Here is a 144,179-nt window from a genome sequence, read left to right on the forward strand (position 1 = left end):
CATACATTACTCTATTACGCTGCCGGACCCCAGGGTTGTCGGCTGAAGGGCTGTGTTAATCCGACAGTATCGAACAAGCATTGGTACTTGCTGCGGCCGGCCCTAGGGGTTGTAGGCCACATGCTGTGTAGGTTCAGATTTGTATAATAAAGGTCTTAAAAAAAAAAGCAAAAAGAAAGAAAAGAAAAGAAAGCATCATATCAATAATGGGCTCCCAGAAGTATGAACCAATACGTAGCAAAGACACTGAGCTTATAACATCCTGCAAGATGCAGTTGTTAATGTACTTATCTTAAACAAGGCAATCCACTGGTATGTGTGAGGAATTCCACATGGGTCAAAGGGAAGGCTTCCAGGGATAACTCAGCAGGGTATGCTCAGACGTGAGTCCCATGCTCACTTTGCCACTGGATTCAAGCAAGCCGGGCAGAAGACGGCTGTAATGCCAGAAACCGGTCCTCGGAAGCTTGTTTCCGGTCTAGGGAAGGCATGGCTTGACAGTTCGGGCTGGACTGTTCCCATGAAGCACAGGGTCAGACTGATTTGCATATGGCCATGTCTGTAACTGGGGTGGCAGAGTGGGCTAAAGAACGGGGATGGATTAAACCCAGATCTTGTGATTGGGTGTAAGTGTTTGATTGGTCAGATGCTCCGTCCATCACCACCCCCTTTTGTACCGCTCTTCCGTCATGGGCCTAGGTCGGGGAAGCAGGAACTTCGTGTCGGTTCGCTGTTTGTCACCTTTTCTTTCCTGGAGCTGATGATCAATTTGAACAGTTGGGTCAATGAGTTTGTCGCAGGTAGCGGGCATATGTACGACTTTAGTAAAAAATAAGAGAGAGACCCTGTTACACCCAGGGGATTGGTGTACTAATCAATAGTAACAAAGGAAATCCCTTGGGGACAAATACTTGCGACACACAATGGTATTTGGTTAACACCAAATTAGCCCATATATTAGAAATAGATGTCCACAAACCAATCAATAAATTGTACAGTTCCTCTTTATTTTTTATGTTAAAAAACTTATCCGAATTTTGCCACAAAATTAAAAACAGTACATAACAAATGCATTCAAAAACATGTCCAATTACATCATATTAAAAGTGTTTTAACTATTAAAAAGACAATCCTTTGTTAGAGGAATTTGCCAGTACATAACAATATAAGAAATACAAAATCATAAAAAAGAGAGTAAGGAGAGAAAGCAGCAGACAATCCTATTTGTCATATGAATACATATCAGGGAACCTTAATGTAAACCACTACTCCAGGACACACTCTAATTTTGGTGTCTATGGGGTAAGCTCTGTCCCTTAATTATGTGAACCGGGTGTCGACGCGTTTCGATGGTTTAAAAACAATTGACCATCTTTTTCAAGACCAAATAGATATGTCTCTCCTGTATCAGGCACTGGATGGTTGCCAATACGTCCTTCAGTTCGCCTCACAGCCCCTGATAATATAAGGGTGTTCTTTTTTCCATGGGCCAATCGGTTTCCACAATAAGCCTGTTGAAAGAGGTTATGTACGTGAGTAGGTCTTGTGTGGTCTGCTTAAGCGTAATGAGTTCTCTGTCTAAAGAAAGCTGATGTGCCTTCCTATCGAATAATTAACGCATCTCTGCGCAAAAGGTAGAAAAGTTGTGCAAAACGGGATCGTCTATCTCTATTAGGGGGAAGGACCAACTGGCTGCATTCCCTCCAAGGTAGGACATAACGAAAGCCGTCGTTGCCTGGTCGTTAGGAAACACCGCAGGTTTGCACATAAAGTGCAGTTTACACTGACCCCAAAAAATTCCATATTTCTTGGGATCCCCAAAGAATCTCTCGGGAGGGACAAGAGGCAACTGTACAGGCTGTATTACAAGCAAGAAAAGACTCCCTCGTGACCTATAACTACTTTACTACTGGGAAAAACCTCCATTGCAGGCATACACAAACCACATTTTCAACTTATTTGTTTATTTATTTATTTTTGTATTTGAAATCTTTTTATCATTTCTTAAATCATTTTTTTCTTTAAAATACAGATAATTATTCACTGTTTTTCACTTAAATTTCTTTAAATACATATAGAAAAATTCCTTTTATAATTCCATAATATGAAAGACCACAATTATCTTTTAAAAGCGAGACAGTTATAGTAACCAGGTCGAGAACCACATACATACACACTCATTCACACATCCTAAACATACACAGCTCAAATATAACAAAAAAATCCTGTTGTTTTGCACTAGTTGTCCACTACACAACCAAAGGTTGGATCTTAAATAAGAGAGTATTACATGAATGGCGAAAGGACCTGCCTGAGAGGGAGTGATATAAGGGTTTGTGAACGGACCTGTTCCCTCTCCCTGGGACTGGGCCGTATGCCCTGTGTCTGTGCCTTGAGATGTAACTGGTGGTGGTAAGGTACAGTCCCTGATGTAAGAGGCCCCCCTTCTACCCGTAGGGTTGGTGCAGGACAGACCTGCTACTTCTCGCCTCATGGTGCCCATCTCGTTTTTTAATTCTACGTTTTCCACTCAGAAGGCATTCACTTCCATCCGCAATGCGGTCAATGTTTCTAACACTGAAGTAAAAACAGTGTTGGTATTTATTTATTTATTTTGAAGTTTATAGAGAGCACAGCTACCTCCGACGGAGGTGTCCCGGCGCTGAAGACAGTATCTCAAAGGTTCAGAAGTTTCATCGATAGATAATCGGGAATGGGAAGGTTAAATAAGGGTAAAGAGCCAGGTCTTGAGTTTTTTTCGAAATTGGGACTCAGAGGTCTGGAATCTCAGTTCTGTGGGTAGGAGGTTCCACAATTTGGAAGTGACCACTGCAAAGGCCCTTCCTCCCGTTCGTACAAGACGAAACCGGGGACAAATCATCAGTTGGAGATGGTTAGATCTAAGATTACGAGGTGATTGTGAAAATTTAATCCGGCGACGTAGATAGGTGGGGCATAGATCATTGAGAGCTCTAAAAGCCAGGGTTAAGGCTTTAAATTGGATGCGTAGTCTCACTGGGAGCCAGTGAAGTTTGATCAAATGGGGTGAGATGGAATATCGGTAAGGAATATTGCAGATCAACCTGGCAGCTGCGTTCTGAACTGTCTGCAGTTGTTTTATGAGATACGCTGGGGCTCCGATATACAGACTATTTGCGTAGTCCAAATGTGCGGTGATAAGGGCGTGGACTGACGTTTTACGTGAGTCTAGAGGAAGATAAGAATTTTTTTTTTTTAGCATACGGAGCTTTCCGAAGCAAGATGAAGTGACTTTATTGATTTGAGTTTTGCAGGAGAGAGCAGTATCAAATTGAAAACCTAAATTCTGTGCATCTTGAGCTGGTATCGGGGGGGGGGGTTGAGTTCAGCCGGCCACCAGAGAATGGGGGGGGTCGTAGATTTCTGATTAAAGAAAAGGACCTCCGTTTTATCTGTATTGAGTTTTAGGTTATTAGAGGACATCCATGTAACGATGTCCAGCATGCAGTGGCAGAAATTGTGGAATGATTGTTCAGCATGGTCTTTGAAGGAGAACACTAGCTGGGTGTCGTCAGCGTAAAAAGTTACTCTGACTCCCCAGGATTCTACCACTTTAGCCAGTGGTTTCAAGTACACATTAAAGAGGAGCGGACTGAGGGCAGAGCCCTGCGGGACTCCCCAAATCAGTGGTTTTTTTGTTGACATAAAGGAGCCCAGCATCACCTGTTGAAGTCTATTCGCGAGGAAAGACTTAATCCAGGCGAGGGGTGTTCCACTGACTCCTACCTCTTGTAGGCGCAGAAGTAATGTGTCATGGGAGACAGTATCAAATGCTGCGGATAGGTCGAGGAGGGCCAGCATGGCCTCCTCTCCCCTATCCGTACATTCCCGAATCGACTCAGTTACCGCGAGTAAGGCTGACTCAGTACTAAAGCCGGGTCTGAATCCTGATTGCTAGTCATGGAACTGTGAGTTGGACTCCAGGTGAGTGGACAGCTGCTCTTGTACCGCTTTCTCGATCACTTTTGCAGGCTTGGGCAAGAGCGAAATCGGGCGGTAGTTGTTCAGGCAGGTAGAATCAATGCCGGCTTTTTTTTAAATTGGAATTGGTATGGCATGTTTCCAGGCAGATGGAACGATACCTGAATGTAAAGAGGAATTCCAAATTTCTAGTAGGGGGTGAATGATTAAAAGGGAAATTACATACATGATTGAGGCTGGGGCTGGATCCAATGGAGAGCCTGATTTACATTTCAGGAGTAAATTCAGGGCTTGCTCCTTAGTGAGTGGGTTGAAAGCAGTGAATGCGTTCGTGGAGGTGGTAGTAGACACTTCCGTAATCACGGTGCCGTTGTGAAGAATATTTGCCGCAATATCTGCAATTTTGTTCGCGAAGAACTCTGATAGATCTTCACAGAGTGATTGCGAAGGGACAACTGGATCAGACAGGGCAGTAGGGTTTGTAAAATCTTTGACAATGTTAAAAAGGGTTCTAGTGGAGTTTTTAGCATTGTTTATTGATTCTGCAAAGTAGATACTCATATAGTTACGTTTGAGTTTGTGAAACTCTTTAAGGGCCTGTCTATAGTGTGACTTAGCTATAGGGTCATAGGTCTGACGCCATTGTTGCTCCAACTTTTTACATTTACTTCTATTTTCCCTAAGTTTGGGGGTGTACCAGGGGGCTGAGTGATGAGCCTGAGTGATGGTATCCTTCACTCAGGCTGTAGGTAACCGTGGGCTTATCACTCTGTCAAGACACAGAATGGGTAACCATTAACCTTGGATGCCGGATACAGCGGGAGCGATGGAAGATGCCAGATAACCTTTTCCCCTTATATGGAATCACCTGCGAGAATTATATATCCACTCCATAGGCAACACAACAGTAGGGGAAAGGGAAAAAAGGGACAAACAAAACAGTAAAGGTGCAGCTGCGAAAACATTTAATGGGGAAATGTTCTGGAGTTGTAGACTGCACTCCTACGGTAGCCCTGTGTTCCCTGTAAGTGAGACACAACACAATACACATGAAGTCACCACCCTAAGTAACTACAACATATAACTATAAAATATGTGGATGCACTTACAGTAAATACTGCAACACTTATCCTTATAAGAAAAAGGCACAAAAATGCAAAAATAAAGAAAAGAAAATAAAGCATCACTTCAATAACGGGTTCCCAGAAGTATGAACCAATACGTAGCAAATACGCTGAGCTTATTACATCCTGCAAGATGCAATTGTTAATGTACTTAGCTTAAAGGAGCAATCCTCTGGTATCTGTGAGGAATTACACATGGGTCAAAGGGAAGGCTTCCAGGGATAACACGCGGTTCCAGGGCTTTTGGGGCAAGCAACACAACAAAGATAGATGTATAAAAAAACGCTCTGAGCCACTCAACGGCTCTCAAAGGTGAGGAAACACAATCCCATGCATTCCAAGTGAAAGTGTTTTTCTGAGCCTACCTCGGCTTGTAACCACGCTCCAGCGCGAGTTTACAGAACGTGGCTGGGACTGAGAGGAAAATGTTGTATGCGCTCCAACGCGACCAAAGGAAACCTGCCCAAGGCAGTCTCTCTCTATTACAGGATAAGCCCTGCAGCAGAGAGGAGACGTGGGCTTGAGTCTCCAGGCAGAGGCTTAGCAGCAAGCAAAGTAAGAAATGGCCTTCTGGGTGTGAGGAGTATTCACAGGTGACAAGCACCGGGTTGCCAGTAGGCGGTGTTTAAGTAGTGAAAAAGAGGTAGGACTATGAAGCATTATGGGAGATGTATGCTTATGCCTTGCACACTCCATACTTCCTCTTTCATGCAATGGTGTATACTACAGTGTTTTCCCACGATATCTACGCCTAAACGTGACAGATATTGAAGAAATGGAGCTTTAATTTTCCATGGCTCCTACGGACAAAGTGAAGAGAGTATGTTCAATTATAATTCTAGTTCTAAAAGCATCAAGACAATTTAGGATTGTGACACACCTGATTAAACTGAACAAATGGGTCAGGAAGATTCCATTCAAAATGGAAAACATCGAAAATGTTCATACATATGCTATCTATTTTTAATTACCAGATTTGATGAGTGCTTACTTTCATACACCCATTACTCATTGCATTAGATATTAATCAGATTTTGCATTCAAGACCAATATTTACTTTCCTACTGCCTACGGTCAGCACTGAGAGTCTTAACCGTGATGGTTGCACCAGTGGTGGCATTCCTTCACCTTTAAAGTTGCCAACCTTAAAGTACCTGGACAACTGGGTGAGTCAGGCCCTTGAACCCCCATGATTCTACGAAGAACAGAAATGTTATCTTCCCCCTTAAAACTCCAAGAGGCTCCAGTGAGAAAATAGTTGAAAGTTCAAGGACACACAGTGTCAAGCGTTCACGGTTCCAAGGTCCCGACTTCATCTTGGACCTCTTTTATCTCCTCTTCAGTAGTATCATCAGCCAGCTCTTCACCATTAGAGAATTTGGATCCAACAACAATAGAGACAATGCTGGCACTGCAGTGATGGTTGGATCAGCATCTCTTTCCAGGGGCTTCCAATTAATTCAAGTGCTTCATTAGTCTAAACCAAAGAGGCCAGTACAGTAGGTTAGGGAACTGGGAGATCAGACTATTCAAGATCAAAGGTTTCTTCTGTAAAACCGCATATCGTCAAATTGAAGGGAACTGTCTGCACTATTTCGAGCCTAATAAAGCAGAAAAGACAATGTAGACATTGTATTTACATTACCAACAGACTGCAGTAGTTACTGACATATTTCTTTAGGTTAATCAAGACACATAGGGAGAATGTGCTTTGATTAAACTCACGTATGCTTGTATGTAGAATTCATTAGCAGCTTGTTTTCAAAGTGACACGCAAACAAATGGTGCAAAATGTACCAAGCCTTTCTATCGTATTTAGATTATTAGAACCAGACTAGTCCGTTCATTTTTCTATCTTCCTTTTATTTTCTCTCGTTAGTAAATAAAAGTTTTGGGAAATGCTAACCCATGGTACCTGACCTGCATTTGACTTGCTTAAACTTGTCATTACTGTAGAATGTGCTGATTTTATATGCAAGTATTCCTTCTCTGAAAGCTGCATGTTCTCAAAGTATTAAGATAGTTATAGCTGCCACATATTCACCCAATGATGAATAAAGAACAGTATGTCAACACAAATTGAGCTTACAAGAAGATATGAATCTCAAGCTTTAACCAGGATGCTGAATTAAAATGTTTCTGTCTTTCGAGTAGTTCATTGTTACGCAGTGGAACCTGTATAAGCTTATAGTTTAGAAACTGCTGAGATTCACATGGGAAGCACAAAATGAATGCAACAAGTATGCACCATCTACATTGTGTGTTTACCAATAAATTAAAAGCGGCAGTAGGATTGGATTGGCGTATACAGATCAGAATCCTAATATTAAATTGAAATTGACTTGCAACTCATTAAATTACAAATATGAAATGTTTTAAAGAATATAAGAAATTGGTGAAAGGGCATGCTACAATTCTGGTACGGCAGGGTGAAGAGGTACCTCCTGAAGGAATGCCTACATATTTGATGACAACGAAACATGGGTTAGTCACTTGTATTTGGCTTCGCCAATGGTCTAACATCACTGAGAAAGAAGGAGCTTTGAGTTTCCTTAGATATAGAACATTTAATTTCAGGATTCTTGATAATTTGAAGGGAAAATTGTATGAAATGAAGCCACCACCTAGACTTGTTCAATACAAATTCCTCAGTGTATGGGAAAAGGTTGTGATGGAAATACACCAGAGGAGAACAAAACAAGTAGTGCGTAACTATGCAGATGCTCAATGGAACAAACAACAGCATAGATGGAGAATGGCTATAACAGAGGGAACCAGTTTGTGTCTGCCTATTACTTCGGAAGCAACTAAGACAGGGAACAAGGGGATAACAAGGAGAAGGACGAGGATGAGACAGATACCCACTCGGTATGATATATTAGAACAGATGTTGTCCTCAAGACCTCTACCATGTACAATGTCCACTAATAAGAGTAAATCATGTGTCAGTACCAGTGGTTGAGTGGCTACTGCTCCTGTAGACCCCGGTATAATACAAATTGAATGAACTGTGCAAGTGCTTCAAATTATTCCACCAGTTATGTCTCGACCACAAGTTACAGTTCCTACTGGAATAGATGTAAGTGCAGTTCATGGAACAGTTCCAATAACTTCTATAAACATCCAAGCAGTGCCTAGGGTTGTTGTGAGTGCTCCTCCAATTGTGGAATTTAGGCCAGAAGCTCAACATACTGCTTGAGGTGCCCCACCAACAGGATTTGCTCCGACTTTACAGAATTCTCAGATCGTTGTGTGGAAGGTTCCTCAAACAGTACAAGCACTAATAGATGGGAGAATGTTAGTTTTCACAACTCCTATTGCTCCTTGCTCAACCAAGGAGGGGTATATTCCAGCCTGGTTGGAAAAAGCAGCTGGAATTAAAAAGTTGGAAGGTACAGATACACAAGGGAAAACAGATTCAGAGGTGGGAAAGCCCTTAAACATTACAAAATTAAAGATGGAACTGGAGGAAATAATAATAGGATGTTTAGAATTTGAACACATAAAGCAATACCAGAGAAAATAACTGATTTAGCTGTCTACGAAAATTACAAGGAGAGCAGCTAGGGTACATGACAGATTGACTGAAATAGGCCAAAAATATGAAATTGTTCTTTCCAAAAAATGTAACTTGCAGAAAATGTATAGGATCCAAGTGGATGACTCAGCCACAGAAAAAACAAAAATTGCAGGAATGTGAATACACGTTATAGAATTAGTCAAATGGGCAAAGAAACATGAAAAAAAAAGATAGAAGCACCTAGAGCAGGGAAGAATGATGAGGAAAATTAGAGAGCAACATCAGCCTAATCACTCAGACAAATAGCAGAAGGAATGTATATACATGTTCCTTGTTCATGAGGTGATTTAGCAGCATTTACTAATAATTTTCCAAAATTGAGAGACAAGCCAGTGAAATGGTATGCACAAGTAGAATGTTTATTAAAATTTCCAAGGTGTTGTGGACGGATTGTTTTCCAACATAGTGGTACCTGTTGATTTATGGGCTTAATGCCAGGCTTGTTTATTTATTTACTTTTTAAAACATTAAGACTGAGTGCAGCGCCCGCTTCAGGGTCACTGCGCTCGTTTATTTGGCCGCAGTCTAGGTTGTGCCCTGCGCGGACCTACAAGAAACTTGCAGCACTGCCGCGCTGCAATGCACTGGGCGTGCTTATCCGGTGTTTAGTGCAGCTTTCACCACCTCTGTTCCTCTAGCTAGGGCACCCAATAACAATGCTGATCCTGTCCAATACTGCGCTGGATTGGCTGTGCCGTGCACTGCTGGTTGTGCGCTTCGATTCTGTACTATCAAAGCAGGTCAGGATATTCTGACTGTCCCTTTTTTAAAGAGCCTGCCGCCGCCATCTCCCTAATTAAAGATCCGTCGCCATTAACCAACTCAGCTCAACATGCTGAGTCGCGCCCCGTTGATCGGGTACGCTACTTTGCCTCAAAGGTATAAGATACTATACAAGTGCTCCTGTTCTCCTTGTGTTCTTTTCTCGCAGTCACTAGTAATGCCACGCTGCAGTGCACTGTGCCTGCTCATCCGTGTTTAGCGCAGCTTTCACTGCCTCAGTTCTCTGTCCAATACAGCTCTGGATTGGCTATTCCGTGCACTGCTAGTTGTGCGCTTTGGTCCTGTACTATCATACAAGGTCAGGACATTCTGACTGCCCCTTATTTAAAGAGCCCACTGTCATCTCCCTAATTAAAGATCAGTCACTATTAACCAACTCAGCTCAACATGCTGAGCCAAGTCCCGTTGATCAGGTACGCTCCATTGCCTCAAAGGTATAAGGCACTACACAAGCACTCTCATTCTCTCTGTGTTCTTTTCTCGCAGTCACTGGACCCCGCTCTCTCTCGCCACCGCCTATTGTTTGCCCCCTGTCTCGTCTTATTTTACCGCCTGAGTTCGCTAGGCTCCGATCACGAGGTCGCTTGTCTAATTCCACAGAACACACAGTGATTGGTGGGAAAGTCCTCTTTATTACAAACAAGTGAAGCACAATTGATAGCATAACAGCAACACATTGTGAAAAATCTGGCATACGTGTGGAAACATCACCCAATAATCAGTGCAGTACATTTTTATTTAAAAAAACGTAAAAAACCATAACCTACAACAGCCTTGAATCTAACCGCAATGAACAATCACACCCCAGGGCCTCCGGCAATTCCATACACCATTGGACCACTAACACTATATATAGCCTTCGGGTGAAACTAAGATGGCTGCGGCTTCCACATACATATGAATCCCTATCACCTACAGAATATAACAAACGAAGTTTCATGGTAAGTGGTTCAAAAGTTGTTCACATTTCTGCACTGGGGGGGGGGGGGCATCACTGAGCACTTTGCAAATGTTAACCCGTCATTTTGAAGCGATGGGTTGCTATAATCAGGCTTTTAACAAGCATTTGCAATGCAATAGGTCTCGTATTAGGAAAGTTTGAGCTATTGGTCTTGTAAATGACACATTTTTTATTTAGGTTTTGTTTTTGAAAATAGCGAAATTAATAGCTTTGTCATTTACCATGCCAATAGTTATAACTTTCGCAAATGTGACACCTATTGCATTTGTAATGCAATATGTGTTGTATTTACGTGACTTACATGTATTGATATTACAAATAACAATGGTTTTTAATTTATTTTAATAATTAATACTTAAATAAAAGTTATTGTAATTTATAATGGCAATAGCTTAAACTTTTGTAAATAACATTTGTGAAGATTATGTTCAGTGTATTTTATTGTGACGAAAATCCAAGAACATATGTCAAATATTAACATCTTTTTGTTACATTTGTAATAAAGCTTGAAACATTGAGATAACATATTTAAACCAGTTGTTGTTGAATGGTTGCACAGATTGATGCTGTGGTGGAGTTCAGTGATGTTGTGGTGCCACTGAGTGATGCTGTGGTGGTGCTGAGTGATTCTGTATGCTATGCTATGTTTTGTTTTGATATCCTATGTTTTGTTTTGTTATGCTATGCTATGCTGTTTTGTTATGCTATGCTATGTTTTGTTATGCTATGCTATGCTATGTTTTGCTATGCTATGCTATGTTATGCTATGTTTTTTTATGCTATGCTATGCTTTGTTATGCTATGCTATGTTTTGCTCTGCTATGCTATGTTATGCTATGCTATGTTTTGTTGTGCTTTATTATGCTATGCTTTGTTTTGCTATGCTATGCTTTGTTATGCTATGCTATGTTTTGTTGTGTTGGTATGCTATGCTGTGTTTTGCTATGCTATTATGTTTTGTTATGTTTTGTTCAGCCATGCTATGTTTTGTTTTGTTAAGCTGTGCTGTTTTGTTGTGTTTTGTTATGCTATGTTTTGTTATGTTATGCTATGTTTTGTTATGCTATGCTGTTTTGTTTTGCTATCCTATGCTTTGTTTTGTTATGCTATGCTATGTTTAGTTTTGCTATCCTATGCTTTGTTTTGTTATGCTATGCTATGTTTTGTTGTGTTTTGTTATGCTATGCTATGTTTTGTTATGTTTTGCTAGGCTATGTTTTGTTCTGCTATGCTATGTTTTGTTATGCTATGCTATGTTTTGCTCTGCTCTGCTTTGTTATGCTATGTTTTGTTATGCTATGCTATGCTTTGTTGTGTTTTATTATGCTATGCTTTGTTTTGCTATGCTATGTTTTGCTGTGTTTGGTATGCTATGCTGTGTTTTGGTATGCTATTATATGTTTTGTTATGTTTTGTTAAGCCATGCTATGTTTTGTTGTGTTTTGTTAAGCTATGCTGTTTTGTTGTGTTTTGTTATGCTATGTTTTGTTATGTTATGCTATGTTTTGTTATGCTATGTTTTGTTATGCTATGCTATGCTTTGTTTTGTTATGCTTTGTTTTGTTATGCTATGCTATGTTTTGTTGTGTTTTGCTATGCTATGCTTTGTTTTGTTATGCTATGCTATGTTTAGTTTTGCTATCCTATGCTTTGTTTTGTTATGCTATGCTATGTTTTGTTGTGTTTTGTTATGCTATGCTATGTTTTGTTGTGTTTTACTAGGCTATGTTTTGTTATGCTATGCTATGTTTTGTTATGCTATGCTATGTGTTGCTCTGCTATGCTTTGTTATGCTATGTTTTGTTATGCTATGCTATGCTTTGTTGTGTTTTATTATGCAATGCTTTGTTTTAATATGCTATGTTTTTTTGTGCTATGCTATGTTTTGCTGTGTTTGGTATGCTATGCTGTGTTTTGCTATGCTATTATATGTTTTGTTGTGTTTTGTTAAGCTATGCTGTTTTGTTGTGTTTTGTTATGCTATGTGTTGTTGTGTTTTGTTATGCTATGTTTTGTTATGTTATGCTATGTTTTGTTATGCTATGTTTTGTTATGCTATGCTATGTTTTGTTATGCTATGCTATGCTTTGTTTTGTTATGCTTTGTTTTGTTATGCTATGCTATGTTTTGTTGTGTTTGGCTATGCTATGTTTTTTATGCTATGCTGTTTTGCTCTGCTATGCTTTGTTATGCTCTGCTATGTTTTGTTGTGTTTTATTATGCTATGCTGTTTTGTTATGCTATGCTAAGCTTTGTTTTGTTATGCTATGTTGTGTTGTGTTTTGCTATGCTATGCTATGTTGTGTTTTGTTATGCTATGCTAAGCTTTGTTTTGTTATGCTATGTTGTGTTGTGTTTTGTTATGCTATGCTATGTTGTGTTTTGTTATGCTATGCTATGTTTTGCTATGCTATATTTTGTTATGTATGCTATGTTTTGTTATGCTATGGTTTGTTGTGTTTTGCTATGTTTTGTTATGCTATGTTTTGTTATGCTATGCTTTGTTATACTATGCTATGTTTTGTTTTGCTATGCTTTGTTTTGATATGCTATCCTATGCTTTGTTTTGTTATGCTCTGCTATGCTTTGTTTTGTTATGCTATGCTATGTTTTGTTATGCTATGCTGGTGAGGGTGAGTGAGGGTGAGTGAGGGTGGGTGGGTGAGGGTGGGTGAGTGAGTGAGGGTGGGTGAGTGAGGGTGGGTGAGTGAGGGTGGGTGAGGGTGGGTGGGTGAGTGAGTGAGGGTGAGTGTGTTAGAGCGAGGGTGAGGGTGAGAGGTTGTGTGTCCTATGCTTTTTTTGTTATGCCATGCTATGTTTTGTTATGCTATGCTGATGAGGGTGTATGAGGGTGAGTGAGTGAGGGTGAGTGAGGGTGTGTGAGGGGGTGTGAGGGTGAGGGTGTGATAGTGTGTGAGGGTGAGAGGGTTGGGAGGGTGAGGGGGTGTGAGGGTGAGGGTGAGGGTGTGTGAGGGTGAGGGGGTGTGAGGGTGAGGGGGTGTGAGGGTGAGGGGGGGTGAGGGTGAGGGGGTGTGAGGGTGAGGGGGGTTGAGGGGGGTGTGAGGGTGAGGGGGTGTGAGGGTGTAAGGGGGTGTGTGAGGGTGTGTGGGTGTGTGAGGGGGTGTGGGGGTGTGAGGGTGAGGGGGGTGTGAGGGTGAGGGGGTGTGAGGGTGAGGGGGTGTGAGGGTGAGGGGGGTGTGGGGGGAAACCTGCATGTGGTCACACTACGGAAGGAAAAACAATATTCTAAGAGGAAATGAAGCCACTGGGATTGATATGGAATCCCAGGGTGACCATTACATCTCTTTAGGCACATCCGCTTCTATCCGCTGTGACTGGGTTCTGTTATCCGGAAATCGATGCGCATTTGTTTGCCAGTTGGCCTGGCTGTGTTTCGCGTGTTTGCACTTTTGATCTGCCACACAAAAAAAGTCCAGATGGAAAAGATCGTGTTTTGTCCGCTTCAGCTTTCACACGTGTTTGTGTGTTCATGTTTCAAAGTATGTCCTTGATTGTCTCAAATAAACCGGTGGCCTCTGAGATCACCGGTTTGTCATTGCACAGAATTAATTCAGTGAAAGTTGCCGCTATTCACAGAGTCAGTGGGGGCGCCGGGACTGCGGCTTATGTACCTGGTAATGCTGAGGAGACGTTAATGCGAAGGGGGAGAAGGGAGCGTCCGGCAGCCAACATGATGCGCTTCAACTGAAATTGGTACGGAAAAACAATCTACGATGGTATTCTTTTGAATTACTGACGTGGAGAAAGAGTAGTTACCACATGACATGTTGGAGAGTTCAAAATTTGCAAACATACGTGACAAGAATTTTCAATTCTATTAAGGGCAAGGAGGCGAGGATTATGCTTTTTCTCATTTCTTTAATGAAATGCTCAGCAGCCAATATAAAAACAAAAACTACATTTCCCATGAACACTAGGGAATAACCATAGAGTATGCAGTATATAAGGGCACAACACTAGTCCTTCTTCCTCTTTCTTTGTGGAGAAAACAGTTCAAGTTCAAAAGGCAATCCAACGTAGACCAAAAGGAACAAGAGCAAACACGCCGCAGAAATCCAAAGGAACTGGACGCAGGCAGTAGAAGAACATAGAGACGGATGAGACCGGCAAACTCTACTTCTGGTCGGAACCTGAAAAGAGGCATATAGCCGTAATACCCAAATAGTGCAAATAATGAATGCAAAAGTGGGGGGGGGGTAAAACAAGAGAAGAGACAATTGTGCAACATCATCAATACATATTACAGCAAATAACAATGCAAATCAAAACAATGGGTGGGATAATCCTCGCCTCCTTGTCCTTAATAGAATTGAAAATTCTTGTCACGTATGTTTGCAAATTTTGAATTCTATGTCAGGACAGGAGGCTCCGATTATGCTTGTTCAAAGCTGTTGCACCACCACAGAAGCAATATGATCAATGGGTTTATAATAAAACGTTTTAAAAACGTAGTCAGATGACCAATCCTCTGCTTTCATAATGTCAAAAAGAGTGACACCCAAGGAGAAAGCTTTAGAAGCCATCGCCCCACGTGCAGAATGTGCACCAAACACAGACACATCAATGCCAGCTTCCGACATGAGCCATCTTACCCAGCGTGCCAAAGTAGCCGGAGTCACAGGGCGAAAAGGTTTCTGTAAAGCAATCAACAATTGACCCTGCATATCTGAACGTAAAGAAGCAGTACTTACCTCATAATCCTTGAGACACTGCACAACGCAAAGGTTGGGATGAGCGGGAAAAGAGGGATACGTAATCACCTCAGTATTAGATTTGGTACGCCTGGAAAGACGAAATGTAACGCCTTCCGGCGTAAAACAGCGACCCGCAAGATCCAACGCACGGACATCCGACACACGTTTACAAGAGACAAGACACAACAACATGGTCAACTTTGCAGACAACTGCTTACGGGATAATAGCGGATTTGAAGGACATGCCTCCAAGAACCGCAAAACGATGGAAACATCCCATAAAGAGACATACTTAGGAATGGGTGGTTTCGAAAGACGAATACCCTTAAGTAATTTGGAAATGAAAGGGTGTTCACCAGCAGGCTTTCCATCAATCTGGAGATGGCCAGCCGAGATAGTGGAACGAAAATTGTTGACTGTCCTATAAGCTAGACCTGAAGAGGCTAGGGACGCCAGAAAGTTAATTATCAAAGAGACATCTGCTGAAACGGGATGAACTTCCCGTTGAACACACCAATCAAACCAGCGCTTCCAAGCACCCTTGTATCGTTTGTGAGTATTGGGAGACCAGGCCTCACTAATAAACTTGGAAGCGTCGCTAGAAATGCCTGGGATCGTCCAGCGGTCCCCGAGATCCGCCACGCCAGCAACCGGAGGGATCCAGACAGAATTAGGGGATGCGGACCTGCTAGAGGATCCAGCAAGAGATTCCACTTCTGGGGAAGAAGGAGGGGAGCCTCGCAACACATTTCTAGGAGAACCGGGAACCACGCTTGAGCCCTCCAGAGCGGAGTAATCAGAATCAGATCTGCTTGAAACCGTGTGGTGTAAGCTAGAACTCTGGGGAGATATTCCACAACCGGCCTCAGAAGCTTCGTGAAGCACCACGGTGCGGACGAAAGGCCGAACGGGAGAACCTGATATTCGTACCAAACCCCCTTCCATTGAAACTGGAGGAACCGCCGATGAGGCTTGAAGATCGGAATCGACAGATACGCGTCCTTGAGATCCAGACGGACCATCCAGTCTCCTTCGCGAAGGAGATCCCGCAAGAGTTGGATGCCCTCCATCTTGAAGTGCCGGTACACAACCCCTCCGTTGAAGTCTTTCAGGTTGAGAACCAGGCGAGACCCGTCTCCTTTCTTCTCGACCAGAAAGACTGAGCTGGCAAAACCCTGCGGATGACGTGCGGTTGGAAGAATCGCCCCCTTTTGTAGTAGAACGTTGATTTCCTCTGAAAGGCAAGCTTGATCGTGAAGAGAAAAACTTAAAGGAGGGGGAGGACGGGTCTGATGCAGAGGGTGATAGAACTCTATCTTGAACCCTTGAACGGTTTCTAGCACCCATGCATCGCTGGAGATCATGCGCCAGTTGTTGAGGAAAAACTGTACTCTGCCCCCCAAAATCACATCGCAAGCATGAATCAGGCTCACCTGCAGAGTTGTAGTCCTGGTAATGACCCTGCTGTCCTCCGGAACGGCCTTTTCCATATTGTGGAGGGATAGAAGTTCGCTCTGGTGGAGTATCCGGAGTCGTGTCCCCCACCACGGTGAGAGAAGTTACCTCACTGGGACTGTTGGTTTGACCCTCGCCGAACGAGCGTCCACGATTTCGTCCGGCCTTGGCAAAAACCGGACGCATAGCCCGGCGCAAAGAAGCCTGCGCTTTGTCGATTCAAGAAGGGTTGCCCAAACAAAAGACCTTGCGCTTCCGGACCCGACTCAGAGGTCGAGAGCTCCGCCAGTTTCAGGTCCAACTTCAACAGAATGGACCAACGCCGCTCAGAGGAAACTGCACAATTGGCGTTACCCAATTGACAGACAGCCCTTTGTGCCCATTCTATCAGTTCATCAGGATCCACAAGAGCTGAGGCCTCCTTCGCTTGAAATACCAGATCTAGAATCTTGGTCAGAGGACCAAGCATATCAAGTAATTTGTCTTGTCAAGACCTCCAAGACCGGTCAAGGCCCTTCTTCGGGTCCTTTGCATGCTTCTTCAAGTAGGTGACCATCATGGCATCTACCTCTGGCATCTCCGCTAAATGATCCGCGAGATCAGGCCTCGGGCATTCAGAACGGAGCCTGGCTCTAACAGATGCATCAAACGGCTGGCGAATGTGGGCCTGAACATAAGCTGCAACTGCAGGTGAGGGCAACCATGAGGAAGAATTTGGATGGACGATATCGGCGGGTTCAAAGTTCAACACCGATGGACGCTCAGGAGCGTCAACAAAATGTTCCTTGCGGAAACGTTTTCTGGGCGGGGGCGAACCATGCTCAGAAGCTGAAGTATGAACATCATCAGAATCGTCGGGTGTCCTGAGGCGCAGAAGACTTAGAAGCCTCAGCCACCAAAGTTTTAGCCAGTTTCTGGAAATCAGACTTGTGGGGATTGACAGGAGACTTGGAGGACTTTCTAGACGTAGGCAACCAACCTTGTTGCTGCGCATATTGATTTAAATGACGCTTAAGAGGATTAATGGCACGCACGAGTGCCTTATTGACAGACTGCTGGACACCTTTATCCAGCTCCTCTACCAAATTATGTTCCAGAGAATCATCATCCTCATCCTCATATTAATAGTCATCTTCTGCGTCATAATAATCCACCATGATACACAAGGGTAGCAATTCAGAGCCTACAAGATGACTGTAATACATTTGGAGTACCAAAGATACAAGGCAGGGGGAGTGTGAAACCCCACAGCAGGCCAAAAGAGCAGGCACAAACCTGACTCTAAATGCAGTAAAGCGTGGAGGGAGACAAGCCTGCCGAGACTAAAGCACACTCTAGGCAGAGCCTATGCAACAAAATAACTACTGAAGCCCTTTCCTGAACTCCAGCGTCGAACGGGGTCAAAATTCAACAGGCTGTGGGCGTGGACGTCTAAGAAAACGACCCTTCACTCAACCAACGCTGTGAGGAATCACAGAAGCCGGAAATATGGCAATGCGCATGCGCGACACCGCCGCCCGTTGAAACACGGCTCGAGAGCGCTCGCGCTCCATGCGCGAGCGGGCAACCCCTTCTCCCGCTCCACAAAACAACAGGGCAACACACCGGCGCCCAGGCACAGGGAGGCGAACCCACGCTCCGAATCGAACACGCCGCTGAACGGGAGAAAACAAGAACGAAAGCGAGAACAATGGCAACCGGAGCCGGAGCGCTCCAACAAAGCGCAAGCACAGCGCTCTGAAAACGCCAAAGCACTAACACAAAGTAAGTGACACAGTCAATAATCAAGCATGAAAACAGCAAAGAAGCATGTAAATACAGATAAAGTCACTTAACTGGCTGCGGAGCAGCAAAGAAAGAGGAAGAAGGACTAGTGTTGTATCCTTATATACTGCATACTCTATGGTTATTCCCTAGTGTTAATGGGAAATGTAGTTTTTGTTTTTATATTGGCTGCTGAGCATTTCATTAAGGAAATGAGAAAAAGCATAATCGGAGCCTCCTGTCCTGACATAGAATTGGTAGTGATGGTACAGGTTGACCTGCGGAGTGCCGCGCTTCAAGAGCCTGGTGGGGGTGGCGGGGGAGCGAGCGAGTGGGAGGGAACAAGCATATGGCGATGGGGTGTGAGGCCGGCCGAGCGCACGCTGGGTGAGCCTTTGAAGTCATGGGGAGGGAAGCCTGTGGGAGGCTGATGGAGGGGGGATTAGAAATGCGAGTCACTATGGTCAATGATTGTGACTCAGGACACTTTTGCGAGATGTACTGGAGGTTACTTTTTTATGTGAGCTTGCGGGTAAGGGGAATGTACTAAGAAACGTACGTAGTGAAACCCTTCGGGTAATGTTCGCACTATAGAAAATCGCATTAAATAAAATACAAAATAAATAAAGTAAAATAAATAAATCAAAATGAAAGAAAATGCTGAACTGTAAAAAGATGAACAACCGCAAAGGTGCACCACACAAAGAAAAGATATTTCAATTGACATTATTAATGACGTTTTTCAGAGAGATGATGTTTTTCTTCAAAGAATCTTTATTTTCAATTGTAAAGCACCGTACAGCCAACGCGTTTCGTCCAAAAGAGGGACTTCTTCAGGGCTTTTTAATTGCAAATCAATACTTCCAGGGCGAATCTATAGATCAGAATTCTGGATGGCGCCTTTCCCAAAATTTGTTTCTTGATTAAAACTTGAATTTGGTCTGGGCTGAATTTTGTAGATCGATTCAATAAAAATTTGTGAATATATAAACAGTAAAGGATGGAGGTAATGCGGAATTCATATGGAAATAAATCGGCTCGGTCACACAATCGAGATGAGTCTATAGATCATCAAAGTATTCTGTAATCTGTTTCAAAATTCCAGTGGATATAGTATCCTGTGTATCACTGGGAAGAGGATGTGGGCACTGCATTCCAGTAGGCCGTTCGTGATAAAACAGCCTGCACCCATCCACAGAGCCTTCGTCCTGCCGAAAAACCGCAAAGCCGATCTGTTCAGATATCGAATTTCCCCGGTCAAGGAGTGAGTGTAAGTTCCACTCCAGGGTTTGTTTCTGCACGATGGGACTTAAGCTTCAAGAAGTTAAAGAAACAAGCATTGGCGGCCGCAAAAAAACGGCCGCGAAATGAAGAAACAAGTTTCAAACAAGCAGCAATATCGAGAGGTGGTGGGGGCAGGGTGAAGGGTTAAGGGTAGGGAGAGACGGCACAGGCTGGACAGGCTGTGATCTGGACGCTTTGATGTGGTGTGCGAGGCGGGCAGAAAAGACGTGGGAAGTGGGAGGAGAAGTATGGAGAGTGGTGCAGGCGGGGGGCGTGGAGCAAACCCTTTGAAGAGCGTTTGGCTGCCAGGGGGGCGGAGAAGCAGATTGCCTTCAAGGCAGGAGGCAGGCAGAAGGCTCGGGCAAGCTCGTGCACGAGAGCACATGCACTCGTCAAAATCCGGATCGTAAAAAGTCAGCTTTGTGGATGGGTGGCAGTAGGTCTCTCTACGAGACCTAAAAAGGTGACAATTTAGGCTGAAAAATATAAAACATTGTTAGAAAATGTTGAAATATTAACACAGCATATTTGGCACGTGCCGCCTAATAATTTGTCCATCCGCTGCTGAATTATTCTATTGACCCTATTACTGGGAGTAAAAATGTGGGAACCGAAGTTGGCAATACTTGTCAAGTTTCTTTGTGGGTCTCTTCTCCCAGCTGACTGTTTCAATCTAGTTTCACCCCGATGACCTCAGTGTCCAGTACGATGTGGCTCACTTAAGAGTTGGGGATCCCGGTTCGAGTTTCTGCGTCGGCACATCATCCTGTGATTGTGTGCAAATCACTTAATCTCTCCGTGCCTACCAAAACAAGCATTTGCAATGCAATAGGTCTCGCATTTACACGAGTTTAAGCTATTGGCATTGTAAATGACAATGCCTTTAATGTTTTAAAAACGAAAACAAAAATAAAAGGCATTGTTATTTGCAATGTCAATAGCTCAAACTTGCGTAAATGTGAGACCTATTGCATTGCAAATGCTTTTTTTTAGGCAGTCACGGTGAGATTAAGTGATTTCCCCAGAATCACAGGAAGCTGAGCGGACGCCGTGGCTTGAATCTGGTACCTCAGCTCCAAGGTCAGCAGCTCTGGCAAGCGCACAAAATTTCTTTTCCTGTCCTAGCAAAGGCCAGCTCTGCCATCAGCCCTACTACCAGCATTTTAATTGGGCATGTACTCTCAGATACTGAGTACCTGCACTTCTTTTATTTGAAAGGTCTCAGCACTGCTGCAGGAGAGCACTTCTCAGGAGCAAACAGGTACTAAGTCTAGATTTTGAGTACCTGCTGCACTTCCATTTAAAGCACTGCCTACCACTCACACTAGCTCATACACACTGGATTCCTATTACTCGAATAGGAATGATCATGTCTCGCAGGCCTCCTAAATAACCAAGGCAAGGAGCCAAATCAGCGCGTGCTGAGTAATTGCCATTCTGGGCTTATCAAGAGCTACGTCAGCATTCCAGGGCCGAGGCATATGGCGTGAGACCAGACGTCTACATTTCCAACGGTCACATTCGCTTGAATCGCTTCCCCATTGTTGCGTCAAGGGGCGCGGTTCAACCGATGACAGTCGCTCTCCAATGGAAGACACACCTTGCAAAGAAGTCCCGCCTTGACAGCAGCACAATACGACAAGACCGGCCCCTCGCATGTAGCCCCGCCCAACGCCCGTACGTGTAGGCGCCGGGCTCTGAAGCCAATGGCACGTCGTTGCGTGTGTCAGTGTCTGGAGAAAGATGGCGGCGCCCGTGCTGAGAGTGTCCGTACCGCGGTGGGAGCGGACGGCGCGCTGCGCGGTCTGTGCCCTGGGCATTCTGCTTTCGCTTTACGCCTTACACGTGGAGCGAGAGCTAGAGCGCGACCCCCAGTACCGGGCCTTGTGCGATCTCAACCAGTGGGTGCGCTGCGCACCCGTATTTGCCTCCAGGTACCCGGGAAGAATGGATCTGACACTGGCCGAAGAGGGCGGGGCGGGGAGACAGACAGTGGACATGGGCCTAGATGGCAAGGTGGCAAGTGGTGTTCAGCGGGTTGATGAGTCATTAACATCTCAGTGACTTTGTAGTGCAGAGAGGCTGTAGCGAGGCCGCTATGTTTAGGGGAAAGAGCCCAGTCTTTGGGGGTAAAGAGAATTGACAAGGCGAGGAGATTAGTAGAAATTATTAGTCGGTTCCTAAGGGTAGAGATGAAGGGACATGTAGGAAGAGTCGAGACGTTGGGGTAAGTCTAGAGGCTGATGATTGGGAGGGCGAAATAGTTCTTCTGTTGCCCAAGTCAGTGGCAGTGGGCGGTGTTGGAGCTGGGTCAGTGAAAGCTGAATGATTTTGGACGCTAACAGTGATTAGGCTAGTGGGCAAGAGAACGGTGATGCGCCAAGAATTTGTGACTGATAGTCAGTGATTCTTTGAAGGTCTAAAAGTGAGTAGAATGCGTATTAGCAAAGTATGTAGGTGAACTAAATGACTGTTTGTCCGTGTGCATGTTCGGCACGTTTACAGTCCAAAACTATTCAATCACAAATCAGCCCAGGCTATTGCTTATTAATATACCTGATCTCCGTAATTCACGATGGCAAATCCAATAACGTACTATGTCTATTTATTTTTAATCTACCTGTCCAAGGAACAAAATGCAATACCCATTTTTTTCCCCTTTAAATAAATCAAATTTTCTCACCTCCTTCCTTCATCAGAATGCGCGACAAAGAAACATTAGCATATATTATTTTGTATAAAATCTGCCAATTAAAATTAATCCGTAGTAGAAATGCTAAACCTAAACTCTTTATTTTAACTGCAAAAATATGCCTGGGATGGAAAATTGTGATGTAGTCTTGGGTACGAGTAATTTAATAACACTAATTCCACAGCCCCTATACTCTTTATTCTGCAACACTCGTCGCCTGGATTTATTTAGCGCTGGGACGCATAGCTGGGGCAGCCATGCGCTGAACAAATCTTTTTAAGGTTTTATTCTGTTTTGTAAGCTTCCGCTTTTTAAACCTATAACAATATAGAGCTCATACTGTCAGTGCACTACTGAAAGAGGAGAATTTCTGGCGGGCTGAAACCTCTCACGTATAGGTTTTTAAATGACTGCTCCGATAGGTGCATTAAATCCACTTATTCAGTGGATCTAACTCTCTGCAATACGCGCTTTAACCCAATGAGCATTCTCACTAAGCTTAGAATCTGACCTGCTTTATACTCCTATTGCTCTGCAGTAAGTTGCATTTACCTCCAGTTGGTGACTTGAATGAGATTCTGTAAGCAGCAGCACTGAGCCTTAAACATGTTTATTTGTAAGAGGCAGCCATTTCACACAGCATATCATGGGTGTAATATGTCCCGTGGAAGAACTTCCATTGAAAGTTACTATTTATTTTTTACATAAATATTTTTTGTTGTTGCAAGTATATAGCTGCCACGTTTAACTGGATACATATGTTGGCTTAGGTAATGGAAGTGGGCTCTAGGTTTATTCTCCTAAATGTTAAGAATTGCTTCTTTATGGTGGAACACAATCCGAGACGCTTGCATAAGAGTGCTGCATTCTTGACGACTTGTTCTTGAATTCTTAGCTTACAGAAAATTCTACTTCACAAACTTAAGTATCCCTATAGTGGATTGTGGTCAATCTAGTGTTTTATTTATTTATTTAAATTAAACATACATGATGATGATGATGATGATGATCTTTATTGTTTAGTTAGTTAAAACCATAACGATTTAAGACTATGATAATTGCAAAAAGAAAAAAAACCAAGTGTTGTAAAAGGGAAAAAGAAGAGCAAGAAGAAAAAAAAGGAAAGAGCGTTAAAAAGGAATTAAACATCCAGTCTCTTTTCAGAAAGTCAATGTTTAAAAGAAGGTCCATGCTTGCTGGAAGACCATAATACCATAATTAGCAAAGCTTGTTAAATACCATAAGAAATTTAATCAGTCTGCCGTTCAGTGGAGCATCTGAAGGATTCAGACATGCCATTATAGCAGCTCTACAGGTTCTAATTCCTCTGTCGTTGAAGCTTGGTTTTAGGATCCTTGCTCGTTCTTTGTGCAGATTCTTGCATATGCAAATTATACGGATAAAGTCTTCTTTGTGAAAATTGGACAGCCGACATGATTTTATACCTGTATGCACCCAGGCAGGCTGGTCCGCCAGAGACGGTAGTGACCCAGGAGTTGCTTTTTTACAGTGATAGAAAATGTTTCGCTCAGGTATGGTGCTGGAGCGAGTAGCTTATAGTTATTTAACACCATCCAGGCATGCGACCGAGATCTAAAAGTATTTTTGTCCAGAGTTAACGAATGGATTTTTAAAACTTTGTTTATAACTTGCTTAAAAGACTGGTACGGTAGATTTTTGTCCCATAGGTCCATTGTACCTATGATTGAAAGAGATTTGTACAGGTATTGACTGAACGCGGAGGTTTTATCCTCGTTTAATTCTCACCAAAGTACTTCATTGATTTTTGATGCAGCTTTGTTTTGCTTCAGGCGATACCAGGTTTTCTATGTTGTATACATTCTGCCTATTTCTTCGTTTACTAGCTTGAATTCCAAGCGCACCTGTGCAGAGGAGGCGGATCTTTGAATCTGGAATACTTTTTTGTAGATGGAAACTATTAATTTATTTATTACCCCTCCATCTCCGCCATAGAAGGCTGCACTTGCATAAGATAAGGTGGGCAGAATCTTTGCCTTCATTACGGCTAGTAGAGGTTTAAATGAAGGACCTTTTAGATTTTTAGCCAGCAAGCTAAAGGCAAATGTGAGTGCACTAGCTCTCTGAGACATGTACAGCTTTTGCTCCTTGAGGTCTTTTGAGTTGTCGATGTAAAGACCTAGGTACTTTTATTTGTTTACCTCCTCGAGTTGGTTACCGTTAAGCCAAATTGTCTGTTGCTTTTCTGTTTGCTACCAATCACCATTGTTTTTGTCTTAGAAATGTTTATTTCAAGGTTGTTTAGTTCAATATAGGATGACATTTCGTTAAGACTTCTTTGAAGGCCAATCTTGGTTTGGCTCATAAGTACCACGTCGTCCGCATAGGCGAGGTGGGAAAGCCTCATTTTGCCAAGTTTTGGAGGATGAGAGTTGATACATTTCAGTCTTGGAGAAAGGTCAGATAAAAACAAGTTAAAAAGGTGGGGGGCCAAGACGCACCCTTGTTTGAGGCCTCTAGTGGTTGTAAGTTTCCTTGATAGCCTGGACCCATCACCTATCTTAATCCTTAGCCAGGTGTTTGAATAAAATAGCAGTATGCCTTTTAATAGCTTCTCAGGGATATCCTATGCGCGCAGCTTTTTCCACAACAGGTGGCGGTCGACACTGTCAAATGCTGCTTTTAGGTCTATAACGCAGAGGTAAAGATGTAGTTTCCTCTGCTTATACTTATTTACCATTATGGTTAGACCTAGAATGTTCGTCGTCGTCCCTAGTCCTTGCTTGAAGCCTGTCTGGTTGGCCGGGATGAGGTTAAGGTTGTCAGACCATTCCTTAAGTTCTTCTAGCACCAAGGTTGCATAATATTTGGTCTCAACGTCCAGCAAGGCTATCAACCTGTAGTGTGCTGGGTTAGCTCTTTCTCCTCCTTTAAAAATAGGGGTCAGGATCGAACCTTGCCAATTTACTGGTATGTTGTTTAATCGCTCAACTTCTTGATATAAGTTGGTTAGGTGGATACCCCAGAATGAGATATCATGTTTAAAAACAGCTTGGGGTATTCCACTGGGACCTGGCGCGCCATCGTTTCTGCCTTTCTTAATTATAGGTCTGACCCCGTCGTTTGCAGTGGGCAAGAAGTTTTTTGCCGCAATCCGTGTGGCAGTGTCCTCCATAGGGGTAGTATCAGCAGCCCGTTGCTCTTTGTTATGGGGCGTTCCATCGTCTACCGGGCAGTTCATTTAATTAGCCACCTTGTATTTACTCTCACCCATATCTCGATCTGTTTCGCACAGGTGTATGTTGGGCTGATGTTTCTGAAAACCTTGTCGATAAAAATTCCACCCACTCTGATTCTTGTATATTTGACCTTAATGCATTCACTAGCCTCTGCAGCTTATTTATAATTAACCAGAGCTGCTTAGAATTCGATTTTTTGGAGCTGCAGATAAGTTCGGCCAAAATTTATCGTTGCTTTTTCTTATTTCTTAATCTCCAGTTTAGGTCGTGACCAGTCTTCTTTGTTTCTGTTTTAGAAAATGTTAAGGTAGATGGGCACCTTAGAGATGCTTAGTTTCAAAGACAAGCGGGATGGGTGAGTAGTGGGTGAGCAATGGGCTTATTGGTTTGAGAGGATGCAATACTGAGAGCTCAGAGAGAAGCAATACACAGGGAAGAGCGCTTAAAAACAGCACATTCAATCCAATTAGAGTGCTAAAAGTAAAACGAGTAGCTCCCTGAATCTAAGCAATGGAAAGATACTAATTATGCTTGCATGCAGGTCATGATTAGGTGTGCATAAGCGTTCATTAACGTGTTTGGATCCTTTTGTAGTTATGCAGTGCATTGTGGTGTTCTACTGATACGTGTTGGATTGAGTACACTTTATAAGAATATGTAAACAAATAAGTAATCCAATCAGAAAGATGGTAAGGCAAGGTACTAACACAAGAACAGGAAGGCAAGCCATGGAGTAAGAAACAAGCAAACAAGATTGACAGAAAAGCTGACTAATAATTAGAAATTGGCTGACCCACAGCAACTAAGTTTTGGTATTGTACGCAATAGGTCTTTGGACAACACAACTGACCGGTAGAGCTATCTGTAGCTGAGACCTAAAAAAAAAAGTTGGCCAGCTTGCACAACAACGTATATTTAGACAAAAGAGAGCTATCCTTAAAAGTCAACAATTCTGTTGGAACATGCTACTTTAATGCTGGCTTCTGTTTCCGTCTAACCATATTTTACTTGTTTCATGATTTAACACTGGACACATTGGACCAGTTAGTCCTTCATAGCAGGTCCTCTTGTTGCTGCAACAAACGGCATACACATCTCGCTGTAAGTCCAGTAATTTTCAAAGTGCCTTTTGCATTCAACTTTGGTTTCATGACTAGGCATGATGGCCGGTCTGGCTGCTGATATTGTTGTGAATATCGTTATTTCTAGAACAATGTTTTGTTGAATTATGTCTTTTCTGAGCACTCAGAGGGCCTGATTATGATATTGGTCGGAGTTGCCGACACAGTCACAGATTCGGACCGACCGGTCGGTGGTCCGGACAGCATGTGCGGTCGCATAATCCCATTTCTCTATGGGAGTTTGTATAAATCCCTGTGACAGGCACCTTAAGGTGCCTGCCACAGGGTGCAGGGCTTTACAGGGGGTGGAGCTTTAGATTCATCCTCTTTCTCCCACTTTTTTCACTTCAGCCTCACTACACTTAACCACACTCCTCAGATTCCACCCTTTTCATTCCTGCAACACAACCCTGACCATTTTTTTACCTCCACAATCCACTTAGGACTGGACCACTTAGACATTCCCTTCCTAACATTACCCAACAGCTTGATACGCACCAACTCTCCACACTTACACCCACTACAACTGGTACTCTCTCTGCCCTCCTTGGCTTACTGTGTTTACACTGTGCCCTTTTCAACAACTCCTTTCGTTTATTCTTTCCTTTCCCATTTTTCCCATCCAACCCGGCACAGTCTTGGTGCACGGTTTTCTTCCCTTCAGAAATACAAACTGGTGCTTCCAACATTAGCACCTCAATGTCATCGTCAGATGAACCTTCTGCAACACCTCGTACTCAATTCACACTACTTTTAGCCTGAAACTTTCTTTGATTACACACCCTTAAATGCCAAATTCTGTTATATTTAAAACATTTAGCTCTCATTGTTGAACAATTACTCGAAGATGCCACATCTCTTATGCTCCCACACCTGTAACATGTCCTTTTTTTCTCCTCTGTTTTTTGTTCCATTTTCACCTCCACTTTCTTGTACCTATCCTTCTGTTTTATGACTTGCAAAGTTGCTTCATCACATCCCTTAACGCAAAGTATCCTCTAGGCTTGGTAATTGCTTTTTCAAGACTGATCTTTCAAACAACAATTTTGCTTGTACGATTTATCAACGGATCTCATCTCCTCATAAAGGTCATGGAAATTACACCTGACAGTTAATGTAAGCAGTGCGCTCACTTATTGGTCCCTCAATGCTTGCGCCAGCGCAAAAAAATTTGATACTACACTGACTTTCTTTCCAAAGTGCACTTCTAATGCTTTCAAAGCAATACTGTATACATCCTTCTCTTCATCCTCCTAATCGGACTCTCCATTGTTTTCAGTGTCAACACTTCTGCAGGATAGAGTTTCTTTTCTTATTTTTTTATGGAGTTTTATATAGCGCAAACTTGACCCCGAAGGTATCGGGTATCAGAGCACTTTACATAGCACCAGTTTCGTTACATGAAGACACATTCATTTTTTGGTCTTGCCTTCGCAGCGTGCATGCGCTGCATTGGAGACCTTTAGTAATCGATTCAGTTTTGGCCCCAAAAACGTGCATGCGTTGCATTGCTTTCAATGGCCACGCATGCACGTTTGATGATTCCCTTGCGGGAGTGAGCTTTGAAACCATCTGTTTGTAATTAACAGATGGTTTCAAAGCTCGCTTCCGCAAGGGAAATAGGCGCAGGCCCCTCCTCTCTCTCCGTCTTTTTTTTTACGTGAGGCGCGCGCACTTGTTTTGTTTGTTTTTAAATCAAGCACTGAATGGAGCATGACCCCATGGGCAACTTCTTCCTCCGCTTTCACCAGTGCGAACCGAATATTGCATGACCCGCAGTATTTCACAAACAACCTGCGACAAAAACAAGCTCAGCAGAGCCCTGTGAGAAAGTGCCAGATCCCACGGAACATGGATGAAACGCCAGAAATGATGATGCAGTGTGAGCTTTTCACAGGGTGGGTTCACACCCTGCTTGTTTATTGATAGATAAATACAGCCCTACTTACCCAGCCTGTGGCAACGTCTCAAAGAAGCTATTGTGATAAGCTGTGTAAGAGCTGTGACCGGAAAGAGCTGAAATTTAAAGGCCGCTATTCAGCTCCTACTATGAGGCGATTAAAGTCTCCTGTCATCACAAGCGACGTAAAAACATTTCAAGAGGCATGTGGTGACTGACTAGCAGCATTCCCCCACTTTTATGAGGAGCTGATTCTCATTTACACCCTCATCCGTGAGTGTGCTCCTTCATCATCGTAATACCCCAACTCAGAAGCGGGCAAGAATTTTTGAAAACACAAAGAAACACGGCACCATTTTGCTAAAATATGAGACAATGACAGTGACCTGTCCATAGCGTGTGCTCCTCGGCAGAGGCCCACTTCGAGCTGCTTCTTCTGGGGTGCATGTTCCCCATCCTGGGGGGCTGCAGCAGGAGCAGCTCCTCTTCGTCATCGCCGTAGGCTAGCTGCCACGGGGCGACGTGCATGTGCAAAGGGTAAAATAATGTCAGAGGGCAAGAGACCATCAACACAGTAGGATCAGAATAACATATCTTATGAATTTTTAAGAGAAACAAAAAATTACAATATTTTCAATTTACAAGAGCAATTGTTTGTGCATTGTGTCCCCAAGTGAAAATGTAACCTAAATGTGAGTTACAAAGTGAATATTTATATACATGGTTTCCATAGATCATAAGAGACGACCATTCTTGTATATTTTCTCAACAGCATAAGTATATAATACACGCTGAATAATGGTTCGTTCTTTCTGCTTGTCGACGGCGTTTCGACCCTTCTATCAATGCAGGGTCTCCTCAGGACTAGTGATGCAGGGACGTATATAACAAAATAATGAGCATAAGGCCCATGTACCGGCACAAATGCGAGAAATGATCAAAAGGGACATCTTTTGCTGTTGAGATATTATATATGAATGGTCGTCTCTTATGAAACCATGTATATAAATATTCACTTTGTAACTCACATTTAGGTTCCATTTTCACATGGGGACACAATGCACAAACAATTGCTCTTGTAAATTGAGAGTATTGTAATTTTTTGTTTCTCTTAAAAATTCCTAAAATGTTACTCTGAACCTACTGTGTTGATGGTCTCTTGCCCTCTGACATTACTCTACCCTTTGTATTGAGATTGTGCTTATTTATTGCTTAAATCAGTTACATTAGTCCACAGGAACTGCTGTTTCCTCATATATAACTAGTACCCTGGTTCCTTGTGAGTAGGGTTCCCTGTTTTTGTCTTAGATGGGGCGACGTGCAGGCAACTCAACACCAGCTGGGCCATCCCTCTCAGGACAAGGAGCTTCCCAGCACTGGGCAGAAAAGGAGAGGCGCGGGCTGAGAGTCCAGTCCGATAGATGTGTAACTTGCAGCCGGTGCATGCAACGCAGCTCAGACTGCTAATGCGCCTGCTGCAGCGTGTGTGCGAGAATCACCTACAGCTCCAATGCTGTACTCGTCCTGGGAAAATAACTCTTGGGATTGCTGGTCCTACTGCAGATCCGTGTATAACCTGGAAACTACCAGTGCAGTCCGTGTATGACAACTTGGACTGTTAATGCTTCTACTGGGGCGAAAGAAAGTGTGTGCCTGTGTGATCTGCATTTCACCAAGTGCCAATCCCACGCCAATAGCTCTTCAGTCACCGGTCTTACTGCAGATTCTCAGACAACCTGCGTGTCACCGGTTTCAATCCATCGTACATTGTTAATGCGCCTGCTGGGGGAATATGTGCGTGCCCACCATGCCCCACAGTAGGTCACAATTACCAATCCCAGGTAGACAGCTCAGTCACAACTTGTACTTCAATACCCGTAGGTGGCCCGGAGTCGAGTTCCATTCTAGCAAGACAGCTCAGTCTGTTAATGCGCTAGCTGCAGTCACAATGCCAGTTTTTTAGATTTCCCTGCGCTTTCTGTACAATTGCACCGTTCTGTGACACCAGTTCAGTCCATGTAAAACAGCTCAGCCTGTTCATGCACCTGCTGTAGAGATGCACATGTCTAATGCCTATAAGTAGCAAGTCAATAGCCCTTGATAGATAGCTCTGTGGTTTACTCCTTCCTCAAAACTCTGTGCAGGCTGCAAGTCCCAGAGTACCATCCATGAAACAGGTGTCCGGCCATTAATACGTCTCTAGCAGAGATCTTCAAGCATGCTGAAGGTCACTATGTGAGAAAGCTGAGGATGTCAATGTGCCAGCTGCGCAGCCCTATGTATTCTGCAAGTCGATAGTTCCAGTAAAATTGCTCCGAATTCGAATGCATCGACTGCAGAGTTGGATGGATGCTGCATGTCACTGGTTCAAATCCATGTCCTACAGCTATGAGGGATAATATGTTCGCAGGAGAGATGTGTGAGTAATTTGCAGTTTATGCGGTCAAAACCGTGTAAAACGGCTCTATACCTCAGTTCAGTTCCTACACAGATGTGTAGGGAACATGTCCAGTCCATGAAAAACAGCTGACTGTGACATTTTGCCTTGTGTAGCGATCAGTGCAGCAAGCACGTTACTGGTTCCCTACCAGGTAGATAGCTCGGTGCATTAATGTACCAGCAGCGTGGATCCACTTGCAAATAGCAGGACATAGCTTCCAATCCATGAAACATATCTGAGGGGGTTCATGCACGCAGTATTAACATCTGTTGCAATTGGCCTCTGCCGAGATCTTCACAAGCGATATCACAGGTCCCTATTTCAACAGGTTTGCCTCATCCTTTCATCCACCTGAGATAAAAAGAAAATAGGACCACCTGCTTGTGGGCCAGTCTAGGCCTGGTTGGAGCTTCCTATTATTGTAGTTGGGAGAAGGCTTTATATGACATATTTCTCAGTGGGTGACCCTGAGTGTCACTGAACAGCAAGTGTGATAATGTGACCCATCCTCTTTTCTTTAAAAGTTTAATCGTGAGCGCAGCTCCTGCTTCAGGAACACCATGCTCTCTGTGGGGCATATGTCCCAGCTGAGCATCCAGGCCAAAGTCTTTATCTAAGTGTTACACTCTGGACAAATCTCAGCTTGATAAGTTGAGTTTCAGTCACTTGGCAACATAGTCTTTCCTCTGGATGATGATTCAAAGCCTGACACAGCGCTGTGCTTCTTATAGATATTTAATGGATGTGGGAATTGCAGGGGGACTTGAAGAGCTGGATAACTCTGGTTGCAATAGACCATAAAAAGCATGGTACAACGTTAGGTGCTAGATGCACGCAGGCTTAATCGCCACTTCGGAACACCACCTCACATGTACCCAGCATACACAAGCACAGGCCGGAGACACTGAGGAAAATTGAGGGATCCAGACATAAAATACTGCTTGGATTTTACCATGGCTGTCCAAGAGGCAATCGTTCCACTGTGGTTCAGGTAAAAAAGCATGTTCCCCACTACTATAATTCCACAACCATCAACAGTTAGTACCATCATGTTAATTTCATGGGCATGATAGTCACCCACATAAATGAGCATTGGCATAGCCAATAGGTCTCGCCTTAGGGACCTTATAAGTATTTAGTTATGCAGCTCAATATGCTTGGTGCAACAACATCAATTGTTGCATGGCTAAACACTTATACGATCCCAAAGGCGAGACTTATTGGCTATGCCAATGCTTGTTTTGTTAGGCACGGGGAGATTACGTGATTTGCCCAGAATCCCAGGATGATTAGCGTTGTTGCAGAGACTTGAACCCAGTTCCCCAGATTCCAGGACGACCGCCCTAGCCGTTATGCAAACTCTTCTCCCCCAGGTTCAGTCTTCAATACCTTGCTCCCCGGCTATGATTTATCAATGTCCACTTCCTTTTTTGGCTACAAATAGTCACCACCCTCCACCCCCCTGAAGTTTCTAAGTTGGTCTCAAATGCTTCTTGACATAGCAAACTAGGATCCCCTGGGGCATTTAGGAAAACAGGCGGAGCTGCAATGGCCTGCATGGTTCATCACACACTCTCACACAACACATTTTACCTTTGTGTTACTCTATAAATTTAAACCAAAAAAATGTGGTCACCGCTGTCTACATTCAAGGAAAGTAGCAGGAATAAAACTCCTGTTGGAAAAATTCGATATAAGAAATGTATCCGCTAGAGCAAATATCAGTAAAGCCTTTGACTACCCAACCCAAAAGAGAATCAGTGCCTGGGTGAAAATCTTTGATGAAAACAAGCCTCTCTTGCTATATGAAAAAATCTGTGATAGATGGTGGAAAAGGGAAGGGATGCAGGTCTTAAAATCAACCTGGAACAGAATTATCACACTTAATGCATCAACATTCAGAGGCTCACATTTTAAGTGTATGCAATGGTACTCAAAATGGCTAATCTATAGGACTCCTTCTTTTCTTCTTAAGATATACCTGCAAATAGAGGACTGATGTTTCCGCTGCACAAAAGAGGGCGGTGGCACCTGGTCACATATTATCTGGGATTGTCCGAAAATCAGTGGTTTGTGGGAAGGAATTGAACTTTATCTTAGATTCACCTTAGACCCTTCCATTTCCATTGATGCATCAATTGCAGTTCTGGGTTGCTCCCCCGATATTACTTCACAAGAGGAATGCCTATACATCACTGCATTGGCAGCAAGATCTTTAATTCTACAATGCTGGCGATCCAATACTGTACCCTCTTTTTAAGTATGGAGAGTAAAACTAAGTAAAATCAAAGAATTGGGGGAAAAAATGCTATTATATCAGGCTCAATAAAAAAAAGTACGAGAAACACTGGAGTTTACTAGGGTTATAGGTTAGACATAGGGAAAACTGTTTTTGAATTTATATTATCATTAAAGAGAAGACGAAGTGGCAATTCGAATAGCTAAGCGCAGTCCGCAAGGTCTTCTCCCCAACTTACTCTTATCCTACCGTACATTCTCAGGCACTTTATATATCCTTTAACTTATACTATATGCCTGCCCCCTTCATTCTTGGTTGCAATAGAGTTCTTGAAACATTGTTGGATTATGTCCATGCCTAATATTTAACACTTTGCACTCTGCACTTTATCCAACTGTGATTTGTAATTGTCTTTTATGACTGCCACGTCTCTTCCCTGCAACAAGGCGATGGGAAAGATTGTTAGGTTATGTTTTATACCTAAATGTTTAGCACTCCGCACTTTTTACGGCATCTATTTTCTGTAACAGGGCGATGTGAAAGATTGATGATATGTTTACCTCTGAATGTTTAGCACCTTGCACTTTATATGGTATTTATTCCTGATATGTAATGCTGTATTTTTTCTCTATACACTGTCTATTGGCAAAGTAACTTGAATATTCGGAGTATTTCGCAATATGCACTTTACTTGACAATTCTGTAGCTTTCTAATTTGCATGAACTCTCAATAAAATATTTAAAAAAAAAAAAGGAAATTAACAAACTAACAAAATAAATGTAGCCGCCGTAGTCTACACTTTAGAAGAAATGTGTCTTTAAGCAGTATGTTAGCAGTCTGGAGAAACTGGTCTTTCAGCAGTACGTTGGCAGTCTAGTCTTTTCTAAAGTATGTCTTCCAGACTTCATCTCAGCTGTCAACATCCAATTTGCCACCCGGGTCACATGATACTGCATCAGCCAGATTTCACGACGATCAGACCCTCTCACCAGTGCTCTGCAGACCGGTAACAATTTACCTTGAGTTTATATTTATTTTTAGTGCAAACGCCTTTCCTGGCGCGATGCTGGTCAATCCATAAGACCCAACTGCAGTACGTGACACATAAGCTAAATGCCGTGCCCTATGGCCAGACGTGTCCCACACGGGACTGCGCGCATTATCTCAGCCATGTTCCCATCACAACTTCCTGCTGCACTCCAAATTGCCTTTCAGGAACTGTTACCGTACTGCCTCATACAGTTGCAAGGCACCTGATGCTCCATGCTCATGCCAACAGCCTCCCCCCTGCCACAGAAACCGTTGCCAGACACCGCTGCACTCCTCGCTCGTGCCTCGCTACATTTGTGCTGTCAGATGCACTATCTACTGTGCACTTTCATTGCAGCTGAATAACTTGAGCAAATTATAAAAATTTTTTTTATTCTCCACACGCTGTGAGCCTTCTACTTGCCGACACAGCACACTCCTCACATCCAGAAGTTGACCACAGGTTTTGTGGGGGTAAGGCGGGTGTCGTTTAGGTCTTTAGCCATTATACCACAATTGCTATTTTTCTGAGTCCTTGCAAGGTCTAATACATGTCTGTTTTTCTCTGTTGTATTTGCATGTTTTTAGCGTCCCCATGGTCTTCTTTCGTCATTCCTGGCAGACGGGACCAGGTAAATGTAGTCTATGAGCTGGCCTCTACTCTACCACCCGTTCTCAATTTATCATCTCATTTTCAGTATTTCTCGATCTGTGCTTGTGGCAGTCTTCCACCTTTGCACAATTCTTCTCTTGGCTAGGGTGTAACTGGGTAGATGTCCCAGCAGACAGAACCATGACTCCCGTCTGACCTGAAGTTCTGTCCGTGCATCTACGTATATTTACCACAGTGTCTCAGTATTTCTTGATTTGAGTGTCCTTCCACACCATTTAGTAGAAGTCGGCATTGTTGGTTCTGCATCTTGGGCAGGCACTGTTCACACTGGGGTAGATTCTGCTTATTCTTCTTGGGAACAGGTACGTTTAATGTAAGTAGTTGAATTGTGTAAACGTAAACTTGGGGTTCATGGATACTGTCTTAGTGTGGCCTACCACACATGCGCATTCTGTCTCCATTTCCCGGCCGATTTTGCCCTATCCAAATGTCCGTAATCGGCTGTAGGACAGCACTGTATACCAGATATTGTTTTTCTGACTTAACCCTGTGTCAGTAATGTTGACTTTGAGGTCTGAGGATTGCTCACTTGCCAGTTGGGCCACTCTCACTAATGCAGTGTGTATAATGAACTGGCGTGGTGTAGTTCCGCATGATTCCCTTATGTTCTAAAGGAGCAAAGGATCTGTTTTCATAAAGGTCCCCTACTGTCACATCCAGCTTCTGTTCACAGACGCCTGCCTAGTATTCTAAATGCTTCCCTAACGTGCAGTAAGCACGCTGTTGGTATTACAGGGGAATAATTTGGTCTATCTCTCGGAAGCTTAATACTTCGCTGCAAGTACTGTCTGGTCCTCTGCGCCTTATTTGGAGTGACTCCTCTTCGTCCATTTCCCCATATTTGATTGTACAGTAGGACGTGCAGTTCTGATTCTTTTTCCGCCCCCCTATGTATCACCAGTGACAGGGCAGCAAAAAATATAGTCCCCTTGGCAGTACGATCATTGTGTATGTTGCTGTTTTTATTTTAAGTGTGATTTAATGTGTGCTGTTACATGGTTTTATTGGGCCTGGTGGCCAGCGCTCTTGTGAGCATGTTGACACAACCCTATGGAATATGTACTTTGTTAACATTTCAACTAGATGCTCTTATGTTAAAATATACAAATTCTGGAGCAGATAGTGGATTGGAGTAGGATGGTAAATCCATAATCATGCGGAAAACTAAGTTGCTGCACACTCGCTTAGTTCCAGTAAAGTACTCCCATCGGTAAATGATCGGCAGGCTGGGGGCCCAATAGAGAGAGAGAGAACTGAAATGGAAAGTGTTTACTACCTTTAGTTGAAGCACTTGGATTCTGTGTTTCTGATGAGTCCTATTTATTCTAAAATAAAACTTCTGGTCACCTCACCCTATTGAGGGTACTAGACCTCCCTCCTCCACACCACACAGCACCATCTCAGGCTGTGAATAGTCTTATGGACCGGGCCACTGGAAATGTGCAGTAAGGGAGGGCCAAAGTATGTTGCAGGGTTGAGTAAATTATGCAGCAAGAAAATGCCAATTATGCGACAGCGACACATTGTATGATATTATTTAATTTTGTAGTCCTTCCTAAAATGAACACAGGCATTGGTTGCACCTCATTAGTACCAGATTGACACCCAAATATAGCAATATGCAAGACAAAGGTGACCTGTTAAACTTTGCAAAGGGCCGACCACTGCCCAGCAACACATGTTGCTGCTTTTTTGGTAGCTTGTTTGAATTGTTTTACCTAGAAACACAATTTGTTTTTGGTAAATTCTGCATATAATGCAGCAGATGATGGATTTGTGTGGCAAATCTATAATTATGCGCGCGGACTCTTATTCCAAGTGGCCCTGCTTATGGGCCAGACACTTAGCAATATGCGAGTTACACCAGAGGAGAAGAAAGTGCTGGCATTTTTAGTGCTTGTGTAGGAAAGCCACTTTTACTTGTCAGTTTCAGGGTGAAAAGATGGAGAATTGATCCAAACAGATTTAACTGACTATCTGGCTTTACCACAATCTATCTAGTCTACTATGTGGAGACAAAGCAGATTGTACATTACTTTATATAGATTCATATCCTGGCTCTCTTTAGATCACATCTTTTTATAATCCTTCTTTGCAAGTTGGTGCATCGCAAAATATATATATTCTAAACTCCAAAGCAGCTTCAACTACCAAGCTTGAGTGTAAATGGTAATTGGCGTTCTATTCAACAGTCGTGAGAAGTATTGCCTAACGAGCCTCATCTAGTGGGTTGCAGATTAGTTATTATTCTTATTTTTAAATTGTATTTATTTTTATTAACTGCCTATGCATCGGATTGCAAACGGAAGGCATAGCAAGCACTTGCTTTTATTCTGGTAGGCACAGATCTGCCCTGGAGAACTAAGCAAACACATGCTGTCACGTTCGCCTAATGTAGCTTGGACTGGCCGTTGTGCCCTGAAGCTCCAACGATGTCCGCCCTCTGCTCTTTGAAGCAGTGTGTTACATTGGCAGCCCTTCCAGTGGGATGGAATCATTGCCTCAGACAACTGAGAAGAGGAGATCCAGGCGGCCTTGTCATGCCCCTCATTATGTTTGTCTAGCCATCCATGGTTCCATACTTACAGATTCCATGTGTGTGCAGATCTTTTCCCGACGACCAAAATATTTTTGACAGCATATGGGTTTATGTCCGAATGGTTCGATCGCATGATAGACTAGTGTGCATCAGGCTGAAATTTCCACATCAAATTAACTTGAGAGAAAAGTACATACACACGTTGCCTCGCTGTGTGAATGGCTGTCTCCTGACAGTGGTGTGATGGGAAGTGGGAATGCACGCCCACCTCTCCCTAGAGCGAATGCTTCTCTCTAGTTTGTACTTCACAGTTTAATATTTTGTTTGTTCCCACATGTGGGCATGGAGAACGTTGCCTGGTTCAGCCATTGCTGTGTTGGTGTGTAGAGAATGTACCCCTTGTATACGTCTCCTAATTGCAATGTGCACAAGATACGACGACGACTCCAGATTTTGCATGCCTCCTACAAAGTCGCTACATTTAGCTTAAACAATGTATCTGTTACTTTCTATTGGTGAATATCAGCTAGGTCCCAATTTTTAGCATCATGCTAGATGCAGCAATTTTCCGTTTGTGAATGTAAGTGCTAGTAGCTAGTCACTGCATAGTTAATCATGGGATGTAGATCTGTCAAAGGAAAGCACAGACTTCAGTTCTTTCCCCACAGCCCACTTCAATCGATAGAATGATGCAGAGAGCCGTAGGGGTTTTGGCTACTGAACAAGACCATGGGGGGGGGGGGGGGAGGTTTGGGGTGCAGGGACAAAAGTGGACGTTGTGTTAAACCGATGATTTTGCATTGTCCTTAATTTCAGGAATCTGAGGTTGGCCGATAAATTTGTGCCAGGTGACCTTTCTGTACAGATACTGGGCTCGTTGATCGTGCTTCTACTGCTTGGTTTCTTTTATAAACCACCCTATAGTGTAGTGAGCAAAACCAAACTGCCCCAGCTCCCCAGAAATCTACCCTATAAGTGGGGCAGATATGCGCACCAGATGCCAGGCCCCTGCTCTTTTCAATACTACTCCTAAATAGATTTGGGGCACTGGAGGGAGTGGATTGACTTTGTGTTTGTGCCAATACTTACGGGGATTATTTAAAGTGGATGGGATAGGATCTAGGCAACCATAGTATACCCTTCACCCCTAGGTCATGAAGTGGGGGGGGAGGGGGCTGGGTGGCAAGGTGAAATGTATGAGGGTCACACTAGCTTAGGCCCAGATAGATAAGGGCAAGAGAACGGATCTTGGGGGCTCTCATGGCTTTGTCACTTGTATCATGGGTCCCCCTGCTTGGAGCCCTCTGTAGAAGCTAGGGCCAATATCAATGAGGAGCGGGTCCCCGGCGAAGAGGACACTGACAGCAGAAGCTGTCCGCAAGGGTTCTGGGGGCAGTTTAGTGTCATCATGAGGGGCGGTAACATCTCAATGGTTAATGAGGGGCGGTAACATCTCAATGGTTAGAGTCCAATATGACAACATCAGAAACTTGAAACTTGGGAAGTCCAAAAATCCCTCAAGCTGGTGCCCTGGAATGTTGCTGGCTTAAAGAACAAATTGGATTCTAGTGACCGGGGGCCCTTTGTAGATCAATTTGATGTGTGTTTGTTCTAGGAAACATGGTGCGTAGAGGAATCTCGGCGACTGGGGTTTGCAGTCTTTATAAGGGCTGCCATTACCAGGGGGAGGGGTAGACCATCTGGTGGGTTAACTATATGGGTGACTATTCTATTGGGCTGTAAGGCCAAGTTGGTTGAGGTTGCCTCAAACAATATTTTGTGTATTCTACTTAAATTTGCGCCTAAGGTGGTTGTGACGCTGGTCAATGTATCTCAATTCAGGAAAGATTTAATCTACCGCAGCGCCTGAGCCCTCCCTCACCTTAAATTCCCCCCCCCCCCAAAAAAAAATCCCAAACACCAAACAAAATCATTTGAGAGAGACTCCTCTCCGCTGCCGTTTATATAAACCTCACCGCACCTCGAACCATCCGACCTCTCCGACCTATGCAACTCTTACCTTCCTAGTTTACCAACCACCAATCCTCCACCCCCTACTCCCACATCCCTATTATCTTTGGGACTAATAGAACCCACTTCCCCCAGACCACCACCCCAACTCACATCAATCTACTCTTGCACACCCACCATATACAACCCCACACCACTTACATGTATGCTTGCAACTGTCGCTCCACAGTCCAACATGCCACGGAAATTTCGGAAACTATCCTGGGTGAATTAATTGACCTTGCATTCCTCACAGAAACCTGGCTCAATGACTACTCAACGAGCATACTTGACCTACTCTCCCCCCCCCGGGATACTCCATTCTAAGAAATGATAGACCTGTCAGAGTTGGGGGTGGTCTAGCCATTATTTTTAAAAATGAACTTCAGCTATCCCTTGTCAACAACTCTGGCTACTCCTCCTGCGAATACCTGGAAGCTGAACTGATAACTCAAAATTCCCAGCCAGTTCGTCTACACAACATTTATCGCCCCCCCTGGAGCCCCCCAGCACTTCAGCGAGGACTTAACTGAGATCCTGACACAATCCTCACTATCCAACTCAAAAAATCACTTTCTTGGGGATCTTAACCTCCCTTGGAAAGATACCGATGACCCCACTATCTCCCTGCTCACTAATCTACTTGAGATCAATGAACTCCAACAACTATGCCTGTCCCCAACACACACTAAAGGAGCCATCCTTGACTCCATTCCCTCTAATGAAGATCTGGCCTCCGTGACCAACATCGTCCCCATTGACTGGTCTGACCATCACCTTATACTGTTCACCATTGCTACCACTGCGAATCTCCCCACCTCCAAAATTAACAGACATAAGAAATTGACCAGAAATCTAAAACGTATCCCCCTGGGTGTGCTTGAATCTAAACTCCAAGCTCAACTTCTTCTTATCATTCCTCCCTCACAAAATGCTAATGAGCTCACTGAACACTTTAACAATACTTTCACCAGTATCCTTGACCAATTGGCCCCGCCTAAACTCAAATACCAAAGAAACACCCCTCCAACTCTTGGTTTAATACCGAGCTTAATAAAAAAACAGTCACTCAGATTGTCGGAAAGAACCTGCAGACACCATCCATCTCCCTCCCATCTTGCACTCCTCAGACGTGTTAGATCCACGTACAAAAACCACATCTTCAAGGAAAAGGCATCCTTCTTCCGCACTCAACTTGATCGTGCCAAAAACCACCCTAGGGAACTCTTCAAAATCATTCGAACCCAAACTTCCCCCGCACCTCCAATTCTGATCGCCTCCTCAGCCAGATGTGAAGAAATTTCCCACTTCTTCTCGGAAAAGATATCCAAAATTGATCAAACCTTCCTTCCCACGAAGCTCCCTTCTAACTCCCAATGCAAGCCTGTCCTCACCTCTAATGCCTTCTCCACATCCCCTCGACCAGTTGACCCCTTCTCGCTCCCCAGCGACTCTTCACCTGCTTACTTCCTCACCCCCCCAACCACTCCCCACACCTATCCTCTTCTACATCTCCGGAATTCAACTCCCCTAACTCACAATTAAAGAACAATGCCTCCTTGCTCAACTTCCTCCCCGTGACTGCGCTAGAAGTCCTAAAAATAATTGGTAATCTTAATCCGTCCTCCCACACAAGACCCCTTACCATCTAACCTTGTCCCTGCCCTTAAGCATATCATTGCCCCATACTGGACCACAATAATCAACACTTCTCTCTCTCTACTGGCTGTGTCCCCACCTCCCTTCAACTTGGACAAATCTTTCCCATAATCCAGAACCCCAAAGCTGACCTCAATGACCTAAATAATCTCCGCCCCATCACTAACCTCCCGCATCTCTCAAAGGTGTTTGAAAAATGCGTCCTTCTACAACTACTTAAACACATTGAAAGGGGTTGAGTAGGTTGAAGTTTTCGATCAGGCTTCAGGAAAGGCTGCAGCACCGAAATGGCAATGCTCAATGTCATTGACATCCACCACTCACTTGATAATGGCGAGACCTGCCTTCTTATCCTCCTTGATTTCTCTGCTGCGTTCGATACAGTCAACCATTCAGCCCTACTTGTGCTTAGGACCCACTTTGGCCTTAATGGCACTGCCTACAAATGGTCCGTCTCCTACCTACAGCACCAAACTTAGCAAATCAAAATTCAAAACTGTCTTTCTAACCCCACTCTTGTCTCCCTTGGAGTCCCCCAAGGATCTATTCTCTCTCCCTGCCTCTTTAACCTGTTTATGGAACCCCTCACCGTCATTCTTAAACAAGCAGGCATCAACTAGCACCTCTATGCCGACGACACCCAATCTATTACAAGATTAAAAATCACGCAGACATCCTGCACCTGAACTACACCCTCACCAGGATCCAAACCTGGTTCCATTACAATCATCTAAAACTTAACCCTAACAAAACCGAAATCATTCTCTTCTCCCCTAAAAATAACGCTCTTCCCGTTCAATCCTGGATCTCCGACCTTAACGCACTCAACTGCTCACTCACCCTGTCCAACTCCGTCAAATCTCTTGGTATTTCTATCGACGACACCCTAACCCTTAACGTCCACGTCAAAAACTCTGTTAAAGGAGCCCTCTGCACTCTCCGTCACCAAGAAAATCAAACCCTTTATACCTACCGATGACTTTAAACTTGTAGTTCAATCACTTGTCCTTTCACGTATTGATTATGGTAATGCCATCCTTAACGGAATCCCCCAGGTCCAACTTGCTCAAACATCCCGAACATCATCTTCCTAATTACTTGAAGTGTACAGCTTTTGCACCTGTATATCTGTTCTTGATTTGTATACTTTACATGTTGTTTCACTATCTTTTTATCTACGTGCATGCCATGTTTGCCTTATAGTATCTTCTCCTGTAAAGCGCTCTGATACCTCTTGGGCCTAGCCAGCGCTACATAAAACTTTTAAAATAAAAATTAAATAAAATGTATACTCGAGACCTATGAGCATTGGACAGGAATCTCCGTTTGTGGAACAACTAGCTACTTTTTTTGCCTTCCCTTCCCGCAAGTCCTTTTATGTTTTATGGGGTTGACTCTAACTGCCAATTTGAGCCTTTAAATGCAAATTATGGGGATACCTTATGTGAGGAGGATAAACTTTGTGCTGTCCCTGAGTTAAGTATTCCTCCCACCCACCGATGGTTCCCTCTGGCTCTGCAGATCAATGCTCTTACCCTAAACCATTCAGGACGGGCCTGCAGAGGGTGGACAAAATCAGATACTCGGGGGCTGCCTACCTTTAATCGGGCAGGATCCTCACCCTTAATTGACTACATTCTTGTGGAGACATGGGTGTGGTCTTTGGTTTTAGCGTGTGCTGTCTTGCTCAGCCATGACAGCGAGTAGAATTCCTTGACCCTGGATCTTGTTCAACTGGAAGTTAGTGCTCAGTTGGCAGGGAGCGATTAGTTGAATGATAGATCAAGGCTGACAACAAATAGGCATAGGATATGATGGGCAGCAATGCAGCAGACCCCTGATTCAATTGTTGCCCTTTTTCAGGTGGTGAGCAATTCCCTATTAGACCTGAGTAAAGTTACTACGGTGGAAGGAGGCATTTCTTCGCTTCCAGGGGCTGCCGAGATTCTTACTGCACTAATTGAAAAACTATTGAATTAATTTTTTTGTGGAAGTACGGACCAGAGGCCAAAGCCAGACCCCCCCTCCCCCCTTTCTTGGTTTAATCGACAAAGGTGAGAAGCCAAATTTTCTCTGTTAGAAGCTATGAAATCTAAAGATAGACCCAAAGTTAAACTAAAGCATGTCATATTTAGAGATGCCATCACCACGGCAAAACAAAATCCTGGGATCAGGCTAGTGTGATTCTCTTTTCGAGGCTCCAAGGTGCAAAGATCTCAAAGCTTTTTGGAGTACAGTAGCATTTGGGACTCTCGAGGGAAGAGCTAGTATTGAACCCAACATTGCGGCTGACGTGTGGAATTAGCTCTATCAGGCCTTGTATATTGCATAGGAGGGAGATGAAGCACAGAGGGGCACTGGTGCAGTCCATCTATGTAAGGAACTGTCCTGTGTGAAGTAAAGGAGTACCCCGTTATAACCCTGACAGAAGTGCTAAGTGTCATCCAAAGAATAGCCCCCACAAGGCACTAGGGATTGATAAAATCCCAGCCAACCTCTTCCTTTCAGAACCATCAGTTTGGGGCCCATATTTGTGAGCAGTTTCTGATGCTATAATGGAGGGAATGCCGATCCCCAAATGGGCTGGAGCAGAAATTGTGCCCATTCACAAAAAGGATTCCACTTTGATACCAGGCAATTATAGACCGATTAGCCTGATTGATGTAATGCAGAAAGTATTTGCCTGGGTACTTTTGTTGTGACCCAAGGGATGGATAAAGGCCCATAATGTTTTTAACCCTTTTCAAGCAGGCTTTAGACAATGCACCTCCACTATAGATCACATTTTTAGGTTGCAACTCCTTTATTGGAAAACCGTAACGTTGGAGGGCGGTAGCCTCTACTTAAAGTTAGTAGACCTCAAATCGGCCTTTGATTTAGTACCTAGAAACAAGCTGTGGTCAGTACTAGCCAACATTGGGGTCCCATCCTATTCATGTCACATGTTGAAGAGGCTATATGAGGGAAATTTTGCCCAGGTTCGTTATGGGAAATATGGTGAGGTCTCTGACCCCTTCACAGTCGGCAGCGGAGTTCGCCAGGGCTGCTTACTGGCCCCAACATTATTCTGCTTATATATCAGTGGCCTGTTGGATATATTAAATAGGGTTGATAACAACTTTGCCCCTAAGATTGCTGCAAACAAAGTACCAGCATTAATGTTTGCCGACGATACCCTCTTTTCAAAATCTCCAATGGTATCCAGAGGATACTTGATAGTTTTAATGATTTTTGCAAGGCAAGAGGGTTAGATGCATTGGGGAAAGGAGTTGGCCTAACGGCTAGAGCGGTCGACCTCTAATCTGGGGAACGAGGTTCGTGTCTCGGCAATGACGCTGAACATCCTGTGATTCTGGGCAAATCACTTAATCTCCCTGTGAATGTGTCCTCATGTAATGCAACTGGTGCTATGTAAAGCGCTCTGATACCCGATACCGGGTCAAGTTTGCGCTATATAAAACTGTTAAAAAAATTCCACCAAGACCAAATTTATGGTTTCTAATCCATTTAGTTACACGCACTAATCCCTTCCTGAATGGCATCCCCCTCAAGAGGGTTTCTGCCTTTTGAATATCTGGGGATAACCCTCGCTGAACATATGGACTGGTCGATCCATATCACTAAATCCAGACTCAATTTAAGACCAATATAGGGGAAACTGGCAAGGGTGCATAGGAACCTGTTTCATAAGGCCATTTGTTGAGATATACACAGTGCAATCTTTGGTTGCTAATATATATGGGCCATAATTTTGTGAAAGAGATTGAGAAAAACGTTATCAGACAATTAGTTAACCTCCCCTAGTACTCCACTAGATCCGCTTTGATTAGCTGTAGGGATCGGAGTCGTCCCTGAGGAAATTGGACTAAGACTCCTTACTTTCTGGAGAAGAATTTGGGCCACTCCTGAGTTGATCTCCTACAGACTAGCGCTGGAGGAGATAGTAGAAGACACACAGATGATGAATGGAATGCAGAGCAAATCAAACACTCACCCCCCCAGTCAAGAGATCTGGTTTAAATCTATTGTTCTTTTGCTCACCATATCACCCCAATTTAGACCCAGCCATATGCAAATCAGTCTTGACTCTGTTGCTCATGGGAACAGTTCAGCCCGTACTGCCAAGCCAGGTCCTCCCTGGACCGGAAACGATCATCCTGGGACTGATTTCGGTGAATCACCCCTCATCAGCCAGGCTAGCTTGAATCCAGGGACACAGTGAGCTCGGGACCCACGTCTGGGCATACCTGGTGCACTTGGGGCAAGAAAGCAAAAGACACAGATGATGGACGGAATGCAGAGCAAATCAAACATTCACCCCTGGTCAAGAGATCTGTGTTAAATCCATCGGGGAGATATTGAGGCAACCTGGGGCAGGTAGATTGCCCTAGATAAATTATATCAGGGTTATGCTGAACAGCATTGGTAAATTGAACCTTTGGATGGATCCTGCTGTGACCTGCCCAATAACATCCAGAAAGGACCCTGTGAATTACTATAAGGGATATAAACTTTCTCTTCTCCATTCTCTATTCGTCATTAGGCACTCGGACAGCGATATTTATCAGTGTAAAATAATTATAGTTTAGAGGTCTTTTTAGACGAATACAACCCATTTTAGTTGGGAAACTTTATATACAATTTAGACACTCGTCACTTCCTCTGCGATCTTTCACTAACAAATATGGTGGTGATTTCTCACAGAATTGTCCAGCATGTGGAACAGCGGATGAATCTGAATTGTACATCCTTTTCTTCTGTCCTGCCTATAACAAACGTAGATCTAAATGGTTGATTCAATTGTGCAGGTATTTGGGAATTCCGCACTGTCAAGTGGGAATGAGGATCTTGAAATGCGACACACAACAACCCATTGTTTTTGCTTTTTCCAGATATTTGTTTACATTCGGGTGCGTTTGCAAGCGGTTTCTATGACTGCATTCATGCACCTATGGTTAATCTACATCCTACTTTTGGGAATTTGTATTGGAAGCGGAGGCAGTTGGTCAGGATATACTTTTCTCATGAAAATATCAAGGGTCTTAACTTATGAGAATTCGCTGTAGTGGGGTTGATTTTATTTGGGTTTACAATGAAACCAGGCCTATGCCTTTGCTACTGATTGGTATTGAGATCAAATATCTGTTTTAGATGTTTAACTGATATACATATCCTCAGTCTACTACGTAAGCCACCTATTAAGACCCTGCTTCTCCCCAATGTGAATGAGCTTGCCGGAGTGCCACGTTTTGGTGAGGCTGGTCTCCTCACTCATTGATTGGTATTGCACTTTGTGTACTAAGATGTTAGAGATGAAATATCTGTTTTTAATTTTTAACCGCTTTTAAATGTAACTATTTTAAAACGAATTTTAGATTTACAAGTTTTTACTTTTTGTTTTATGGTAAATTGCCAAAAGAAAGATGATATGAAAGATGATTAAGGATGCCAAAAAGGAATGACGGATCCATTCCAATTGATACATCTTAGCCTGTTGTAACTGAGGGTCACTGGTAAATGTGAGTGCCCTAATTTATCACCATAAATCGCCCTCACCTTAAGAACTACATATATTTTTTAAATAGCCTTAAATGTGCCCCGTCTGACAGCCGTTGACTATCTAACTGCCTTACAGGCATGTTGCATGGTCTAGCGACTGTCCACCCTAGTGAATGACTAGAGTCTTATTGCCCAGGAGATGACTGGAGTCTACTGCGTATGTTCAAGGAAGAAAAAGAGCGCCTGGTTGTTGAAATCAGATGACTGGTGCGTTAGTTGATATATTTATAGTATATAGTTGATATATTTGTGAGCTTTTGGGTCATTTATTATAGCTATAAATAAAACTGCTCATATAGTTACGGTGGTATAAAAGCATTCAAGAGGAGATGGTCAAGTGGTAGATGAAAAAGGTCGTTGAATTATTTTTTTGCAAGCTGTAAACATTGTTTTGAGAGGGTGATGGCTGGATTTAACAAGATTTCGATCAAGATAATGGACTTTATAGTATCTATAGACGTCCATATCTTCGATAGTCCCAATCCATTCCCAAATGTGGGCGTAGGAGTACTGCAGATCAAAATGACAGGTCATTTAAAGTGCTTAATTTTGCGTTCTGCTGGTCTATATTCTGCCCCAAGCTTTTCCACTTTTTCTGTATAGTGTAGCGTCTGGTTCCAGCTTGGCAGCAGTTCCCTGCTGTGGTGTGCTGGATCTGCCTTACCCAGTGCCGCAGTACATGTATATCCTCAGACTATAACATACGCCACCTGTTCAGACCCTGCTTCTCCCCAAAGTGGGTGAGCTTGCTGGAGTGCCACGTGTAGGTCAGGCTGCTCTCCTCACTCCTACTGCTGCGCACTCTGGAATGTCTTCTCCAGATAGTCTCCTGCTGTGGCTGGATGTGCTCTCATTGTGGCTGTAGCAATCCGCTTTATTCTGGTCCCGTGACAGGTGTGTTTTGTTGATAATGGGTCGAGATGTAAATTCGGTTTCTCTCATGGTTTTTTTTTTTTTTTTTTTTTTTTTTTTTTTTTTTGTTTCTGTACCAAAGGGTCCAATTGCACTAAGGTTGAATTTTGAACCTGAAGGCTCAATACTTTGGTGCACTTTTATGGATACATTTATTGGGGTACCTTTATTGGTCTGCAGACGTATAAGCAGTGTAATAAGTCAAAATATTATAACCGAAATGGCACTAACAATTGCGATTCTCCTATTACCATGACTAGAGAATCTGGATTTCATTAAAGACACGGAGGCTCACATTATGCATACAACTTTTAATGCGTCTCTAAGCAGCCGCAAACATCATAATAGAAAGGTTCCATTCAGAACATACATAACAAATAAACTCCAAGAGCCATCAGAAGACTGCCTCTTTTAAATGAGGAAATTACAGAGAAGTCATAAAACAGCAACAAGTTCCAAATGCAGAGAAGTCCATAAAACTGCAACAAGTTCCAAATTTTCGAGTAACTTCTGAGGAGCTTAGGATGAGAAATTCCAAACAAGTCGAAGTTCAACAAGGATCCAAACATCCCAGGATTTAAGATGGATTATCTGAAAAGAATAAAAAATGTGTACATTTGGAGTAAACAAAATTAAAGGATAGGGTAAAAACATTTCAACACAATGAAAATCCAATAATATATAAGCGGTAAGTGATAATGAGAGACAATTGTAAAGAGTACAGTTGAAACAAATACACCTCACATCCCAGGGAGGGATGGGTGGGATAATGTGAGCCTCCGTGTCTTTAATGAAATCCAGATTCTCTAGTCATGGTAATAGGAGAATCACAATTTCATTACAAGAACGGAGGCTACATTATGCATGTTGGTAGCTTTGTAAAACTACATCAGACATATGCTCTATGGGTTTGCAGTAATGTCGAGCAAAAGTGCCAGCGTTTGACCAATCAGCAGTTTTAAGAATATCATCTAATTTATCTCCATACCAGAGTGATTTGCTGGCCATAGCACCTCTTATAGAATGACCTTGAAATTTACCTAAATTAATACCAGCTAAATCCATAACTGACTTAACCCACCTAGAAATAGAACTAGAGGAAATAGCTTTATGAGGTTTAACAAAAGAAACCAGTTACTGATTTACGTTTGGAAAACGGAGAAGGGACATTGTGTTCATACTCCTGTAAACAATCGACAACACAAAGTTTAGGACCGGAGTCAAAGCGGGGATAGAAGATAGAATCGTACATAGTCTTAGTTCTTCGATAAATTTCAAATTTTACACCAATTAGTTGAAAGATCTATTGGAAATGTCTAATGCTTTAACATCGGGGACCCTTCTACAAGAAATGAGACAGGGAAGAGTTGCGAATTTGAAAGAGAGAAATTTTCTACTAAGAAAACTGTTGTGAGGCCAAGAAATAAAGAGGTCTAAAATTAAATTAACATCCCACAGAGAATCATATTTCGGCTTTGGGGGTCTTATTAGACGGATGCTCTTCATAACTCTACAAATAATAACATTCTTACCTACCGTCTTACCATTCACCAGAGTATGGCCAGAAGAAATTGCAGATCTATAGCAATTGATGGTTCTATAGCTTAGACCTCTATCAAATTGTTCACATAGGAAATTAACTATGTCGACGATAGGTGCCTCAAGGGAATCCAAGTTTCTTTCCAAGCACCAACGAACCCATGTTCTCCAGATGTTATATCTGTAATGGGTTCCCGGAGACCATGACTCCGAGAGGAGAGTCGAAGCCGTTGTCGAAAGTCCTGAGACTTCGTTAGATCTCCTGACACTCTCCAAGCAAGAAGGTTCAAATTCCCTGTCTGTATTAGAGGATGAATTTCGCCATCTACGCCTATTAGTAGATGATCTTGGCACGGGATTAGGAAGGGGGTGTCGTAACTCAGTTCCAGAGCTGTTGGGAACCATGCTTGAGAGGGCCAGAAGGGAGTGACTAGAACAAGGCAGCTTTGATCGACTCTGACTTTCTGTAAAACTCTCTGGATCATCACGAAGGGGGGAAAGGCATAAGACCTCAAATTCTTCCATGATTGAAGAAATGCATTCACAGCTAGAGCTGCGGGATCGGGCATCCAACTGAAGTATTTTTCCAGTTGGAACTTTAATCTGCTTGCAAAAAGATCTATTTCTAAGGGTCCCCAAACCGTATTGAGCAAATTGAAAATGGAAATGTCGAGTTTCCAATCGCTGTGATCTCTGATGAATCTCGAGTTCCAGTCTGCAGAAATGTTCGTTTTCCCAGGAAGATATTCCGCTTTTAGGGCAATCTTGTGTTCTAAGCAGAACATACAAAGTTTTTTCGCCAGATCCGAAAGGACTGCAGATCTCGTGCCACCCAGGCGGTTTATATAGGCCACCGCCGACATATTGTCCATCTTCAAAACGACCAATCTCCCTTGTAGGGAGTGTTTGAAACTCATTAAGGCGTAAAGACCAGCAGGGAGTTCCAAATAATTTATGTGTTGGGAAGATTCTTCCCGCGACCACATTCCACCAGTATTCTGGTCTAGAAGGCAAGCACCCCAGCCATGCAAGCTGGCATCTGACTCCAAAACGAATTCGGGTTTCATCTCAAAAATCGCTTTTCCGTTCCAGGCTTCCAGATTTTCTAGCCACCAGTTCAGTTCTAGACTGGCATCCTTGTCTAACGAGATGAGGTCCTCGTACCAAAGACCGGATCTTAGAGCTCTCCCTTTCACTCTTTGGAGAGCTCGATAGTTCAAGGGTCCAGGGAATATTGCTTGGATAGAGGAAGAAAGAAGACCGAGGAGTCTTGCCAGATCCCTGAGGGGAAATTCTTTGAGTTTCAGAACACGACGTATTTCTTTTTTGATTTTCGTAATTTTTTTGGAGGGAAGAAGGAGACACTTGGATGTATCCACAGTGAACCCCAACAATTCCATCGACCTTGAAGGAGCCAAGACAGATTTTTCTTTGTTGATTATGGAACCTAAATTTTCTAGGAGGTTCATAACCGTTTTCAGATCTTGGGAGATTTGAGAAAGTTCTTGAGACACAATTAGAATGTCGTCTAGATAAATGATCAAACGTATTCCTCTTTCTCTTAGAAAGGAGGCAATTGGTCTCCTCACCTTGGTAAAGCACCAAGGGGCTGATGAAAGACCGAAAGGAAGGTCCTTGAACTGGAATAAACGATCTTACAAATAAATTGTAGAAAGGGTTGGTGAATTTCCGCCATGGGAATGGTGAAATAGGCATCTTTCAGGTCTAGTTTTACTAGCCAATCTCCTTCTAGAAGAAGATCCCTTCCATTTTGAAGTGTCGATACACCAAATATTTGTTGAGATGTTTTAAGTTTATAACTGGTCTCCACCCTTTGTCTTTTTTCTCTACAAGGAAGAGTGTGCTTATGAATCTGAATTCCTCTATTGGGACTTGCATGATCGCCCCTTTTTGGGTCTCGCTGGCAAAATGCATCCGCAAGGAGGCATGTGTCCAGCTGGAGACCTATAGCGATCAGTCTGGGGGGGAAAGAGGGTGCACGAGCTTTTTCAGGCTGGATTCGTGTGCGCGAACGCGCACGTTCCGTCCTGCGCCATACTCCCAGCCTAACGCGCATGCATGCACACAGACACACACACACACACACACACACACACACACACTTACACAGACATGCAGGCACCCAGACAGGCAACCCCCTCCCCCCCCCCCACAGTCACACACACGCATACACACAGACTCCAAGACACACACACACACACACACACACACACACACACACACACACACACACTCACTCACTCACTCACTCACTCACTCACTCACTCACTCACTCACTCACTCACTCACTCACTCACTCACTCACTCCCCTCGCAGGCCAGCCACAAAGCCCCACTCACCGGCAGCAGGACTCTTCCTCCCTTCTTCGGCACCGGGGCGCAGGGTAGGCTCCTGCCTGCTCCGGTGCTGCAAACAATCGCGGCTCTTCCGTGGGAGGCGGGGTAGGCTCCCGCCCTCCTACTTCCTGTTTCCGGTTGTCCTGCCCGGCCTGCCTGACTTACTGGTCGCAGGCCGGCGGCGTTGCGCTTCTGGTTTCTTAATGTGCTGCAGCCATACAGGTGCTCCTTATTCTTAAGCCAGCACCGCATGTCTTTCATTTAAGTTACTGTGTGTTTGTTTCATTTTATGATGCATGTGCCATTTTTTCTTTATTAAATATTCCGTTTGCAGATAACATTGTTTTTAAATTATTGTATACAGCATTACTGTTTCTATGTTATAATACTCTGCTGCAAAATCCCACTTTTAAGCAATCTAATAAACAGCTCGACATATCTACCACCCAGGACTTAGGTAAAAATGTTGGCATAGTTTGTTTAGACTCGTTTTAATATTCTTCACATCCTAAGTCACATGTTCGTTGGGAGAAATATTCATTTTCTGTTCCCCCATCAGACTAAGCTCTAATCACTGTTCCTATATGCCTTGATTTGAAATACTTCACTGCAGGCTTCTTTTTGTTCCAAAACGCTGTTTCAAAAATATAAACTGCTAAAACATTGGCTCTACAACCATTACTACTATGCACATAGATTCCTTTAAAAATGTGTGTTTTGAATTCGTACAAACACATCACTTCTGTTGCAGGATCGGTTGAGTTCATGTTCTAACATCAGTCCTGGCATATTTGGGGGAAAGGTGCATGTCGAAATGTTTGTAAGGGAATTATGTATGTTAGATATTGTATTAGTGTATTTTCCAAGCTGTGTTTTCAATAATCTACTTCCAGTCAGGTTTTATATACTATAATTCTCACAGCTGAACTACTTCATCGGGCAACATTTTTTAATCCTGTCCTACAGCCAGGCACATGTAAACACACACAAAAAAACGTAATTAGGTAATTTTCTTGTTGATATGTGATGTCTTTAAAATGTCGTCTCTTCGCTTCATTTCTTTACACCACTTAATATTCGTAAAAAGTACTTATACACTTATCGATATTAACGAAGGTTACCTTTGGTATCTTTTTGTAGCCGTTTGCATTGTTGGGTGATCAGTAGAAATGTGTGAAGTTAACCAACTTTGCGTAAACTCAATTTGAGGGAATTTTTTAAATCCAACATTTTTGTGATGGTTTAGAAACTTTCAAATTTGAATAAAATTAGGCTGGAAGAACCCTGCAGTATGTAGGTGTGACATCTAAGGATATTGTGAATGTTGCACATATATGACGTGTATGATGACCTTTTAGGCTGACTGATGAAATGTGTGGCTTAGAACCTTCTCTCATGCAGAACGCAACTATCAGGATTCTGATGAGTGATGCGTTAAAATGTTACATCATAGCTAAGTGAGTATTGAGGAAATGATACATCGTTTTATAGCATGTGAGCTTGTATGGTGGGGTGGAATTAGTAATTGATTCGGAGAGTTATGTTTATGTAACTGTTGACTGCACAGTATTTTTACACTGCCAACGTAATGCAAACAATAAAATATGTTTCCAAAAATCATAGCTAAGTGAGGGTGGGTTTGGTCCTCAGCCTCTATATTGGTGACTAGATCTGATTATTTTACACAGTCATTTGTACACACAACATTTTTTTTCTCTGAAATGCACAAGCATTTTACATAAAAGACTGAAGGAGTCTTTTCCCTTTCCATCAAGTTTAGTCGTTAGGGTATATTTTCAAGTTACAATGTTTCAAAGACCTTTATATGGTTTTTAAATATATGTATCATTAAAGATTTATTCACTTAAGATTATTTGCTTTTTTATTTCTCTGCTTCACAAAATATTAAGAGGGTCCTCTTTTTAAATGAAGAATGCAGTTCAGTTTTGCCATTGATGTGTTACATCTGGAAAATGTTCCTGTGAATGAGGGTGTGCCAGTAGTCACAGGCCTCTGGTGTGCTGTTAGTGCAGGTATTGTACGGAGAGAATTGAAGAACTCAAAATATGCTGCTGTTGTATGTGAACTCCAATTTCTGTCAATCAGTGTGATGGTTGCCAGGCCTCTTACCTGTTCCTCACAAGTAAGGATTATTCTGCCCAAGTTGAATAAATATCTTTAAACTCTGCGTACTAGATTTTGAAGTGTACTCTGTACATCTTTCATTGACCCTTAATATTGGCTCAAATTCATGAATCTGTTTGCGTCAAGTTCTTACTTGATTCTACATCATCGCTCCACACAGCCATGTTCATACTTAGCAATTATGGTAGAAGAAGTGGTTTGGCATATGCTGTATTTTGACATTTGAGCATTGCATTATAAAGTGTGCTTTTCTGATTACCAAATGCCTGTTTTGAGGATTTTGCAACCGATCTAGTTCTAGAACGGTGTACTGTTATCCTCCTTACAAAAGGTAAATATGCTTCGAGAAAAGCCCCAAAGACGAGACCTTTGGGAGGTCCAGCCCTTATTATTTGCCCATAACTTGATGTAACTGCATGCATCCATTTCCTTTCTAACTGATGCTTTGCCAGATCAGTCCCATTCACCCAAGCAATGAATGGGCAAATTCCAGCTGTCGCGGCCAGATTTCCTTACACCCTCCCAAATTGATAGCATTTTATATACATTGGTTTTATATATACTCGTTGCCTTTCAAATATGCATTCTTTCAAAACACTTGACCTATCCTTCACAGTCCTCCACCTTAATATTCCTAAATATCGCAGAAATCAACTTCGTTCCAAAAAGGATCCGTGAAACTGAAATGCTGAAATAAACTCTTACTACCCACCCTCTCATCCGAAAAAAAATCTACACCTTCCAGATCCTTTTTGGGTCTCGCTGGCAATGCATCCGCAAGGATGCATGTGTCCAGCTGGAGACGTATAGTGATCAGTCTGGGGGGGAAGGAGGACAAGAGGGTGTACGAGCTTTTCTTCCTGGATTCGTGTGCGCGAACGCGCATGTTCCGTCCTGCGCCGCCCTCCCATACTCCCAGCCTAACGCGCATGCATGCACACAGACACACACACGCGCGCGCACACGCACTTACACTTACACAGACACGCAGGCACCCAGACAGGCAACCCCCTCCCCCACAGTCACACACGCATACACACAGACTCCAAGACACGCACGCTCGCTCACACACATACACAGCCCGCCGCGCGCCCACACATGCCCCCCCCGCCCTCGCAGGCCAGCCACAAAGGGAAGCCCCACTCACCGGCAGCAGGACTCTTCCTCCCTTCTTCGGCACCGGGGCGCAGGGTAGGCTCCTGCCTGCTCCGGTGCTGCAAACAATCGCGGCTCTTCCGTGGGAGGCGGGGTAGTCCCACCCTCCTACTTCCTGTTTCCGGTTGTCCCGCCCGGCCTGACTGACTTCCTGGTCGCAGGCCGGCGGCGTTGCGCGGTTGCGCTTCTGGGATGCCATGTAAGTTATGTAAATACAAAACATATTGCATTACAAATGCTATAGGTATCACATTTGCGAAAGTTGGAACTATTGGCATTGTAAATGACAAAGCTATTAATTTAGCTATTTTAAAAAAAAAACATAAATAAAAACTTTGCCATTTACAATACCAATAGCTCAAACTTTCCTAATGCGAGACCCATTGCATTGCAAATGCTTGTTTGAGCATGGAAGAGATCTCTTCCTCTATTATACTGTGTTGTTCTGGGGGTATCTGAAAATATTTTGGAAGAAAGAACTGTTTTAGGGTTTCTGTGAAGTCTATTTTGAAACCTCCGGTGTTCAAAACCCAAGAATCTTGAGTGATTTTTCCCCAGTTCTGGAAAAAGAATCTGAGTCTCCCTCCCACCTCTGAGGGGAAAGAAAGAGGGGCAGGAGGGGAAAAAGTACTCACTTGATGTGGTGTCACTAGAGGATTGTCCGTGAGATCTGTAACCTCTCGAGCGCATGCCACGTCCTCTTTGCGGAAAGAATTGTGGATAGTTGGTCTGTTGGAAGCCTCTTCCAAAGCCTCTTGATCTTGATGAGGGCCTTTGAATATATCGGCCGGAAGAGCGGCCCCTTGCTCCGACCCGACCAAAAAGGTTGTTGTTAAAAACCTTACGCATATTCTGTTGTGCCTTATCCAAGGCTGTAAACATGGACACATATTTCCCAGATTTTTGATGAGTTCTTCACCAAAGAGAAGACCTTTCGGATTTTGAGATGTCTCTTTATCGGCCAAATCTGAAAGCTTTGGATTAATCTTAGTTAGGACAACTCTTCGTCACTCAGCATTCAAGCCGCAATTGGCATTTCCGAGGAGGATTAAGGCCCTTTGACTAAGGCCTCTTATTAAATCAGTGTTAAGTGGGGTTCCATTAAGGTGGCTCTCCTCTGCTGCATCTATAATTCTTGCTAATGGGCCTAGGACATCTAGGACACGGTCCTGGCAACCTTTAAGAGACCTCTCCATCCCTTTGCGAGGGTCTCGTCCAAGTTTAAAAAGAAATTTTATTTATTCAAGGTCCAAATTAGGGTTTTGGCACACCTTATCGTCAATAGAAGGTCTTGCACACTCAGCCCGCAGGATATTACGAGTATTGCGCTCGAGGGGATACAACTTTTAGGGCCCGATGTAGGTAAATCTTTTTTACCACTTCTTAAATACCGATTCATACCGAATCGGTATTTAAGAAGTGGTAAAAAAGAGGAGGGCAGATGTAGGTAATTTTATTTTCATAATTACCGAATCGGAAGGAATCTGTATTTACCGATTCGGTAAATACCGAATCGGTAATGCCCATTGATTCCTATGGGCATTGAAGCCCATAGGAATCAATGGGCATTACCGAATCAGTATTTACCAAATCGGTAAATACCGAATTTTGCAAGGGTGCAGGGGGTGTCACTTTGACACCCTCTGGCACCCCAATTACAGGCATGTGTGCCATGTGGCACACAGACATGCCCTAAGGGCATGTCTGTGTCACATGGCACAGGTGTGCATGCACAGATGTGCATGCACACCTGGATTCGGTATTTCACCACCCAATTGGATTGGGTGGTAAAATACTGACTCCTAAAGGCCTGTGGCACTGTTTGCAGTGCCACCTACATGTGAAATTGACCAATTCTGTAAAAATGGTCCCCTACATCTCAATGACCCATTTACCGGTCGGTAACGGCCGAATTCGTCCGTTACCGACCGGTAATGGCCACCTACATCGAGCCCCTAATGCGTCTCTAAGCAGCCGCAAACATCATAATAGAAAGGTTCCATTCAGAACATACATAACAAATAAACTCCAAGAGCCATCAGAAGACTGCCTCTTTTAAATGAGGAAATTACAGAGATGTCATAAAACAGCAACAAGTTCCAAATACAGAGAAGTCCATAAAACTGCAACAAGTTCCAAATTTTCGAGTAACTTCTGAGGAGCTTAGGATGAGAAATTCCAAACAAGTCGAAGTTCAACAAGGATCCAAACATCCCAGGATTTAAGATGGATTATCTGAAAAGCATAAAAAATATGTAAATTTGGAGTAAACAAAATTAAAGGATAGGATAAAAACATTTCAACACAATGAAAATCCAATAATATATAAGCGGTAAGTGATAATGAGAGACAATTGTAAAGAGTACAGTTGAAACAAATACACCTCACATCCCAGGGAGGGATGGGTGGGATAATGTGAGGTGTATTTGTTTCAACTGTACTTGCGCTCAGCTGATGCTTGGCAACCACATGACGCGATGCATTGTTATAATGAAAGGACCTTAGCAACGCGCTTACGTGACGTTGTTCCTCCCGAGGTCCTTTCCTCTACGTTTCGAGGTTAAGCTCGAGCTTGCGTCTTCGCCTCGGTTTTGTAACGAAACCCTGTACGATAAATAGGCACGCGAGTGCTAAAACGGTGAAATAACATACCGGAGGTGGCGATTTATCGAATATGGTGATTTTTATCAATAAAAACCGTAAGTTCCCAAAGAAATCCTAATAATCGGTATATAAAGATAAGCAGCCTAATATACTTACGTGGCTGAAAGAGAATAAACCATTAGGACAAAAGGATATAAATTACCTAAACAGTAATCAATCATTAACATAGCAGCTATACACAAAATCCGACCAATGAAAAGGGGGATTTCCGTAAATTGGAAATCAGTATGGAAAGGGAAGGAGGAGGGAGGGAATATTAAACCAAACCCTTGAAATCTCCTTCAATTAAAGTATAATAACAATAAACTAACAATGTGAAAGAGAAGAAGTAAAAGGTTACTTATGTGCTCAGTTCTTTCTTCCCAAAAATTTTCAGATACCCCCCAGAACAACAAAGTATAATAGAGGAAGAGATCTCGTCCATGCTCAAAAAAGGGGCGATCATGCAAGTCCCAATGGAGGAACTCTGATTCATAAGCACATTCTTCCTTGTAGAGAAAAAAGACAAAGGGTGGAGACCAGTTATAAACTTAAAACATCTCAACAAATATTTGGTGTATCGACACTTCAAAATGGAAGGGATTCACCTCTTAAGGGATCTTCTTCTAGAAGGAGATTGGCTAGTAAAACTAGACCTGAAAGATGCCTATTTCACCATTCCCATGGCGGAAATTCACCAACCCTTTCTACAATTTATTTGTAAAGATTGTTTATTCCAGTTCAAGGCCCTTCCTTTTGGTCTTTCATCAGCCCCTTGGTGCTTTACCAAGGTGATGAGACCAATTGCCTCCTTTCTAAGAGAAAGAGGAATTTGTTTGATCATTTATCTAGACGACATTCTAATTATCATTTATCTAGACGACATTCTAATTATGTCTCAAGAACTTTCTCAAATCTCCCAAGATCTGAAAACTGTTATGAACCTCCTAGAAAATTTAGGTTTCATAATCAACAAAGAAAAATCTGTCTTGGCTCCTTCAAAGTCGATGGCATTTTTGGGGTTCACTGTGGTACATCAAAGTGTCTCCTTTCTTCCCTCCTAAAAAATTACGAAAATCAAAAAAGAAATGCGTTGTGTTCTGAAACTCAAAGAATTTCCCCTCAGAGATCTGGCAAGACTCCTCGTTCTTCTTTCTTCCTCTATCCAAGCAATATTCCCTGGACCCTTGAACTATCGAGCTCTCCAAAGAGTGAAAGGGAGAGCTCTAAGATCCGGTCTTTGGTACGAGGACCTCATCTCGTTAGACAAGGATGCCAGTCTAGAACTGAACTGGTGGCAAGAAAATCTGGAAGCCTGGAACGGAAAAGCGATTTTTGGGACGAAACCCGAATTCGTTTTGGAGTCAGATGCCAGCTTGCATGGCTGGGGTGCTTGCCTTCTAGACCAGAATACTGGTGGAACGTGGTCGCGGGAAGAATCTTCCCAACACATAAATTATTTGGAACTCACTGCTGGTCTTTACACCATAATGAGTTTCAAACACTCCCTACAAGGGTGATCGGTCGTTTTGAAGATGGACAATATGTCGGCGGTGGCCTATATAAACTTCCTGGGTGGCACGAGATCTGCAGACCTTTCGGATCTGGTGAAAAACTTTGGATGTTCTGCTTAGAACATGCCCTAAAAGCGGAATATCTTCCTGGGAAAACGAACATTTCTGCAGACTGGAACTCGAGATTCCTCAGATCACAGCGATTGGAAACTCGACATTTCCATTTTGCTCAATACGGTTTGGGGACCCTTAGAAATAGATCTTTTTGCAAGCAGATTAACGTTCCAACTGGAAAAATACTTCAGTTGGATGCCCGATCCCGCAGCTCTAGCTGTGAATGCATTTCTTCAATCATGGAAGAATCTGAGGTCTTATGCCTTTCCCCCCTTCGCGATGATCCAGAGAGTTTTACAGAAAGTCAGAGTCGATCAAAGCTGCCTTGTTCTAGTCACTCCCTTATGGCCCTCTCAAGCATGGTTCCCAACAGCTCTGGAACTGAGTTACGACACCCCCTTCCTAATACCGTGCCAAGATCATCTACTAATGGGCGTAGATGGCGAAATTCATCCTCTAATACAGACAGGGAATTTGAACCTTCTTGCTTGGAGAGTATCAGGAGATCTAACGAAGTCTCAGGACTTTCGACAACGGCTTCGACTCTCCTCTCTGAGCCATGGTCTCCGGGAACCCATTACAGATATAACAACATCTGGAGAACATGGGTTCGTTGGTGCTTGGAAAAAAACTTTCCCTTGAGGCACCTATTGTCGACATAGTTAATTTCCTATGTGAACAATTTGATAGAGGTCGAAGTGTTTCATGGTCCGTTTTTATTCATTTGTGCCAGGATATTAGGAATGGAGTATTTTGACTGTAAATTCTAGGAAAAATGTATTAGTTCGTTAGACTTTCCAATTTGTTATTAAACCTTTCAGAATATGGTGTTCACTATTCCATACGAAATCGGACTATCCAGATGCAGAACAGGACTTTTGATGTGGACTCGTGCTCATTATGTATGTGTGATGGTGTTTCTAAATCCACTCAGTTCAATTTTCTGAACCCTTTACTGCCAGTCTACAACCAATGAGCTGTAGAGAGTACGTCTTTTTTATTTTTTTATTTTAAACACTGCAACCACTGATGCCTACCATAGTGCGACTGTTTTTTTTTGTATAATGCATTCCCATTCCTTCATGACTTGCACGGGTAACAGACAACTTAACTATCAAGGCAGATAACAATTTTGCTTTTTTTGCTTTCACTGCTGGTGGGTAAAAAGATAGAAAATCATTCACTGATGTTCCCTCCCCCCAAAAATGTCAAGTAATACTTAGTGGCTCACTTCATACTCTCCTCCAACTTATCCCAGAAATTTGTGGATATATATGTGAAATATAGGCGTCCTTTCCCTTATTTCCCTCCCTGCTTACCGGGGAGTGAAATATTTCTCACCATGCATTGATATGGATTTTGATATGTGTTAAAATGCAAGCATATAATATGATTTACATGCTGTTGCATTTGGCAGAAGTGTTGACATAAATGCTTTAATCTTTGCGCGAGTCGTTTCAGGCTCTTGACCAGTGTTTCTTTGTATGAGCATGGGAAAGAGGATGAGAAATATAACCGGTCTGAGTTGCTGTATGCAAAGGTTGCCTACATTTGTTGCAGGAAAGAGTTTGGGTGCGAGTTGTAATGTCTTGCTACTCTTCTACGTATCTAAATCAGTAAACTGCTATTGTATGCCATCAATTGGTACATGCTGTAGTACTGTGCTGCCTGACACAACAATCTTGAGGTGTATCAAACTTGGGCTCTTAAGTGGAAGTTCTGTCATGGTTCTGCCATGTTTATCATTTACTCGCCACATTACTCTGGTACTTGTGCTTGCCTCTAAGACTACTGTTTTTTTTTTTTTTTTTTTAAATAATTCTGCATAATGAGTACTTTAAGATTACTGCAAAGTATTTAGGGTACCCACAAAAATAATGTGACTATTTGTAGGTCAGACATGGTAAAATAATGGCACGTAGTGAAAACCATACAGAAGTAAGCATACTGAGTTTCTAAAGTCCCTAGGACCTCAGGGGAGGCACTTAGAGACTCACAAATGTCAGGCAGAATCCAACGGCAGGGTACAGTCCAGATGTAGTTGCCACGTCAGATGGGAAGTTGCAGGAAAAAGCCTTTTGTAGCCTGTTGTGTCCTTGTAGCTTTAACAGAAGATCTGTCTTATAACCCTTGGGATCCACGTCTTTGTCCTTGGTACAAGCGAGAGCAGGGCCAGTCTTTTAGGACTGTTTTACAGGTCGCAAACAGCAAGCCATTCTTCTTTTGATCTTCTTTAGGTCCAGGAGTGTTCTGAAGTGGGTATCTGGAGATGCCATATTTGTTCCTGGCTTGAGCTAGTGGCTGGGAATGACTCCTGACACACCTTAAACAATAGGTAAAAACTATCAGAGCCAACTCTACCCACTTGGGGCATTTTCCAGATGGCAGAAGTCTTCGGCCACACTAAACTTGGGCTCCGAGGGAGTGGGTGCTTGTGTGAGAAGTGTACTATGGTAATCCTAGAATACCCCCCCACCCCCCAACCCACACACACACATCTGACACTTTTAACTTTCTGTTCTCAGCCTTCGAAGTCCAAATGAAGTGTTATATGTAAAGCTCAAGCAGGATTCAACACTCCAGCAGGATTTATCACTTTAATTTCATAAAGAGGCCCACTGTGAATGGAGCCCGCTAACCTAGGGTCACAATGAAGGGCACTGCCCTGGTGTCAGTGTACATTTATTTCACACAGGAGTAGATTGAGGGATTTCAAACCATTGCACATTCTCCCAAACAGCTCCATGCACCACACACAAGTACGAAGGTAGTCCGTCAGTGAGTCCTACATTTTGGACCGTATCCTACTTCCTACAGGGATATCCTTTACATATTAGAGGAGACACCTAACCTGTCATATGGCGGCATGCTTCATCATAGGTGCCTCCCTTCAACTGGGTAGGTATTCTACCACCCGGGTGGACTGAACCAGAAAAAAAACTAACTCTGGGAGCTCTGGATAATAAGAATGCTCTGGGCATATGCAGGGTTTCAGTTTAAAAATGGTTAAGGGTAAAATCAGTATTTCCCTTTATCAGCGGTTACCTCTGCCATGATTAAAAATCAGTTGGGATGTATTAGGAAAACATAATGGTTTAGCATACACTTAACTTCTGACAACATGTTTCAGGTGACATTACTCTGCCCTGTGGGTCATTCAACTTTCTTCAGGGCTAGCAACTCCCTGCCTACTTACCTAATCTGTGGTTACCACCTATTCAAAAACTAATATCTTTGGAGGCATGCTTGCTGCAATTAGAGGTGAATGTTGACTTTTTCGCAAGACCCATATTCCTTTCAGGTTCTCCCACCACAGTTTGCTCTCCTGAAAAAAAAGTTTTCAATCCTATTTTCCTAAAGAAATCTGCAAATTCCGTCCTCAGTCAGAATATGTCGGGTTTTGTAGTTGGCACATATCCTAATTCGCTGTCAAGTACGTTCTTTTGGGTCTGTTAAGATCATTTCACTTGTGTTGATAATAGAGCCTAATCTTTGTTCGGTTGTGAGTAAGTGCTTTTGTCTGGTGTTGGCCCCTCACTGTACTCTTCAGTCCTTCTTTCTGCCTCTTGGTTGGATATTCGGGAAGCAGTGGGTTGTTTTTTGAGGTGGGGGCTAACATATGTCTTCGATTGCTATATGGGTTCCATCTGAGCATGATCCATACGACAGGACAATGTTGTAAAGTGGATGCAAAAACCATTGTTTTCCTAATACATCCTGACTGATTTCTTTTTTGTAATTCTTTTTATTTTTTTATTTTTTATTATTATTGCAGAGGTAACTTCTAATAAAGGGAAATCCTGGTTTTACCCATAACCATTTTTAAACTGAAACCTTGCACTTGTCAAGAGCATTCTTATCCAGAGTTCCCAGAGTTAGAATGTTTGTGTTTGAGTTCACCTGGTTCGTAGAATACCTACCCAGGTAAGGGGAGGAACCTATGATGAAGCATTCCGTCATATGATGGGCGAGGTGTCGTCTCTACTATCTAAAAGGTATCCCTGTAGGAAGTAGGACTGCCTTCATATTTGTGTGTAGTGTAGTTGGCTTACATTTGCCTTGGATAGAGGTTGAATCTTTGTAGTGCTCCCAAAGTGTTGTATGTAAAACCCCAGCAGACCTGTCTACAGTATACAATCCTGCTTGAATTTCGAATCCTGCAAATCTCAAAAAAAGGATGCTTTTCAGCCCCACCCTGCATATTCTGCCCATTTAGGTTCGCTTATTTTTTCTCCTGTGAGGCAGTTTACAACCATTCACACTTATTCAACTGCTAATTACTGGCTGGCAGAAATCGCCCTTCTGAGGCACTAGGCAGGGAGAAGGTAATTTTCTAAAAGTACCTTCTCCGTAGTCAGTGCGGGGATTAGATTGAGATGGGCTCTTAGGATACTTGGGAGCTAACATCTACCATACAGATAATGACATAAGAGGGTAATCTTGGTGGGGGGGAGGGGTGAGGATAGGAGTGAGTAGGAGGGAGCACTGTGTGCCTTACGAGGCGTTGCAGCATTTTGGAAGAAGTTGCGGCTCCCAATTATGCCATGCATTGCATTGACTAAAATGGTCGGGTTGCCCAGGGATCGGTACTACTATGTTGACCTACCTGTCTGGATAACAGAGACATGGTTCTGATTCCTCAATTATGAGCTTCAGATACTGATTAAGAACGAGTAGTGCTCCAGAGTGTGTCTACGCACCCTCCAGCCATCAACCCTGAGAGAGGGGCTTGGAGTCCCGAATTTTAAGCTCTACTACTCCGCTGTACAAGTGTAGTGGACTACTTGCTGGTTTGCATGGCTGAGCCTGGCAAAGTTGGGGGACAACGAAGAGGGAAGTAGAGAGGGGGCACTGATGGCCATTCTCTTGTAGGTTAAGATGATCCTGCCCAGCAAGACAAGGCTCTTTCTCGTAGCTCTTAGGTGCTGGGGAGGACTTCGGCGTGGAGTGGACCAATATTGCTATATGCTCCAGCAATGCCATTGATGGAGTTCCCAATGAATAGGAGAAGATATTTTACGTGCCAGCAACTGGCAGCATGGGCAGAAGGGGGGTGGAGAGACTGGGGAACGACTGCCCTGAGAGTGCATTCCAAACAGTGGAGGAGCTAGAGATTGGGAGTGCCGAGCACCCAATTCCTGACATACAGGGCAGTGGTGATGGCAGTTAGACAGATGCGTGGTGCGTTGGAGCCAAACCACCAGTTCATGATGATCTGTGGACCTCGTTGACCTTTAGTCAGGGGTGGGGGGAGAGGGTCATCTGGTGTTCTGGTTATATAGGATACCGCTCTACATGAGAACAGATGACTTACTTGAGCTGCGCTCTAAATGGGAAATGCAGCTTCGCCAGGAAAGAGTAGGATCACACTTCAAAGCGAGCATATCAATAGCATTGTCATCAGAGAGGGGGCAGGAATATATCTAAGTTCATGTTTAAAAACTCTCACTTTTAACCCTTTCGCCGCGGGGCTAATTCCCCCGCGCTGCTGGGCGTAGAAGGGGGCGCGCGCAGCGCCACGGTGCTTGTGACGAGCTCGGCTCGTCACGCTGCATGGTGGCACTGTGCTCATGCTGAGCTGAGCTTGTCATGACCACGCCAGTTTCCGTGGAACGCTTAGCACAGCAGGGGAATTAGCTCCACGTGGGAGTGCCGCGGTGGTCATGACGAGCTCAGCTCGTCATGAGCACAGCTCCTCAGTGCCTCATGACGAGCTGAGCTCATCATGAGCACACAAGGTGTTAATAGATCTATTACTAAAGCATGACTAGGTACTGCACTGTCATTTACAGACAGCACATTTCCATTGAAATGTTCACAAACTTTCTCACTGGCATGCAGTTTTACTCATAACTATATAGCTTACAAACGACAATGGGGAAATGAGTTTCAGCAAATATTTATCACTTACACATCACCAAGTAATGTGTTCTGATTTTGTTTTGATCCTATTAAAATGTTTCCATCAAACATCAGAATGTAAAAAAGTGGTTTCCCAACTACTGAAATATATTTTGAAATAGTTGTGCAGTTCATTTACTAGGTATTTAAATATATTTTTAAAACAAAATTGACATCCTATCGCCTTTCCTTGCACACAGCATGATGGTCAGTTAGTTTGCTTTATTTTTCTTTCTTTCTTTCTTTGGAAAGTTAGAGGATTTTGTAAAAACGATCTTCAGGATAAAATAATAAACAATCTGCAAGAAGAGATATGCTGACATTTGACCTGTCTTTGAATGCACAGCAAATGTAAAAAGATTTAAAGGCATCTTTACTTCTCTTTCACTTTTTAAATTATAATAACACCTCTTCTTTGTCAACTGGAGTCTCTTGCCAGACCCAGATAGTAGACCCTAAAAAACATAGCTCGCCCCGATAACATTTGACTTGCCAAAGCGAGTGAACAAGTAGATTTATCGAGGCCTGACACATATACACATGTAGCACACAGTTCAACGACCTGCACTGCACGAATGTTTCACCACAGAGGTTTAATGTCATACTACAGACTTGGGGTGCCCCAGATGCGTCCGGGTTGATGCAGATTTTTTTCACATGGTTTGGGGCTGCCCAGTCAATGAGCTCTTCTGGATGCAAGTTGTAGAGGATCTGGAGCAAACTCCTGACCGCCAGTATTGGGTTTATATAAACAGCACCCAAAAAAAATCAGGAAATAGTTTGCCAGATCTGGCCCTGGTATAGCCTGTAGAGAGATTGCCGGCCTCTGGAAATCAACCCAGGGGCCACTGCATAGCCATTTGCTAAGCTAAGTGGAGGCTTGGGCTATAGCAGAAGGTGCAGCGATCCATGTAGAGGAGCATAGGGGGCTGCACAGACGACCATCACAGACTTGTGAGCGGAAGTGATGACTAGCTCCCTAGATAGTGGGGACTGAACTTGAGCCGTGATGGGATGTCCCAGGGGTCCTGAAATGCCCCCTTTCGAAGGCGGCCCTAGTCAGTAAGGATACTGTTGATACAACTCTAATGATAGAATGCCCTGTTACCCTTTCTGTAACCTGGACGACACGTAGGAGGAAAAGCTGAGGGCCCTGATGGCAAATAAATTGTAAACATGTATAGTACTCTACACTGAGCAAAGTTTCACATTATTGGTTTTATAAACTGTTAATGTGTTTTTCTAGCTTGCTATGACTAGGTATAGGCCCTATATAAAAGTTGAATGTGCAGATAAAGTATCGCAATAGCCATCAAACAAGTATGTAGTTTATAGTAAATATTCAATATAAAAGGTGTTTGTATAGCTGAAAAGTCCCAATAGAGGCTTTTTTTTAAAGTACCTTTTCCGTAATCTTTATCAAAAACCCAACTTCACCAATGAATTGGATTTTTAATAACTACTTTTTAAAAAAGTTTTTTTTTTTTTTTGTAAGCTATTTTCTGACCAATATTAGCATATTAATTGTAATAATGAAGCCCAGTGTTTTCCTGTGGAACGGCTAGCCTTGCAACAGTGAAAATATTATTTGGGGGACACTCACATGTTTAACATTAAATTCCTACGTGTCCTATTTTGAAATACAAAGTACTTTGCCTTATGGACTATAAGGTCCACCTAGGGGTGACCTATTAATATTCAAAAAGTAAAGGTTCAAACTTTCAAAAGGGATTATGTTGACTGGTCGAATTTGCAATTTAAAACTTCTACAGCCAGGGTACAAATGGTAGGCCTGCATTCATGTTTGCACTGTCACAGTAGTTGACCGCACAATGGGTGCTGCTCTCTAAAAGTGACATTTAAATTGCAGGCCCTGGTTTTGCTTTGTTCCATATACTAGGGACTTATAGGTAAGTTTTTAATAAGCCAATTAGGGTATGCCAATTTCACCATGTTGTAAGCGGAAGCAAAGGCACGTTGTCACTGGTTAACAGGGTAAAGTGCACAGAGTTCTTCATTGAGAAATAAATATAGGATCAAGCAAAAGGTGAAACATTTGGGGTGACCCTGCAGAAAAAACTAATTACCTAAACATCTGTTAAGGGCGAAGACCGATATTAAAAATGATCTGGAGAAATTGTACCTTGTCTGCCACATGACTAGGGCAGCAAAACAACTTATAGCTTTGGCTTGGAAAACCAAGTCTGCTCCTTCAGCTGCGGCCTGGTTTACTTGGCAATGGCATACCTTGGCTATGGAACAGGTGTTGCCCAAGATGGTGCTTTCTGAAAAGAAATTCACTGTCCTCTGGCAGCCTCTGATCGACTATCCTTTGCACATGGAATACCTGTGCTTCTGGCCTTCAAGGCTCCGTGTCCTCCATCTGTTCTACTAATGGTCTTCTAGACATTGCTCTGCAATAGCATGAAGAGGGACCCTCCCCCCTCCAAATTCCTCCCCCTCCCTTGTTGGTTCTCTTCCCTGCTGCCCTTTTAAATGTTTTGTTTTTGAATGCTTACCAATGCTGTGTAGCTGAAGGAACCCCCTCTCCACCTACTGGTGGTTCTGTGTTTCCCCAATTTCTTTTTTAGGTCTCGCCTACCAAGACACATGCTGTATTGAGGTATGGAATAGAAGCTCCTCCCATTTCCCCGCCCATCTTTTCAAATGGCTCCAGTTACTGTCCTTTCTAAATGGTTGCTTTTGATTCGTGAAGTGGCTTGGTAATCCCTCCTTAGTACTGCCTTGTCTGCATTTGTACCCTCCCATGAGGAGGGTACCTTTTCCTGTGTTGCTCATTGTGTTTTATTAACATTCTGTGAGCACTATTTCACTAATGAGTTAATACTAACTACTGTTGCAGGCAGCAAGGCATGCCTTTATCTTAAACAAAGGGGCCGTACCTTTCTTTTCTCTGGCACGGGTCGCCAAACTCTCTATTTTTCAAATGTTATATACTTTTAGTAAGCAGAGCAGCACAGGCAGTGTGCTATACTGCTTACAAAAAATGTGCAATATTAAAACGTAGAGGTTGGTGAGCCGCGCCTTTCTTTTCAGTGGCGCGGTTCACCAAACTGTATTTTTTTCGATTATTGTAAATTTTTTGTAAACAGTGCAGCACACCGCCTGTGCCGCACTGGTTACTAAAAACTAATAATATTGACAAAATAGAGCCATCTGTCTCGGATTACTGAAAGGTTGAGCTATTGGCAATGCAATATTGCAACACCAATGTCTCAAACTTTTAGTAATGTGAATCCTATTACATTGCAAATGCTTTATTTTCTCGCTTGAAGCAAACTGCTGCCCGAAAGCCTGCTTTCCAAGGGCTCTCCACCTTGTCTCCATTTGAGACTAGTCTCCAGTGTTGGGAGGGGACTGGACTATCTTCGTGCTCTTTGACAATGATTTCAGCTGCAAAGCGCCAACTTGCTGCTGGCGCAGCTTGCTGAGCCCTGGCAGAAGATGGCGTAGAGAATCTGCGGGGCAGTGAGGTGAGCCTCGACATCACGCTCGAACATACATCTTATGCGCTGCAGTTGGGATTTGAAAGCGGCGGTGCCACTTGCTGCCAGATGTTCTACTTACGAGGCACAACTTTCTCAATGTGTCTGCTTTTTTATTTAATTTAAATTGTTACATTGTGTTACTGCTACACCCCGCCCCGTCTCGAGGGGCGGTGGTATGTAAACTGTCCGCTTTTGACTTGCTTCGCTCGTCACTGAAAGAGAAAAGTTTTAAGTAGCATACGTTTTCGTTCTTTCTATAAACACTAACCGGTATGAAAGTTACAGTTGGATCTGCTTTTCGGTGCCTGGGTTACTACTCATTATAGGAGTTTACATAGCAGTGTACAATTTAAGGGAGCATTTATAGAGAGGTACTTGCAATCAGGGCCGGCGCTAGGCATGGGCAGAGTGGGCAGCTGCCCAGGGCCTCGCACTCAGCTCACCAGCATGGGGCCACGCACTGGTGATGCGTCCTTTCGGTTCCCTGGCGATCCATTTCAAAGAAAGGTGTCACCTTTCTTTTAAATGGAGGGGCCCCCCCTCCCCGGGCCTCTCAGGGATGGTATCTGGATACATAAGGGAGGGAGACGCTCCCTTCAATTGAAAGCAGACCCATTCACAGACATTGTGGGAGGCATTTTGGCGCCCCCATAGTGTTAACTTTTAGCCCACAAGCAATTCTCACACCTATCGGACTGAAGGCTGAAGGCTTGTGGGCTCAAAGTTAAAACTGTGGGGGGTGAAAAAATCCTGGACAATAGGCCTCCCTCAGTGTCTGTGAATGGTCTCCTTGCAAGGGGCCACTTATCTACATTAGAGGGGCCTCGCACATTCCTTTTTAGCCCAGGCCCTCGCAAATCCTAGAACCGGCCCTGCTTGCAATATGTTTTGTGTGTGGTTCCCCCCACCCCACGCACAGAGCGCAATTTTCAATTTGAATAAACCCAGCTCGTAGTAAAACTAGTTGTGAAGACTGCTTGGACATAAGGAAGGGTGGATGGACACGATCGTAATGAAACTGTGCTTTTAATACCTCTTGCAAGCACCCCGAGCAGGCATGGGTGAATGAAGTAAGCACTTACAAACGTCCCGGCTGACCCACATAAGAACCCTTCCTTATAGCTCTAAACTGGTCATTCACGTGAGGTATTTTAATCTGGTATGCTGATCAGGCTTCGCGTTCCCTGACATGGCTTCTGTTGTTAATTTTGTAGTTCAGCACAGACCTAGCTTGTTAAGCATTTGTAAAAAGATTTTTATTTTAGCTTTGCCAATTTAGCTGCCAAAAGAGTGTTACAAAACTCAAGTTTTTTTTGTTTTTACTGACACCTAATTACCCTATCCTGCGCGAATATGGACTCTTCTACTGTTCGGTTGGGTTCAGGAGAATAGAACCTGCGTACACGTATTTGCTAAGTGTCTCATTCAGTGACCAGCTGGACGACATTTGCACATTTCAAGGATTTCTTGTTTGTGAAGAAAATGGTAATTCAGTGATATGGTGTAAGAGAAGTTCACGTTAATAACTTGTCTGTGAACACATTCTAAAAATATACCTCTATTACATTTATTAATAATATGTATACCATTTCTTAATAACACACCATAACGTTTAAAGATCCATCTAGCTGTTTCTGGCTAACCTCCAACAAGAATATAAAAACCTCTCCTTTAAATTGACGTTATCTTTCTGCCTCCAGTGGTCTGAAGATTCTGTTGATGTTGACTATCAGGGAGTAGCTATTTCACTCCGTTGATTGATTTGTCTTTTTATCCAGTGTATGCACAGATCTGTCTAAAATTGGGTACCTTATACACATTCTGCCATGTGTGTAAAGAGCTCTGACATCAACAATGGTGTATTCCGCGCTACATAAAACTTATAAAATTAATATAGTTGATCACAGCGCTTTTCACTTTCACTCTATATGAGTGGATAGGCCCAGTGACAAATCCTCAGTCTTTGTCCTCTAGCCAGTACTGCGAGCTGCTTCTCTGGTTCCAGGGGAGTTCTTTGTTCTTTGTCCTCTAGGCAGTGCTGCTGCTGTGTCTCTGCTCACAGTGGTCATTCATCATTCAGTGTCCTCTAGACAGTGCTGCTAGCTGCTTCTTTGGTTCCAGTGGTATTTCCTAATTTTTAGTCCTCTAGCCAGTGCTGCTAGCTTCCTCTTAGGCCCCAGTGGTAATTCCTCATTCTTTGTCCTTTAGGCAGTGCTGCAGCTGTCTGTTTATGCATCCACTACACCAATCCAAAACACGTAGGTAAAACACATTGTCGTTTACAACATCAATATTTCTTAACTCAAAAAAATGTGAGACCTATTGCATTGCAAATGCTTGTTGCTTGGGCCATTGGCCCTCTAGTCTCTTGTCTGGTTGTGGCCAGGTGGGCCTTGCTTGAACTTCTTGGGATGCTCTCACAGCCACTACCCACTGGTCTCCTGGGGAGGGAGCTGTCTTTCCTGGCGGACCGACCCATATGCCTACTTCCTGGCTGATGTCGACATGGGGCATCCCTCATCTCTTGGCAAGTTCACTGCCTGGTGTCCCTTGACTCTTTTCCCCTCTGAGTCTCCCTGCATTTGGCCTCACTGGACGACACTTATTTAGTCTATTGCATTCGCGCCCAAGGTGGTGACTGCTGCTGTTGCACTGCAAATACATGCTTTAAGCTTGTTCATGCTATGACAATGCTGTTTGCAGAAAATGTAATCAACAAATTCTTAGTAAAAAAAATAAAAAATTGGGAGACAGAGAGGAATCCTGGGGCTGTCTGTGTTGCCAAGATAGAATACTCAAGCTTCCTACAGCACTTCACCTGGGCACCTAGGAATCTTTAAGGTTTACCTAAAACTCTACAACAGTTCTTCTCAACAACCTATTGATATCCTTACACTACTTGGAGACAACAGCCCTAGGTAATTTTTTGTGGTCTCTCAATTGATCTGTGTCCCTGTCACTGCTTCTCAAACTCTCTGAAGCAGTCCCCACAGTATTTATCGCAATAGGTTTCTGCCGATCTCAAGTTTTTCGAATGACCATCATCAGAGTTCTAGACTGGTGCCAATCCTTTATCCAGACAATAGAAGTATGTGGGACGTGAAACTTTGATCATGGTTATTTCTAGCTGCAGTTGTGGTCCCATATGGCTTGGTCCTCAAATTGATTGATTTTCTTAAACTCTATATGCAACCAGTAGAACAACTCGTAGCCATTAACAAAACCTCTCCCCACCAATGCACAGCTGACTTCTGCTGCATCCACAAAAACTAAAAGCACGTCTCAAGGATGTCAACATCTACAGAACCAAGTGCTTCATAACTAAGCTAAGCTCCTCAAAGACTCCAATCTATATTTGAATACATTACAAACTATTCACTACAAGACCGAAATGGACCTTTGCCTCTCCTGACTGAGTGCTGGGAGCTTGATAACCTTTGGCCTGGGACTCTGATACACAAGCATACTGGTTATTGAGAACCCCTATAGCTACTAAGGTAGCATCGGTGTTTTAATCTGTAATAATAAACCTGATGTTGATAATTCTGTGAGAGCTCCATGTATTCAATTACAAACACTTAGAAAAGATTCCTAGAAAGGAAACATTGTCTCACCATGGTTTTTACTTCTGTGAAAGCTTTATTAGGCTCGTTTATGTTGTCAAGAAAAAAGTGTAAATATTTGCTTACTTAGCCATACTCGTAAGCCAAAACTGTCACTACAGAAGTGCTTCTTTGTGATTATCAGAAAATTATTTCAAACAAAAAAGTCTGAGAGAAGAAATACGAATTTACAATGTAATTCAAGAGCTACAATGTGGGTGACTTAATTTTTCTTATGCATTGTAGACATTGGCCTGGCCTCGCTGACACATCTGCCCTTTGCCGAGCAGTCACCGTGCACGTAATATTGTGATAAGAATGTTGCCTAATGGCACAGATTGCTTGTAGAATTTCTTCTTTTTGGTAGTAAGCAAAACTTTAATTGTTGGTAATTTCAACAAGATAAAAGGGCTCAAGTCCAGTAAAGTGGAGTACGTGAACAGTCTGTGTTGTAACTGTAGTTTGAATAAAGATCGGTTGTCACAGAAAGATAAGCGGGTCAGGAAGGGAGTACTTTGGTCAGTGCTACATTGACAACAGGTTGAATTTCGAAAGTCAGGAGCCATTCGAAGAGTAGAAGTTGCTAGAAAGGGAGCTTTGCAACTCTGAACCTATTTTAATCAGTGATAGAACATGTGGGTAAAAACAATGGAATTTGGGAGAAAAAACAAATCTGGATGAAATTATTGGTAATTACATTCTTTAAAATAAGTACATGCGCCTACCAGTCCGTCCTTTTTTGTGTTCTTTTTTTTGGGCGTGACACGATGCACCCAAACCACCTGTGCTGTTTGTAGTTGTGCCTTTAATCCGGTCTACACAACTTCAGAACAGAGCAGCAGTGTAAGCCTCTAAGTGGGAGACTGCACTGTGATCTAGTAGCATGCAGATAGCTCTCATGAGTTTCTGGATGGACAGACCTCTGCTCCAGGGTCAGCTGCTTTTGGCTCGCCCTATACGATCACGCTTTCTGCAGGGTTAGCACACTCTTTCCCTCTCTCAGCAGCTGGTTAGTTTCAGTGCCCTCACTTCAGGTTAGAGATTTAGCTTATTCCAGCAAGGCCAGATTCCAAGTGATGCCCCCCTCACCTCTGGGAGCTCGCTGTCTGGTAGACACAAGCAATAGCTGCATTCCTCTGATGACGACTCCGTGATCAAATAGAAACTGGAAGTGAAATAAGTGGGTCTGCAGCTCCCATTTATACAGTCAAACCAGACCGATGATTTGGATTCCTTGTGTATGCAATTGGAATCAATTTGAGGTGGTTCCTCTCAAAAGAGGTGTGAGCTTTATGCACCTGCCTACCAACTCTTAATCGGGAAATGGACGAAATATTGGCCTCACATAAAGGCCCCTAGACCCTCTGAACGACCGAGATTGAATCAATCAATCAATCACTGCATTTGTAAAGCGCGCTACTTACCCGTGAGGGTCTCATGACGCTGTGGGGTGGGAAGGAGGGGGGAAGGGGCGGGACGGGGTGCTGCTACTGCTCGAAGAGCCAGGTCTTGAGGAGCCTTCTGAAGGTGAGCAGGTCTTGGGTCAGAAGCAGGTGGGTGGGGAGGGAGTTCCAGGTCTTGGCGGCAAGGAAGGAGAAGGATCTGCTGCTGGAGGATGTTCGTTGAATGCGTGGGACGGCGGCGAGGGCGAGGCTGGCAGAGCGTAGCTGGCGGGCGGGGGTGTAGAAGTTGAGTCTGCTGTTCAGGTAGGCTGGACCAGTGTTGTGGAGTGCTTTGTGTGCGTGGGTGAGGAGCTTGAAGGTGATCCTCTTGTTGACGGGGAGCCAGTGCAGATCTGAGGTGGGGGGTGATGTGGCTGCGGTTGGGGACGTTGAGGCTCAGTCGTGCGGAGGCGTTTTGAATGCGTTGTAGTCGTTGCTGCTGTTTGGCCGGGATTCCTGCGTAGAGGGAGTTTCCGTAGTCCAGTCTGCTGCTGACAAGGGCTTGGGTCACTGTTCTTCTGGTTTCAGTCGGGATCCACTTGTATATCCTGCGGAGCATGCGGAGGGTGTTGTAGCAGGAGGAGGCGACGGCGTTGACCTGTTTAGACATGGAGAGGGAGGAGTCGAGGATGAATCCTAGGTTGCGTGCGTGGTCCGTGGGTGTTGGAGCTGTTCCCAGTGTGGTCAGCCACCAGGAGTCGTCCCATGTGGAGGGGTTGGGGCCGAGGATGAGGACTTCCGTCTTGTCCGAGTTTAGCTTCAGTCATCCATTCTGCGACTGCTTTCATTCCCTCGTGGAGGTTGGTTTTGGCGGAGTGTGGGTCCTTGGTCAGGGAGAGGATGAGCTGGGTGTCGGCGTAAGAGATGATGTTCAGGTCATGCTGGCGGGCCACTTGTACGAGGGGGGCCATGTAGACGTTGAACAGGGTTGGGCTGAGGGAAGAGCCCTGGGTTACGCTGCAGATGATTTCAGTGGCATCGGATCGGAAGGGTGGGAGGCGGACTCTTTGGGTTCTGCCGGTGAGGAAGGACGTGGTCCAGTCCAGGGCCTTCTTCTGGATTCCAGCTTCTTGGAGGTGTGCTCTTAGTGTGCGGTGGCAGACCGTGTCGAAGGTGGCTGACCGGTCCAGGAGGATGAGGGCTGATGTTTCGCCGTTGTCTAGTTGGCGCCTGATGTCGTCTGTGGCTGCGATGAGGGCTGTCTCGGTGCTGTGGTTATGTCTGAATCCTTACTGGGATGGGTCTAGGATGTTGTCCTCGAGGTGGCAGGTCAGCTGCATGTTGGCGATTTTCTCGATGACCTTCGCCAGGAAGGGGAGCAGGGAGATGGGCCGCAAGTACTTGAGGTCTTTGGGGTCCGCCTTGGGCTTTTTGTGGAGGGTGTTGATTTCGGCGTGCTTCCAGCTTTCCGGGAATGTTGCTGAGTCGAAGTTCCACCCTTAACCCCATCATCTACTAAATCGCAGTACTCGGAAAGACTAATTAGCAGCCCTTCTCACCAAAAGGACCTTATTGATTTTCCAAAGAGGGAGCGGTGTCGCTCATTTCCCTACTTCAGTATCTAAGTCTCCTACCTTCAGCTTCAGGATTGCCAGCAATACACTTCTGCTGTATAGGAAAAGAACCCTACCTCCAGTTTGTGCACATGGAAAGGCCAGGAGTTTCCAAAATGGAACCTCCAATCCTTCATTGCTCTGGTAGACTGAATGCATGCATTACACAGGCTACACACACCCATGCACTCCGATGTTAATGATAGGACCCGTGTTAGCGCAATGACACTAAAATTGACACAAGGGGACCAGTAGACCACCTCACCAGTGACACAGATACATTTCTGATCTCAACAACTGAATTGCAAAAAATGTTATCTTGTTAAATGTGATGACAGTATGTCGTCTGAAGGCCATTGTAAAATGCTAATGCCCCGAATGTTGCTTACACCTGCAACCATTACCTTGGCATCTGCTCCCTTGGGTACCCACTTACATCTACACAAAGTTGCATTTGCTGTTAATGACGCCTAAATTCAGTGGCGTTTGCTCTTCAGCTACACCTCTAAAGTATGTATTTCAGCAATGCACCTGTATCGGCAGAGGGGAATGCGTGGTTTGGGGGTTAGAATAGATGTTCACCCATCCATATATAAACAGAGGGACAGCATCACACAAATACTGGAGAGAGATGAACACTGAGGTGGTAAATGGTGCAAAAGGTTTAGCGGAGGTGACTGCAGATAGAGGAAACACAAACTCTGTGACACTGGGAGATGTGGAAGAAGGAAGGCCCGGGCACAGTATGGACACTGAGTGTGGAGACTCCGTGTGGAGACTGATGCTGAGATGGCATTGAAGAAAAGGACATTAAATAGCCATACACTGGAATTCACAGGAGATTTGCAAACCTGTAGGGCATGGAAGTGATTGGGTGAATTATTCAAGACCATGCGTAAGTTGATTTTTCACACACTAAATATCTAGCAGTTGTTTAAATGTCTTTATTCGGAAGACTCGTAAATATGAAGTTACCATGTAAGCCAACACACCGTTTTCTTTGTGTTACTACATAATACTTGATTTTAATTCTGGTTCTGGGCATACCTTTCTGAGCATATTCACTGGAAGCATCAAGATGAGCTCTTACTCTATTCTCTCTTCCACACAGTGGTTCATGAGAATAACAAATACAATTAAATATATAGAGAATATAAAAAGAAGAAAACTCAGTGCTAACTAAATTTCACATTATCCATGTACCAATAGTTATATCAAAAACTAATATTTGATGTAATTTAAACAAAGACACAATAATAATGACAATCATACAGTTACACAAACAATGTTGAAATTGTGGACAATGACGAGTGTAAACTGAACAAACAATGGCAGAGAAAAAACGCAACAAAACAGGCCGAAAAATACACAATACAACAATTGTGTCCTCTCTTTTATGCCATGTTACGGGTGTCGACGGCGTTTCGACCCAGGGGTACTTGAAGGGTCATCTTCAGGACAAAAAACATCATATGTAGGAGCGTCCACTGTATTTTCTCAATGAATCACCTCCATGAACCAGACCTCGTGTATCGGACACTGAAACCGGATCTAGACCAAATCTGTAGGTATGCCAGAATTGGTCACAGAAAATGCCTCAAATACTCAAATTGATGTTTGATTAAATTTTAAGTTTCTGCATATGCTATAATGTTCCCCAAGATTCTTCCATAAGATAAAGCCCTCCTAGCCCTTAAAGTGTGAGCATTGTGAGACTGAGCTGGCAGGGTTCTTTCTCTTGGCATGGGAGAGCCCAGTGACCGTGGGGTACTGGGAAGTGGTTGCACATATTACTGGGAAAATAACTGATTCACCAATACTGTGCACGCTTTGGAAAATGCTGCTGGGGACACTAAACTTGTCCCTCTCACTGCCAGAAGACCCGTGTCGGTGTTGTTTTTCCCAACAAAGAGGAAATTATTAATGTCATGGAATGAAGTGCCCTGATCCAAAGTAGCATGCTGGCTGATGGGCACGATATTTAGTGCAACCATGGTAACAGATATTGCGGCCTTGCAGCATCATAAGGCAAGGCCAGACCTTGTGACATATGGGACCTACTATGATTGTACCTCCTTCAGAATGGAGAAAACAGCACGACTGCTGGGGGAGATTAATTTAATGCCCAAGATGGCCCAGGGTAGTTTTTATCAGGACTGAACTATTTAAGTGCCAAACCATGGTAATGTTGGTGCTGATGCCGTATGTGCTAAATTTCATGATATATAGATTTTTTTATCCCATAAATTGTGATGTGCTTGATGGTATTATGCCAATTGCAACTAAAAATGTATGTTGTATTGTTGTCTCTTACTGATAACGAAAACAAAATCAATTTCAAACAAAATATAAAAAGGCCTAACCCATCCCACTTTGGCCATTTTTTTTAAAGATGGTTGAACTCTTCTGCCTCACTAAACTTGGACTTTGAGTGCTGGGTGTGTGTGGAGGGAGTGTACTATGGTAATTCTGGTGTCCTCCTACATCTAACACTAAAATCCAATTTTTAGGCAGGCCATGTACACCCAACAAACTCGGAGACAGACATCTAGTAAAATCAAAGCGGAGCTCACAGCAACCAGACAGTGGATGTAAACAGTGTTTGACATTCTTTTCCCCTCCTTTGAAGTGCACTTCAAGTGCTATGTGTAAACCCAGCAGACCTGTCAAACAGGCTGTGACACTGCAATGCTCCAGAGCGGTGGCACACAGACAGTATGGCCCATGGCTGCATTTCCTAGTCTTAACAGTGGCCAACTCTATTCTTGGATACACATTTTAAGTGTGTACACCAGGCGCAGAGTGATACAATTTGTCCTCTTGCAGCAAATTCACAGCCTGCATTTGCACTGAGGAACGGCACATTACTGTTTGAAGGAGTTTGTCTCACTTTCACTCAGCAGACAGCCACCATGCCTGCATTTTAAAGGGGGGTGGGGGGCACGCATCGTCTTGAGGGCGGGTGCAGTGAGTGACTGAACCCTCATGCAGGGGATGTCTGGACGGAACCTTAGAACCCACTTCCATTAGGTACCCTCAAGGGTTGCACTAACTAGGCACTGCCTCTGTACCCCTTAGTCCGTGTACCCCTTAATGGCCTCTTTGCCAGCATCTCTAATAAAACAAGCCAGGCGCAGAGGCAAAATATTCTCATCGTTTGTGAGAGGCCATGGCCCCATGCAAACAAGAGAAGGCCTTCTTGAGATCTGTGTTAGACTCCTAGCAGTTGAAGAGTATGCTGCCCTTTCTATAATACCAAACTGCCTCAAGGGAGCTAAAGCAACAGCACACAGGTCACACCCTTGTGGCACGTTCTGTACTATGGCCCCAGGTGTTTCTTTATATGGTTCACATGCTTTATATCCAGAGCATTAATGTTCCTAGCATTATTTTCTGTGGTAACTTTCCTCCACGTCAAAAAAACAGAATCAAGGCAATGCATAAGTTTGAAAATGGGTGTAGGTCCAGAAAAAACGTAACGATAAAAGTTAAGTTGCAAAGAAATAATGTAAACGGGCTCTGTACAACAAAATGTTGATTAGCGAAAATGTGACTACTCAGTGCTTTTTTAAATTTATTTTTTAAAGAATGAAGAATTGTTATACGGTACCCACTACAAAATGTAGGACTGCGTATTAGGACACCAGGACTCCTAGTGCGGCATCTGAATCCATCTACACCATCAGATTGTCTTAATTCCTAGTTAGATCACAGTGCCTCACCCAAACCCCTAACCATTCTGGAGTAGCAGGTGATTTTGGCAACCTCGAACATGACGCTGATTCCCAATGGAATCGTGGAAACAGATCTCACCCCTTTTGTTGTTTACTCATGCATGCCCTAGGTAAACCTAAAGATACAATGGACATTTTTAATACATTTATTGAAATAGTTGTATTCTTGGATAGAGAGAATGTGCCGTGATTATTTGGCAGATAAAAAAAAGCAATGTAATCAGTTTTTTTTTTACATAGTGAAAAGAATGAACAGTCCAATCATGGCAGTCTCATTTTTGTATATCTATATATACCAACCTAGCCCTACCCCTACTCAGAGAGCATAGTTTGTGTACCCTCTACCTGATCTTGGGTTAACTTGAAACCCCTTACCTGGATGACATGGTCTGGAGTTGGATTGGCATACCTTCTCTGCAGGATCAGGATGGATTAGCAGCATTAGCAAACTGCAGGTCGAATACGGCATTCGCTTCAGGACCGTTGTGGCTAGAGTGCCTCCTCTCACCGTAAAGGGACAGCGCACGGTTTAATACAATCCAACTATGTTAGAGGTCCATTTCTGATGTATTGATGTGTCTAGATTTTAGAAGCAATCTGAGATATCTTTAACTGTTCCTTTGCCTTGACCGAGGTGTACTGATTATATTGCATTAAAGGCTTTCTAAAATCAAGCAGCATGTACAGCGTTTCTTAGAATAATATTGTATAAAAAAAATTATGTAGCTAAAACGAAGTCTGCTAAAATATGTAAAATATAAAACTAAAAAAGAGAACCAAAGTAGATTCAAGGTGGCCTCAATACAGGAGCAAGCAAGAGTGTGTTTGTCTTTTGTGCAGCAAAGCAGTCAGAGTAGGACATTACACAAGATTGCCAGATCTCAGTTTCTCAGGTAATCCAATAATTCTCGCAATTCTACTGCTTTCGAAAGTGTTGCTTGATTATTTTGTTTCCATCAGCAGGAATGGGTTTTACTGAATCTAATATGCAGTGGTTGATTTGTGACCAGTTGATTTAGCTCTAATTTGAGAACTAAATGTAAGAATTGATATGTAGGGTGTGTGCGTGTGTGTGTGTGTGTGTGTGTATATATATATATATATATATATATATATATATATATATATATATATATATATATGTATATGGTTTCTTTTCCAGATTATTTTGCTGCTACAAGGCCTATCCACTCTTTCATACATTCTACAAAGAAATTATTCTTTTCCTATATTCATCTGCTCCCTGGTTGATAGATACAGCTGGTTGTTGAGGAAGATTTGCATTTATCCGGAAGTGTCTTATTTTTTTTATACTCTCTGGTAATCAATAAAGGTTGTGATTGTTCATCTAGTCCCTCTTTTTGATGTCTGGGTTTACTTTTCCTAGTTGAGGCATGACAATTTTACCTCCTAACCTGTAGAGGAAGCATCTTGAGATCACTAGTTGTATACTTGATGCTACTGTGTCCATTGCTCTTAGTTTCTCTTGATAGCCAAAAGGTTGAAGAGCTTGAATAGCTTCAGACTTATACCTGAGCTAGCAGATTGTCAAATAGAGGGTCTTTTGTTTGTTTTATTGGCAGCATGAAGTCACTATGCTTTATTTAGACTGCCATTAAGTGCAGTTTCCAGATCTTTAGTAGGTGGTGGTGAGGGAGATGGCTCTCCATTAATTTAAAATCTGTCCATTATTTCAGGCTTTGCATTGAGGGTGAAATAATACTGCCACTTTTGCCTGCTTCTTGGTCAGGTGTAGTACTAAAGTTGTGTGAAGGAAGGGCTGGTGATCTTTCAGCTTTCCTTTTCTGCTTGTTCAATACCCAGCCCAGATCTGGGTTGGCTAACCCTCTATTTCTTTGTGTTAGGTGTATTTGCCCGCCTGAATAACTGATAAGAGGAGTATAAGCAGTAGTTGATTGGGCGCAATTTCAGTTATCTTCCATATTTAGCTATGCGGCAACAGTTAACATGTTTGATAAATACTCTACTGTAGAGAACTAATATTTTTTCAAAATTGATTTATTAAAAGAAGTTAGTTCAAAACCATTCTTTCCCTATACAGAGGCCAAATGGTTCCTCCACTCTATTAGTTGTTCTTTATAGCAGTACCTAGCCAAGTGATTGGAGAAGAGAGGAGTATTTAATAATGCCTTCAGCCCATGCTCGCTGAGCTATAACATTAATAATTGTTTGTTACTTAAAGAATATATTGGTCACTATTGTGTTTATTTTTGCTCAAAATATCTGCTACTGACACTTGTGAAGCTAGGCTGTAATAAGAGGAGACATCATGTTTTGGTGTGAAGAACAAGTAGAATTTACTAGCAAAGCTGGTACAATATAAATGAAAGAATGCATCCCAAAACTGAGTATTTGCACCTTATTAGAAATTCGAAAGTCAGTCGGTGGAGATTTATTTTTCTTTGGGTACTGTGCTCGCATATGTCCTATCCACAAGTTAATTCAACATAATCTACCCCATATTCCTGCTTACACACCCTCCGCGCATGTTTTGTGTATGTCGTAAGGGTTCTCTGCCCACAGTTGGTACTTTTGGTTGGTGTTTATGGTCCTCTGTTGGATGAGGCAGTTTTTCAGCAACATTCCAAACAGTATGTCCTGCCAGCGTCCCCAAACCACCTCGGCCATTTGAGTCCCATGATAAGCTGTGCAGCTCAAGATGTGGCACTAGTTGAACTGTGGCTCTTTTCCTATTTCTGTTCTGCCTTTTCCTTCCAGGAAATCCATTCCACTCAGTCATTGGTGCTTTAGTCATGGCGCTCAGACGCTGCTGCAAAAGCTGTCTGATGTCAAAACTGAGGGCATCCCCTGCCACAACTGTAGAGTAGGTTTCCGCCTGACCATGTGCATAAGATATCTCGTATTTTGTATCGAGACTCCACAGATGTATATATTCAGTTCATTTTTAAAACTTCCTAACCGGTCTGAGAGTAGTAAAGCTACCATCCTTTTTCTTCAGCAGCCATTTCCCCATAATTTAATATGGAGAGGATTGATGATTGTAAAGATATATTTGTGATGTGCTTTATGTATCTCAGCAGGAGTGCTTAGCAGTGTGCCCTTTCTCTGTGTTGTGAGATGCAGAAATACTTCATTTTGCATTGTAAACAGTGGTGGATTTTCTTCTGTTTGATGGCATAGTGGCATGTTATGGAGCTCTTGCTATAACCCCTAGCAAGACATATAGGTTCCTGAAGCTGAACCTAAATAGACCTCATAATATCACAGAACAGGCAAAGTACACATCTTATCTTTGCAGTGAATTGTCTTGTAGTAATCCCAAGCCCACCCATTCAAGGTCCTTCTCCAGGTTCCTTCCTAGTACATCAGAGTTCCCAGTATAGCTGCCACAGGAAGCAGCATGCCTTAAACCATTCATGAATATATGGAATACATCCTTATCAGTCCTATGACACCTAAGCATTTTGGAGTTGCACGTATCTCCTTTTCCACAGTCTAATTCTGCTATTGTAAATGTAGTTTGAGTTACTAGAATGTAACTTCCTGACCGTAACTCTTTGTGGCGATATCCGCATTCTAGACGTGGAATTTCAGATTTCTAGACTAAACATATTGATTAAAATCTTTGCCTGTGAAAAAGAAGAGAAGTCCATACATGACACAACACTGTGTTGTATGAGTAATTTGCTTTTCGAATTGATAGCAAGAGAGGCATGCTCTTTGTGGCCGTGCAGAGGTAACAGTGTGGCTGTACCGTCCAGTAGAAGACTGCAAGTGTTGCGCCTGGCATTCGGAGGTAAATTCTATTGTCCTGATCTAGCCAAGACATGAGAAATGGAAAGTTAAACACGCTTCGATAACTTGTAGATGTTGGAGCTCGGAGTTAAGACTCTTGTTGAAAACCCTTAGGTTTTTCTTTGACTGCACATGGAGTAGATAGAACCCAATTCAGAAGCAAGCGAGATCATCTTACAACAGTGGTTCTTAACCTGCAGTACGCAGACCACTGAGGGTCCTTGTCCCCTTCAATGTCTGGGTGGCCATGCATGTTTAGAAGATGAAATAACATTAGCTCATTTATATAAGTAAAGAAGCAAAACCGATCTTACCCCTTTTGTTGTTTACTCATGCATGCCCTAGGTAAACCTAAAGATACGATGGACTGTAAAGTAAAGTGTAAAGTGGCCTGTAAATGTGAAGCAATTTGACATTGGAACCTAAAAGTTGTTATCCTTAGCTTGATTTGTGGGAGCAGCGCAAGTACAGGAAACAGAATATAGTATGAAAAATTGGAGGCCTCCATTGACGCACCGACAAAAAGAAAGCATGCATTGGAAGCAAAAAAAGACAATGAGGTTAGAATCTAGCATATGGCTTAATCTTTTTGAATTAAAAGTCTAACCTTCCCATTAAATTTCGAATTTCTTTTATATTTATAACTTAAAATATGTAATCATTTCTGTATTTGTTTGGTGTATACTTGTTTTTGTATTTTTATGTATTGTTCGGAGCTTCAAGTTGTAGAGATTGCTAGGTTTACAGTAATGGTTCCCCTGATGCAAGTAATGAATGAATCATTGGAGGTCCATAGAAGTTAAGAGGTTAAGATCCACTGCCTTACACCATGCCAATAAAGGTTGCCCACCAGAAAAGGCATTCACTTAATTTCCTTTGGTGCCATTTGAAGTGACTGTATCAAACAGATATTCTGTAAAGTTTGTATAGGGCTTGAGTCTACTGAAGACAGGAGTTGTGTGTCCTCTGTAGGTTCTAACTTTATGCATTAACAATTCTAATCCGCGGCAGAAGATAAATGTTGAAAAATAACAGATACTTGACAGACCCTTTTGGGACCCCTTTGTAATATCAATGAAGGACACTGGCATACTTCCTGACCTCTGCTTGCTTCCTACAGATGAGAACAAATGTCCCTGTGCCTTTGTTTCACTCTTGCATTAAGAGTTCAATGAAATAAAAAGCCTGTCTTATTTGTACCTTGAGGTGGATAAGAAAGTTAACATTGTTTTTTAGCTACATATCTCCCAACACTACTAGTGGCTCAATGTTGGTACAACTGCCTGTGGTTTCTAGACCAGTCTCTTGAGTCCTAACACATAGTGTCAGTATGCTTCTAGTCCCTGTCGTCAAGTTTATCATCCCAGTATAATGTGCAACACGTGTAAGTGGGCTTCTAGGTTGAATGAGAGGGTGGTGGTGGTTCAGGTAGTAATTCCTAGGAATCCTTTCGTCCAAATCTTCAGTCGAATTGGAGGATGGCTTTTCATGGTGCTTGGGTTAAAAGTTTGAATATTCGGAGCTGGGTTGAAACTATGTCATCACGGGGCATTAATCGCTTATTAGGGGGCAGCAAGTTGTGATATTGTCATTGAATTTACAGAGTATTCTGTGTCCTGCTTTGTGAGCTAGGATGAAAACCTTTTCAGTAATGTGGCATGTGTCCAAATAGTAAGGAAAGCTTTCTGTTTGACTTTTGTTTGGACACATAAATTGCCAAGCAAAATCATTTAATTGACTACGGGTTGTATGGTTGTAAACATATAGTTAATTTGATCTAGGCATGTGATGTATTTGCCCAGGAAGCTAATTGTCTTTGGGGTGCTGGACCTGCATTATGTTCCAAGTGTTCAAATAGTAGTTGCATTGAGTTAGTTTCATTTAAATGTCTTTGTTAGCTTTGTAACTTATAAATGAAATGTCTGTCCATCTGTTGTGCTTCCTGTTCTTTTATCGGACTGTAGTCTTTTTCAATTGTTATAGTGAACTTGTTTGTGACATTCTGAAATAATTTTCGTTAATGTAATTAAATGAACGTTGAGTTTCCTTCTGTGGTCCGCGTCAGAGTAAAGTAAGGTTTTCTAGGCTGAAGATCTTGTTTGGTTAAGACTTTCTCTCCAATAGATCAATATTACTTAGAAACTATAACCATTGCTGTAATTTCCATTAACGCTGGTTGTGAGAGGTGTAAGGTGGCTGGGTTTGTCAGGTTAGTGCAGATGCAGAAGGGCTTGATGGATTCCAAAACGCACAACTTCCAGATAATGCTAGACTTACACACCGATATGCCTGGGCAGATTGAGGCTACATTTCAGATTTGTTTTTTATTTATTATTTTCCCGTGTTAGTTAAGTTAGTTAGATTGTACCCACTTCTGGTTACTTTTGCGTCGTGGACGTATTTCATCATGTCCTTATACATTGCCCTATTCTCCAAAGCAGACTTCCTATGACTCTGGTGGTGGTCTCAGTTGCCGTAGTCTTATCATGAATATAATTTTGCTTAGGAGAATGTCCTGTTTCTGCAACATTTGTGCAACGAAGCTCTTTCACTTGTGCTATTTTTTCAAATTTGTGTTTACAGGTAGATTATAATGGACAGGCAGGTAAGGCCTTCAGCAGCATACTGTCTTAAATGTCATGTCTGAGTTTACTATCCAGAGTACAAGATGAGCTTTAGCCATTCCTAGTGTGACTTCCTGAGACGTTAAGCTCCTTCACCTGGCTACCAGAACTGGTCAGGGGCTCCTGATACTGAGTAGTTTAACATGTTTAACTTATACCTTGTTTCTCATTGTTTTAAAAGTTCTTGTTTTGATTTAAGAAAAATAATATTTACAGCTACATAATGGCAAAAGTATCAACCTTTTCAATTGTGTTTGCAATATAGTTTCAAGCACGGAGAGATATTCATTAGAAAAACACAGGGAACTGCCAAAATACAGGTTTACATTTCCGAACACTATTGTTGGAATGAAAACGAGAGCAATTTCATATATGAAATAAAAGCAAAGACTGCTGAATGACAGAAGAAAAGAAACACAATTTGTGGATACATGCTTGATCAGCATAGGGCTTTTATTACATAGTGCCAGGTGCTTTTGGCATCTTCTATAAGACAAATGTGTTCTTACCCATTACATAGGCTGCCAGCGTGATTCTGCACTGGTGGGGTTGCAGACGGCACGGGAGGTTTGTGAAGGCGAGGGGCTTTACAGTTTGATGCCAGAATATAGGCTTTGAGCATCAGCAGTCTTAGATTTTAGTGGCAGGAGTTGGCTTGTCATAGCTTGAGGTATTTGACTATACCATTGCAAAAGAAGTTGGCTTTTTTATTGGTCCCAAGTTACTCAAATGTTTAATCGCTGAGAGCAGAGATTTTTGAGTTCTTGAAGAGTGGGTTTTGAAAGACAAATTTGCGGAAGCAGTGTAGCCATGCATAGAAATGCACAAAATCTGGACTAATGTAGAGTCTTGTTGGGGTAAACCAGTAAAATAGCTCAGCAAGTAAATTACATGCCGCTCTTACCTGTGTGACCTGGAGTTCATAAGTTAGACTCCTTGTTGGATAGACTCCATTTCTTGTCCTCTCAAACATTATAGTAAATCTTAAAGGGAACTGTGATTTGTCACGTGAAAAAGAATGAATTTATCTTTAACCATGCCCTTTCCCTATGAGAGCAGGCACTAGTAAAGATGTGACAAATGAGGTACAGTTGTACATGTGTCTTCAAATTAAATGACTGTGTATATCTGTTCTCTTGCAGATGGGGCCGAGGATTTGGGTTAATTGGTTCCATCTTTGGACAAGACAGTATACTGAATCAGCCAAATGGTGTCTTCTGTCTTATATTTTATATACTACAGATGTTGCTGGGTAAGTACAGTATGATGTTGGAGTCCTCATGTAGGACCTTTATTTTTGATTCATGTCACCCTGTTTAGAATGAGATTGTCGAAGAGGAAAACATTCAAGTTTCCGTACAGAACGTTCAGACCTCTTTCAGTCTGTTTACCTGTGCAGGGTCTTCATATCCTCTTTGTACTGAACATTGCCACCGCTGTCCTTTTTATTTTTAGGTCTGGCCAAAGACTGTGCTGCAGATGATTGTGCTGATTACGTAATGTGTTATTAGGTACATGTGTGAAAACAGCATGCCAAGTTCTTTTGCCAGTTCACATTCGTTTTTTGATTTATTGTTTAAGTTTTGAAGTCCATGATGTTTGGGCCATTCATTGCGATCCAGTTGTATTCCATACCTTAAGCGCCGTTGATTCTTCCTCCTTCCTCATCTCTTTTTCCTTAGTATTTTCAGCCATTGTCTTAAAACCTTGTCAATTGCATTTTGGGTCTGTTCACAGGGCTGTTCAGGTGTTGCTGTTTTTCTGTTTGCTGTTTCGGTTTGTCTTTCCACTTTTATTTGAATGTATGATGGACTGTTTTTTTCCGGTCTACGAGTGGCCTGAAGCAGTCCACCAGTGGCTCAGTAGCACAGGTGTCTACTTACCTGTTTGGATAAAACTGTTGAAAAGCTGGATCCAGCTTTCCAGTAGTTATAGACAAAAGGTAAGTGGACATCAAAATAATCTGAGCAGTGCCTAGTCATAGCATGGGTTATGTATCATCAGTGTAAGAATGAAATACAAGTTTGAATGCTGTGACGAAATCTGTCAAAAGCATGTAAATGTGGAATTCCCCTTGTCTAACCATCTAATGGTGATGGATAAGTAACAATTAGCGCTCCGTCCATCATCTACTTGTTTTTGCTTTGTTTGCCCTAAGTTAGCAGGGTATGCACAGACGTGTGCCACTCGGTCACTTTGCCACTGGATTCAAGCTAGCCTGATTAGGGGTGTTACCCCGAAACCGGTCCCAGGATGCTGGTTTCCGGTCCAGGGAAGACCTGGCTGGGCAGTTCGGGCTGGACTGTTCCCATGAGGCACAGGGCCAAGACTGATTTGCTTATAGCTGGGTCTGAAATGGGGTGGCGAAATTGAGCTAAAGAATGAGGATGGATTCAACTCAGGTCTGTGTCTGGCATGAGTGTCTGAAAAGTTTCAGCGCTCCGTCAATCATCTCCTTGTGTTTGCTAAGTAAGAATTAGTCCACTATTTTGAAAGCCACGGAGATGCAGTTTAATTCAAAATCCATATCTCTCCCTCATCTACTATATTTACCATATCCAATAGGGCCATTTTAGTTCCATTTTTGTAACAAATCCCTGAATGATTGGTCCAGGATCTCTTCATGTGACAATGTAGTTATCTGGTAAATACTAGAATATCTTGCTGGTGATGACCCATGTAAGAGACTAATGTTTCTATAGGGCTAAAGAATAAATGGGGTATTTATGTTTTATATTTATTTTGAAGAGTTGTGATGTAAACTTGGTTGAAAGATTGAATCGCTATGCTTTCTACTAGAGATTGTTTTCAGAAAAGTCTGGAAGTTAAAAGAAAAGCCACACATGACCAGCCTTGTAGGTCTGGTCAGCTCCTCTTAGATTGATTGTTTTTTAAAAAATTTACTTGATCTTTGTCAGTGAGTTGGAAATGAAATAGACAATGCAGTTGCTTCAAGGCTGAGCTGGTGTATACATTTGCCAAAATCCCATCTTTGGCCAAATCAAATACCAAAGTTTCTGATGTTGTAACCTTGGATACAATTGGTGAAAGTGGTGTATTCTACTCAGGAAAAGATTAGTCAATTCTGAAGAGTATTGTTATTTAGGCATTGGCTATACACAACAAGGAAGTTAATGAGCCTCTTTGGCATGATGGCAATACACATTGCTCTATTCTCCAAAGCAAGCTTCATATGAAATGTGTGCCGGAGTGCTCTGGTGTAATATCCAGAATGTCATGAAAGGAAAGGCCTTTTCGGACTTCCTCTAGCAATGCCTATTATTATGCATGTTCACAGGGAGTAACTATCAGTCCAAGGCAGGCGACCGTTTTAGATTAGTAGCCTTTGCAGCTTTCCAGACGTAGCTTTAGGGCAAAGTTGTTCTTATTCAAACAGATATGGTGAAGCCAGAAATAAGGAGGGAAACACTTTCTAGAGCCAATCATGGTGCCAGAGATATAGCATTGGACTCAATGGAGTCTCAGACATTGTCTGTTAGAACATGTTTCAGGGTCTAAAGCGATTTGGCTAACACATTATGCAGGTTATCACCTACAGTTTAAAGATTGGGGAGATGAACACAATCTGAAAATAATGCACACCAGACAATCTGTTTATAGAAAGTAAACATCCAAAATGATTTGCTACCAGGCATTCTCAACCCCACGTAAAACGTCTGTATGGATCAGTCTGGAATATTTGTGTAGACTTTCCCCAATTGCCCTTTCTACCATATATGATAAGAAAAATGCACCATTAATAATGCCTATAGTGGGCCCCTTGTGAGAGCGACAGTTGAGGTTCTCCAGTAACATTAAAAAGTGTGTGAGACATTACAGAATACTACCACCATAGCACCACCACCTCCGCTCACAGCATAGGAGATATGACCCAACTCAGTTTGGCGATATTTTTGCTGAGGTCATAGTTTGAATGTGCAAAAGTGTAACAACACATACATGTTGGGCTTTCTTTCTTCACCGATTTGTAGACATTTGTGACTCATTCATTACAAACTCTAGATGTAAGAAGGGCAATCCTGTATTAAAATGATAACGCACAGCGCTTAACATGACTACCCATCAATTTGTTGAGATTGCCCAACAACTATTTAAGCGGGCCTCGTAAGATAGTCAGTGCATTGCATTCACACTTGCAATGCACACTGTAATTGCATCTGTTGTGTTTAGACCCTATTTTACGTGTAAGAGAAAGGCCATATTATTCAGTTAGGAAAAAGCCAATCTGACTTTTTTGGTAACCTACCCCTTGTTGATATATGCGGATCAGCAACGTGGTTCTCCATGCATATATTTTGCAAAATAGTACTGTGTGTATATTCAAGCTCGAAGAGACTATTGAGTTAGACAATATTGAAGACTTTTTTTCTTTCTTCTGCATGCCCACGACAACTTTAGAAGAGGAAACGTATTCCTTCAAAGTCACACCATGTGAGTCTTCAGTACAGTATGTTTGCCAAGTGGAAAGTTACAAGTAGCCATTGTTTTGCAGCTTGTTTCTGTAGAAGGTTATGTGACTGACACCAACATTGGAGGTGAAAGATAAGAATATCCAATAACATTAAATGCACGTCTTCATGAGCACACAGATCGATAGCATGATGGAAAATAAATATTCTTAAAGTGAAGTCTGCCCTGATGCATTGAAGCCACATGGCTGACCTAGGGATCAGTCTTGAAGCAGAAATCGATTTAGTGGCAAAAACAACTTATTGATTTCAGACCCTCTACAAGATGGCAGGATTATGACACAGGGTGTAAATTAACAGCAGAAATAAATTGCAAACCTATGGTTACAGGTAAGTAATGTTTACCAATAATTTACTCTGGCCTAGATGGAAGTAGTTTCCCATCCATTGAAATATGGAGGGGTAGCTTCCCTACGGATGTTAACTATGATGGAACACAGAACTATGATGGTTAGAATATTTGTCAGGTTGCATGCTAATATTCCACTAGATGCTGTTCTTTTTTTATTGCTGCAATGAATCCTTTTCACCCTGGGTTCTGCTGCCTCCCTCCTATAACATCTGATTTTCCAGAGGTTATTCATTGAGCCACACCGATTTTTTTTCTATTTGTACTTCTATACTCCATATAGGTCTTTTAGGGATTAAACTTGAGTGTTTGCTTTTTCCTAATTTTGTTGCCCGCTGATATCCTCATGTGGTACGTCATGTGGAAGATCTTGACATCACGCAGGCAAATAGTAAAATTGCGAGTAGGCTATTTGTAATAGGTTTCTTAATCAAACTGGTAAAATAGAAATTCACCATGGTCAAAATGAGATTGTTGGGTTCAGCAGAATATATGGCTTTTAATTTTTTTGCTGGTCGTTCTTAGGATACTGCACATATTAAAAGATCAACACTGGGCTTATGTGTATTTTTTAACCTTGGATGGATGACATTCGCAGCATCCATTGCTCAAGCAATGTTTTCGTTATAACCCATCTCACCAAGTGACACACCTGCAACTCATGCTGCCTTTGTAAGAGCCCATCAACAAACTGCTATTTATCCCTCAAGTGACTTAAGAGTAAAGACTGCAATATTTGCAGAAATAATTTTAACTGGTGCATTCTGGGTTCTTTTTCCTTGGATGGGTTGATGTTGCCTAAAGATAGTAATTCTGGAACAATGGTGTCTCTACTGGAGCTTTTTCGCAAGATAGTTCTTGCCATCTGAGCTTAGTCCCAGAGATTTGGGGTTAACTACCATATTTTTCCTGGGCCATTCTCAGTCTGCAAATGTTTAACAAGTTAATTAGGAAGGAACAGTTATTATGATCTTCCTTCTAATGACCCATCAAGACTATGCTATAGAAAGATGCTTGCACTCTCGTTACCATTGGGAAATACAGTCACAAATGGTGCCTCTGATTCGTGAATCGTGATGTTAGAGCACCCTAGAACACCAAATCTGCACGTGTGTGCTTTGCTTAGGAACACATCTCAGAAGAATGAGAGCCGCCTTCACAATTAGATCAATAATTTATTATATGAATAGTGAGACTGCATCAACAGTGCATTTCTGTTGTTAGTGCTTAAAAAAAAACAACCTTCAGATAACTTCCAAAGTTTATGCAGTTCTCTCACAACTACCGGTTGTCATCCTTGGTACATTTTCTGAGAATTAGGATGTTTGTACTCTGCAAAGGATATTTGAGGTGCACTAAACGATCTTACCCCAAGAAAAACATAGGACAGTTATTTCTAAAGTTGATATGAGTTAATAAACATAATCCAAACCAAATTGAAAATTATAAGATCGTCATCAAGTTAATTGTAATCATTCCCAGGTGAACTAATGTGGTAACTGAAATATTGCAGGAAACCTAGGTTGATGAAACTTTTTACTCATCAGTTTTCCCCACATTCTTACCCCCTACTTCCTGTTTTAGACCATTCCCCTCTTCCTTCAGCCCCATTTTAAGTCTCCCATACCTTATAGCCACAGGACTTCTCTCATTTTTTTTCTGTCTGATCTCACATTTGTAGGTCCTACTTGAATCCTGGAAGAAAGACTGCAGCAGCCTCTTTTTTAATATACCCTTCTCTTTTTGCATATTAAGTATTGGATCATACCTTCCCCTTTATCACATAACTATACTGCCCACAACCTCTCCTCTGGATTCGAATTCGGTACCTGGTGTGCACACTCATTTTATGAGTGTAATCAACTGTTTGTCAATTGTCAATGATTAGGTCATTCATCGAAATAATTGTTTCCTCCAAAATCTTCATATTCACCAAGTTGATATTCCGTGAAGACCGCAATGTGTTGCAGGACACATCAGAAGACCCTTTAAATAAATGAAGTTCAGAATGTAGCATATTGATTTGTCATTTCTGTAATATCACTAGTAAATAGGTATGCCATCTTTCAGGGCTGATTATGTAAGCCACACACTATTAGGATACATTTAAGAGTATGGGTTTCATAATCCACATGCTAACTGAGTTATGACAGTTTCCTTAAGGTGGTGTAATTCATTGCAGATTTTAATGATGATTTGGTTTACTCCTAAGTAGTTCTTTTAATATAAAGAAAAACGTGTTCATAAATGCGCTATGAAAATAGATAACATTGTTGTCACCCTCCAGTTTAATTACCCTACAACTTCACAGCCGGAATATTCCACATTTTGCATTTTTCATTTTAGAATCAAGGGTTGCATTCCAAAACAGTTATTTCCAATCAACTATTTAACATTCTGATGTCCCTGTTCCTTGGTTTCAACTGTAAGTAAACCGCATGTGTAATGGTGCTGTTAAACTGATAATTAACCGCATCCTGATTAACTCTGGTTTGTGACTCTTCAAAATGGGAGACGTCTGTTAAAACTACTCTCTGAGGACAACAGTAGCATGTTTTAAAATGTAATATCAGTACTTTCAACTATTACTGTGTTCTTGCATTCATGTTTGTGTGTGGGTTTGTAGTGTTTTGTTTTAGAAAGTGAGTATAATAATAATACATAAGTGCATTAAATGTGATCTGCTCAAGGATACCAGGGAATACACCTTGATGGAAGTCCCAATTCGATTCATAGAACCAATTACTTATTTTTTTTAACAATGCATATACTCAGTTGATTAAAACCAGAGTCCAGCCTTATACCTTTTCTGTGAAACCTTCAGTTGAAGGCCCATCTATCAAATTAAAAGGTTTAATCTACCCATGTCTTTCCCCTGAGGCGGAAGCCGGGGGTGCTGTGCTTTGCTATTTTAATATTGCACTCTGCACTTTGAATACAGAATTTTACTGTGTTGGTTGTTTGATTTAAAAAAATCACTGCACGTGTTTATAACGTTTTAAAATACTATAATACTTGTACTGTGTATGATTGTTGATTAATAACTCCTGCACGGGTCACTGCCCCCTTGAACCGACTCCCAGAGCGCATTTTCACTCCGTGGCGCCTGGAGAGAAGGGTTCGGCCATCTTGGCTGAGGGAGGGGTAGCGCTGCAGATGCTGGACGCTTCCTGCCCTCCTCACACCGGATATAAGGAGATGCACTATCGTCCGCGCCGGGTCCGGGCCCAGGGCCATGACCCCTGCTCGTACATTTACGTACAAACGCAGTGCTTTACTGGAGCTCCGCCCAACCTACGCCCCCCCGTTGTAAAAAATTTGATTTATCGCATATTCCGATGGAGGCTAACACAAAATACTCTCACTGTGACACCATAATCTCTTTTCACAACTGTACTACCCCATCTAAAGTACTAAAAAATGTCAGTGAGCAGATCGTTGTTATGCCCCTCATCAATGCGCGATCCTTGAGCAAACATTGCCAAGAGATAGCGGACCTCCTCACCGATTACAACTTAGATGCCCTCTATATTACAGAAACATGGACGGATGAGGCAGCCGCCCCCGACCTCGTTACGGCAGTTCCACCTGGCTATAACGCCTACCGGCAGGATAGGGCCAGAAAGAAAGGCGGAGGGTTGGCCATTATAGTAAGAGACCAATTTGAGGTCCGCATCTCACCTATTCCTGCCACATCATGTGAAGCAATACATTTTAACATAAAATTCACACCTCTTTAACTTTAAGGGAGTGCTTCTTTATCGACCTCCTGGGACTAGAGCAGCTTTTCTCACCAATTTAAGTACAATTACAGAATCAATAGCTACTGATGAGTCCACCACAGTTATGGGCGATTTTTAATTTTTATTTAGAACAAGAAAATGATAGGGATACCATCACCCTCACATCAGACCTAGAAATAATGGGCCTAAGACAATTGGTCATAGCTCCTACCCACCAGGCAGGACACACGCTGGATGGTATGTTTTCCAACGTAGATGGTCTACATGTAACCGAAATTCTCCCCATGACCTGGACAGATCATTCAGCCATATTAAGTAGCTTGACTATTAAAGGATCATTGAGGAAGATGGTCTCGTACCCGAAGCCAAGCACGTTTAAAGCATGGAAGGACATAAATTATAATGATCTAAATATACTTTTGAACAACACTAGTCCGGACCTATCTAACAATCCTAGCATCGCGACTCACCAATTCCATGAATGGCTGGGCGATGCAACGACTCAGCTGGCACCTACCAAATCCCACTCAAGAAACAGGAGCACGCCGACTGCTCAGTGGTACACAGAGGAGTTAAAAACCCCAAAACAACTAACAAGGAATAGGGAAAGGCACTGGCGTAGAACTTATGATAGCGAAAACAAGAATAAATATAAAGAAGCTCTCGCCACCTACAAAATAATAACGGCAGCAAAAAAACACTTTTTTTCGCTACATATAGAAAAAGCGAAAAATTCTAGCAAGCAACTGTACAACATTGCCAAAACCCTATCCGGTAACCCACCGGACCTAAATCCGCCCCCGTCACAACTATTATGCGACGCTTTGTCCGAGTTTTTCTTCTCGAAGGTAAACAACATATATCAAGCTTTTACCTTAGAACCTAACATCAGTAGTGCTTCCACTCCCCCGACCATCCTGAGAAACACCATGACCAGTTTTAAAAACCTAACCACTGATCAAACAAAGGCCATAGTGAGATCCATCAAATCAGGATCAGCCCTGGACCCCTGTCCTACTTCTGTGCTCGCCATGTTATCAGATACAATTATTCCAATTATTACTCATGTCTGCAACACGATACTGAGCTCTGGGACCTATCCTGACTCTTTAAAAAACACGCTGATCAAACCTCTGCTCAAAAAGCCAAATCTAGATAGGGAGGAATTGAAAAATTACCGGCCTATAGCAAGTCTCCCTTTTCTAGCTAAAGTGACGGAAAAGGCCATGAATCAGCAGCTATCGGAATATATAGAAAGAAATAACTTGCTTGATGACACTCAGTTTGGTTTCCGTAAAAACCATGGTACGGAAACCGCTCTCATCAAAGCAGCGGATGATATTAGAATCATCCGCGACCAAGGAGGAACAGCACTGCTGGTACTCCTGGATCTCTCGGCAGCCTTCGACACGGTCGACCACAAGATCTTGGTCGACCGTGTCGAAAAGATGGGTATTCAGCTCACTGCGAGAGACCTGCTTGCTTCCTTCCTGGCCAACAGAACTCAGGCGGTCACATTAGGACCATTCCAATCGGCCAATTTGTCATTACCGTGTGGGGTTCCTCAAGGCTCATCCCTAAGTCCGACACTATTTAATATATATGTGTCGGACCTTGCTAGTGTCATCAAAGCACACGGGATGAACCTAACCTCATACGCAGATGACACGCAATTGGTGTTGGCCATCAAGGGTGATGGGCAGGAGGTAGCAGAACGGTTCCAAAATGGAATGATTGCTATTGGTGAGTGGATGGCGAGAAACTGCCTGAAGCTCAATTCCGATAAAACGGAGGTGGTTATCTTTGGTACTCTCTCGCCAGCCTGGTCTGCAACTTGGTGGCCATCAGTTTTTGGCACCCCACCTTGCCCTACTTCTAAGATCAGAAACCTAGGAGTCACCTTTGATGACCAGCTCAATTTTATGGCACATGCAAATAAGGTAGCGGCCTCTGCCCATTTTAAACTTAGAATGATAAGAAAAATCATTCCTTTTCTGCCGGACACGGCCGCCAAGACCTTGGTTACTTCATTGGTTTTAACATCATTAGACTATTGTAACGGACTCTTTCTTAATGCACAAACCAGAGTCACATTAAAGCTGCAGACTATACAGAACGCGGCTGCACGCCTGTTGTCTAAAATGCCTAAATTCGCGCCCATCTCAGACACCTTGAGGACCTACCATTGGTTGACCATCCAAAACAGGATAAAGTTTAAATCACTATGCACAGTTTATAAAGTGTTGCAGGATCAAGGGCCTCGCTTCCTCAAAGACCAACTAATACCTTATAACCCGGTCAGAAAGCTCCGATCCACATCACTTAATCAATTAGTGGTCCCACGCACCAGAACAGTCTCTTGGGGCGACCGCCGCTTTTTAGTTGCGGCTCCTAAAATCTGGAATACTCTGCCCCACCACATAAAGACCAGCCCTTCACTCCTACAGTTCCGAAAAAGACTGAAGACGTGGTTATTCAACCAATAACACAGCACACCATTTCGCATGAGCTTCACCACTGGGGAGGGACATTACTGTAGTCTAGCGCCGAGACGCCTACGGGTATTCGTTCGCGCTCTATAAATGTCAGTAAATAAATAAATATTTTGAATGTATAATTTGTGCTTGCCGCAATGTGAAAATTGTGCTTGCCGCAATGTGAAAATTATGAAGACCCTTTGTCTAAGGGTACCTTGCAAATTGAAACATAATAGAACAGTTCTAAAGTAAACCTACCTGCAGTGGTGGGGAAGCCGTGAGGGGAACGGCCAAGCGATTCCTTCACTCGTCCAGCCGTGAGGAAAACGGTAAACGCGCCGCTCTTACAGGGAGGCTCCTGGACATTTCGGGCACTGGGAACTACATCACCCAGCAGCCCCGGGACCTGGCGCGCTCGTGACGCTCCCGCTGCGCCTGGAGGCGCTTCAAGAACGCGGAACACCTCCCGCGTGGGTGGGTGCCGGGCGAAGCCCGGGCAAAGGGCGGGCCCTCTGTGGCCCTCAGAGGCCAGAGGAGGTCGGGTCAGGTCATTCCTCTTGGCTGGTCTCTAGGGACCAAAGACTTGAACTAAGGTATGCCTAACTAGAGACCAACCATTCAGAGTTTACCAGCGAATGTTCCTGTTTATTGTTTCCGTAGCCCCTTAGTCTTCCTTAGTCTTTGTAGATATCCATTGGCCTCACACAAGGTGTGTGTAGTTGGGCCATTAGCTTGTCGCATCATGACCTCTAAAGGATCAGCCAAACAATCTGCTTCGCAAGGAGGGTCACTTAAGGGAACACTTGACCTTTATTTAACTAGGGTAACATCGGCTTTTGAGTCAATAGAACATAGCCTCCCTAAAGACACCATAGGTAGCAAACGATCCCCTCCAATCCTCATTGACTCGCCAAACTCTTTACTACGGAAGGAATTAAACTCTATTTGCAAAACCAGGTATATCCCCATTGAACAGGGAATTGAACAATCCAGTCTCACAACATGCCCCATGGGTATTGGAAGCCCTCAGATTAGGAATTCGCATCAACCTAATAAAAGTCCACCAGACATCCCAGTTGTAACAGACAAAATTACCACTCAGGGGTTAGTACATCCTTATGTTCCCACCCACAGCATAAAACGTAAAAGCATGAAATATAAGGGGAAACCATCGAAATACCGAAAAACAACCTTAAACCCCTCTTTGGTTACCGCCACCACCACCCCCGAGACACCTAAAGTGGGTCAAATACTGGAAACCCCTATATCCCTTTTACCATCTATTTTGTTGGCCCACTTTGAAGATTTGGTAAAAATCCTATTATCCCCGCTTATCGAAAGGTTAGAGAGAATTGGGGAAAAGCTCTCAACAATAGACAACAATACCAAGCCAACTAAGTCAAACAAGCAATCTCAGAGAATTGCTGCCTCAAAAATCTCTTGACACGACTGCACACAGCATAATTGCCCAGAATAAACCCTTTTGATCCTGTACTATGAGTGATTAAAAATAAGGAGGTAGCCAATGAACTGACAATGGCACATAGTTCTGTTCACAGAGCTGGGCGGTCGAAAGTAGGTAAATGTTCTGTTGGGCTAGCCGGGAGTAATAGATCCATAAATTTACCTCCAGATGCAGCACCCTACGTATGTGTCCTCTCGGGAGTGCCCGTGCTTGCCACCGGGAAGATTGAAGGTCACCAGGACCTCAAAAACAAAGTCCAGTTTTGGTTGACAAAAAATAGACCACTTCCATCCAACATCAACGGCGCAATCCTAAATGTCAGAAGGGTGGGGTGGATAGGCTCCCGTCCTAAGAACATAGCGGGAGACCTAGTCATTGTCAACTTTCGGGACAACCTGGTTGTCCCTTATCTGCAAAGCTGAGAGCCACAAATAGAAGACGGGCCTATATCAACACTTGAACTGAGCGATTTCTACCCAAGAACTGCATACTCGCCAAGCACTAGATGGAGCGTAGAGGGATACCACCGGGAGAGTAGGAGGGGTCGTGAACCAACTAGATATCAGCAGTTACCTCCCTATAACTACTAGAACCTACCCCTTGGCCCAGATATGTACTCTGATAGAACTAGGATCTGGATGAGGCTTTGAAGCGCTTTCTGCCTGGCAGCATGCTGCTACGGAACCCAAGGTTAGTGTCAGTCAATCCACTTCATTCGATTATTTAAAATCATAAAAGTACAGAACACAGTATACAATAAACACTATCATATTAACAATAAATACACATGAGCGATATTACAAAGAGATAAAAACAACAACGTCATTAATGTAATTCATCAGGATTAAAACATAATATATCAAATGAATAAAATGTCCTTAAAATATTAGGTCAATGGTTAGTCCAGTGTTATTGGTTGGTTACTGTTATTTATTGGGATTAGTCTTGTGCACTCAAGCAAACCATACAGTCATTTACACCCTTCAGTGAAGTCATTCCAGTTCTATATGGTAAAGTTCAAGTTCAAGCATTTGTAAAGCGCACTAGTCACCCAGAGGGTCTCAAGGCGCTGGGGGAAGGGGATTAATTATTTGTCGAATAGCCATGTTTTGAGTTCTTTTCTGAAGGAGATGTGGTTCTGGTTAAGGCGGAGGTGGGTGGGGAGTGAGTTCCAGGATCTTGGCAGCCAGGAAGGAGAAGGATCTGCCACCCATGGTTGATTTCCGGATGCGCGGGACTGCGGCGAGGGCTTGATTGGACGATCTTAGTTGGCGGGTGGGTTTGTAGAAGGACAATCGAGTGTTGAGGCATTCGGGACCCAGATTGTAGAGGGCCTTGTGTGCGTGGGTGAGAAGGCGGAAAGTAATTCTTTTGTTGACGGGAAGCCAGTGAAGGTTTTTTAGATGTCTGGTGATGTGATCTTGGCGCGGGATGTCTAATATGAGTCTCGCTGACGCGTTTTGGATGCGCTGGAGTTTTTTCTGTAATTTTGATGTGATTCCGGCGTAGAGTGTTACCATAGTCCAGTCGGCTCGTGACCAGTGCGTGGGTGACAGTCTTTCTTGTCTCGAGGGGAATCCAGCGGAAGATCTTTTTGAGGATGCGAAGTACGTTGAAGCAGGAGGACGAGACGGCGTTGACTTGTCTGGACATCGAGAGAGAGGAGTCTAGGATGAAGCCAAGGTTGCGTGCATGGTCTGTGGGTGCTGTGCCCAGAGCTGAAGGCCACCAGGAGTCGTCCCAAGCTGAGGGGGAAGATCCTAGGATGAGCACCTCCGTTTTGTCTGAGTTGAGTTTTAGGCGGCTCTGTTTCATCCATTCGGCTACTTCTTTCATGCCTTCGTGAAGATTGGTTTTGGCGGTGTTGGGGTCTTTGGTGAGGGAAAGTATTAGCTGGGTGTCGTCGGCGTAAGAGATGATGTTGAGGTTGTGTTGACGTGCGATGGAGGCGAGAGGACTCATGTAGACGTTGAAGAGGGTGGGACTGAGTGAGGATCCTTGAGGTACGCCGCAGATGACTTTGGTGGCCTCTGAGTAGAATGGGGGAAGTCGGACTCTTTGAGTTCTCCCAGCGAGGAATGAGATGATCCAGTCCAGGGCTTTTCCTTGTATGCCGATGTTGTTGAGGCGATGTATAAGGGTGCTGTGGCAGACTGTGTCGAAAGCGGCGGAGAGGTCGAGTAGGATGAGGGCCACTGTTTCCCCGTTGTCCAGGAGTGTTCGGATGTCGTCGGTCGCTGCAATGAGGGCGGTTTCGGTGCTGTGTTTGGCTCGAAATCCGGATTGGGATGGATCAAGGGAGTTGTTGGATTCAAGGAAGTCGGCGAGCTGGGTGTTGACGGCTTTCTCGATGACTTTGGCCGGGAAGGGGAGGAGGGAGATGGGTCGGTAGTTTTTCAGTTCTGAGGGGTTTGCTGTGGGTTTCTTCAGAAGGGCGCTGAGTTCGGCGTGTTTCCAGATTTCTGGAAAGGAGGCAGAGTTGAACGAGCAGTTGATGACATCACGGAGATGGGGTGCGATGACGGAGTCGGCTTTGTTGAAGATGTGGTGGGGGCAGGGGTCGGTGGGCGAGCCAGAGTGGATTGAGTTCATCAGGCGAATGGTGTCTTCAGTGGTGATTGGGTTCCAGGCGCTGAGGTTGTTAGTTGGTGGAGTAGGATCTGAGGGGGGTGGGGAGGGTTGATCGCTGGGAGAATTCTCGAAGCTGTTGTGGATGTCGGCGATTTTGTTGTAGAAGAAGGAGGATAGCGCATTGCAGAGGTCTTGGGAGGGAATGATGTCGTTAGATGCTGCGGTGGGGTTGGTGAATTCTTTGACGATATTGAAGAGTTCCTTGCTGTTATGGGTGTTGTTGTCGAGACGGTCCTTGAATGCTGATTTCTTGGTGGATCGAATCAGTTGGTGGTGTTTGCGGGTGGCTGTCTTGAGGGATGTCATGTTGTCTGAGGTTGGGTTTTTTCTCCATGTTTTCTCCAGTGTGCGGCATAGCTTCTTGGATTTTTTAAGTTCGTCATTGAACCAGGGAGCCTTTGGTAGACTAAATAAATAGGAGTTAGTTGCGATCATTAGTGGGGGGGGATATGTGACCTCACGCACATGGTTGGTTGGGGTTAATGGAGGAGTGAGAGGAGATTAGGTATTGTTAGGTTGCAGGGGGTCTGACTTTCAGAGGAAGGAGGAGACCTTGTGATCATGTAAATGAGTAATGGGCTTTTGTAGAAAAACAGTAATAGAAAATAAGACAAACGTGCATTCGTCAGAGCAGGTTGTGCTCAGTGAGGAGTCATGCAGAGGATGGAAGGGAAGGAGAGGGACATTTGAATGAGCAGGACATTTGAATGAGAGAAAACCAAACCAAAAAAGAGAGGCGACAATCGAAAGTTTTAATTAAAGGTTAGTTTTCTTGCCGGATTAAAGTGGTTGTGGCTAACGGTCACCTCGACAATAGAGCTTATATACGAAGAACTGGAATTGGTGAAGGAATGTTTCGGGGACATTCTAATCTCCAGTGCTCTAAGAGACAAAGAAAGATTCCTTGTGCCAAAGCTCTCTGATGGGTTTTAAACTTAATTTATTTGTATGCCCTGCTGTTCGTAGCTAAAGGAAAACCAGATTGAAACCAGTGTTTGTTGCACATTAAATCGATACCTCTGCAGATGGTATGTAATAATGCAAAATTTTGAATCTCAGTTTTATGCTTGGAGTATACTTAATGTGTTTCATTTATTTAATGTTCAAGAGTATGTTAATGTATGTTGATTTATGATATTCTGTTTAGCAATTGTTAATAAATACTTTTGATTTGCTGTACCTGGCTTTAATTCCAAAGGTGGGAACTGGTTTTCGCTCTAACCAGTTGCTTTTACTTTCACTGTTCTTTCAGAACACAAAAAACCTGGGATAAAGAGAAACCGCACACTTTGAACACTGAGGAGATTATTATGTTTGCAGTATGTGTACAAGATGTAATCTGCCTGGTCAGACAAAAAGGCATGCTTTTCTAAACCGGGCATAGCCAGATGGAATACAGGGTGTTTTGATTTGTAGAAGTATGCAAGCATACTTGTTGCTGTTGAATTGGAGTCCATTGTACCAGATGAGTGCCACATATTTCAAAGCATTACGTGTGTAAGTGTAGGACAAGCATTGCAGCACAGCCTTTGCCAGTGAAATGAGCATTATTCCCGTTTTTTTTCCTTTGACCGCTTATTATTCGAATTCAGAACCTTCCTTCCCTGTTATCCTTTGCTAATATTTTCAGAGTTTCATGAAACAGGCCATTCACCTGTGGAGGTATGGAAAGAATGCTGTGGCCACAATGTTGCTTAAGAATCTAACCATGGCCTCCCTGGCTGGAACTAGAGCTGAGTCTTTCATTGTTCTTTATTTTTGACTGATTTCTTTTCTTGGGCTCAATCAGTGTGGAGGGTGGACTAAAGCACTCATGAGCTATTCATGTTACCAGTAATTTTCAGCCTTTGGGTGGACAGATAAGGGTAGGGACATATTTTGGATGTCTTCATCATGCACGGAAACGCGGTCCCCATGTCACCTTCCCACTGCAAACCCTATATCTGTGCGTCTTGCCTTAACTATTCAACCAGGAGTTCAATGACCAGGGCAAAGAAGAGTGGAGAAAGAGAACCCCCCATGGCTAATGCCTGCCTTAGAAGGAATTTCCTGGCCATTGTACCGTTAACCCGAACTCTTGCTCATGGAGAACAGTACACCAATTTTATGTAATTCCTGAAGTTCATCCTTTCCAGTATTTCTTGTAAAAAGGGCATGTGGACTAAGTCCAGTGATCTTTCCAAGTCCAGCTGTACCAACCATGCTGGTTCCAACGCTTCATCTAGATGTGCCATACTGTGTCTCGTTCCCCTAGCTGGCATGAAACCATTTATTTAGTCTTTATTCACGAGAGATCTCACAACTCTTATCAATCTATTCTCTAGGGCCATCGCCACCAGCTTGGCTTAACTATTGATCAGCGAACTCGGGCTAAATGCTGTGCCGTCCATCAATGGTGTAGCAGGTTTGGAGTTGAGTGTATTATGAGGTGGGTCACCTGTAATCTGTGCAAGGTCAGCTTGTGGGTGGTTTGAGGGTTCTGGAATTGAGGCAAAAGGTGGTGTACATTTGTCGCACTGTCTGTCAGTGAGGCATGAAGGTGTTCAGAATGCATCTTCATACAGCCCTTGGCCTTTCAGCAGATGTTATAAGCAATTGTCATGAATGCCAATTTTAATTGTGTAATATTTACAGTGTGAATGTAAATGAAAAAATGTGCTGCTTGTGTAGGGGCATGATGACGTGAAGGAGATGCAAGGAAGTACATGCAGGAGAGGGTGAGGTGAGGGTGCAGAAGAGGACATCAGTGAGTTGTGGAATATGCAGATGGAGTATTTCAGAAAGATGTGGTGGAGATAAAGGATGTAAGTGTCTCAAAGAGAGACTAGAGGGAAGTGGTGTGTTGGGGAGAACAGGAGCATTTACAACACTGCAGACCACGTTTTCAACTCTTAATTGTTCACAACAAAATCATGGTTAATCATTTTACTGATCGGTCTGGCTTGTACGCCCCTTATTGTATCATATGTTTAGTTGCAATAACAGAAGTCTTATGTAGAGGCGCCAAAATAACGGTCAGATGGCATGATGGGAAAGATCAAGATTTTAGTTTACATGCTTAAACCCGCCTCCCCAGCCCATACCTACATAGGCCATTCCTCCTGGAAAATATTCCTACATATGCTTCCTAGGCCACATCCCTTTTCGAGACTCCCCACTTTCTTTACCCTACTTAAAGCCCTGGATATTCTGTGAGGAAAACGACACAGATGATGTACAATTACTAATAAGTGCATAAAGTCCTCCTTTTTTTTTTGTCTATCAGCTTGATGTGTAATGAGTACCCTGGGTGAGTTCGTGTCTCAAATGAAAAGCAGCTCAAATGAAGCAACTCCATAACCAGGTGTTGATGTTCAACCAAGAATAATACTGTTGCTTTTAGCACTTATATCTGGACAGCTGTTATGACTACTAGCATGACATGTACTATATACAGTGTGTTCAACCCGGTAATGCACCCAGCACATTTCTTCAAAATCCGGTATCATGTTTTCAAGTTGTAGTTTTACTGCTACTACAATATATTCATCATACCTAAAGTGTGCATTGCTCACTGAGAGGCATTCCAAGTCCCATTAAAAAGCACGTTGCCTATTTCTGCTTGTTGTTTTGGTCTCCTCCTCGGCAGTGCACGTATGATGTGCGTTCTTTTGCACTCATTGTGGTCAGTCTTCTGTTGCATGCGTTCCCTTTTCAGATTAGTATCTAGTTGAATAAAATCTCAAATGGTGTGCTTAATTACTTGTGTGTTCACCAGTCCTGTTTGCTCCTTGCCTTCCTGTAATGTGTATACCCCAGGATGAGAGAGCTCTTGGATGCTAAGCCTGTGCTTGGACATTCAATGTAATTTCCATTGAAGTCAATGGAAACTCCATGACGAGCTGAGCTCGTCATGAGCGTCGAAGGGGTTAATCTTCCGAACTAGACATTCTCCAGCAATCATAGTCCTGTAGTACGCATTCCTTATCTTCTTTTAGTGACATTACCCAGGTACACATGATAGTCCTATGTCTGCTCTGCAGATTCACTTGAACCCCCATCTTTCCTAGATTTGTACATTTTTCATTCTCATCCTGTATTATTGTGTTCTTCAGTTTTATCCCTCTCCTGTAGAGCCTCTCTTAATGTTACTGATCGTCCTGCAGTGTGTTATCAGGTTTGTTTTTATCTACCCTTGCACTCTCAAGTAGAGTGCTTCTGAAGAATGCATTTTCATCATTTGTATTGGTATGCCTCTTTCTGACGGATAAGTCTAACTGCAGATTCTACACCTTGCCTATACCCCCAGGTGCCAGCTGCATCTGTAGATTTTCTTAATTATTCCTTCACTGGCCGGTATGTGGCATCGTGTGGCTCAAGGTCAACTCTGACCTACCCCCAAAGTGAGGCCTAGGGCCACAGATGGACCCCACCTTGTGTTCTGGTGTCCGTTCGAATTCTCTTACTTGACAGAGCATATTTTTGCCTAAATGTTCCCTTTCACAGTGTATAATGGACATGTCTACCCCTAAAACTAGAGGCTTCAAATCCTGCAAAGACTACATAAGCAGATGTCTATGTCCGACCCACACTAGGCATGTCTCTTGCGTCTAGGCTCCTCACAAAGATTGTTCCAGATGAATTTATAGACCATCCGGAACTGCAAGGCCAAGCTCTATGTTGCTGAACACCGTCATAAGTCACTTGAGGGCACATTCTCTCACTCAAGACTGAGAGGAGTCCTCTACCCACTCCAAGTCATCCGGTAGGTTGAAGTCCAAATAAAAGCACAGAGTGGAAACAAGGCATTTCTACCGTTCTCGTCAATAGAAGTCACGCTTATGTCATGGTGTCTCCTGATCTTACCTTTAGTTCCCCACCCGGAGCCTATTTCCTCCAACTCCTCCCTATCTAATCTGAATTTCTAGGTCCCTTAGTGATGAAGCAACAGATTAAAACCTTCAACGAGGTAATGTTGTGCATTTTTGTCTCTCTGGGGTGCTTAGAGGTCCTAATAATCTGAAGAGACCCTCAGTTGGCTCACTGCTGTTCGATCCTGCCAACTGTTCTCTTGACTCTGTTCTGGGGGATCTTCCCAACTCCAAGGCGAACGCTTATCCAGACTTCACACACAACGGCACGATCCTTGCCAGTACTCTGACCCTCCTGGTAGGTCGCTCCCCCTCCACACAGCTCTGCCTGTGTGCCCCTGCTGCCGAGTACCCTCTGGTAAGTGTGCTCTACCCCCGTTTCTGGGCCCCGTTTGTGCCCTCTGTGCCACTGTTTCCCCCCCTCTGTGTGCCCTGTTTTTTTTTGCTTCTGTGCCACTCGTTTTTCCCCTCTGTTGTGCCCCGTTTTTGACCTGTGTGCCACTGTTTTCCCCCTCTGTGTGCCCCGTTTTTGCCTCTGTGCCACTCTTTTTTCCCCCTCTGTTGTGCCCCGTTCTTGACCTCTGTGCCACTGTTTTCCCCCTCTTTGCACCCCATTCTGCTTTCTGTCCCACTGTTTCCCCGCCCCCTGCCCACTCGCTGTTCCCGCCTCCCAGCTGCTCCTCCCTCCCACCTCCCCATATATGCCGGACGCTGCGCTACGCTGTGAGGTGAACGACCCCGACCCTCCTGGTAAGTCACTCCCCCTTCCACGCAGCTCCGCCTGTGTGCCCCTGCTGCCGAGTACCTGCTGGTAAGTGTGCTCTACCCCTGTTTCTGTGCCCCGTTTGTACCCTCTGTGCCACTGTTTTTCCCCCCTCTGTGTGCTCTGTTTTTGCTTCTGTGCCACTCGTTTTTCCCCCGGTGCCACTCGTTTTTCCCCTCTGTTGTGCCCTGTTCTTGAACTCTGTGCCACTGTTTTCCCCCTATTTGCGCCCCATTCTGCTTTCTGTCCCACTGTTTCCCCGCCCCCTGCCCACTCACAGCTCCCGCCTCCCAGCTGCTCCTCCCTCCCACCTCTCCATATATGCCGGATGCTGCGCGGCCGTGCGCAGCGGGCGCGCTTAAGGCAAGCGCCCGCTGCGAACGCCGCAACACCATACTCCACTACGACGCCAGCACCCTCCATGCACTTAATGCCGGCCGAAACCACACCAGCTTTCAGGCCGCCCCAAAACTGACCCATGGACCCTTCTCCTGCAACACCTGCAGCTTCACCTACGACAGAGCCACCAAACCTCCAAGGACTGGACCCAACCACCTCCGCTGCATACTCCTCAACACCCGCTCCGCACGCAAACACGCCGTCAAGCTCTGGGATCTGCTCGACACCTCCTCCCCAGACGTGGCCTTCCTAACCGCGACCTGGTGGAACGACTTCTCGGCGCCCGGCATCGCCATAGCCATCCCAGACGGCTACAAGATCACCCGCAGGGATCGCGCCAACGGAATCTGAGGAGAAACGGCCATCGTCCACACTCAAGGTCGCCACCCACGCAGACGACACCCTCAACACCGCCGAAGACCTGCACTTCTGGATCCACACCGACCCCAACATCACCCACAGAGGAACACTCTTCTACAGCCCCCCCCCGGGTTCAGTTCAGCGACTCCATCGCCGACCTCGCCAGCACCCACGCACTCGCCTCCACGTAATACATCCTCCTCGGGGACCTGAACTTCCACCTCGAGAACGACGATGACGCCAACTCCGCCATGCTGAACGACAACCTCTGCCTTAGACAACTCGTCACCGCACCCACCCACGCCGCCGGCCACACGCTGGACGCCATCTTTTCCACAAGCACCCACGTCTCCTTCGACCACACCACCGAACTCCACTGGACCGACCACCGCGGCATCCATTTCACCTTCAAGAAACCAACCACGCACCACCGCACCCAACAGCTGCCTCGCCGCTGCTGAAGCAAAGTCACCGAAGACCAGCTGATCACCACCCTCACCCAGAACCCACCCACCAACCCAGACGCCGCAGCCCGCAACATCAGACAGCGGATCGACAACTGCGCCAACACCCTCGCCCCACTCAAGCAACCCTCCAACAGCCACAGCAGCAAGAGAGCCACCTGTTCACCGACTAGCTCCAGACCTCCGCGCATGCCGGAAACTAGAGAAGAAATTGCTCCAAGTACGCACACCGGACAACCACGCAGCCCACAAGGACGCCACCCACAGACATCACCACCTCATCAGATTAGCCAAGAGATCCTCCTTCAAAGACCGCCTGGATAACAACGCACACGACAGGAAAGAGCTCTTCAGCATCGTAAAAAAAACTCTCCCACCCCAGCGCCAACGACCTCCCGCCCTCACATGAACTGTGCGACTCACTGGCCATCTTCTTCCACCGCAAGATCGCAGACATCCACGAAAGCTTCAACACCACGACCACCCCGACTACGCCAGACTCCATCTCCTCTGCGAACAGCGCCAACCGCCTGACCTCCTGGTCCAACATCAAAGAGACACGCAAGGTCATTAACTCCATCCACTCAGGATCTCCGTCGGATCCGTGCCCCCACACCACGTATTCAACAAAGCAGACGCAGCCATCGCACCCCAACTACGGAAGGTCATCAAGATCTTCGAAACAGCGAAATTCCCGGAAAGCTGGAAGCACGCCGAAATCAACGCCCTCCTCAAGAAGCCCAAGGCGGACCCCAAGGACCTCAAGAACTTCAAGAACTTCTGGCCCATTTCCCTGCTCCAGTTTCCGGCGAAGGTCATCGAGAAAATAGTCAACATGCAATTGGCCCGCCACCTCGAAGACAACAACATCTTGGACCCGTCCCAGTCCGGATTCAGACGAAACCACAGCACCGAGACAGCCCTTATCGCCACCATAGACGACATCAGGCGCCAACTAGACAACGGCGAAACATCAGCACTCATCCTCCTGGACCAGTCAGCCGCCTTCGACACGGTCTGCCAACGTACTCTAAAGACACTCCTCCAAAAAGCCGGAATTAAAGAGAAGGCCTTTGACTGGACCACATCCTTCCTCTCCGGCAGAACCCAGAGCGTCCGCCTCTCACCCTTCCGATCTGAAGCCACCGACATAATCTGCGGCGTCCCCCAGGGCTCATCCCTCAGCCCGACGCTGTTCAACGTCTACATGGCCCCTTGCACAAGTGGCCCGCCATCACGACCTCAACATCATCTCCTACGCTGACGACACCCAGCTCATCCTCTCCCTCACCAAGGACCCACACACCGCCAAAACAAACCTCCATGAGGGAATGAAGGCCGTCACCGACTGGATGAGGAGCAGCTGTTTGAAACTGAACTTTGACAAGACGGAGGTCCTCATCCTCGGACCCACCCCCTCAGCCTGGGACGACTCCTGGTGGCCGACCACACTGGGAACAGCACCGACACCCACCGACCATGCACACAACCTAGGATTCATCCTCGACTCTTCCCTCTCCATGTCTAAGCAGGTCAACTCCGTCGTCTCCTCCTGCTACAACACCCTCCGCACGCTCCGCAGGATCCACAAGTGGATCCCGACCGAAACAAGAATAACTGACACAGGCCCTCGTCAGCAGCAGACTGGACTACGGCAACACACTCTACGCAGGAATCCCAGCCAACACCTACGACAACTACAACGCATCCAAAACGCCTTCGCCAGAATAATAGTCAACGTCCCCTCCCGCAGCCACATCATCCCCTACCTGAGAGACCTACACTGGCTCCCCGTCGACAAGAGGATCACCTTCAAGCTCCTCACCCACGCACACAAAGCACTCCACAACGCCGGACGAGCCTACCTTAACAGCAGACTCCGCTTCTACACCCCCACCTGCCAGCTCCGCTCCACCAGCCTCGCCCTCGCCGCTGTCCCCCCCCCACACACATCCAACGAACGACCTCCGACGGCAGATCCTTCTCCTACCTCTCCGCCAAGACCTGGAACACCCTCCCTATCCACCTACGGCAGACCCAAGACCTACTCGCCTTCAGAAGACTCCTTAAGACCTGGCTCTTCGAGCAGTAGCAGCACCCCCGTCCCCTCAGCGCCTTGAGACCCTCACGGGTGAGTAGCGCGCTTTACAAGTACTCTGATTGTGTTGAGTTGGCACAGATGCCAGGAAAAGAACCGATTGTCCTCTCTGACTTGGAAGTGAAGCCATCACAACCTAAATCAAAGTCATTACCATCTCGACCTCAGATACAACCCAACAAGCCAGGCTGCCATTATGGTACTCTGATCCAGAATAACATGGCAACGGTGATGATTCCCATCTCTATGAAGAGACAAATCTATTCCTGGAATTACAAGATGCCAGAGTTGTGTATTCATCCCCTGGCACTAGTCTCAACTTGCTGCCTGGAATCACCTTCCTTTGCTGTGGTCCTTAGGGGAGCTGTGGAAGTTCTCAATCTCTGACTGACTTTCATGAAAATGAAACCGTATGTCCGCAGAGGTCCTGCATCCTGGGCAGACCTCTTCACAACCACTCCTCCCATTCAGTGCATCCCTTGTGAATACTTTAATGGCCACTTGGTCTAAACCTGGATCTTGCCTGCTTGTTAACAGGTAGATTGTTAGGCGGCACAGACTTCTTCCGGGGGTCCTATCTTTTCTCCTACATTGCCATACTCCAGAGAGTCTGGTGGCGCAAGATTCTAAAAGCAGTCTGAGCCCTAACTCTTGCTTAAGTACACCTCTCGGTAGAGAACCTAAACAGATAGTGACTTTTGGGAAAAGTATGTTCTCCTGTCAGCCTGGTCCTCAGATCAGCCAACTCCAGTTGTTTCTTATGCCGGTACTTGTACCCTTTATGGGACATGGTAAGAGGTCTTGCCCGCAGTCAGATGAGTTCCGTGCATACTTGGCACAAATCATGCAGGCTGGACGTAACGCTGTGAAGTTATTACTTTGTAACTGGACTCGCATTATGCATGGATAAGATCCACTAGCTCTTCCAGCGACATCCAGGTGTCCCTGATGGACAAGCCATTTGTCGGCACCTGTTTTTTTGGGGACAAAGCGCAGATTTAGCCCTGGAGCGATTCAAAGAAAGCAGAGCTAAATCACATTTTCTTGACCTCTTGGCACCTGTGCGGTAATATACACCCAACAGGTACTACCCATTTTGAGGCTTCAGAAGGGGCATTCAGTAGAGACCACGCCAAGGCCCACCTATGAGACAGCAGACCTCTCAGTCAGTTTAGGGTAGAGGTCGAAGATCTGGCAGACTCATCCAGACACTGCGGGGGACCACACTATTCAGTCCCCATCTGCTTTAAAATCCCTTTAGTATGCTGAATAGCACATTGTTGCCCAGTTGGCAAAGCATCACATCAGTCCATGACAGATGTGCCCTACCCTTCCTCATTTGCCACGTACACTGCAGTGACTTCAGGAGTATCATTTGTCCATTCTGCAGATCAGAATTTCGGTTCTCATTGACAAGGGTGCCATCGATAGAGTGCTGGCATCAGAAAGAAGGGTTCTTTCCTGATGCCAAAGAAGGACTGAGAGCTTGGTCTTAATTTTAGATCTTCGCTTTTTGAACATCTTGCACAAAAACAACCAGCTCAAGTTCTGTCTGCCCTGGATCCAGGGGACTGGATGGTGGTATTGGATTTGTAGGATGGGTATTTTAACATCCCTTACCTGCAGCCCCGAGTGGGACATGATCAATTTTAGTTTTTGTTATTCCTCTTTGGCCTCACCAGCGGCACCCCGATGTCCACGAAAATGATGTATTTGGTCGCTAACCATCTTCAGAGGTTCGGAATAGTAGTCTTCCCCTACCTCGACGACTGACTGGTAAAGGCGGTCTTATCTCAGTCAGTCCTGGATCACATCCAGATGATGGAAGTCCTACTGACATCTTTGGGTCCTCGATCCACGTGGCCAAGTCACCCCTTCATCAGAGTAATTCTGCAAACAATGCAGTTTTGAGCCTTCCCTCCGGATTGAGTCATGAGTCCTGTCCCTGGAGGCTTTAAACCTCTGGAACTGGCAGAGTCAATCCGGCATTTCCCTGTACATACACCTTTTGGTGGGATCTTTAAACGCCTGGTAGGACAGATTATTTTGGCATTGCCTAACAGACCACATTTGTACTTGCATACAGAGGTGGAGCAGGGTATCTTCCAGCAATGGTATGAACCCTGTCTAGAACTTTTCTGCATATGCAACCTTTCCAAGCCCAGTCGTCTGGTTTGTTGTTTGTTCTCTTTCTAGCAAGGTCAAGCTGTGACTACTGTTAAAGGTTATTTGTCTGGCTTCTCATCAGTTACCTGATCAGCCATCGTTCTTTAAATCACCTGTCGTAATGCATTTTTCGAAGAGGTTCACCTTTATGTTTTCATACAAACCCTTTGTGATGCTTTAGTGAGGCCTTAAGTGGTTCCTTAGATTCTCGATGTGTACCCCATTTGAACCAATGCATAGCCACGGTCTGTGTCTTCTAACTCTAAGGACAATTTTTCTCACAGAGCAAACGTCTGCTCGTCACATGAGTGAGTTGCAAGCCCTGTCTGTTTGCAACCATGCACCACTTTCTTCCCAGACAATTTGGTGCTCAGGACCAAGATGCCATTCCTACCAAAAGTTGTGACATCATTTCATAGCGAACAGTTCATCACCCTTTCAGCGGTTTTGCGCTCCCACATTCATCCAAGGAGGAAGAGAGGCTTCTTTGCTTGTATCGCAAAAGAGCCTAAAGTTTCTACTTGGATCATTGCAAAGAACACCAAGTGGACGACCAGCTCTTTTTGATGTACGCAGTAACAAAGAATGGTAAATCAATGTGTGCAATCTCTAGCTAGCCAGTGCATTGAAGATCTTTTGGAGAGACTAAGAAGCAGCCTCCAGAGGGCGTAAGGACTTATTCCACCAAGGCAAAGGCCGACACCACTGTCTGGCCAATGTAGGAATCTCAGGTTCACCTGGAGTTGTCTTGTTCCTTCTTGAAAGACAGATCATTTAGGGTGTCTGCTCCTCCTTTTCTTTCCCAGCCCCACCCCATTGGACAGGGTGTCCCCCAGGGCTCTGCTCTTAGCCCATCTCTTTTTAACCTATATGTACAACCACTCGCTGCAGTGGCTAAAGCATGGGATCTCTCCTTAGTGTCTTACGCAGATGACACGCAACTAGCCATCACTCTCACTGAAGGCCCTTCCACCATGGCCTCAAGGTTTAAAGATGGTCTAGCTGCCATAGCCCATTGGATGAGACAACTGCCTGCAGCTTAACGCAGGAAAGACGGAGGTGCTGCTCCTCGGTAAGAACACCAACTACTGGAACGAGCACTGGTGGCCCTCGTCACTTTGCACTATCCCACCTCCTAAATCCCTGGTCAAAAACCTTGGTGTCTGGATGGACGCCGCACTTAGCTTCCAGACCCACACAAAAAAAGTGGCAGCAACCTGTGTGGGCCTGCTAAGGAGCCTTAATCCTATACTTGGATTCTTCGACCCCAAGACTCGCCAGCTGATTGTCCAAGCCACAATCCTCTCCCGCTTGGACTACGCCAATGTACTGCTACTGGGCGCAAACAAAGCGGAAATCCCACGACTGCAACGCGTGCAGAACACTGCGGCAAGAGCCTTAGTTGGTCTCCCCCGCAGATGCTCAGCCAGAGCCACTATTCGAAAACTGCACTGGCTACCCATCGAATCACGTATCCAGTTCAAAACACTCACTATGATTTTTAAGATACTTAAAACTGGACGGCCTGAACTACTTCGCCCACTTCCAACACCTTATGTGCCACAACGCAACCTTCGCTCGTTAGGTCAACACCTTTTGACTGTCCCTCGGACGAAGCTTGCCCGTACTGGCGGACGCTCCTTTAAGGTGTTGGGAGCCAAACTCTGGAACACCCTTCCTCTGCACATCCGCTCTTTGGATAACTTGACTGCCTTCCGTAAAGCCGTCAAAACCCATTTGTTCCCCTCTCCCTAGCCCCCCTGGCTCTCTCCCTCAGGTGCTGACACGGTCTTCTTAGCGCCGGGATGCCTCTTTGCTGGGGCAGCTGTTGCGCTTTACCAAATGTTAACATAACATAGCAACATGGAGTGCCTGTCTTGGACTTCTGTCGGGCTGCAATGTGGGCGTGAGTGCACAATTTCACAAAGCACTGCTGCATTGATAGCCAGGTCTGACAGAGGGCCACTTCACCTATTTGGTCCTACAGGGCTTTTATGTCCTGAGCAATTCCACTCACCCACCACCTAGAAGGGTACTGCTTTGGTATCTATTCACTAGGGGAGGAGTCTGTGATAAGAAGTGTCCATCACAAGAACAAGTTACCTATCTTTGGTAATGTTCTTTAGTGTGGATGCTATATCTATCCGCAGATTCCTTACCAATGACCACACCTCCCCGTTCTGTGGAATGAACCCTCTGCACCAGCTAAAAGATCCCAATTTAGAGATCTGCCCACGGTTAATTCGATCATTGTTTGCTCCATATCCGGCGGCGTGGACGGGTGTCAAGAAAAACTGATTTCAGCATGCAGGGGTGACCGCTATATGTGGCTCTGGCATCTCTTCAGGGGCAGGACGGAGTTGTCTCCGAGCTGCATGATTCCTCTTACTGGCACACAAGGGAGTTGCTGCGTAACATTTCCTGGTCTAGTCTGGCACATGGGGGTATTTACAAGGTGAGGGGATCTGCCTCTAGATAGAGTACCCACCAGAAAGGGCATTACTGAATGTAAGTAACCTGTTCTTGTGCTGTGTAATGCATGTGCAGAAAGCATACACCATAAGCAGATGCTTGTTTCTACACCAGGCAAAGGGCTACTATTATACTGGAGAATGCAGTTTTCCATCTACTTCCTTCCAAACACTCCATCTTCTGACCACTTTATAAATAGTTAATAAAAGGACATTTTTAATCGTGCACATGATTTATTTGGAGTGATGTAATGTGAACCTAAAATTATTCAGGTTTTCTGTTCCCAGCCCACCCAGTTGGGAAGTAGTGAGCTGTATGCTGAAAATCAAGGGGCATTTAGTGAAATATTTGGTAGGTATAGAGTTTGGAAAACTAATATAAATACATGCCATGTATATTTCTCCAAAAGTGGCAACACTGAACTGCTATGTCCTATTTTCCCCCTTGTTGAAATAAAGTGCTATGCAGTCAGAAATTAGATTTGATTTAATGGTTTAGAAAACCTTGTGTTTTTGCAATTTACACGTCTTTTTTTTATTGATTAGTCGATCGCAAGCCATTCTAAGATGTGCAAATAAAACGTTTTAAGCATACGTTTTACCATCACCGGGTTACAGTGTGTAACTGTTTTGTTTTTTTGTTTTTTTTAGGTCTGACAGCGAGTGCAGTAGCTGCTCTGATACTGATGACCTCCTCCATAGTCTCAGTAGTGGGCTCACTGTACCTGGCATACATCATGTACTTTGCTCTGAAAGGCTTCTGCATTATCTGTGTTGCCACATATTTGCTGAACTTCATTCTTCTTATCGTCAACTACAAACGACTAGTTTACTTGAACGAAGCCTGGAAACAACAGCTCCAGCCTAAACAGGATTAAGACCATCTTGAACATTGGACTCCCAAACTAAAAGCCCTGCTTCCGTTGTTTATTTTGCAGTAACTTTTTATTGTTTGGTGGGAGAGCTGACTTGAGCAACTGTCTTAATTGATGATTTATTTTTTAAAAATCTCTACAACTGAATTGAGACTATGAAATATTCCATGTTACTCTTAAATTAAATATGGATTCAAAAGGAGGAGCAAATTCACTCAGCCAATCAATGACTAGCTTTAACGTTACGTTCAGAGATGCTTCTTTAGAAATGCACTTTTAGACCTCCTGTCGTTGGTTTCTGAAGCAACTAATCTGTACTGGTTGAAAGCATGCATCTAGAACTTAAAATATGGTTGCATATTGAAAGGCTTGATCATGCCATTGAGCTGTACTCAATGTTTTTTCCAAGATTGCATAATTTTCATCCTAGCTTCCAGGATCTGAATTATTATTCAACGTAATAACACGGCTTTCCATTGTCTGTGCTAGCAAAATAAGTTGAACTTTGGACTGAGAGACCTGGAGAACGAAGATTTCCTTAACATTTGTCAAAGAACTACATCAGGCTAAGAGGTTGCCTCCAAGGTGCTGACTGGATAATGCAACAACTAAAAGTGAGATTACACTGAAAAAAACATAGAAATAGCTACAATTGGATGAAGTTGGTGTCAACGGTTTCACATGCTCGGACTGATGCTTGTTAATGCCTTATGTTTTCAGCACTAAACCACTGCACCCATAGTCATTGAGTGGGTAAAGGCTGGTACTGTGGAGCACACAAAGAACACTAAATGCTAATAATCCCACTCAAGGATAAAATTAATGGGCTAAGTCCGAATGTATGACTTTGCCGTCACATATGCTGCCGGTATTTGCAAGGGGAGAAGCTTCATGCTTGTGTTTTCTGTAAATCTGTTATTTGTTTTGCTGGTATGCCATTGTTTTAAGGTTAAATGTTTATCGTACTCTCCAAGCCCAGAAACACTGGTGTGCAGTTAATGAATGGTTGTTTTCTGTCTGTGGTGGCAGGATATTAATTTGGCTACAGTAGGCTAATGACTAAATTTTTAAGACCCAAACCTGCTCCTGCTAGTCCCAGATCTAGCGAACACATTGGTGCCAGGATAGGTAGCGCTAGAAAAGGTAAGATATGTGATACAGTAGGACCAAAACAATGTCACCATTAACTGTGTCACCTATTATGAAAACAGTGAAACTATTAACAAAGTGTGTTGTAAACAAAAATGCACGATGGTTTTGTTGTCATTTGATACAGAGACCCACTGTGTATTAATATTTGGATTTTGAGAAACAAGTGGATTGGAAGACTCCATGCTGGGGTCGCTTGTTTAAAGCAATCCTTTCTCAATCAGCAAAATGTTAAGCAGGTACATTTATTTGAAGAATGGGCTTTGTATGAACTTATCAATAGATTTCAGTTTGACTTACTAAGGCTTCTCAGCTAATCATGCCACAAAGTGTGCGGGTTGTTAAAGCATACTCCTTTTCCAAAATCTGAGGTTGCATGCACATTAGGGGTGGCAATCTGATGTTCACTCTGTAGCCAGTAAGAGCAAAATGACATTTTGTTTAGAAAAATTATTGGCATGTCCTAAGATAGTTTCAATGCTTTGCCTTTATAGTTCCCATTAGTATGCCAGAGAAGAATGTCTCACACAGAGTTGTGCCGATCTAAAGCTACAACAAGCTGGCTGTTTTTAATTCTGTGACATGAGTTGAGGGGCTACTTTCTTCATACACTAGTTTGCAAGATCTGGTCCATCCTACATTAAAAGGTTAAAATCCCAGCAGTAGCCATCTCTGCAATATTGTATACAAAAATATTGTGCAGGTAAAAATATTCCTGGTTGACACAAGCTTATCACGTGATCAGTAACGCTGCCAAACATTCACAGCAACACCCCTTCCATGTGCCAACTGTTAAGACTTGCAAAACAACCATGTTTCTCTAAGGCATTCATTCTCCTAAGGAAGATGAAATTAGGCTAAGTAGAACATTTCACATTACCATCTAACTTATAACTATATCGGTAGGTAGTTCCTCTGAAGACAAGTTATCAAGTTGCAACCGCTTAGTTTTGCTGTACAATATTTTTTTAAATAATTCAAAAATAACGAATGGATGTTTACATTCAGTGCAACGTTTTCAACAAGGCCAGTCTATTTGAGTCTGAGTGACTATCCAAATTCTCAGGTAGTTAGTACACCTTCATCTAAAAACTACCACTACGTCTTCACATTGTGTGATGTTTTATTTCTCCATATTGTGTTTGACAAGAAAATAGATTTTCTCGCAACACATTTTCACCGAAAACTAGTGAAACTATTTACTTACTTATCCACAAATTGCACTTAATTGAGCAAACTGCTGTCCATCCCTTCCAGCCAGAAAAACAAGGATAATATCCCAAACAGATTTCTAAAACATGTTGTATAGGGATTGTCTCCATTTGGGTAAGAATCAATTGTCTATGCTGTCACTTAAGTACACTGTAAGATGGTCCTGGTTTATTTTTAGTCATAGTTTTCTTTTAGTTTTTCATCATGCTTACAGTCCTGATGCTTTGTACATCACCGTGCATTTTATAATAGGTTCAGTATTCTGTTATCGACACATTTCTTTAAAATTCAAGACCATGAAATCATTCGTTTTTATTCTTTTGTCACGAGTGGGTAAACAGTGACATGAATTTGTAAACACGTTGTATTTGTCTATCTTTCATCTACTGTGGAATGAAGTTACTAAAATTGACCATGAAGTTTTACCACCTAGAAACCAGTTTCCTCTTGTATATTGCACATTTTCTTTTTTTCACTTCAGTAAATAGTTTCTTCAATTTCCCCACTCTTTTATCCAAAAAATACTACATCTAACCGTTAAATAAAGTACTTTCCCAAGTGGGTATGCCACAATTAAGATACTCATTTTCTAAAGGTGTTCACCCCCCCAAATCTCCCTCAATTAATTACTCCATTGATATTGCTGTGCATAATGGAAATGTATGGGTTAACTACACTGAGACAAACTTATGTAATGTTTTTCAACCATTCATTTTATCCTGTATTATATTCCAATAGAAATCTGTATTGGTGTTTGATAATTTTTCAATTATGGAACAGATCAATTGCCTTGATAATATTAACACTAATGAACCACATTTAGTTGATTTGATTGATTTCAGTTCCGGTTTCGGAAGGCAAATTTGTTCAAAGTGGTTTGTGTAGTCCTAAAATTGCAAATTGATAGACTGGCAAACATTCGACAGACCTAAAATACAAATGATGATCAGCTGCTCAGAGTACTGTTAAGCCATTTCACAAATAGGGTCATGAAAATTTACTATTTTTGGTTTGACATTTCAAGACTCCTATCGAACTGAATGTAACATGCCTTTTGTCTTAATTGCTTTTCTAACCTAATGTTACATTTTAGGACATATTTGTCAATCTTAAAGTACATCTTAGTGGACCTTCACTTTTGTATCCGCCTCCTGTCCAACATAGTTTTGTGTCAGGAGCGTTTTTGAAGACTAAGCTCCTAATATGTAATAAAATTCCTTCTTTTGGCGGAGATTGGGGCTCAGTTGGTGGAGTGACATCAAAAGATACTTTTCCTATTTTACCATAGAGTTTAAACCTTTTTCTGAGTCCCTCATTACTTTTAGTTCTTTTTCCTTTACATATTGTTTGAATCTTAACAAGGCAGATTAGGCCACTTTGTTCTGTGATCTGAGATTTGACTCCTAATGTTCCTGTTTCAGTACGGAATTCATGCATGAGCTGGAGTGCGGCAGGTAGATTTTGAAATTAATTCCTTTTCCCAGTCTGTAAGGGAGGAGCTACCATGCGCTGCCCCAAAGGCTTCTGAAATCGGAATGATAAAAGCATTGTGTTCTTATCCATTTACGTCGCTTCTAAATTCATTTTCACATATTCACAAGTAAGAAAAATATTGTTCCAGTTTCTTGCCTTATTCATTGTATGTCTTATCCTACTTAAATTAGTTATTTCTGCCGTTATATATATATATGGTTTGTACTTACCAAAGTGTCTGTCTGTTTTTAGAAACCTCTGGGATGCTAAGCCTAAAATTAGACTATTAACGCCTTAACCGCGGCGGTTTTTCTGCCGCGGTGCGGGCGTTCTAAATGGTGGGCAGGGCTGCGTCGGCCGACGGCAGCACTAGGGAGGTAGTGCTCCTGTCAGCCAACGGCCGACTGCAGCACAGAACGGGTTAAAACTTAGGGGTCAAGTAGAATATTTCAAAATGTAACATTTCCCAAGATGGATAGTATATTTGTTGCAATATTTTAGTAATGTGTTTTAAGACTGGTATTCTTGAAGAACACTGAGCACATTGATATTTAAGAATGCATGGAGATGACCTTTTCACCATCTCATAATTTTTCTTACAATTCTGTGACTCACTTTCCAATCTGAAGGTGACAATCGTATTATCCGAAATTACTTCAGCAAGCACGAGCCAGAAAAAAACTTTTCACATTCAGTGTTAATGCATTGTCTAGAAATATTAACTCCGTTCCTCCTCTGGTTGTCTGCCGAATGATCATTAAGAATGTGATGGGTATTTAATTGAATACACCCTGAGATTGTGTGGGTGGTATCCGTGGACTCTGTGATATGTATTATCATTATTTGGCTGCTACACAGAATTGATCTAGCAAATGCTCAGTTATTGCTTGAGCTCATATTGCACCTTCTACAGTATTCACTGATGCAGTGGCCCACTTCCTCTTACTTGAAATTTTCTATAGTATAATGTTGGGTGATATTTTGTTGTAAGCATTCGTGCAACAATAAATTTTGTTCAGACATTTAAAAATAATTTTCAGTGATTAAAAGAACTTTCAAAAACATTACTCTGCCATTTGGTTGAAATGTAAAATACTTATTTGGAAGTGTCTTAGGTTTAGCTGTACATTGCAACTATGAATTTGGACAATTCAATAGAATGTTGAACAATAAATGTTAGAGGCGCCGCTTGTATGTTCATTGAAGCATGAAAGTTAATACGTATTTGCAGATGTTGAGCAGCAGTATTTCCTTTTTGAATCTGCTTAACGTGTTTGTTCCATTGATGAAAAACGTAAGTTACTTGAAACACTTTTTACATTTTTGGATCAATTTTCATGTTTTGTGCGTTAGAGATTGGAACAACCACTATCCTGTTAAAGCTTGCTCCAAAATGACATTTATCTCCCCTAATCCCCACTCCCCTCTAATCGTTTTGTCTGCCTTACAACTCCCTTGATACAAAAAGACTAACTTGGTACATGCAGTCTTTCAAGATTACCTTTCCTTATTTGAGCTTAAGGTGTTCTGGTGCTAGGCATACGTGTTGGATTCAACTAAACCTAACATTTCACAGGGAATATAAGATCACTTCTGCTGCCTGTAGACCTTCTATATATTTTATTTGAATTCGTATATGCAGCTTTCCTAACTACAAATCAGTCTGGTTCATTATGAATCTTTGAAGACGCAAGGCATGTAACCTAACATTTTCCTATTGCATCCAAGAAAGATGGTGGTTCTTTCAATTATTGGACCGTGTCTTTTTTAGCGAAGTCTAAACTCTTGGATGAATTTTTAAGTACTGTGTTGTGATCTTTCAAAACCCTTCTGGGCTTAATTTGCCTAAAACATTTTAATAATGTTCCAAGATTAACCCATTTTATTTATTTGCATCTGATATGGTGCGGAGTCTTGTGAAGTGGGTAAACAGCGTGGTAACTTACTGAAACAATGACATCATCAATGTCAAATGCAATCAGACTGTCTGAAATTGCCTTGTTGAACAGATAGACGTTTATCACAGTTATATAATATTGAAGTTTGTTTTTGAGCCGTGAGAAAGTCCTTGTTTTTATAGAACATGAAAGCCCAGGTTGAGTTTATAATTTCCATATATAGCGGCAATTGTATCGTTTTTAAAGGCAAAGCAGTCACCAAAGCAAAATCTGTATTGGTGTTTCTCTTTTTTTATTTCATGGACTTTTATTGTAAACAAATCCAGTTCCAAGGGAAGGGGACCAAGGAGAAGCTTGTAAATGGTGTGGGAGAAATGGACCGGAATATAAAAGAAAACAAAAATATCCCTGACAGTTCATTAAGTACAAATAGTCACTTTGAATGTTTGCCTTATTGCAGTACATCACCTAGATGTTCAAACTAATGAACTTCGTGAACCTTTGCATATTTTATTTTTACAGTTTTGCTGGATATCGTTCACTCTCTGCAGTTCATAAATTCGTATGATTTGTTTTCCCTATAAACATAACTGAGCGAGGGAGACAGGCAAGGACTGTGATAGACTTCAGGTACCCCGCATCATTTTTTTTCTCCATAACTGAAAAGCTGATGCTCCCAACAACAAAAGTGATGTTAGTTTAGAGAACTTGAAATTTATTATTAATTTGATACTTGAGCTACCAGTTTTCTGAAAGAAAGATTTATGAAATATTAAAACACTGTACAAAGAGAAAAGAAAGGGGAAGAGTTAATGTTACACACTGGACATCTATATTATTGTAGACGGCACTCCAGTATAAATAGGGTTGTCCTTTTCATCTTTTTAATGCAATACCTGATGTAATGTTCCTATTAAGCACGTCATTTAACTGTAACATTGCTAACGGATTCCTTTCCGCTTAAGAATTAAGGCCCTAACGAGTTCTCCTCTTGGAATAATACATGGACAGTAGTGTCATTTTCAGTCACATTTTGGTGGGTTTTGCATGCATGTTACTTGTTATTTCAGAACACCCTCTTTCTCAGATGTAGGATGTTTTCCGCATTAGTTACTCCTGACACATCAATTCAAGTACTGTTTGTTTTGTTTTTTAGTTTTTTATTTTATAACCTGCTAACAAAATCTTTAGTCCGTGACACCACTCCTGGGTAAAAAACGGTAGCATCCCTAACACCATTTTAAGCATAATGTTTCATATATGAACAGGGTAGCGATGTTGTCTGGCAGCTTTATTCCATGTATGTAGTCCCAGATGAGCACATTTCTTTCTTAAAGAATTTTATTTCATTGCTAGTATGACTTTTAACTAAGGTAAATACAGTATCACTCTGATTAATTTCCTCCCCCCCTCACCAGACTGTTAATCTGAACATTAACAAATTCACCACAGATTAAAAAAAAGATAAATCCTTTACCTCTACCATGGTGCGTTTCATACATCTTTCTCCAATCTAACCTGTGGTAATATCTAAAAGTAGAACCTTAAGTCAATAACTTTTCTCCACCAAATAGTTAAACGTATTGCATCAAGTATTTAATTTTACAAATCACACGTGCTAATGAAGCATTCATGGTCACGTTTGTGGTTTAAATGAATAATTTCATTTAAACTTGCTATTGGGAGAAGTGTAGTCCAAGTTTATGAACTAATTAACAGTATCATATTTTAAAGGACTGTACTTGCACTACTCTCAGTTGGAAACATGTCTGGTTTGAGGATAAAATGCACTCACTATGGGAACCCAAATTAACCTTGCTTTTGAATCATTTGAGTTACAAATGTTGTTCTCTTTACCTTGCAATCTATTTAGTGTCTGTGGCTGAAGAAATCTTACTAATATTTCAGTATTTGGCCATACTCACCTGAGAAAAAAAAATATTGCTTGTGCGCAAATTGATGTGGTGTACATCATAATGTGATATTTTTTATCAGCTATGCTCAAGATAAATGTTCACATGCCTAGTGTCTGTCTTAGTATTTACCCCTTAGTTCTAGGTTTTTACAAAATAAAGACTTGTTTTTAAGAATTAATTGTTCTGCAGGCAGCACCTGTGACTTCAAAATCTGTTTGGCATTTACACAGTTATTGACAGAGGTTTGATCAAGTGTGCATTTGGCCCAACCAATATAATCTAACCATAAAAGACAAACTTGTTAAAAGAGGTGTTAAAGTACTTTAAAACAGCAGCATGGCCGAAATATAAAGTATCTGTTGTACTTTGCGATGTTCCATAAGAAATATTTATTCTACCTGCTTATGTTTCTCAGAATACATTTAAAGTGGAGTCACTGGGCAGATATTCCTTGCATAAAATGAGCTGGAAATACTGTATCTCCTTGAAGTTCAGGCACAGTTTTGCTAGCAGTGAAAGTGTAAATATGTAAGAATGTTTATTTGTTGCACCTAATTTTTTTTGTAAGAAAAATAAATGTAGAAATGACCTGTGGGTGTCTTGCTGCGACTTTTCTTGGACCTTGATTTGCAGTTCTAAACTCAACCCGTAATGGGGGGCACTTCCCAACAAATGGCTTTGTTCGGCACACTCTTCATCACCATACCTTTTCAAACAGCATTGGATAATGCGATAATTTAAACCTGTACGCCTAACATAGAACTTTGGTGCACTTACGTTTGTTTACAGTATAGTGATTGAGAACTCTTTCATATAGGCGAAGCAGAAGCATGGTAAATAAGCTGAGAAATACATTTATTTCTGTGTGAGAAGCTGGCTTTAAAGATTAAGCTAAATGTGGTTGTAGAATTCCTTTTGCTGTTCTCCAGTACAAAATATTGTACCTTCATTTATCAGTGCCCTGATTTTTGTTGACACTGCTGTTGAAAACTTGACACTTCTGAATGTATTTCTACGTGTACGTAGTCTTCTGTTTTTGTATTTTTAGCAATTTCATCAAAATTTGCAAAGTTTATTTAATTGTCAATTTTCAGATGTTTTAAATGCACGCTTTTCCACATGGATAATGGAGTAATTTGAATATTTCAAACACCATGGACCTCGTTACTACTGGCCTAATGCGGCAGATGGAGCCTCTAACAGTAGTTACCAGCCTCATCAGAATCAAGAGATCCGCAGACAACATTGAAGATCTAGTTTTTTTACACACACACTCAGCTCCTGAAAACACCAGCAATCTTAGTTTGAAAGTACACAAAAAAAACGGGGAATTTCCAGCAGAAATAGACCTGGAATTACTGATGACTTCCCATCCCCCCTCCCTCTGAAAATTCCTAATTTCTTAGTGGACCCTCCATTAGATCCAGATTGTAATGGGCTGATTTTTCCCCCCCTCCTTCCCACACTTACTTATTCATACTCCTTGAATCTGTAACTCCTGAGGTCGTGAAAATCTCTTTACTAAGCCTCTCCTAGGGAAAGCCTATGTAGCACTTGATGATGGGCATTTTTGACAGATAGATAGAATGTCTTTATTGTTTAAGTTAATTAAAACCATAACAATTTCATAATACAAATATAAAGTCACTGTAAAACATTATTTAAAGAATGATATTTTTAAAAACATGAACCCACTTATGAATTCAATATTTTCAAAGAAGCAACAAGTGTCCTTCTCATGATGCCAATTTAAAATTTGTCTCATAATACAGTAAGAATTTCATTATTTTACAAGTCAACTGAGGGTCGGTCGTGCTGAGTCCTTTAATTATTGCACCTCTACACGTTCGAATACCTCTGTCATTAAATGCCTTTTTCAGTAGTCGCATGCGTTGCATTTTTAAATTAGGACAGACGCATATTAGATGGATGATGTCTTGCCAGGCTTCCCCACATAAACCGCAAGATTTGATGCCACTATATTTCCACGACGGTTGTTCCGCTAGGCTTGGTAATACCCCAAATCTTGTTGCCATTAATTTGAGTTTCAAGTGCGGCGAGTATGTTGCGCTGTGGTATTCCGCCGGTCGAAGTGTTGTATATGATTGGAGAACCAACCATCCATCCATGCGATCTTTGTGCTAAAGTGGCTTTGTCTGCCAATAATGATTGCAGTTTTGACGCCTTGTTTGCTAAGCCATGGAAGATTTGGAATGACGTGTTCTTTGACCATAGCTCCTTCGTATTAGTATCATCTAATGCCTTTTTAAAAAAATTCCCGTAACTTGAGTTTGGATCCTCCTGGGTTTGCCACAGGGCATCAATTAGCAGATTAGGTCGATTCCGCCATAGTTTATACCATGTTTTGATTGCTGCGTATTTTCTCCCAATATCCTGCTTGATGAGGCCAAATTCAAGTCGGACCTGGGCCGGGGCTGCTGACTGGGGTAACCTGAATGTTTTTTTTTGTATGCCTTTGTCTGTAATGAGTCTAAGGTTTTAACATCTTTCCCATTTAGCACTATGCTTCCATACGTGATTGATGGTAGACCTTTTGCGGCCATCACAGAAATTAGGGGCGTAAATGACGCCCATGTAGCTTCTTCGCGATAGCACAGAAGGCATAAATATTTCCGTTTCCTTTTTTTCCAAGATATTGAATCTGAGATTGAAAATTCAGACTTTTGTCGATATATACCCCATGGTACTTATAGGTTTTTACTATTTCAAGGCGTTTTTCTCCTAATTTAAATTGATACGGATGTTGTGAGCAGTTCGTAAACGACATAGTTTTTGTTTTAGTCTCGTTAATCTCTAGTGCATTGATGTTGGCAAACAGCAAAATTTCATTAAGTGCCCTTTGTAGGCCTACACGGGTCAGGCTAAACAAAACGATATCATCTGCATAGGAAAGATGCGTTATGGGCAGTCTTCCCAGCCGTGGTGGGTGAGCATTTACTTGATCCAATCGAGGTGAGTGGTCAGCCATAAAAAGATTGAATAAATGGGGGGCTAATACACAGCCTTGTTTTAATCCGATCTCAGTTGGTATTTTTTTTTACACTTTGGTACCATTCGCCAGTTTTACGCGGACCCACGTATTTGTGTAGAGTTGTATGATGGGGCGTAATATTGTTTCCAGAAGCCCCAGGTTGTGTAGTTTTGCCCATAGTAGCCCACGCTTCGACGATCAAACGCCGATTTGAAGTCTATAAAACACGCATGTAGCGGTCTTCGCTGGTGTTTGCATTTATCGAAGAAAAACCAAAGGTGGTGATGGACGGAGCGTTGACAATACAAACACTCACCCCCAGTCAACTGATCTGGGTGTAATCCATCACCGTTCTTTAGCTCACTCCGCCACCCCAGTTCAGACATGGCTATATGCAAATCAGTCTGACCCTGTGCCTCATGGGAACAGTCCAGCCCGAACTGCCAAGCCATGTCTTCCCTGGACCAGAATCAAGCTTCCCAGGACCCGTTTCTGGCATTACAGCCGTCTTCAGCTGGGCTTGCTTGACTCCAGTGGCAAAGTGAGCAAGGGACTCACGTCTGAGCATACCCTGCCAACTTAGGGCGAACAAAGAAAAACCAAAGGTGGTGATGGACGGAGCGTTGACAATACAAACACTCGCCCCAGTCAACTGATCTGGGTTTAATCCATCATCGTTCTTTAGCTCACTCCGCCACCTCAGTTCAGACATGGCCATATGCAAATCAGTCTGACCCTGTGCCTCATGGGAACAGTCCACACACACACACCCACCCACACATCCACAATGGCGATATGCTCGGAATCAGCCAAAAAGCAGGCACACTCACAGACGCTTCAAAATAAAATACGTTTTAATGTACAAGCCTCCTGCACTGACACACTCATATATATATATATCCTACTGGCGGTCGCCAGTAGGTATATATAGTTAGGACCTAGTTACCACAGGAAAATCCGAACATTCTATTGGGAATAACTTTGGCGCCGATTGAGGGATCTGCCTTTAATTTTCCTTAAATTTGCCTCGCTCCGCTCCTTCCCTGAAAGTTTCGGGGGGATTCGTCAAGCGGGGGCCGAGAAAAAAGGGGGGTCCCAAAACGTGTTTTCCCCATGTTAATTTCCATAGGGACATTCTGAGAAGGCTACAGCTCGAATGGCTGAACGGAATTACACCAGATTTGGCAAAATGGTAGGGACTGGTATGCAGCAGTGCCTTGTGTATGTTTGGTGTAAATCCCTCCAGTAGTTCTTGAGAAAATTGAATTTGATATCTTTCAAATGGCATTTTCTATGGGACCTTTAGACACTGCTACAGCCCGAACGGCTGAACGGAATTACACCAAACTTGGCAAAATGGTAGGGACATGTATGCAGTTGTGCCTTTTCTATATTTGGTGAAAATCCCTCCAGTAGTTGTTGAGAATTTGAATTTGAGCAAATTATATATCTATATGCGCTCAACATTCTATTGGGAATAACTTTGGCGCCGATTGAGGAATCTGTGTGTAATTTTCCAGAATTTTGTCCAGCTCCGCTCCACTCCTTCCCTGAAAGATTCAGGGGGATTCGTCAAGCGGGGGCCGAAAGGGGGGTCCTAAAATGTGTTTTCCCCATGTTAATTTCCATAGGGACTTTCAGACCCGGCTACAGCCTGAACGGCTGAATGGAATTAGACCAAACTTGGCAAAATGGTAGGGCCTGGTATGCAGATGTGCCTTTGCTATGTTTGGTGAAAATCCCCCCAGTAGTTATTGAGAAAATTGAATTTTATATTTTTCAAATGGCATTTTCTATGGGACCTTTAGACACGGCTACAGCCCGAACGGCTGAACGGAATTACACCAAACTTGGCAAAATGGTAGGGACATGTATGCAGTAGTGCCTTTTCTGTATTTGGTGAAAATCCCTCCAGTAGTTGTTGAGAATTTAATTTGAGCAAATTATATATCTATATGCGCTCACCGTACGCGTATGGTACATGTACATGTAAATGTAAATGTATTTGAGCTTGTAAAGCGCACTGCTACCCGTCCATAGGTCTCCTGGCGCTGTATAACTCTGGGGAACCTGTCTTGGCTTTCCCTGTGGGATGGTCTTTGCTGGGAGTCCCCAAGGTGGAGCCAGGCATCCCCGGAATTGATGGGGCCGTTGTGGAGATTAGGCAAGCTAATGCCCAGAGTTGCCGAGTGGAACACCTGATTAGAGTAAGCACCGAAGCGAGAATTATCGAGTCCGCTGACAAAGGTCCACGACCCTGCCGCGTCTGGTATTGAACCCTGGTCCCGGGCCGACTTCTGCTCTCGGGTCTGCCGCCTCTAACCAGTGAGCCACACTACTCCACAGGTGCGCGTACCCTTACGTGCGCGAGCGAGTTTCTGATTGGCTGGCAGTCGACTACCAACATTCCAAACTGTCCAAACCAGGAAGTGTTGGCCACCATCTTGTTTTTCAGGAGAACTGAGGCACAAGAGAGCCCAAAACAAGAGTGGAAAACACGAAAAGGGACCAGGGTAGAGACCCCCCCAACCCTCTAGCCCTTCTCAGGGGGTCCCAAAAGGACCCCCAAGGGCCCCAAAAAATTCAAAAAAATCGCGGGGTACGCGCACCGTACGTGTGAGTAACTCCATGGATGAGTGGCAGTGTGTGAGTGTCTGTATAGGTGTATGAGTGCATATGATAGTGTTGTATTGATGAGTGACTGTATGTATGATTGAATGTGTGTGTAGACCTAGGAATCAGTGAGTGCGTATGTAGTAACTGGTATTGGTGTGTCAATGGTTTCAAGAATGGTAGTCTGTATTTAACACTGGGTGTATCAAAGGTTATATTAGAGTGTGAGGAGGTGCATCGTATTATCACATGAATGATATCATCAGTGATGTCATTTGAGATGTCATCAGTGATGTCACTGACCATGTCATGAATGATGTAATATGTGACATCATCAGCAGTGGATTGTGGGTGCGCGAAATATAGTTAGTACAACTAACTATATAGGAGCAATTTCAATGATTTTTTAAATGCTAATTCTTAACTATATAAGGCCTGAAACCTATGGTTTTTTAAGTGAATTTGCAAGGTTTTTTTAAATGCTAATTCCTAACTATATAAGGCCTGAAACCTATGTTTTTTTTTTTAAAGGTTGAATAAATATAAATATATATTACCTACTGGCGGTCGCCAGTAGGTATATATAGTTAGGATTTTTTCTCTATGGGATTTTTGAAAATTCTATGTCTAATAACTTTGGCGTTTGTGGACGGAATTGGCTGAAATTTTCAGGAAAATTGAACATTTTGTTCCTGAGCAGCCCCTGAAAATTTGGGGGGGTTTCGTCAAGGGGGGGCCGAGAAAAAAGGGGGGTCCCAAAACGTGTTTTTAACATTGAGTTTTCCATAGGGCGGTTGGCCTCACTTTTAGCCCGAACGGCTGAATGGATTTGCACGAAACTTGGCAAAATTGTAGGTACTGGTAGCCCGATGTGCCTTTGCTAGGTCTCAATATATGTGCTCCAGTGGATTTTGAGAAATTAACGTTCAAAAAAAGATATATATCTGTGACAGCGGACCGGGCAGCGCTCCAGTTCGCGTACTTTTCGCGTTATGGAGCTTTGTGAAGCGAAGCTGATTGGTTCTCCGGCGTCTGTAAACATTCCAACCAGTCCGTAGCGGCCGCCATCTTGTCTCTCGGTAGGATCGAGAGACAAGAGGAGGCCAAAGCGAAGGGGAAAATGACCATAAGGGGGCATAGTAGATCCTCCCTGACCCCCTAGGTTTGATGTGGAGGTTTTAAAAGGGCCCCGCGGGGCAAAAAAAAAAAATAATAATAATAATCGAACGGCTGAATGGATTTGCACGAAACTTGGCAAAATTGTAGGGACTGGTAGCCCGATGTGCCTTTGCTAGGTCTCAATATATGTGCTCCAGTGGATTTTGAGAAATTAACGTTCAAAAAAAGATATATATCTGTAACAGCGGAACGGGCAGCGCTCCAGTTCGCGTACTTTTCGCGTTACGGAGCTTTGTGAAGCGAAGCTGATTGGTTCTCCGGCGTCTGTAAACATTCCAAACAGTCCGTAGCGGCCGCCATCTTGTCTCTTGGTAGGATCGAGAGACAAGAGGAGGCCAAAGCGAAGGGGCAAATGACCATAAGGGTGCATAGTAGATCCTCCCTGACCCCATAGGTTTGATGTGGAGGCTTTAAAAGGGCTCCGCGGGGCAAAAAAAAAAAAAAAAAACGTTTTTTTGGTGGGGTGCGCCCGGTTAGCGTAACGGGAAGCGGACTGGGGAGCGTACTACAAGGAATGAAGAATGATTGACTTTTAACTTATTGTATGTTTATAGACTTTTTTTTAAACTTTTTTTTCTGCTGAGTGACGTCTCGGCCTATCTTCACGGGATGCAGTCCCTACCATCTCGGCGTTTAAGCCCAGGGGGACCGGTAGTGTGGGAGAGATAACGGGGCATATTATCAAGGGGGTTTATCTCCGCTTTTTTGGCTTTAAAAGCCAAGAAAGCGGAGATAAAATTATCTCCGTATTACCTAGCTGTCGCTAACACCAGTTAGCGACCGCTAGTAGGAGATAGTGACCATCTTCGGCCCCACTTTGCTTGTCAGTGATATTTATCACTAATGACATGCAAAGTGGGCATGCCAAGATGTTAGCGACTGGAAACAGTCGCTAACATCGCTATCTCCTATTACCAACTTTTGGAGATATTCGCGCTAAGCGCGAATATCTCCAAAAAGTAACACCTGCCCTGAGCCGTTCTTAGCCATGTTATCCAATGGGAGGTGGATAACATGGCTAAGAGCATTAGCTCGGTAATGCATGAATATCGCTGACTTTTCAGCGATATTAATGCATTGCGGCAGTTTTTTATCGCATTTGCGATAAACCTTGATAATAGCAAGGTTTAACTGCGATAATTTCTGATGATGCTTAGCGGTAAAAAATTTGTTGCTAAGCATCGTTAGGGATAAATATCGCTTAACTTTGGTAATATGCCCCAACGTCTGTTAACGTTCGATTCGAAGGAAATCAGGAAGTGTTGAAAAACATTGTCTGCGCCATCTTGCCTTTTTTCAAATGCCACACTTTTGTCGTGCACGGCAGCCATTTTAGATGACTTGACCAGACCCACTCTCTGCACGCTGTCGATCCTTAGCATGGCTCCCCACCCTCGCAAGCATCTCCCCCAGGCACTGGTCACCCCCGCTCTCTGTCTTATGCATGGGCAATAAACCTCCCCCCATCTGCGCTGCTCTTCCCTGAGAATCACACCCTGTGCCCGCCCGACACCTCCCTTTCGCCCTATTCACTACCGCACCCTCTGACACTCCTCTTCCTCTGTGTCCGATTGTCCAGGCCGGTCCCAGGCTATCAGCTAGCCCTGCAGATGTAGTTTATGGCCCCAGCTGTAAAGAATTACCCCTCTTCAAAGGAGTTATAGTAGATCAAGGCCCACACCCGATGAGATCCGTCACACCACACGCGTTCCTACTATCTGAAACCCATCCTGTATTGTGATTGGGGAGGGGACCGAGCCTGAAGCGGAAGATTCCAGGGATGACTCTTTGTACATCAAAGTTTTTACAATTATGTGTCACATTAAAAATATATAGCACTCCAACAAAGTAGTAGGATTATAAAACTTTAATAACTTATAAATATATACAACAAAACAAAAACAGTAAAAACATTTAAACATTTTTAGGGAAAAAGAAGGAAGTAGCGGTCGGTTGTGCGAATAGTCCCAAGGCAGCACAACGTTCAGATTTCTGGACGGCACCCAGGTGATGTTGGCTGGGTGCCGCACTGATTTCGGTATCCGGCGTGGGGCGTCGCGGGGGGGTGGGTCATCAGTAGCGGTCTGTTGTGCGAATAGTTACAAGGCAGCAGAACGATGGCACCAAGGTGATGTCCAGTAAGTTGCCGCCCTCCGAATAACGGCGTGGGGCGCCCCAGGGGGGGGGGGGGGGGAGAGGCGGCGTGAACGGGCCTCCCCAGGTGGAGCCTCGTCTGCTGTAGTAGGGCGCCCCTTTACCGTTTCAGTTGCCATTCCGTCCGCTTTTGGTCCACTGTGTCAAATCCGCAATTCAGCTGAGTTGCCTTCCTCCGAATAACGGCGTGGGGCGCCCCGGGGGGGGGGGGGGAGGCGGCGTGAACGGGCCTCCCCAGGTGGAGCCTCGTCTGCTGTAGTGGGGCGCCCCTTTACCGTTTCAGTTGCCATTCCGTCCGCTTTTGGTCCACTGTGTCAAAATCCGCAATTCAGCTGAGTTGCGCCCACTCTTGCGGTGCAGCGATAGGCGGCTGTCACAGGACTCTCAAAATGGCGGCAGGCTCTTTCCTTTTTGGGCCTGGTCCACTGAAATGGCCCTGGGACACCTTGGAAGTCGGACGCTTGTCTGCTAGGTCTTGGACCCCATTCTCGAAAGCGTCCCCTCCGCCTTGAGGATTCTACAAAAGTCTTGGGGGCCCCCGACTCCTGCAGGCTTCCGGTGGGGAGCGGCTGCCATGATTGCTCGCGGAATGACGACGACGGAGCCACGAGATGGTGGTGCTTTCATGCTGACGCCAGCTTCAGTCTGAAACATCCAGAAACAAGGTGGGGCTTTCATCGTTTGGGGAAAAAAAATAGTTTTCATCCAATGAAAAGTGTTATTTTTAGGTCATATGATCAAGCCTTCCATCATTAGGAAACCAAAAGTAAAATGAACCAATGAAAAGTTTTATAAACAAGTCACATGACCTGTTATGCGGCATAGGGTATAAAAAGCGTAGAAAATCCGTTGGCACGTGAGGCGGCGTCAGTAGCGGACCGATGTGCGAATAGGCCGAAGGCATTACAACGCGCCAAGATCCGGATGGCACCGAGGTGGTGTCCAGCAAGTTGTCGCACTGGTGTGGCCATCCTACAATGCTGAAAGTCGGCGTGGGGCGCCCCGTTGGCCTGTGAGATGGCGGCAGTAGCGGACCGATGTGCGAATGGGGCCAAAGGCAGCGCAACAATATTTTCTGAATAGAAGACACCACAAGGCGCTGAGATGCCAAGATCCGGATGGCACCGAGGTGGTGTCTAGCAAGTTGTCGCACTGGTGTGGCCATCCTACAATGCTGAAAGTCGGCGTGGGGCGCCCCGTTGGCCTGTGAGATGGCGGCAGTAGCGGACCGATGTGCGAATGGGGCCAAAGGCAGCGCAACAATATTTTCTGAATAGAAGACACCACAAGGCGCTGAGATGCCAAGATCCGGATGGCACCGAGGTGGTGTCTAGCAAGTTGTCGCACTGGTGTGGCCATCCTACAATGCTGAAAGTCGGCGTGGGGCGCCCTGTTGGCCTGTGAGATGGCGGCAGTAGCGGACCGATGTGCGAATGGGGCCAAAGGCAGCGCAACAATATTTTCGGAATAGAAGACACCACAAGGCGCTGAGATTCGGTTAGCACCGAGGTGGTGTCTAGCAAGCTATGCAGCTGAGTTGCGTGCGCACTTGCGGCGAATAGGTCGAAGGCAGCACAACAATGTTTTCTGAATAGAAGACACCACAAGGCGCTGAGATTCGGTAGGCACTGAGGTGGTGTCTAGCAAGTTGCGGTACTGGTGTGGCCATCCTACAATCCTGCTCCGAATAACGGCGTGGGGTGCCCGAAGGGGGGGGGGGAGGCGGCGTGAACGGGCCTTCCTAGGTGGAGGCTCGTCTGCTGTAGTGGGGCGCCCCTTTACCGTTTCAGTTGCCATTCAGCTGAGTTTCGGCCGCTCTTGATGCTACAGCGACAGGCGGCTGCAAGAGGACTCTCAAAATGGCGGCCTGTTCTTTGGATTTGGGCCTGGTCCACTAAAATGGCCCTGGGACACCTTAGAACTTGGACGCTCGAATTTTTTTTCCTTTCCTCTACATGCAAAAAAAGGTAAATGCCCGGTACGTTACACGCTTCATCTGCCACGATGTACTCTCCAGAGGAACCGAAAAAAATATAGTTATGGTAACTATACCATGCATCGTCATATGGAGAGGTGGCACCGATTAATTATAGTGCTGCATAAAAGAGAGATTTGGAGGAGAACCCCCGACCTGCCAGTACATTCATCAAAGAAGTGGCACTGACAGCATCAGAGGCAAGGGAAACGGTCCCAAATATTTAGAAGAACTTTGGAAAGATTAAAATGACATGTTTAGATTGTGGCAAATTAATTTCATGTGGACAGATGAGTGTTACTCTAATAAATACAGCATATGAACATCATCATAGTCGATGGTTGGTAGAGACATTTTGACTATATCCTGGACCTGCCCGTCCTCGCCCAAAATGGCGCCGGAATAAATGGGACTCGTAACTCCTTGTTGTGTACTGGTTGCACAACCTTGATATCACGAGATTCGTATGCAGTTTTGAAGCACATGGCGGGCGGGGACGAGAATAGATTGAATATTTCGATATCCCTATTGATATTAAGTTCTGATGTGTTATCGATTACTGTACTATTGAAAGTTCGAATTAACGTCACCCATGGTACTTGCCCGCAAATGTATATCTAGATAATTTTATTGTAACTGGCCCTGTCGTATTTTAATTATAAAATGTACGTCCACCGATTCCGCAACTGTTAGACACTTTAGTTCTTGCAACCTAATGGCCCGCCCGTTACGTTCCTCTACAGTGTAAATGTCTACTCATCATATACGATTACAGTTTGCTCCGTGGCCGGCACACGTGGTTATAGGCCCGTATTTGTATAATGACATTTTCACAATAAAGGTTTTTAAAAGAAAACATGGTAGTAATATATACATTGGTAAAGCTTTTAATAATAGTCACTGTTTTAGAATCAGTAAAAGGCAAGTGAAATAAAGCAGACCAATTACATGAAGGGTAAAAGGTATAATACGCAGGAACGCAGTAAAGATAAATGGTCAAGGGCTGTTGTGTTTTCTAATCCTGCAACATAAAGTGATCGATAAGAATCTCATATTCAGGCGTATCGGCGACTAAGACAGCAGGCCGACCCTCTTTTGCTCAACGGCTCCGTCATGGGACGAAGAAACGCCCTTTTTCTCGAAAAAGGAATATATTTTACTTGCAGGACAGTTGTAAATTTTCCGGGAAAGTACATTAGCCTGGAACATTATAACATATATTTAAGAAAAAATAATGTTCGAAAGTAATAAAAAGCGTAATTTTTAGGTCATATGACCAACCCTTTCATCATTAGAATAAGAAAAGTAAAATGAACCAATGAAAAGTTTTATTAACAAGTCACATGACCTGTTATGCTTACGTTACGCGCTGCGCGTCGCGCCCCGGATCACTTCCGGATGCGCTAACGCGGCGCGTCATATGACGCATTACGCGACATCGCAGGTCTAGAATATAGTCAAAATGTCTCCACCAACCAGCGGTCGGAACACAACCCCTTTCAGCAGGCTAAATAGTTCTGTTAAATGACAACAGAAGGGACAGGCAACAAGAACCATCAGTGAAAGAGGGGAGGGCTAGTTCTTCTCTACCGGGTCACGTTGGGGCGCTACCGGAACTGATCGAATTGGTAGTCTACAGTGTTTCTGGATGTTTCAGACTGAAGCTGGCGTTAGCATGAGAGCACCACCATTTCGTAGCTCCGTCGTGGCCATTCGACGAGCAATAATGCTAGCCGCTCTCCACCAGAAGCCTGCGGGAGTCGGGGGCCCCCAAGACTTTTGTAGAATCTTCAAGGCTGAGGGGACGCTTTCGAGAATGGAGCCCAATCTCTAGCAGACAAGCGTCCGAGTTCCAAGGTGTCGCAGGGCAATTTTAGTGGACCACGCCCAAATCTGAAGAGCCGGCCGCCATTTTGAGAGTACTGTGGCAGCCGGCTATCGCTGCACCGCAAGAGCGGGAGCAACTCAACTACATGGTGAGCGAGACGCTGTAGTCGAAAGAGCGGGCGGTAAACAGCTGAATAGCGGAAGAGGCACAGTGTAGCAAAAGCGGGCGGAATGGCAACTGAAATGGTAAAGGGGCGCCCCACTACAGCGTGTCTTTAGGTGAAACGGATTGTGGGACAAGGTGAAGAATGGAAGAGTTACCAAAAGGCAAAAAGTTCCGCTTGATCCCGGGAGCCGGCCACCTATGTCGGGGGCGATCTCAGGCTACAGCAGGAGAACACGACTTGGGGAGGGAGCCGGAGCCAAGCGCCCCCTCCGAGTCCGCGCCATCACACCGTCCCTCGGGGGCCTCCGTCAAGCGGTTCAGGGTGGCACCGCATTACATTGTTCACAAATGCAGTCACGTCCTCAAACAGCCCCCACTTTACTTTGAGAATAGTGAAGCTGAAGCAAGTGCAAATAGGCTTCAGACAGTGTTACAAGCACTCCTCAAAACTTTGAACCATCAGAGTGCATGAGTTTCATGCTCGATCGATTGAGCTAGCCGGATCGGGCAACAAAAAGTATAAAATAGTTATGTAAATAGTTGTTTAATAAAATGTTTTACCCTGTTACTTTGCTGGTGTGTTGTATATATTTGTAATATTTGCATAGAGTTTATCGTTATTTTGGGCGGGGTGGGTGGCGGAGCCGAGCTGTATTGCAGCCATCATGGTGTGGAGTTCAGTTCATCTCAATAGTTTCGTGTTTGTCATGAGGGGTTGTTCCTAATGTTTCTATTTTAGCGAGGTCAAAAAGAGATCCCATTAGTGGCCTACTGATTTTGCTCGATTCCTTTTGTTTTTTTACACGATTTTTCGCTATCTGCAAAGACTAAACAGAGTATTGCGACTCTGTGCTTGTTTGTAAATAGAGAATGAACCAAAGAGAACCAATTCTAAAACAGTAAATGCTTGGATAACAATCAATCAAATGGAGAGAGAAGCAGGCACGACGGATTACAACGGGGGCAAAGGCCTGCGTTAACTACCCTTCACTATCTGCAAAGAGACAGTACTCCTAATAGAAATGAGGGGGAGGGGGGGGCAGCATTCAAAGCAGATCAGTGTGCATAAACACGAAAATGTTTTTACTTACCACGTACTTGACATTCGACAGCTTATGATATTTGCTATTAAAAAACCATTGAAATTCACTGAAAAAACCATAGGTTATAGACCATATATAGTTAGGAATTAGCATTTAAAAAACCATTGAAATTCACTGAAAAAACCATAGGTTATAGACCATATATAGTTAGGGATTAGCATTTAAAAAACCTTATTTTACTCACACAAAACCATTGAAATTCCATATATAGTTAGTTGCACTAACTATATATCGCGCACCCGCAATCCACTGCTGATGATGTCACATATTACATCATTCATGACATGGTCAGTGACATCACTGATGACATCACTGATCACGGTTTGAAACACCAGTAGAGGACATAGGAAATGGAAACCACATTGAACAAATACAATGCCTCAAAGGAGGCTCTTTAAATGAATCTTTTCTTTTTTTTTTGGGGGGGGGGGGTGCGGTGAGGGTGGTACCACTTGACATTAGGGGAATAAAAGGGTAAAATCACTTCTGAATTATGAAATTAATATATTAGCGTTTCCTTGGGTTGGTACTTTCCAAATTACTAACCTCTCTAATGTACCATTTTCATAGTTTTACATTTTGATTAAGAAAGATCATTTACTTGCAAGCTAAGAAGTGATTAAATGCCTGGCCTTCTGATTGTACCGTGTCGTTCAAGGATCAGTGCAATGTGACATTAGGGCTAGCATGTTAGTTACTTTATTCCTCTGTGGGATTGCGTTCTCTGATTGCACTCGAGTTTTATAACGTATTGTTATAGTTATATTATAGTTTGGGCGAGGTGACATGTTGAGGAGCTGTGTTGCAGAAGTCGGCAAACTGTTTAAAGTGTGCCCTACATTTTGCAGACCAGGAGTGCATGGATGCCATAGTAGTGTGTAGCAGACTGAGTATGGTGCATTGATCTTAATGTATGGAGCAGTCAAATTGTCTGAATTGGAGTGAGAGCTGTGGCTCTAGTAGTATGGCTTGGTGTGTAACCCCAGTGACCCCAGGTTATCAACATTGTGGGGAGAACTCTTGGTAGAATGACTGATGTGAGATGCTGTCAGGACAAGATGGAGACTTCAGTACCAAAGAACACAGCAGTTTGTGGTATGGGCTATATTTGTCTGCACCTATTACAGCTTCCACCAGCAAAGTGGTAGCTCTCCACAAGTGAGTGATCAATTCCCTTGGTGATGACGGATGCCAGGATTGGCATTAACTTCAGAAAGAACAAGCATTTTCAATGCAATAGGTCTTGCATTTGCAAGTGTTTAAGCTATTAAGTGTTAAGCAGGATATACATGGCTATACCCCCACAGATGTTGGATCAGGGCTAATCTTCCCAAGCTGCCCATGTCACGGAGAATGAGGGTTACAGTACAGTAATTGCATGGTCTCATCAGCATGTGTAACAGAGTCTCTTCCGATCTTCCAACAGATACAATTGAACAGTTGTTGTGGTCAGAACTATCAAAACTAAAAAACCATGGCAGCATTAACTGGCATCAGTGCAATCATCCCTTCCCATGTCCCCCCACCACCCCCTTCGTCCCATCTGACACCGGCCTGACAGAAGTTTCCCCTCTATTGGCTGTGGCTATGCCTGCCCTGTGCGTTAAGTGGAATATGGGCGAGTACCTGATGTTACCACTAACTGTTGACGTGTTATCAAGCCTCCACTGTGTGCTCACATCAACTTTCCGCAGGTTGTCCTGCCCCGCAACCCTCCCCCCCCAGACTGAGTAGCTATGGGCTCTTTTCTTAGTCCCATCGTTTCTTTCCTTATTATAACAAGTTCTTCCATTTTGGCCCAAGCTAAAAGCAAGTATCTACATGCATATATGTGTGGTGGATCACATGCTTTCCACCGCTCAGTGAGAAGGCGCTTGGCATCCACCAATCCCAGGTGAAGGAACCTAGATGTGACTTTTGTGGCCGGGGTTCTATGGAACTGATGTAAGAGTTAGGCAGGGCATTCAAAGGCGATATTGCGTCCTGTGCATGTATGCAACCGCTCACTGACTTCCCTCCAATAGGTGTGCAGCCTGGGACAGTCCCAGAGCATATATATCAATCCCGCATCAATCAATCATAGCATTTGTATAGCGCGCTACTCACCCGGAGGGGTCTCAAGGCGCTGGGGGGCGGGGGGTGGGGGGTGGGTGGGTCTGCTACTGCTCGAAGAGCCAGGTCTTGAGTTGCTTCCTGAAGGATAGATGGTCCTGGGTCAGCCGGAGGTGGATGGGGAGGGAGTTCCATGTCCTGGCTGCCAGGTAGGAGAAGGATCTTCCTCCGGTGGTGGCTCTGCGGATGCGTGGAACGGCGGCGAGGGCGAGGCTGGTGGATCGTAGCTGGCGGGTGGGAGTGTAGAAGGTCAGGCGGTTGTTGAGGTACCTGGGGCCCAGGTCGTGGAGAGCCTTGTGTGCGTGGGTGAGGAGTCTGAACGTGATCCTCTTGCTGACGGGGAGCCAGTGCAGGTCTCTCAGGTGTCCGGAGATGTGGCTGTGTCGGGGGATGTCCAGGATGCGTTGGCGCGGAGGCATTCTGGATGCGTTGGAGTCTTTTCTGGAGTTTGGCTGTGGTTCCGGCGTAGAGGGTGTTTCCGTAGTCCAGTCGGCTAGTGACGAGTGCCTGGGTGACCGTCTTCCTGGTTTCGGTGGGGATCACCGGAAGATCTTTCAGAGCATACGCAGGGTGTTGCTGCACAACGACGAGACTGCATTGACTTGTCTGGTCATCGAGAGGGAGGAGTCCAGGATGAAGCCCAGGTTACGTGCGTGGTCCGTTGGCTTGGGAGCGGTGCCCAGGGCAGGGGGCCACCAGGAGTCGTCCCAGGCGGAGGGCGATGATCCCAGGATGAGGACTTCCGTCTTGTCTGAGTTCAGTTTCAGGCGGCTGTTCTTCATCCACTCGGCGACGTCTTTCATCCCTTCGTGTAGGCTGGTTCTGGCCGTGGCGGGGTTGTTTGTGAGGGAGAGGATCAGCTGGGTGTCGTCGGCATAGGAGATGATGTTGAGGTTGTGTTAGTGTGCGATGGCTGCGAGGGGGCTCATGTAGACATTGAAGAGGGTGGGGCTGAGTGATGATCCTTGTGGTACGCCGCAGATGATTTCGGTGGCCTCGGATCTGAACGGGGGGAGGCGGACCCTCTGGGGCATCGGGCTCCGAGTAACGCGGACATACCGCATCCTCGCGGTGGAAGTATCTGTTAATCAGCTCAGGGTTGAGATATGCTCTGAGGACTATAAAGAGCTGTATCTGTTGCAATCTCACATTTCTGGGTACGCGGACTGGGCTCTTCAGCGCTTTTTCCCATTCCCTATCTTTCAATCAGCGCCCCAGATATGTCTCCCACTTGTGGTGGAGTGGGTCTAGGCTGATCGCTGCATGTGTTTGGAGTGAAGGAGCGAACCAGCGGATTAAATGCCGGCCCGTCCCATAACATGGAGGTACTGTATGGTAAGGTGTTGGCTCGGTTCTGTAGTCATGGCCCCCCGTTTAGCAGTTAATGTAGCGATCAACGATCTGTGTCTCAGGAATTGCCCTGTGTTCTCTGCTAGGGATTCAAATGGTATAATTGTTCTGTCCTGGTACAGATCTCCCAATGTCTGCACATCCGCTGCATGCCAATCCCGGAGGTCTGTATGTGTTAGTATTCCAGGTCCAGTAGGGGATCCCTCTCGTGGTATGGCTGGCGCATAGGGAGTGAACGTTCTGGTGAGGTACATGCTGCTGCAGTAGCATTTATAAGTAAACGCCAGAAGGAGTGGCTTCGGCCTAGTGTTTTTTGGGGCCGGTTGGAAAAGCCTACTTATTTACTCCCGCGATTAGGAAGGCAGCGTAGTCACCGTGTCATCTCGGCCCCTGTCTGCAAGCCAACGGGAGACCCACTAATTATGCGGCCAAGTAGTAGTGCTCAAAGTAGGGCGCAGCAAGACCCCCCCTCCCCACCCCCCCGGTCAGTTGGTAGGTACAATTTCGCCAATGCCAGTCTATGTCTGGGGTTCCCCCAAAGGAAATCCCTGAGCAACCCAGCAAGTGTGGTGAAAAAGGATGCCGGAATATATAGAGGGAGATTAGCAAAATAATACAGAAGACTAGGAAGGATCACCATCTTGGATATCTCTACTCTACCAGTGACCGACAATGAGAGCGTATTCTAGAAGCGCACCTTCGCCTTGATTGCCACCAAGGCCCTTCCTAGATTACCGTCAAACAGTTCTGCCGGCTGACGGTATATCTGGATGCCCAGGTAGCGGAAGGTGCCCTCCCTCCATTGTACCCTTGTGTCATGTAACGTGTACCCCGGGTCTCTGCTTCCCTCCCCGAAGGCATAGATGCAGGATTTGCCAGAGTTCACGCGGAGCCCTGAGATGGCTGGGAAATCATGTAGGGTATCCGCCAGCTGTGCTGGTATATTCTCTGTGCCTCTTATGTAGATCAGGAGATAGTCTCCATACAGCGACATCTGATATCCCGTGTCACCTAGGGGTATTCCATCTCCTAGCGGTGCATGCAGCGCACTGCTAAGAACTCCAACGCCTGCGCAACCTGTCCAGCTCCAGCTGTGTTGTGTGCGTTTCTTGTAGTAAGGCGATTCCAACCGAATGTCTCTGGAGGTAAGCAAATATAGAGTAATGCCGCGCTGGTGTGTGCATGCCGCGTATGTTCCATGTAACTACATTAGCCCGTGTCATTACTGGTATATTTAATCTCTAGGGTCGTCGAGGGTGGGGCACTCTGTGGTGTATGGGGCTAAGGACATGTACAAGTGTTCTGGATTGCTGCAACCAAAACAGTGTTTTCACAGAGAACAACATAACCATTAGGGCGAACACTGCGGAGTGTTCGTCCAAACTTCTGTAACAACGAGAAAATACAGGCTAAGCCAGCACGTTGCCTTATGGATCACGCGCACAGTTAGCTTGTTGCTGCGACTATCGCCCCCCAAGCCCCCATTTCCTCGTATCTCACGGGCCATCTAGTTAAATGTTCAGAGAAGTGTGCAAGTTCAGTTAGCGCAAGGTGTAGTGACCTCCTGTGCATGCCCATACTCTGCAGCAACATACAGAGCCTGGCCGGGCATGTGTGCAACAACCGCATTATCACCCAAAGGGCGGATGCGATCAGCGATCCTACTGGCCTGCCAACCTCTGCAACACAAGGGAGAACACAGACTGTACAATTACATATCTACTTGCGTGAACTTTGCCCTTACCTCTTCTCTTGTTCGCCCAGAGAGTCCGCGCTGTTCTCAGCGGCTGAGTGAGGGCCCCTGGAACGCGGGACTAGGCAGGACCGAATTCCCCTTAGACGCCATATTGGGCGTACCGCAGGTTCAGCGGGCTAGTGTTTAGGGCGATTAGGCCCTTCACTACATATAGAGCTGCAAATCTCCTGAAAGCAGTGATAGTCATAGACTCCTGAGGCAGAAGCCGGGAGTCAGGAAAGCATGCCTTATGTAATTTTATTTTTTTGCACCATTTAGTCGATCATAAATCTAGTGTGTGTGTCAAGCTAACTTTCGTTTCACCTACCTAGTGGCACCACCAGTAGATCGTAAACCTAAATTTGTGTGTTAATTTTAAAATCGCTGTATCTGTGCACTTGTATTTTAAATATTGCGCTTTGCCCTTACCTCTTCCCTTGTTCGCCCAGAGAGTCCGCGCTGTTCTCAGCAGCTGAGTGAGGGCCCCTGGAACGCGGTACTAGGCAGGACCGAATTCCCCTTAGACGCCATATTGGGCGTACCGCAGGTTCAGCGAGCTAGTGTTTAGGGCGATTAGGCCCTTCACTGCAAAATGCACCTCCCACCTCGACCGCGCAGCGGATGAGCGAGCGGGCGCGAAGATGGCGCGCCGGAGGTGCGCCAGAGGTAAGCCCGTCTGCGCTCGTCCGCGCTAGGCAGAGCTCAGGGCCAGACACTATAGAGAATGACCTTCCCCCCACTCTTAGATACTCGAGAGATGCACTGCTACACATGAAACGATACATAACAAATCCCTGCTTACACTCTGTGCCTGGGGATAATTCCTCCAATCACTTCCTTTACTGCCCGTACAAATTTAAGCCAACTGAGTCTCTACAAACCACTTCCATTCTAATGCGCATGGCCCTAGTCAACTGCAGATCGCTCCCACAACACTCTGTAGAAATATACCTCACTTTAGAAAATCTCCAGCTGGATATTCTTTTTCTAACAGAAACCTGGCTGGGACCAGACTCTGACCCTGACATCGTTAAGTCCCTTCCTCCTGGCTTCCTAATCCAGCATGTAGATCGATCTAAAGGGAAGGGAGGGGGAATCGCCATAATTTACAAAGACCATCTTTCCTGCCGTCTCCAAGGCAGCCCCCTCCTGGACTGTGAAAATGTCCTATTTTCGATTCAAATCTCCCCATGTAGATCTCTCTCGGGACTTCTCATCTACCGCCCGCCAGGGCCAACAGGACAGTTCTGTAATTCACTCATGGAACACGCAAGCACATTGGCGGCCACCCACTCTACTTTCATGATCCTGGGGGATCTTAACATCCATTTCGATAAAGGTGAAGACAAACTAGCCGCTGACTTAATATCCGATCTGGAAATCCTCCAGCTTAGGCTGCAAAGTAGGCATCCCACCCACACATTGGGTCACCTCTTGGACCCTATCTTTTCCAACATCGCTGATCTCACAATTTTAGGTCACACCCCGCTACCATGGTCTGACCATTTTCTAATATCACTGAACTGGTGGCTTTCTAACACCACGCGCCCCAAACCTCCATCTAGCAAGTCCACACGTCCCTGGGCCACACTAGAGCCAGAAAAATGGAAGCAAAATCTAGAGTGTTCTCTTCCTTTACTAGTTTCAAACCCCGCTCTAGCCGACTCCGAGTTCTCTAAATGGATCGGAGAAACACTGGATAAAACCCTACCGAAAAAATCTACCTGTAAACCCCGGGGTAAAATTACCTCGCCATGGTTCACCCAGGAAATTCGTCTTCTAAAAAAAATCTGCAAAAAATCTGAAAGAGATTGGAGAAAAAACTTTGATCCTATTAAAAAACTGGAATATAAACATACGATTCTTAACTATAAAAAGGCTCTCAAAATTGCTCAGTGCAACTTTTTTGAAGAAAAAATTAAATCTTCCGTTAACTCATCTAGGGAAACTTTTCAAATCGCTAGAAATCTTCTCAAAACGCCGGATCCCCCCTCCCCGGTGGAACCCTCAGCTAACCGGTGTAACGTACTAGCTGAATTTTTTGACTCTAAGATCAAGAATATTCTTAACTCCCTCCCTTTACAAACATCTGAGGTTTCCCCTCTTCCTAACTTGCTTAGTTCCACTCCCCAAACAGCAGGACCCCAGCTGACTCGATTCGCCCCCATGACAATAGATACTCTTTCCCCAATATTACACTCAATCAAAAGTGGATCTCCATCAGACCCTGCGCCTTTCAACATCTTAAAATTAGTTGCCCCTACCATTCTTCCTTACCTGGCAACTTTGATCAACATCTCGTTTCTTCATGGTATCGTTTCTGATTACCTTGAAACCAATGGCCTCCTTGAACCCTCACAGACAGGTTTTAGGCCTGGCCAGAGCACGGAGACCGCGATGTTGGCGGTTGTCAAAGAGGCAAGAAAGATCATCGATTCAGGAGGATCAGTGGCAGTGATCCTCCTGGACCTGAGTGCAGCCTTCGACACCGTCAACC

The 144,179-nt window shown here is 43.9% G+C and overlaps 1 protein-coding gene across 1 annotated transcript; it reads left to right on the plus strand.

The window, feature by feature from the left end:
* The first annotated feature begins 21,287 nt into the window (after positions 1 to 21,287).
* On the plus strand, positions 21,288 to 119,726 carry VKORC1L1 (vitamin K epoxide reductase complex subunit 1L1). Its single transcript, XM_078679463.1, has 3 exons — positions 21,288 to 21,560; positions 86,370 to 86,479; positions 114,605 to 119,726. Exons 1-3 carry the CDS (start codon positions 21,370 to 21,372, stop codon positions 114,829 to 114,831), a joined length of 528 nt encoding a protein of 175 aa, XP_078535589.1. The 5' UTR covers positions 21,288 to 21,369; the 3' UTR covers positions 114,832 to 119,726.
* The last annotated feature ends 24,453 nt before the right edge of the window (positions 119,727 to 144,179 follow it).

This window comes from Lissotriton helveticus, chromosome 3_1 (assembly GCF_964261635.1).
Source record: "Lissotriton helveticus chromosome 3_1, aLisHel1.1, whole genome shotgun sequence".
Classification (NCBI taxonomy): Eukaryota; Metazoa; Chordata; class Amphibia; order Caudata; family Salamandridae; genus Lissotriton; species Lissotriton helveticus.

Coding starts and splice junctions, on each gene's coding strand:
- VKORC1L1 (XM_078679463.1), top strand. CDS start 21,370: ATGGCGGCGCCCGTGCTGAGAGTGTCCGTACCGCGGTGGGAGCGGACG. Junction 21,561..86,369: donor GCACCCGTATTTGCCTCCAG/GTACCCGGGAAG, acceptor GTTCTCTTGCAG/ATGGGGCCGAGGATTTGGGT. Junction 86,480..114,604: donor TATACTACAGATGTTGCTGG/GTAAGTACAGTA, acceptor TGTTTTTTTTAG/GTCTGACAGCGAGTGCAGTA.